This window comes from Desmodus rotundus, chromosome 9, assembly GCF_022682495.2.
Source record: "Desmodus rotundus isolate HL8 chromosome 9, HLdesRot8A.1, whole genome shotgun sequence".
NCBI classification, from domain to species: Eukaryota; Metazoa; Chordata; class Mammalia; order Chiroptera; family Phyllostomidae; genus Desmodus; species Desmodus rotundus.
Genome location: NC_071395.1, coordinates 38042947 through 38150149, shown reverse-complemented (window position 1 = coordinate 38150149; position 107203 = coordinate 38042947). Strand labels below are relative to the sequence as shown.

The 107203-nt window shown below is 54.2% G+C and overlaps 5 protein-coding genes across 8 annotated transcripts in view; 2 read left to right on the top strand and 3 right to left on the bottom strand.

The window, feature by feature from the left end:
* Positions 1 to 10730: 10730 nt before the first annotated feature.
* Positions 10731 to 12938, bottom strand: GADD45B (growth arrest and DNA damage inducible beta). The gene is made up of 4 exons (XM_024568873.4): positions 12702 to 12938; positions 12513 to 12614; positions 11716 to 11938; positions 10731 to 11455 (listed from the first exon to the last, which is right to left on the bottom strand). The coding sequence occupies exons 1-4, from the start codon at positions 12743 to 12745 to the stop codon at positions 11342 to 11344; spliced, it is 483 nt and encodes a 160-aa protein (XP_024424641.1). The 5' UTR covers positions 12746 to 12938; the 3' UTR covers positions 10731 to 11341.
* Positions 12939 to 26224: 13286 nt separating this feature from the next.
* Positions 26225 to 49082, top strand: LMNB2 (lamin B2). The gene is made up of 12 exons (XM_024568854.4): positions 26225 to 26566; positions 33183 to 33319; positions 36936 to 37092; positions 37281 to 37406; positions 42877 to 43047; positions 43184 to 43309; positions 43578 to 43798; positions 44022 to 44313; positions 44393 to 44500; positions 45080 to 45199; positions 45463 to 45576; positions 46397 to 49082. The coding sequence occupies exons 1-12, from the start codon at positions 26363 to 26365 to the stop codon at positions 46436 to 46438; spliced, it is 1818 nt and encodes a 605-aa protein (XP_024424622.2). The 5' UTR covers positions 26225 to 26362; the 3' UTR covers positions 46439 to 49082.
* A 6542-nt stretch (positions 49083 to 55624) lies between these two features.
* Positions 55625 to 56643, top strand: TIMM13 (translocase of inner mitochondrial membrane 13). Its single transcript, XM_024569028.4, has 3 exons — positions 55625 to 55802; positions 55886 to 55954; positions 56177 to 56643. The coding sequence occupies exons 1-3, from the start codon at positions 55683 to 55685 to the stop codon at positions 56273 to 56275; spliced, it is 288 nt and encodes a 95-aa protein (XP_024424796.1). The 5' UTR covers positions 55625 to 55682; the 3' UTR covers positions 56276 to 56643.
* Positions 56644 to 57092: 449 nt separating this feature from the next.
* Positions 57093 to 84739, bottom strand: TMPRSS9 (transmembrane serine protease 9). 2 transcript variants are annotated; one of them, XM_045202551.2, is made up of 18 exons: positions 84598 to 84739; positions 81593 to 81720; positions 73429 to 73496; positions 73141 to 73320; positions 72387 to 72424; positions 70791 to 70904; positions 70397 to 70568; positions 69318 to 69592; positions 66510 to 66646; positions 65416 to 65734; positions 64623 to 64794; positions 63752 to 64023; positions 63049 to 63185; positions 62097 to 62496; positions 59040 to 59211; positions 58102 to 58367; positions 57850 to 57986; positions 57093 to 57302 (listed from the first exon to the last, which is right to left on the bottom strand). In XM_045202551.2, exons 1-18 carry the CDS (start codon positions 84737 to 84739, stop codon positions 57141 to 57143), a joined length of 3291 nt encoding a protein of 1096 aa, XP_045058486.2. In that variant the 3' UTR covers positions 57093 to 57140. The 2 variants fall into 2 exon arrangements, with proteins under 2 accessions (XP_045058486.2, XP_024424976.2); XM_024569208.3 differs by lacking the exon at positions 73429 to 73496 and having other exon boundaries at positions 73141 to 73287; positions 81594 to 81720.
* A 17270-nt stretch (positions 84740 to 102009) lies between these two features.
* The window catches only part of SPPL2B (signal peptide peptidase like 2B), a 17128-nt gene continuing 11934 nt past the window's right edge, over positions 102010 to 107203 (bottom strand). For 2 of the 3 annotated variants that reach the window (XM_053911282.1, XM_053911283.1), the window contains exons 13-15: positions 106893 to 106970; positions 105109 to 105269; positions 102010 to 103919 (exon numbers count right to left, since the gene is read on the bottom strand). In XM_053911282.1, coding sequence (XP_053767257.1) covers positions 103677 to 103919; positions 105109 to 105269; positions 106893 to 106970 — 482 coding nt within the window. In that variant the 3' untranslated portion in view covers positions 102010 to 103676. Of the gene's footprint in view, positions 103920 to 105042; positions 105270 to 106892; positions 106971 to 107203 lie in introns of all 3 variants that reach the window. The other variant, XM_053911284.1, reaches the window with a different exon arrangement.

The following is a 107203-nucleotide window of genomic DNA, read 5'->3' as shown; positions in this document are numbered from 1 at the left end:
CACCAAACACACACAGCTCCCCCACCGCACCCCGGGCAGGGCAAGGGCCATCTGGAGGCTGGGGGAGGAGCATCTGCCACAGGAAGAGGCCATGAGTGTCTACATGTCCCAGATTAGGTCTCTGTCTGCTGTGTGTGTCTGTCTGCAAGGTGAGCCTGCCTCTGTGTCTGTCTCCAGAACCCAGACAGGCTCCTCCCCCCTCCACAGGCCGACCCAGCTTCCTGTCCTTACCCTAGGTCTTTAGCCCAGGCCTGGGAACCTACTGTTTACGACTACAAGAGGATGAGAAGGAAGAGAGGCCTCAGCAGGGTGTTTGCTTCTCAGTGTCCTGGGCCTCAGTTTCCCAGGCTGTAAAACAGAAGAATGTTCTGGGGGGTATCTAGGAGCCACTCCTCTGAGCCAGTGCCCTGCCCAGCTCTGATCCCACCAACCTTCTGTGGAAACAGCCTAAGTCTTAGAAGGAGCGCAAATGGTAGAAATTCCAGGGAGGATTTGGGGAGAGGTGCACCCGGCGACATAACCACTGCAAACCCAGGCTTGGACTCTCAAGGCAAGGCCTGGAGGGGTGGCTAACTGGAGCACACTGGCAGCTGGCAGGGAGAAAATCGTTTTGAAAAACTGTGGGCACAAAAATGTGTGCGTGTCCAGTGTCCACAAGGGCTGAGTGTGCACAGCTGGCTCTGGTTTCTGCAGGTGAATGAATTAAAGTGCATTTACATGTTTCCTGATCAACGTGTGCGTGTACTCACAGGTGTGTGCAGCTGTGAGCTTATCCTTAGCCCTGTGTGCACATCTAGGATGTCATTCCCAGATCTCCAAGTGCCCAGCACGTGTAAACACTCAGTACATAGTTGTAAAATGAGGTGTCCCTTTATTCACTGGTTCACTCCACAAATATTTATGGAGCGCCAATCGTCAGGTGCTAGAGACACACAATGAGCAATGCAGACAAAATTCTCTGTCCTGCGAGGCCTCAGGGTAACTATGAACCACTGGGGCCATTGCCTGTGTCATGTGGTTCACGTGCAACACACAAGAACAAGCCTGTGTGTTTGCACAAGTACACATGGTGGCCTGTGGGGAGCAGAGTTCACACATGCATGCACACAGGTGTGTGTGCACAGGTCCACCGTGGCTTCTGTGCGGGCATGTGCAGGCTGGGGCCTGGTTCATCCTTGGCATTGTCTGCTTGCCTTACCCATCTGCCGAGAGTGCCCGGGGCCAGGTGGGGCCGGGTGGCGCAGAAACCTCTCCCAGCTGCTGTGCCCAGTTTCAGGGAAGCCACCCGCTGGCGTCCTGCCCACAGAGCCTGCCTGCCCTTGCACCAGGAAGGCCCCAGGAGGCCCAGCCCCCAGCTGTTGCATGCCTGAGTCCACCGCCCAGACCCACACAATGCAGGGGATGTGCAACCCACTTCCTCCCCACCTTCAGAGCCCCTCACAGTCAGAACCAGAGGAGAACCCAGCAGAGCGGACTCTGCAGGTGCAGTCAAGGCATATGCACGTGACCCTTGGAGAGGGTCGGGTGCTCATGTGGGTCTCTGCACACAGTGGGGGTTTGCAGGCACAGGGGCTCTGCACAGCGAACATTTGAGCTTGGGAAATGTTTGCACTATCCCGATGACCACCCGCGTGCACTAGGGTTTTTACCTGCGTGTGGGTGTTTCCACAGACCAGGGCATTTCAGAGTATGGAATATCGCCATTAGTGGGTGTTTGACGGTGTCTGTGCCTGTGCTCAGTGGGCGTGTGCACACTCAGGTGCTATACACAGTGGGTGTTTGAATGTCAGTGTCTGCACACAGTGGCATTTGCACATGTGAGAGTGTCTACTCTCTGTAGGTGTTTGTAGGCAGGTGGGGCCCTACACACAGCCGGTCTTGCCTGCAGGCTGACGTCTACACATGGGTGTTTGTATGCAGTGGGGTGTGCACGAAGGCTTTGGATGCAGGCAGTGGTCTGCATGCAGTGGGAGTTTGCACCCTGCACAGGGGCTGCATACAGTAGGCACTGTACAAAGAGGAGACTGACACAGTGGGCGTTTCCATGTTGGCAGGGGTCTGCACACAGTATACCCTGCAGGCAGAGAAAGGATAGGGGCCTGACACAGTGGGTGTTTGCTCCCAGCAGAGCAGCTGCACACAGTAGGCTTTGCATGGGAGAGAGGGGCTGTACACAGTAGGTGCTGTTCACAGACACGGGCTGACACTGGGTGATTGTGTGTAGGTGGGGGTCTGCCCCTAGTAGGGGCTGCATACAGACAGGCCAGCACAGTGGGCGTTTGCACTCAGCAGAGGGGCTGCGCTCCCAGTAGGCCTTGCAGCTCGCAGGCGGGTGGTGGTGCAGCCCCGTGCCGCTGAGCACGCACCGGGTCCAGTGCCACGCGGCCCAGCCTCCTCACCCCTGCGCCCGGCCAGGCAGGTCAGGCGGCTCCAGCAGGGCGTGGGGCGGCCGGCAGGGCAGGGAGGCTATTCCGGGCGCTGGCGCGGTGCCCTGGCCCTGCGCGCCAGGCAGCCGGGGGAAGGCGCCGCGCACAAAAGGAGGGTGTGTTCAGACGCCCCGCCCTCGGCCCGGCCGCCCGCCGCCAGGGGCTAGGGGAGGGAGACGCCGCTGGGGCTGCCGCCGGCGCGCATCCCCTCCCCCGCCCCGGGCGGCCGTAGACACCGCGCCTGGCGGGCACCAGAGGGAGGTTGGCACCGCCGGGCTGGGAAAGGGGTCGGCGGCCGGCCCTGGGGGCTCGCGAACACACCGGTTGCGCTCTCGGGACGCACCCGGGGTGACGCTGGTGAGGGTCGGGGCCTCAAACGTGGAGAAACTAGGAGGACAGGCCCTTGCACTTCGCCCACTCGGGGATTTCTCTGTCTCCCGCATAGCCGCCTCTGTCTCCAATTATCCAATTTAGAGACCGAGGAAGTCGGGACTCCTGCCTGCTAGGGAGGGGTGTCTGGGGCCTGGGTCAGCGCCCCTCTCCACCCCCAGAGTGTCTGGCTAGAGGGTGGGGTGGAAGGAAGGCGTAATGAGGGTTCTCAAGGCCAGTTTTGTGCTAAGCGCTTCCGCGCATTATCTGGTTTCACGTCGCCACGTGGGAGGGCGATGAGACTTTCCCTTTTATGAATGGAGAAACTGAGTCACGCTTCCCAGCGCGACACTAGCTAGTAAGGCGCCAAGGCCAGATTCGAATCCGAAGCTCTGCGGCTGTGCCTCCTTGTGTGGCCTGCACTCTGCCCCTCACCCCTGCTGCTATCCCAAATGCATTTATGGCGCGCCTGAGGCAGACGCTGCGGCACAAACACCTCCCCACGCGAGCACGCATGTGGTCGCAGGCTCGTGCTTCAAAGCGTGTGTGCTCACGCAGGGGGTGGCGCACGAGACCCCGTATGCAAGAGGGCCTTCGGCTGCCCAGAGAAGCCCTTCACCCCACTCCACCCTGCCCCAGAGCCTGGGAACCTTTGGCGCCCAAGAGGAGGGGGTGGGGTGGGAACAAGGAGGAACGAACAATGGAGGGAAAGAACAGGGAGGGGCTGCCGAAGGAAACCCCCCTGCCCCTTCTCCAGATGGAGCTTCTGCCTGTGTCTGTAATGCGTCTGCCCTCTCCCTGGCCTGTCACCCTTGGGGGAGGGTGTCACAAGTGCCGTGTGTCACTCTGGGTCAGCTGGGTCTCTGGAGGTGATTGCTGCCCACCATGGGCCCCTAGACATCTGCAAGGCTGTTAGTCACTGGCATACACGTCCACGCGGGTGCCCACCTCACTGCACTGAGGACGCGGGGACCCCAGTGCAGGTCTCTGGGGCGCCATGCTTGCACAACTGCAGGGGACACCATTCCCAGACCTCGCAGTTCTGACACTCAAAGCTCGCCCCTTGATTGCTTCCCCACAAACCTGAGATCTGAGAACCACTTTTCGGAGATGCCCTGAGTCCCCTCAGCACCCCAGTGGCTCCTGTGGCAGTTCCCAACACCCCACAGTTTTCCTGCGGCCTCTCCCTATTCAGACACCCTCTGGGTAGGCAGGAAGGACCAGGAAGTTGATGCCTCAGCAGAGGGGCCAGATGAGAGCTGGTGCACCTGTGTGTCTGAGACTTGCGGCCCTGGGTGTGTGTTTTTACTCATCATTTACTGGACCGTTGCTGTGCACTAGGGCCTGTGCCGGTGTTGGGAGAATAAAATAAAGGGAGGTGCCTGCTGGCGTGTGCACCTGTGTTCTCCTGGTCTATCATTGTGAGCCCAGGTGCTCCAGCATCTCCACGGCTGTCTGGCAGTATACGTTTGGGTATTTGGGGGGGGAGGTGTTATAGGTTGAATTGTGTCCCCTCAAAAGATGACGAAGCCCTCCCTGACCGGTGTGGCTCAGTGGGTTCTGCAAACAGAAAGGCCACTGGTTTGATTCCTGGTCAGGGACCATGCCTGGTCCATGCCTAGTCCCTGGTATCTGCCAGGGTTGCAGGCCAGGTTCCTGACTGGAGGCGTGCGAGGGGTAACCAGTTGATATTTATCTCATACATCAAAGTTTCTCTCCTTCTCTCTAAAATAAATAAATAAAATATTTTTAAAAAATGAAAATCGGGGGCGGGGGGGGAAAAGGCAGAAAACTGTACTTGAACAACAATAAAAAATGTTTAAAAAAATAAACAGATTCTGTAATGGACAAAAAAGAATTTTAAATTGGCCCTGGCTGGTGTGGCTCAGTGGATTGAGCACCGGCCTATGGGCCAAAAGGTTGCTGGTTTGATTCCCAGTCAGGGCACATGCTTAGGTTGGAGGCCAGGTCCCCTGTAGAAGGTGTGCGAGAGACAACCACACATTGATGTTTCTCTCCCTCTCTTTCTCCCAACCCTCCCAAAAATAAACAAATAAAATATTTTTTAAAAATTAAAATCAATACAAGAAAAAATAATTTTTGACCATAATAAATTTTTTTTTAAAGATGATGAAGTCCCTGCCCTCTCTCACCTGTGAATGGGACCTTATTGGGAGGCGGTATCTTTGCAGATAATCAAGTTAAGAGGCGGTCATGAGGAAGGGCGGGCCAGGCCCCGATCCAGTACTACTGGTGTCCTGAGAAGAGGACCTTTGGACACAGAGACACACTGAGAGGGCAGAAGACACAGGAGAACAACAGCTACACACCAATGAGCATCAGAGGCCACCAGCAGCGCGAGCGGCCTGGAAATATCCTCCCTCAGGGTCTCAGAGGATACCAGCCCTGTCTACACCTTCATCTCGGATTCCTGGCCTCTACATCTGGGACCCCTCAGCCTATGGTTCTTTGCCGCAGCTGCCCCAGGAAACCCATTCCGTGGGTACTCGGGAGGGTGAGAACAGTAGTGTTGTGTGCGCGCGTCCATGCCTGTTCGCCACTCTGAGTACCTGCAAGCACCTGAGTCCCTGCGTGTGTACACGTGGCCTTCCCTCCATGCCCACTGCTTAGAATAAACAGTCCTCGGGCCACCAGACGACGCTGCTGCCTCCCTGAAGAGGTTAGGCCCTGGGGCCACTTCACTGGTCCAGGAGATGCTGAGCCTCCTGTAGAACCAGCATCTCTCAGTTGGGGTAAAGTGGGAGGGGTGGAGGTGGAGGGAGTCATGGGGCCCAGCTGGTCAGGAGTCCTGGGAGCTCAGGGTCATTCTGGGGACTCGAGGAATTCAAGCCCAGCCGCACGTGTGCTGCCATGAGCCCCCGCAGCGGCACAGATCTTCGCCCGAGAACCCTGGCTGCGAGGAGAGATTACAGACTCGTCCTACTCAGAAGCACACAGGTAGACAGGCAGACACTGAGTCCGGGTGGAAATTATCATAAACAGTCGAATACCAACTCACATAATAATAGCTACCACTCTGGAAGGCTCCCCACTGTTCTGAATGCCTGAAATATTTTCACTGCTTTAATGTTCACAGCAGCCCTGAGAAGTGGTCACTCCCACTAGTCTCCCCATTGGACAGGTAAGGACACTTGAGTCCAAACAGGTGGAGCAACTTGCCGAAGGGCACACGGCCGGCCTCCTCCACAGGGACAGGTTCTAGCTTCCCTGTGTTGGGTTGTGTCACTGTATCTGGCCAGGACCCAGCCCTTGGCAGGCCAGCGTGTGTCCTTTAGGGACAAAACAATCTGTCCTAGGGAAGGAGGTCACTGATGGGTCAATCTCTAGTTGTACATGACTCTGGTCTCGCGTTTGAGTCTTTACGCCACAGACATTTGTGTGACGCACCACCGAGGTCCCAGACCCTGAGCTCTGCCATGCAGGGCCAGGGATGAGAAGGACAGACCCTCTTTCAACCCTCTTGGAGTCTGCAGCCCAACACAGGACACAGACGAGAAGCCGGTGGTGGCTGGACAACTAGGTCATTACAAACAGGGGAAGCACCAGGGCAGAGCTGGAGACAGGCTCTAAGGGGCCTGCCCGGAGGTCTTCCCTGAGGAGGGGACAACTGATGAGACCAAAAGGAGAGTAGGATTTCGCCTGGGGAAAGGTGTGGGGGAGGGGAGGGTCCTAGGCAGAGGGGTCAGCATGTGCTCAGCCCAGAGGTCAGAGGGCCGGGATCGCAGGCAGTGTCTGGGAGCGGGGTGTGGGGGGTGCTTGCTGACTGGAAACCGTGCTCATGACTCAGAGCGCGTCCTGTGTATCCTGTGTACACAGGAGGGTGCTAACGCACACACACCGGGGACCGCAGACACAGGGCAGCAGTGCACGTCCAGGCCCTGGGACTGACACGTGTTACCCCCCGGGGCGAACCCTCAAACACTCTGTAAGTGAAGGAAGCCACAGAGCACGGGATTCCATTGATGAGAAAGGCCCAAAACAGGCCAGTCCACAAAGACGCGAAGTGGACTCGTGGTTGTTGAGGGCTGGGGGTGGAGGATGGGGAGTGGATTGCTCATGAGACTTCCTTTTGGGGTGATGGAATGTTCTGGAACTAGCTAGTGGTGATGATTACATAACTTTGTGTAGTACACTAAAAACCACTGAATTATCCTTTAAAGGGCTGAATTTTATGTACATGAACTACTTTATGGTATATATCTCCATTATACATGAGTATGAATAAAGTCCTAACTCTGAATATACAGGCCTTGGCTTTTGGCCCCTGACTCTGCCACCCTCCAGCTGTGTGACCCTGGGCAAGTGGCTGCACCTCTCTGAGCACTCGTGTTCCCTTTCTGTCAAACATAGGTACTAACTGTCTTGTAGGGTTGTGGCAAAGACAAAGAGATAGCAGAGTGGAAGGGCTGGCCCGGTGCCCCATCAGCGACTTTTTTATTGCCCCTCCCAACACTGCTGCCATCTCTCTGTCTCACTCCTGGCCCCTCACCAGAGCCTGGTCCCCAAGTCCAGGGATGTGTTATATGCTTCATGACACACTCACAAGGCCATCCTCCCTTTCCCCGGCAGGGAGGGTTCAAGGAAATAGCTAGAATCCTATAAACCCTTGACGCCTGGTTATTTACACACCAGTCACCATGTGTGTGATTCTGTGCTCACGTTTGTGTGCGTGTGCACACGCGGACACGTGCTCAGGAGAGGCGGCGTGTCTACAGAACAGACATGGAAGGGTGGTTCAGAGAAGCCAAGCGACTGGCCCTAGGAGATCGGGATGCGTGGTGCACCTGAGTGGGTGACTGTGCATGGCGTTTGGGAAGCTGTGCGCGTGACTCCAGGTGTGCGTACATCTGCACAGTGGGGTGTGTACCTGCACGAGAGCGCGTCTTGGGCTCACGAGTGTAGGTGTGGACAGAGGCAGCATGGGTACTCCAAGGTGAGTATGCACCCCAGCTGCCCCAGCTGGGGAAGTGTGTTTGCCTACCCTCTCCTCATGAAGTTGCAAAGCCCCCAGTGGTGGGAGCCCAGGGCAGTCACCTACAGCCAGGACTGAGCCCTGGTAACCCGTGGCAAGTTCTGTGAGGCCCAGCGTGAACTCTGGACTGGGGGTGGTATGCTCTGCTCACTCCTTCACCCTGGGTTTTCCTCAGGGGCTGACTAGCCAGCCATCCACAGTGGAAGACTCCTGGCCTCTACTCTGGGCCTCAGTCTCCTCTTCTGGAAAATGGGACAACAGCACTATCCTCATGGGGCTGCAGTCAAGGTTAAAGGTATTTGTAGCCAGGAAATAACTGCTGTTATTAACTCAGCAAAACACAGCATTTGAAGCTGATTTCTGGACATCCGGGTTCAGTCAGGAAACCTTAATACTGTAATTAATGACGGCAACAATGAGGCGGGCAACAGCAGCAGTAACAGTAATGGGAGAACCACTCAGGCTGCACGGCCCTCCGGGTGCGCGCTGACGCCTGCGCACAGAGTTCGGGGTCCGGGGAAGTCATGCCTCCCCCTGAGCCTTCACTGCTCCACCTGCAAACCAAATATCCAAAGTTTAAATAAGATGGGATGGGGGCAGGGCCAGCTGAGAGAGGCATTGGAGCCTGAGGCAAAAGGAAAAATCAGCAATGTTGATCTTATTTTGATTTATAATTTAGTTGATCATGGAGTTTTCTTCCTCTTTTTTGGGGGGGGGTGGGTACATTTGCGTTTAAAAGGAGCACTTAAAAGTATTCTTCATGCCCTGGCTGATGTGGCTCAGTGGATTGGGTTCTGGCCCTTGAACCAAAGGGTCACCAGTTCAATTCCCAGGTAGGGCATGTGCCTGGGTTGCTGGCCGGGTCCCTAGGTGGGGGTATGTGAGATGCAGCCACACATTGATGTTTCTCTCCCTCTCTTTATACAAAAAACAATAAAAATATTCTTTAGATTACTGACTGAATTTTTGGAGGCTGCTCTTCTAAATTTTGCACGACGGCCTTTCCCTGGTCTCCATTGGCCTGGCTCACAGGAGGGCTGTGAGAAGGGTAGAGGTGATTTGGACATGCAGGGACGTAATAGCGCTGATAATAGTAGTACTAGTAATAATGGTGAATCCTTTTTATATTTCCTACATAGGAGGTACTGATCTAAGGAATATATGTTTCATTGGACCTCAACAATCTATGAATAGGTAGCATTGTTGTCCCCATTTTGCAGAGGGGGAAACAGGCACAGAGAGGTTAGGCAACTGACCGTGGGTCACCCAGCTGGAGTCCCACCCATTTCCTATATCTTCTCCTTGGGGTCCAGAAGCCTGGGGTCTTGCCCCTACTGCACTGGGGGCCTAGGGATGAGAGGGTCAGAGGTCACTAGGCCCTTTTGGATGGCCAGGGTCACCATGGGGACAGAGCAGCCCAGGCCAGCCAATGGGTGGAACCAGTGGGGATGTGCCTCCCTGGGAAGAGCTGACCTGGCAGGGAGATCCTGAGTTCCAGGCCACAGCTGGGCTGAGCTTTGTCCCTGCTAGTACTACCCCCCAACTTCAGGGGGTTCCTCCACCTCTCCTCCCCACTCTCCCAGCTCCATCTCAGGGATCTCCCCCCATCTACCCTTCACACACCCTTTTCATCCTCTGAGGGCTGCAGTCTCCCCACTTCTCTCTCTGACCCCCTACGGGGATTTACTTCAGTCACCTCCCTTAACAGTCTGGGTCCCCCCCATCTTCCCCCAATAACCCTTGTGCTCCCCACTCCACCCCTGCAGGGCTTGGGTCCCTCCTCTTACAATCTTCTCTCCCGCACCCTCTACACAGGTGTTTCTCTGTTCCTCCACCCAGGTTCCCTATTCACGCAAGGTTTCCTCCCCACCTGTGCTTTCCCTTCCTCCCAGTCCTTGAAGGAATCCCGCCCCTACCCCTCTCTGGGACTTCCCCCTTTCTTTCTCTCCCTCCTCCCTCAAGGGGCTCCCCCAGCCCCATGACTCCTGGGGGTTGCCGGGGGTTTTCCTCACGCGCCCACGTGGGCTAGGTGGAAAGGTCTTGGCCTGCGGTTGGACACCCCCCCTCCTTCCCCTGCTGCCTGCCTCCACCGCCCCAGTTCTCAGGCCAGGCCGCATGGCATAGGGGAGGCGAGGTTGCTCAGGCGCTAGCCCACCCCTCCGACTGAGGCTGCTCCCCGCTCCCAGCCCAGGGCAGGGGGAGTCAGTACACGTAACTTAGGGAGAACAAAGAGGTGGCCGCCCCTACAGTTTCGGTTTAAAGGCAAAACACAGCAACGTGCCAAGCCCAGCTGGGCCAGGAGCAAAACTTCCTGCAGTATTTTTCTGCTTGTAGATTTTAGTTTGGGGTGAAAAAAGCTGTTTTGGGTGTTTTTTTGCTTTTAAATTTAGTGCAGTGAAGAGGCCCATCCTGGTAGGGAGAAGGCCCAGGTAGGCACACCCTGGGAGATCACCAGAAGTCTTCCTGCAAGGTCCAAGCCAGCCCAGAGGCATTTCTGAGGCAGCCTCACTGTGTGGTCGCAGGTTCCCCCCTGACCTCTCTGGACCTTGGGTTGTGGCGGTGCCAGGGCAGGCAGGGGCTCCAGCACCCATCCCCCCACCCCGTTTTGTCTGTGTGTGCCCAGAGCTTGGGGTTGGCTCCAGCACAGCCTGTAACAGCAGTGGCACGGCGGCCAGGTTTCGTAATAAACCGGTCTTTTAATTGCTACAGGGCAGGAGGAGGGAGAGAAAAAAAGGAGGCAAAGATTTGTTGGACTTGGGTGGCGCCGGCTGCAGAGAGAAGAGGCACTGTTTTTGCGAAGGAGCCTGGAGCTGCTAACAGGGACTTAAGTAACATTTCCTGGTGAGCCTGCAGGAGGGGTTGGGGGCAGGGCTGCTGCAGTGTGTTGGGTGGGGGAGTGGGTTCCTGGTCCCTCTCCAAGGCAGCACAAACACAAGAACCCAGAAGCTTTAGAAATTTATTACAAGGCCATCATCTAGAAGTAAAATAGATGTATGCATCTGTAAGCTTCCGGTCTCTCTCAGTGGTTCAAGTCACAGTGCAAGTAACAAAATAGATTGTCTATTTAGTTTGCAAACTGGGAGTTCATGGGTACAGAGCAACATCAGCCCCAGTTCCCAAGTTCCGAAGTTTAGTCCTGGCGAGGGTTGCAGACCCTCGTCAACCAAGGCCTGCTTGCAGATGTCAGCTCCAGCTTCAAGAAGGGTGGGGGATGCCATTGGTCTCACCCCACCCTGAAGTGTGGAGTCCAGGACCTTCCCCACTGCAGCTTCTGCTCTGTCACAAGGCCTGAGCTCCAGGGTCCCCTCTCCTGCTGGCCTGAGTTCCCCTCTCCTCCTCTCACGGCGGCCACCACTGGCGCTGTTCCAGGCTCACCGCCCAGGGGGTGGCCATGCACTCCCCTCTCCTTGTCTCCAGTCTCCAAGGATTCTGCCCCCGATGGTCTCATGGGTTAGTTTGTTTTGGGGGGTTGTTCTGGGGGGGAGGAGGTCAAATATTTATTTTGTTTTTTTGGCAGCAACTCCTCCGACAGGTTCTGATGCTGGGAGGGGTCTCAGCGCTCCTGGAGGGAAATGTAGGGGACCCACTGGTTGTTCCCCCGGCTCTCTTCACAGTAACTGGCTACCTCCACCAGGCTGTGGCTCTTCCAGGCATCTGTGTGAGGGTTCTGTGGGAGACGGAAAAGATGGGTTTCAGTGGGAGCTCCAGGAGTGTGCAGGGAGCCGGGCCTCCCTCTCCCAGGGCCCCTGTGGGGAAAACAGGCTGGCTCAAAATAGCTTGCCGGGTGACGAGGCCCGGACGGGGCTGTCCACGGGACATGCCTAGCGTAGCTGAGCAGTGAGCTGGTGCAAGACTGGCCAACTCAACTTTGTTGACAAACACAAGCCCAGGTGCGGGGGTGGGACAGACCCAGTGCGCCCAGCTCACCGTGACCAGGAGGCAGTGCAGGTCTCGGGCTTCAGTGGTGCCTTGGGTCTCGGCTGGCTCCCCCAGCAGCTGTGCCAGGCGTTGCATGCCAGACACTCGGACAATATTGATGTCGTTGTCACAGCAAAAGGACTGAATGAGCGTGAAGTGGATCTGCAGGGCAATATCATCCTCCTCTTCCTCGTCAATGGCCAACAGGCACAGGACCACACTGTCAGGGTCCCTGAGAGGGCCAGAAGAAGGGGACAGGTCAGCTTGGGGGCTGGGGCAAGGCCACAGTGCACAGGGGAGTTTGCAAAAACAAAAAGGAAGCGCAGGTGTGCAGGGACAGCTGTGTGCATGCTGCTGGAAGGGTAGGAGGAAGACAAACAGTTCAAAGCAGTGGGGAAGGGAAGGTAGGAACATAATGGGGTTGCCTGCAAATCATGCAGCCTCAGGATACTGCAGCCCCCTGCCCACCCCCCCCAAACAAAGCAAAGGGGTTCAAGCCCTGGCTGGGTAACCCAGTTGGGTAGTTCAGTTGGTTACAGTGTCATCCCCAAGGTTTCGTTTGGATCTCCGGCCAGGACACATACAAGAAGCAACCAACGAATGCATAAGTGAAACAACAAACCGACATTCCCCCTCCCTTTCTCTCTCTCTAAAAATCAACTTAAAAAAAAAAAAGCCAGAGTGGTTTTCCAGTGAGGACACTTGGGGAAGCCCCAGCCCCGTGCAAGAGACGGGTGCAGCAGAGAGCGTGCAGAGCGGAGGGGGGTCCCCACCCCCGCCCAGCCGGGGGTTGGGGTCTGACTCACACATTCATCAGCTTGGCCGACTCGTACACCCCCACGGTGAGGCGGTCCTGGCGCTGCGCAGCCACTAGCAGCTCCTCCACCGCGGCGCTCACCGTCTGCATCCTGGGGTAGGGGAGAGGGGGGTGAGTTCCCGGCCGGTCACCAGACCCTCGGGTCCCTGCCTGGCCCGGCCAACATCAGTCTACTTACTTCTGTGCTGCGTTGTCGCACGCCACCAGCTCTTCCAGAGTCATGTTGCAGTTATAATCCACAGTGAAAAGCAGCCCACGACAGTCCCAAGGGAGAAAATGCAAAATCCGAAGCCGGAGAGCCCAAAACGTTGCTACGGAACCCGAGCGCTCGGAAGGCAGCGAAATCCTCCTGAAAGTCGGGAAAACCGGCAAAGTCCACAGCAGGAATAATCCAGGAGATCTGAACGCCGCCGCCGCCAGCGGCGCCTTTTAGAGACCTGAGCAAACAGGGGCGTAGCCTCAACTGCCACACGCCCCGCCCATTGGCTAACGACAAAGGCGATTGGTTTGAGGCGGGGAAGGGGAGGGGGTGCAGCTCCCGAACGACCCACGTGGGGGCAAGTGCTAGGAGGAGGGCGCGGGGGAGCGTGAGTGCCAAGAAAAGAAAAAAAAGCAGAAGTTTTTTTCTCCTGATTTCCCGGCAGCCGCGCCGCGTTTCGGGGCGCGCGCGGGATTTCCAGCGCGCGAGGCGGCCCGGACTTTCGAGGGGGGCCTGGAATCCCCTCCCAGTCCCCCGGAGAGTCCCCGGCCTGCGCCTTTCCCAGGTTGTGCTAGGGGCTTGTAAGGGGAGAGGGTTCTGCTTGCAGGCTGATCCCTCCCGGGTGATGGTGGTGGGTTTCCCGAGGCTTCGGGACCCTTAGGCGATGAGTGCCGTAAATTCTCTGGGCCTTTGTGTCCCTACCTGTCTAATGGGCAAAAAATGCCAGCCTCCTTGGGTTGGAGGGAGAGTTAAAAAAAAAAGTGCACAATAAGCACTTAATTAACTGTGGTGGTCGCGGGAGGCAGCCTCAAGGTCCCCAACTGGGGGCTGTGAAGATCCGCCTGTTTCCCCACCTGTCCTACGAGAACGCACACCGGCCTCATTCGGTTGCAGGAAGCATTACATAAAATAAGGGGTACACAATAAGCACTGCATAAATGTCACTTGGTGGTCGCGGAAGGCCGCCTCGAGGTCCCCAGAAGCAGAAGCTGCAAAGTCTTAGGCGTCCTAGTAACGAGTCATGGCGCCTCCTCCCCATTCGCGGAGATTTTCAGGGTGGGGCATGCGTCTGAGGCTCGGGCTCAGTGCACGGTACGCCCCCTGTCGGCATCTCGCGTTCCATCATTTGACAGCACCTGGACACCTGGCCTGGGGAGAAATCAAGGTCGCAGAGAAAGCTTGGAGAAAATAGTTCTTGCTTGCGCAGCAAGCTGTCACCTAGGGTCCCCTTATAATGATGGCCGCCACTTTTATTTCCTCCGTCCGGGGTGGGCGCTGATTTGTATTGAGTATGTAGTGTACCAAGCTCCCTGTATCATGGTTCATGTAATCTTCAAGGACCCAGGAAGCCGGGGTCACACTTTATCTGCACGATGCAAAAGGGGAAACTGAGCCTTGGTGAGGCTGCCACTCCCTCAAGCCTCCGTGTACTTGTTCTTGGAGCCACACGTGTGCACCAGGAATCGGCGCACGCAGGGACTGCAGCCAGTCTCACAGTCTCCCCGGGAAGGCAGTTCACGAGCCAGGCGGGCAGGCTCGCGGGGGACTGTCTCCCACGGACGACCGGGGGCTACCGGGTGACTCACAGCTGTGTCCCCTCGCCGCCAGCCTGGGGTCTGGCCTCGGCCCCAAGTCTCGGTTCCCAATACTCCCCGGCTCGAAATTCGGCTGACGCATCGCACCGCCTCCTTGCCGCCCACCTGAGACTCAAAAGGTCTCCGGCGCTAAGAGGCGTGGCGGCGCCACCTGATGGCCGATCTGGGTCTCTGCGCCCACAGCGACGAACAGAAAGATCGCCTGGTGCGGCTGCGGGGGTGAGGAGGGCTGGGACTTCGATGACAGTGCAATACTTTACATACACAATATTTGACATATACAACATTCATTTAATAATATATTAATGCAATATTTTTTTCAATTTATTGATTTGAGAGAGAGATAAACATATCTTTGTTCCACTTATTTATATATTCATTGGTTGTTTCTTGTACCTGCTCTGATTAGGGATCGAACCTGAAACCTTGGCCCTTGACATCTGGGAAGGTCACTCTAACCAACTGAGCTAGCCAGTCAGAGCCTAATGCAATATATTTTTTTAAAAATAAATACTTATACCCCGAAAAACCACCCATGATGAACAAAATATCAAGACTTTAAACTGTAGACAGGACTTAAGGGAAGGCCAGAGAGGTGAGCTGTGCAGGTGCAGGGTCAGATCATGTTGATTTACAATTTTGATTTTTTAAATTTATCATGGATTATTTTTTGCATCGATTCCGATTTATTTTTAACTATTGCATGAAAATACCTGGATGACTGAGTTTTTTGGTGTCACCTTACATTTTGCTTGTGAGCCTACAACCTCACTCAATTCCCCCTAGGCCCAGCCCTAAGGATGCCCCTGTCTGCCCCAAGGACAGGTGACCCACAAGCCCCCCACTGGAGAATGTGTGAGGCAGGGACTTGCCCAGACACAAGAATGAGCATATCCACTCCCACCTTGAACATGAGAATCCATAAGGGTAATTACTCTTTTTATTAATGTTGCATTGCATTGAATATATTAATAAGAACAAACATTTATTGAGTGCTTACTACTTGGTAAACATTTTGTAAGCAGTTTCTACGTCAATGCCCACGGTAGCACTGGTGTGATCCTTCCAGGTTTGCCAAGGAAGGAACAGAGACTGGGGAAGACAGTGTTATTGGTTCAAGGCGCAGAACTGGAGTTCCCTAAGGATATTCCCAGATACTGTAGGTATTCCCACGAGGGAGGATGTTAGGATGGAATGTTTGGAGTCTAGAGGAAGAGGTCTGGGGAGGGATGTGGGTCAGGGAGGTCAGACTGGGGTGAGACAAAGCAAAGTGAGCCCTGAAGGACAAGTATTTGTTTTCCTGGTGGAGGGCACAGCCCAGACAAAGGCTTGGCCTCTGGGGAAAGACTGTTATGGCTGATACAAAGGAAGAACCTGGACACATTCCGTGAGGCCCTGCTGTGCCATCCTTAGCTAAGGAGAGCAAATTTTAGGCGCAAAATGTAAGGGGCCCCAAACAAACTCAGTATTAAGATAAATAACTTTTATTCTCACTTTGTAAAAGTAAGGTTGAATTCACATACCATAGAATTCACCCCTTTAGAGTGTCCAGTTTGGCATGTAGTCACAAGTTTATACAACTGTCACCACTAGTCCAGGATGAGATCATATTTTCTATGTGATGGTTTAAATGAAAATGAATGTTGCAACATCCACAATGAAAGGAATATTCAAATTCCCCACCGAAACGGATCAGTAACAGCGCCACGCCAGGCCATATTGGAGCCCAGGCCAAAAGGAAAAATACGTATGATCGATGCTGTCTCAATTTTTCTTATTTAATTTTGAAAATGTCTCGAGCATGAAAATGTTCTTGTGCACGTGTTTTTTTTAATTGCACTAAAATAGGATTTTTTTTTATTGTGACCGAGTTCTTGCCTCACACTAGTACAGGAGTCCTGCTTCTTGGGACACCCTGTTTTTAAACCCCAGTCCCCTATAAGCAAACTTGGGGGTGTTCTCAGTGGACAGAGGACAAACCAAGTTTCTGGGAAGTTGGGGAGTTTGTCTGCCCAGGAGGGGTAGATCCTGGGTTCCCCCCCAGAGTGGTAGCTGGAATATGGATTGTGGGTCAGGACCTGGGAGGGACATTTGAGAGAGGTAAGTGCAGAGCTCAGGCCCCTTTCATTGTAGGAGGTGTCATGGACCTAATGTTCATATACTGAAGTCCTGAGCCCCAGTGGGTTGATTTTAGGAGGTGGGGCTTTGGGGAGGTGACTGGGGTTAGATGAGGTCATGAGGGTGGGTACCTGGGATGGCATTGGTGGCCTTATAAGGAGAGGAAGAGAGATCAGCCTCTCTCCACCATGTAAGGATACAGCGAGAAAGCGCCCTGTCTGCAAATCAGGAAGCAACCCTCACCAGGAACTGACTCTTGATTGTGGACTTCCAGCATCCAGAACTGGGAGAAATAAACGTCTATTGTTTTTAAAAATATTTTATTTATTTATTTTTAGAGAGAAGGGAAGGGAGGGAGAAAGAGGAGAGAAACATCAATGTGTGGTTACCTCTCGCATGCCCCCAACTGGGAACCTGGCCCACTACCCAGGCATGTGTCGTGACGGGGAATCGAACCAGCGACCATTTAGTCCAGTACTCAGTCCATTGAGCCCCCCCCCAGCCAGGATACAAATGTCTATTGTTTAAGCTGCCCAATCTATGCCATTTAGATATGGCAGCCTGAGCAGTCCAAGATAGGAGGAATAAAAGGGGCTGAGGGAAGGAGAATAGGGGGGCGGAAGAGCCCCCCGAAACAGCACATGGGAGGGGGTAGGGGTGACCAAGGAACCATCTGACTGCCTGGGTTTGCATTCCAGCTTCCCTCCTGACCAGCAGTATGAGCCTGGGCATGTCAGTCTCCCCACCTCACCCTCATGCCTCAGTTTCCCCCTCTGCAAAATGAAATCATAACATCATCCAGGCTGTTCTGAGCATGCAATGAGTTCATTCTGGCCCATACTTAGAAGACACTGGCCCAAGCACAGGAACCGTCCAATACATGGGCTGTTATCTAGCTTGTAGACAATTACTGGAAGGGCTCCTGGCTGGTGATCCACAGCTACTTTGGGTGCAGTGGTTGGGTGGGTTTCTCTAAGGAGGTGACCTTTGAGCTGAGGCCCAAGTGACATGAAAAAGGCTTGGGAAGCTGTGAAGAGCAATGCTCCAGGCACCACACCTGCATGGGCTCTGAGGTGTGACTGTACCTGGCGCATCTGGGGAGCCCCCAGGAGGCCCAGGTGGCTGGAGCAGGGTGAATGAAGAGAGAGCGGGAACATGGGGTCAGGAAGGCAGACCTGGGCAGCTGTGGGGAGGGGTCTGGAAGGCATTGGCACGTGTGAAACAGGGGCAAGATTGGCCGCTGACATCATGGTTTTTGTTTTGTTTTGTTTTGCTTGCAGAGATGAACAAGAGTGATTCCTGTCCCCAGGGAGAGGCTTCCTGCAGGAGCTGAGTCATTGTCTGAACTTTGAGATGCTGGTAATACAGGGTGGGCTGGCAGGAGGTAGAGATGACACACCAGGTGCAGGGGGTGGCAGGAGAAAAGAAAGGTGAGAAGGCTGGAAGGCTAGGCATGGGGTTGCGCCGGCTCCACTATGATGTCCGGCTCGCCTGGTTCAGATCCCACCTCCACCATTCGCAAACTGTGTGTCCTTGAATTGGTGACTGAACCTCTCTGAAACTCCTTTTCATGGGAAAATCAGGTTGTCAAAAGGATAACCAAAACAAACAAACAAACAAACAACCCACACACACAAAAAAATGTGACCTGGGCTGGGCTTAGCACAGAAGTGCTCCAGACACCTTCCCTATTGTAGTTGCCTTAAAAGCCACTTGAAGCCACGCCCCTCTCTCCCTGGACAGCCACGCCCCCTCTGCTGGCTCTCCCCGCAGCGCCTAGAGCACCCCTTCCAGAATCTGTCTCACGACGTCCTTCTTCTGCTCACCCGCCAGATACAAACACCACTGGCAACCTTTTCCTGTTGCTTTTCAAATGTGCCAGGCCTTTCCTTTGCTGGTTCCCCTCTCTGGTCCCAGTCCCAAGTCATTTTGCCTCTGCTCTGTCCCCCTCTCGGTGGGGGGACACCTGCCATATATTTCATGTACCCCACCCACATATTTTATACCCCCCTTTGCCTTCTTAGCACTGATCACCATTAACATACTAAACATACTATATATTTTACTTGTTCATCATAATTATTATCTTCCCCTCACTGAAATGTCAGTTCCACCAGGCCAAGAGTTCTGGTCTGTTTTGCTCAGCTTGGTTTTACTGGAATATAGTAGTTGCTCAATAAATATGCTGGTTGAATGAGTCAGTGTGTCCCAACATCACTCTGAGGGGCTCCACATTATGTTAAAAGGATGTAGTCCAAAAAAAAGAAAAGAAAAACAAGGAAGAATCATGATTTAATGTACATATGCCAAAGGTTATATTTAACTAATGAGGGAACCAGAAAGATGTCACCATCAGTTTGAAGAATTCAAAGAACCACCTATTTCTAGGCAATCAGGATACAGAAATGAATTTGCTTAGTAGGTGCACATTTTTATAGAACAATCCATAGTTTTTTGTCAGATAATTTCTCTCTCCAGATGCATGGGACTTAGCCACCAGCATGTTTTGAGTGCTGTTGATTCAGACAACAGCTTCGGGGTCCCCCAGGACCACCCTCCCTTAACAACAGCTGGCTGAAAATTTGGGGACTCCCCACAACCGTCCCCAGACTTGATGATTCACTAGAACGACTGAAAACTCAGAAAAATGCTTGCTTTATGATTGTAGTGTATGAGTCTCGGAAGTGGGGGGCGGCGCACAACAAAATCCCACCCGCTGCAGGGAAGTGCTTAAAACAACAGGAATTTATTCTTTCCTGCTTCTGGAGGGCGGTTTGAGATCATGGTGTTGGCAGAGCTGGTTCCCTTAGGGGCTGAGGGAGAATCTGTTCCAGGCTCCTCCGGTGGCGGCCGTCTGTCCTCGGTGCCCTTGGCTTGTAGACGCGTGGCTCCAGTCTCTGCCTCTGTCCCCAGGAGCCATCTCTCCTCAGTATCCAGATCCCCTCTTCCTATGAGGACAGCAGTCCTGGGCCCACCTTAATCCCCATCTCAACCAGTTACATCTGCAAAGACCCTGTTTCCAAATAAGGTTCCATTCACAGGTTTCCAGCTGGGTGTCGGTTTCAGGGGGACACCATTCACTTCATCACAGGCAGTAAAAATCGGGGGCTTTGAGGAGGAGGGAGGCCAGATATGCAGAGGGGTCAGCCAGCAAGAGTGGAGGGGTCTGGGGTGCAGGAGGGGTCGAGTGGGTCAGGCCCTCACACCTACCTCCCCTCCAACATCAAATCCATCAGCTTTGACCCCAAAACTGATCTCAAATCGACCCCTCCGTCCATCCTTGGCCAACCACAAGCAAGCCCGCCTGCCCCTGATGTTTGTGAGACCCAGAGCAAGACTTCAAGAGGGCCACAAACCCATGGCTAAGTATTCAAAAATCATCCACCAAATAACAAACTGCTGAAGACAACACGTTTCACAAATGCTCCAATGGATTATCAGTGGCTGCATCTGGGCCACGATGAGGTACCACGTCACCCCCACTGGGACGGCTACACGGAGAGACGGGTAATGGGGAGAGCTGGGAGGATGGGGAGACACCCCTGCTGGCGGGAATGCAGAGCGGTGTAGCCACGGTGGAGAAGCGCAACAGATCCTCCAGGGGTGCACATGGAATTACCCTCTGACCCGGCAACTCCTCTCCTATCCACCCGAGAGAACTGAAAACCTACGCCCACACAAAATCGTATTTGTGAATGTTAACAGCAGCAATATTTATAATTTCCAAAAAGTGGACACAACTCAAATGTCCATCAACTGAAGCTCGGTGACAGAAGCCAGACACAGAAGACCGCACAGTGTGTGATTCCACGTATGCAAAACGCCCAGAAGAGGCACATCCACAGGGATAGGAAGTGGCTTCGGGTTGCCAGGGACTGGGGTGGGGGGGAGTGGCTGCAGATGAGAACAGGGTCTCCTTTAACTGTGAGGAAAATGCCCCAAAATTTGTTGTGGTGATGGTCGCGCAACTTCAGAATATGCTAAAACCACTGAATTGTACATTTTAAAGGGAGAATTGTGTGGTTTGTGAATTGTATCTCAGTAAAATTGTTAGAAAAAAACATGGCTGCGATTCATGGACATCCCTCCCACTGGCAGATCCAATTTCCCCTCCTCTCCATCTGGGCTGGGTCTGTGACAGCTTTGACCAACGGGGCACGAGGCAAGGGACACCCTGTTGGCTTTGGACTTAAACTTCAAGGGGACGGACGGCTTCCGTCTGGCTCTCAGTGAGTGCTGAGACACATTAAGGAGTTCAACTGTGCTGCAGGAGTGGGCACGGGAGGGGCCCTAGGGTCACACAGAAAGGGAGGGGCCCGCTGAGACAGCAGGCTGACCACAGAAGCAGCTGGAAGACCCCAGGCCAGCCACAAGCAGGACAGTACCCAGCAACTCCTGTCAACCTAAAATAAGACATGAGAACCGTCCTGCTGAACCCTGCCTGCATTCCTGACCCACAAAATCATGAGACGTAATAAAATTTGGGGGTAGTGTGTTACACAGCAATAGGCTGAATTCAAGCCCTTCTGGCAAGTCCGAGTCACCTTTGCAACTGTCAGTTCTGCCCTGAGTGTGTGGCCTGCTGTCTCTGTGTACTCTCTCCCCAGGCTGTGTCCTTTACCCTGAGGATCCTCACCTGCACACAGATGGCAGCTTGCATCTCAGAAATCCTGAGTCTCACAAAACAGCTGCCGCCTCCAGGGCCTGGGGCATGCACACGCGGGCAAAGCCTGCCTTAGGGACGAGGCACCAGGGGGTCAGATCTGCCCAGATGCTAGAAACAGGGGAGTCCTCAGTGCTGCGTGAATGAGTTCTGGAAAAGGCAGATGTAGACCCAGGTCCAGAAGGGGGAGCAGCCCAGGTCGAAGCGCAGCACTGACGCCAGCCCGGGCCACTGTGGCCCCTCATGTGGGTGACTTTCCCAGCACCCTCTTCGCCTAGCCGCCTTATGCTACTGAGCCCTTGAAATGTGGCCCGTGACACTGAGGGTCTGAATTTTAATAGGAATTTAATTTTAATGAATTAAAATCTACAAACAAAAGCAGTGTAAAGTATCTTTCCTTTAAACACAGCTTTGTTGTTTTGTTACACTTGGAAATTTAGCATCCGAGTTGCAATAAGTGTAAAACACACCAGATTTCAAAGACTTCGTAGGAAAAACAAAAAGAACGTAAACTATCTCATCAATAAATTTTCTATGTTGATTACAATATTAGTTAGACTATTTTGGGTATATTGGGTTAAGTAAAACAGTAAAAATCAATCTCTCCTGTTTCTTTGTACTCGTTTTAAAGTAGCCACCAGAAAATTTAAAGTAACATATTTTGGTCACATTTTTTCTTTTTAAGATATTCTTTTTTTAAAAAAAATTGAGACTTGGCTGGTGTGGCTCAGTGAATTGAGTCCCAGCCTGCAAACCAAAAGGTCGCTGGTTCAATTCCTGGTCATGTCACATGCCTGGGTTGTAGGCCAGGTTCCCAGATGGGGACGTGCAAGAGGCAACCAATGGGTATTTCTCTTGTACATCAATGTTTCCATCTCTCTCTTTCTCCCTCCCTTCCCCTCTCTCTAAAAATAAATAAAATCTTTAAAAAAATTGAGATATACAAGTATCTCAACATATAACATTGTGTAAATTGAAGGTATGTTGATTTGATACATTTATATATTGCAACATGATTACCACCATAGCCCTAGCTAACATCTCTATGCAGTCACCTAACTGATTTCATTTTGTGAGGGGATATTCTTTTTCTATTGGGACCACGTTGTTCTCCACAGAGGTCTGAGGGAGGTCGTTTTTCCTTTCTTTCACTTTTTAAACAAAAACTGTGTCCAACACACAGAGAGCATCTATGACTTATATGTGCAGTTTCTGGAGATATTCACAACCCCTGGGCTTACAAAACAGAACACGGCCACCACGTCAAAGCCCCACCGTGCGTGTGCCCATTGCCACGTGCCACCTGCTCTCCTCCCCCCAACCCTGGGTGGAACCACCATGCTGACTTCTGGGTTAGCTATGCCTCCACTTTTCTTTCAATGATCACATTTGGGGAACCCCTCATTAACATAGCTAGTTTGGCCGGGTTTTGAATTTTATAAAAAATGACAGGGTCCTGTAGGTATTTTTCTGCACTTTGCCTTTTCTATTTCTTTTTAAATAATCTTTTTTAGATTTTATTTATTTTTTAGAGACAGGGGAAGGAAGGGAGAAAGAGAGGAGAGAAATATTGATATGCAAGAGATACATTGATTGGTTGCCTCTTGCATCCCCCACCTGGGGACCTGACCTACAACCCAGGCATGGGCCCTGACCTGGAATCGAACCAGGGACCTTTTTGTTCACAGGCTGGGACTCAGTCCACTGAGCCACACCAGCCAGGGTGCCTTTTTTGCACAATCTTATGGCGTGGGAGGTTATCCTGTGGGTAGGTGTTGCTGGGTTGCATTCATTTTCAGTGCTGTATAATATTCCACTCTGTAAATCTACACAAAGGTATTGGTCTGTATCAACTGATGGACATTTGGGTTGTTTTCAGTTTTTTCCCCGTATTACAACAAACAGTGAGGGTTTCAAAAACCAACTCAGATCCTCTTATGTGATGAGGAACTGAGGCAGCCCCTGGAAAGCAGCAGGGACCTGAGGCTCTTTCCCCAACAGCCTGCAAGGACCTGAACCCTTCTGATACCCTCCCCTAGATGCTGCCTTGATTGTTGCCTTGTGAAGCCTTGAGCCAGATGACTTAGCTAAGTGGCGGCCAGATTCCTGACCCATGGAAACTGAGAAAAGTTGCTTTAAGCCATTATGTTTCGGAGCTATTTGTTACAGAGCAATAGGTAACACTAATGTTATATTACATATATTATGTATTTTTTCTTCTTTAATATCTGCGTAATATCATGGGAAGTCCTCCTTCATTGCCAGGTCCACCACGCCAAGAACCTGACTTTGCACTGGATGGTCCCTTCCTCTCTGGAAGGCTTTCTCCCCACATATTCATCTGGTTCATCTCTGCCTTCTCTCCAAGTCCTTGCTCAAATATCCCCTTCTCCAAGAGGCCCCCCTGTTTAAAAATGCAGTGCCTACCCCATATATCCCAGGCCCTGTTAACCTGCTTTCTTTCTCCACCCTTACTACTTTCCAACATACTGTATAATTTACTTATTTGCTATGTGTACTTCTTTCCTGTGTTCCTACTCTGCCCAGGTCAGCGCCCCAAAAGCAGGGTCTTTATTTTGGGCTCTGATGTAGCCCCAGGGCTAGGACACAGGAGATGGTCAGTCAATAAATATTTACTGACCATCCACTTAACATCGATTGATCCACTTCACAAAAAGCTGTCCAACACAGGTAGGGCTGGAACTACCTGCCTTGAAAATTTATTTCACTTGGGATTACAGCCTTCCAGCCCCAGGTTCCCGAATCCTGGTGCTAGATTCCACGTGTAGCTTCCTGGCTCAGGAATCTGTGTTCCAGAATCCGCCCACTTCAGGCTCTGGAGTGAGAGGGGGCCCAGATCCAGACTCACCCCAGGCCCAGGCCCCGGGACTCGGGGTCCGCAGGCTCAGGTTTCCCAATCAGTCCCCTCCCCGTCCCCGCCAACCCAGGCTCGGGAGTCCGAGACCCAGATCCAGGGTCCTGAACCCAGGATCCAGGCTCGCCGCTCGGGCCGGGCGCCAGCGCCAGCCGTTGCTTTGAGATTTTGAAAAATCTGGCGCCGGACTCCAGTCCGTGGCGGGGTGGAGCGTCGGACGGGGCGCAGGGTGTGGGCCGGGGAGGCGGCGAAGGCTGCGGACCGGGCTGGCCGGGCTGGGCCGGCCTGCGCTCGCGGGCTGCTCGCCCACCGCCCGAACACACTGCCCCCAGAGCAGACGGCAGTCGGTCGTTGACTCTCCAGCTCCTTGGGGTCCGCGGGTCCCAGATTCTAACACCGACCGCGCCGCGCGCCAGCGTGGATCCCGGGACAGGTTCCCTAAAAAGAGAAAAACGACAACTCCGTGTGCCTCAGTTTCCCGTCCTGGAGACGGCCCCGAAGGCCTTTCCGCGGGGCGGGCGGCCCAGCTGCGCCGGGGCCCCAGACCTCGGGAGCCCGGGGAAGGGGAGGGGGCGGGGCCCGGCTGCAGCTGTCGCCGCCCCGCGCGCTCAGCGCCAAAATTTGAAAATCGCCGACGCCTCCCGCACCGCGCTCGGGGAGGGCAGCCCGGGCCCCACCCACGGGAGCGCGAGGCTTTCTGGGACTTGAAGTCCAGCCCCGGGGGGCTAGCGGGGGGCGGGGGGCTGCGGCCCGGAGCCGGACTCCATTTAGCAGCGGGGAAAACGGGCCCAGGCCTGCCCGCGCAGCCGGGATGGGACCGGCCAGTGCCGAGAGGGGCCGGCGTGGCGGGCGGCAGGTGGGACCTGCAGAGCCGCGCACGGCAGGCGAGTCGCACAGCGGCCCGGGGGCGGTGGTCGGGGGGGGGAGTTGCAGCTAAATCTGGGAAGTGGAGGCTGAGAAGGTGGAGCCCATGCCACCCCCAAACCTCAATCGTTCTCCCCTCTAGCTCTGCCTCCTACAGTATCGCTTATTTATATTCTTATTTAAACACCAACAGTCTTAAATATTTTGTATTTCTACCTACGGGACAGAAAAACAGTGGGTCCACAGACACGAAGTAATTTTCCAGAAGACAGCATAGTCTCAGTCTGGCCAGAGACTCACCCGTGCCCGACCCTCTGCTGCGGGGGCTCAGGACAGGTGAGCGCCCTCCCCTGGCGGACTGGCCGTGGTCCCCGGCGGGGGCGGCGCCGGGAGCCCCGGTGCGCTGCGTGGGGACGGGGGGAGGGGGGTTCCGGCAGAAGGAACGCCTGGCAAGTTCCAGGACAGCAGAAACGGAGTGGTTCTCGACTGGTGGTGATTTGCCCCCCAGGTGACAGGGGGCTGTGTCTGGGGACATTTTTGGTTGTCCCAGCTGGAGGCGGGGATGCTGCCCCACATCCCACAAGGAACGGGACGGCCTCCACCACGCCGAGGGGGGATCCAAATGTCCGCGTGCCGGACCCTACTTTACCAGTTTGCCTCTCTTTTGGACATTTTATGTAACTGGAATCACACAGTATGTGGCCTTTGTGTCTGGTTTCTTTCACTGAGCATATTTTTTCTGGATTGACTGTAACGGCATATCATTAGTTGCAGGTGTACAACTAATGACTCGATACTTGTATATTGGGAAATGATCACCACCTTAAGTCTAGTTAACATCCATACATAGTTGCAATTTTTTTTCTTGTGAGAACTTTAAAAATCTACTTTCTTAGCAACTTTCAAATACAAGGTATTGTTAATTATAGCCCCATGCTGTACATCACGTCTCCATGACTTAGTTATCTTATAACTGGAAGTTTGTGCCCTCTTCATCCATTTTGTAACCGCCCCCATCTGTTTTCTGTATCTATGAGCTTGGTTTTCAATTTTTAAATTTTTTTTAGATTCCAGGTATAAGTGAGATCACTGAGCGCGTTTTTAAGTGTTCTTCACCACAATAAAAATAGGTAGGTGATACGAGTGGGGAAACTGAGACGCTGTAAAGAAACCCAGTGTCACGCCGTGACGGAGCTGGGATTTTGGAGCCCAGAGGTTTGGCTCTGGACTTAACGCCTCCCGCTAGCTGTTTAATGAATAGCTAGTAACATCCAGGGAAATGGAGCTGGAGTTTCCCCTCTGCCAACTCCGCCAGAACTACAGCTCCCGGCATCCCCCGCGAGGCGCTCCGCTGGACTACAGATCCCAGTCCGCTTTGAGTCGGCGGCAGCGGGCGGCGGGCGCCATCTTTGTCGGCGGCGCGGATTGAATGAGCCCGCCGAGCCGCGGCTGCCCTCCGGAGTCGCCCGGGCCCTGAACCGCCGCCGCTGCCGCCACCACCGCCACCACCGCCACCACCATCACCATGGCCACGCCGCTGGCCGGCCGTGTGGGCGGATCCGCCACGCCACTGTCGCCCACACGCCTGTCGAGGTTGCAGGAGAAAGAGGAGCTGCGCGAGCTCAATGACCGCCTGGCGCACTACATCGACCGAGTCCGAGCGCTGGAGCTGGAGAACGACCGGCTCCTGCTCAAGATCTCCGAGCGGGAGGAGGTGACCACGCGCGAGGTAGGTACGGCCCCGGCCTCTGGGAGTCGTCCACCGACGGGTCCCCAAGGGACTTGGGGGTTTCTGAGCTAGGTGTGCATGCCGGGACGGGCCCCGCCCATCGGGGGGCTTTTGGGTATCCCCTAGGGGTGCAGGTTTGGGCAGAACCGTTTTCTGAGGGCTCCCCCCGGGATCTGGGGGCCCCACGGTGCGACAGGTGAGATGGGGCAGGCCCCGTCCACCCAAGGATTCGAGGAAATCTGGGATCCCTTGAGTGGAGTGGGTGTGAGCCAGGCGAGACTCCGCCCCTAAAGGGGTTGTGGGGAGTTCCTCCGGTTGTGTTTGGGTTTTCGGGCGTCCTGGGAGAAAATTTGAGGGCGGTTTTTTGGTATCCGAGAAGATGGGGAAACTCAGGCTCACTTGAGGGGCCCTGAGAAGGGGCGGGAGGGTCTCACGGAAGGTCCCTAGGCGACTCACGTGGTCACATCTCCGTGGAATTTTGCAAGGGTCCTGTGATGAGTCCTGGGGAATTCGGGGGCTGGGTGGGGGTTGGGCAGTAGGCGCCATCTCCTACCCAGGCCTGGGGTGGGGTCCGAGGGGAGGGGTCTGATGTCTGGGGAGGGGGGTGTCAGGCGGGAAATTTAAGAGGTCTTCAGTTGGCCCTGCACCCTGATGACTCTTGGGCGCGAGCCAGGTCGGCCCAGACCGCCCCACCCCCCCCCCCCACCTCGCCAACGGGAATGTGAGGGGAGGAGGAGTCCTGAGGTCTTGGAGAACCATTGGGCTTCACTGCAGACTGAGGGCGAAGGGGCGGGTTAAACCTCCTCGGCCTAAGAGGATGTAGGGGTCTGTTGGCGGGGCGGGGTTCTTCAGTGGGGTCTGTCCCAGGCTGGGGACTGTGGCTGCCTACCCAAACCCGCTCCTCCTTTTCTCCCTCCCGCTGGTCCTGCCCAACTCAAGGGTGGTTCCCCGAGTAATAGGGGAGTGCCTCTTGCTTCCCTCGTGGGCATGGTGGGAAAGCCAGATCCTCTGAGCCTCACCTTCCCCATCCGGAGCGTGGGCCAAATAACAGACTTAAGTGAAGAGAGGAGCTGGAGGGTTATTTCTGGGAGTTGCTTGTCCTCTGTGTGACCTTGGGTCCCACTGCCTCTTATGTAAAGTGGAAATAATACCGTTTGGGCTTGTTTGTAGAGCCAAGATGAGTTATTGTTTGTTTTGTAAAAGAAGGAGAATAGAATACAGGACAGGGTCTCAGTGGAAGCACTCCGGGTTCTGGGTTCTGTTGTCCCTGTTTAATAGTTGTGGGGACAGGGACTCTCTCAGAAAGCGGAGCTTGGGTGTTGGGAGGGGAAGACCATCTGGTGGTTGGTGATGGTGTTCTAAGTTGCTTGGGATTGAATTCAAACTCAGGCTCCAAACTCTGCTTTTAGTCTGTGTGACCTTGGGCAGGTCACTCAGCCGGTTGGAGCCTCAGTTTTGTTATCTGTTCAGTGGAACTAGAATTGTCCCACCCAGATACTGGCCACCTGCCTTAGCAGGGTGAGGGGCCTCAGGTTGCCAGCCCAGTTTCTCCCTGCAGGGCTGGTCAGCGCCTCATACATGAACTGGTTTCTTGTCTTATCCCTCACCCCTAAGTTGTCCCACCTGCAAATGGGGTGAGACGCCACACTGACTTTTGGGGGCTCTGAACCTAGTGGGCTCTGTGGAGGGCATAGTCCCGACCTCTGTCTGTCTGGGTGTGGCTTATTTCTCAGCTGCTGAGGCTTGCTGGAATGCAAGCTAACATAACACCTAGAGCAAGGGCTACCTGTGGGGGGTAAGCCTGCCCCACAAAGGGGGTGGCACTCTAGGTTATGACAGATGTGTTCACAGCTGGAGCCAGGGAGTTCCATCCAGCTTGTTCTCTGCTGCTTAGGGGGTGAGGTGATAAACGCTGGTCAGTGGAGAGAGCTGATTGGTCACCTACGGGGACCTGGAGCAGCGGGTGTGGGGTGGTCAGTGGGGTGTAAGGAGGCAGTGACCTGCAAATGGCCTTGGGCTACAGTGGGGCCCAGGCTTCAGGCTGTGAGGGGCCAGGCTGAGGCATTAGGTGGGGAGCAGCCTCGGCTCAGGCTGGTGGGAAGTGGGTGATGAGTGGGGCCTGGGAAGGTGGCTGTGCGTGTGTCATGCTGAGGAATGTGCCCGTTACCTGTATGGTGTCATCTCACTGGGGTGATCCTGTCTAACAGGAACACTGGGCAATGTCTGTTATGACTGGGAGTGCTCCTGGCCTCGAGTGGATGGGGCCGGGATGCTACTCAGCCCCTCCGCGCCAGGGTGGCCCCAAGTGCCTGTAGTGTCAAGGCTGAGAATCCACTTAAGGAACCCTTTGAGGATGCCATTTAAAATGTTAGAAGCGTACCCAAGCAATTCAGGTGCCCGAGGAAAAACTGAAGCTCCCCCATCCGCCTCGGCGGGTGCCCAGCGGGGCTGTTTGGCCCACAGGCACTCTCCTTCACTCTCGCTGATACGCAGACCCGGCCATGTGTGTGTTCCGGGCCTTTCCCATTGGACTTCAGTTTGATACCCCTTGGCCGAGTGGGTGTTACTGGGTGAACAGCCACTGCAGGTGTCACTGGAGGGGTTCTGGAAGGTGGGGGGCTGGGGCTGCCGCATTTCTGTTTGAGGAGGATTGTGGGCCAGGGAGGGGTGGTTCTTCAGGGAGCCTCCCCAGCCTGGTATTAAGTTCCTGTCAGCTTCGGTTTCTTTTCTCTTGCCTGCCCAGGTGTCCTGTTGCTGCCGGGAGGCGGGTGTGGTGCTCCCCAAATGGACCCAGGGGTTAGGGGCTGGCTCCTGGAGCTTGGAAGGGGTAGCTACCACTTGGTTTGATGGGACTTGTGCCCATGCTCAAGAGCCCGTGTTTGGGTTTTACCTGCAGAGCCGTGATTGTGTCCCCGCAGGGACACAGGCAACGGGAAAAGGCCACCTCAGGTTATCCGTCCGTACACACACGCGCACCCCACCCTGGCCAACACGTGCTCACACAGTTGTCAGGATTTCTCATGTTTGGCACGTGTGCGAGCCATGAGAACAGGCCCACATTATCTCTCTCCCGCCGTGGTGCCCGGGCTTCCGCATGTGGCCGCAGCGCCGGTCACAGGTGCAGGAAGGTGGGGGCCTGCCAGGACAGCACCTGTTAGTGGTCTGAGAGAGTCTTCGGGATTGTTTGTCTTTCTCTAGACAAGAATTCCCTAAACTGTCCCCGTGCCGTAGCCCAGGGTCAGCAGGTGTTTTCTGAAGGGGCCACTCGCAGCCATGACCACCGAACTGGGCCTTCCTAGTGGGAAGGCTGCCAGGACCACTCGGAGGAATGGGCCTGGCTGCGCGCCAGTAAAGCTCTATACAGCCTGAAAGGGGGATTCATGTAATTGCCTGTGTCACAAAGTAGCTTTCTTTTTTTTCCCTTCAGCCATTGAAAAATGTGAAAACCATCCTGGACCTGTAGGCTAGACAGAGAGAGAGGCAGTGGGCTGGAGTTTCAGCCCGCAGGTCCGAGTTTGCAGACCTGCCAGGGATCCCCGCATTCAGAATTCCGCGAGCAGGACCAAGGACTGTAAACAAGACGCCCAGGCGAGCCAGGACCTTGGAGCGGGGCCTGCGAGTGGGGCACTCGTTTTGGGCATGGAATTTAATGGGGGTGCCAAAGTCTCGGCCATGGAGGTGGATGATACGTACTTTTGACTACTCAACCTTAGTTTTAGGCCAGTTTTAGATTTATAGAAAAATAGCCAGCGTAGAACAGAGTTCCTGTGTGCCCCAACCCCGTTTTCGCTGTTAACTTCTTACATTAGTGTTTCTCAGACCCACCTTAACAATACCAACGCATCATCTTTAACTCACACCCACACTCTGTTTAGGGTTCTGTGCTTCCTCCCTGAGGCCCCAGGGCTCCATCCAGGACCCTCCTCCTCAGGTGTCACATTTCCGTGGACCCCTTCAGCTGACAAGCCTGACACGCTCTTCAATTTTCACACCCTGGGCTGCTGTGAGGAGGGTGGGTCAGGAATTGTTAGATGCCCCCCTATCGGGGTCTTCTGGTCCTCTTCGCATGGTCTGTCTGGGAATGGGATGAGTAATATTTTAAGGAAGTATTTTTTAAAATTGGAATTAATGCAAAAAGTCCATGGTGAACAAAATATCAAAAACTTAAAGTCAAGAGTGCTGTCCCGTAACCAAAAGGTTGAGGGTTCTATTCCCGGTCTAGGCACATGCCTGGGTTGTGGGTTCGGTCCCTGTCCGGGTGCGTACAATCCCCAGTCCAGGTGCGTACAGAAGGCGATTGATTGATGCTTCTTTCTCATGTCAATGTTTCTTTCTTTCTCTCTCTCTAAAAAGCAGTGAAAAAAATGTCTTCAGATGAGGATCAAAACAAAACAAAATGGAAAAAAACCCATTTACAGCCAGCTTTTCCCTTTTGCCAGAGCTCTAACCTGTTTTCCTGTTGTGTTGCTGCAGCCAGAGACCCTCTTGTTGGGGAGGCGAGGGTGCGAGAGAAAGGGCCCCAGCAGGCCTGCAGTGGGGGGAGGGGCCGTGTCTGTAGCCGCTCCCTCAGGGCAGTGGAAGTAGAGAGTCCTGCAGTTGAGATGGCAGGAGACAGGGAGAGGACAGGCGGAGAACGCAGGGGCCCAGCCATCTTTGAATGGTGGGGCTGGTGGTTTTTTGTGAATTCATGGTTTATTCCGGAAGGTAGTTCTTAGAAGGCGGAATCCGAAGGGGTGGCCCAAAGTGAGCACCTTTGTGGGAGAGAGGGCCGTTGCTGTGTGTGGGGAGCAGGGCAGGGGAGTGGCCAGTGTGCGGAGGGAGCCCTCCTTGTCTCTGCTCCCTTCACCGCATACCGCGTCCTGCTCTGGGAGCTACCCCAGCCCACCTGCTCTGTTCCATACTCTCACCGGTCAGGACAGGGCAGTTGATTGTTCCGTGCCTCGGATTCCCCATCTGTGACATGGGGCCAGGAGTCCCTGCCCTGCCCTGTGGGTTGACAGGTCTGGGAGGTACTGGAGTGAGGTGGGACATCCAGGCCTGGGAAGGTGGGACTTAGGAGTCTCAGACTGGCCTTTAAGTCCCGCCTTGTCCGGATTTTCCCAGGACTTTCTGGTTTTCACCCTGGAAAACTCCACATCCAGGAAGCCCCGCTGTCCCATGCAAACCAAGACCATTGGTCACCCTTCCAAGTGACAAGTCCTTGGCAGCTCCCCTAAACTCCTGATCGGGGGCCTTTCCTGTGAAGGGAGGGGAGTGGGCCTCTCGGGATCTAGGCCAATCCTTCACCACAGCACAGATGCTCACTGGTGTCCTGTGTGGTGTCCTTTGTGGCACGAGGGGCAGCTGGCCCCGAGTGGGTCTGCTTGTCCTGTCTGCGTTCTCTGTAAGCACCACGTGGAGTCTTACCAGCTTTATTGAGATGTAACTCCCATCTGATACAGTTCAGCTAATTAAACTCTGCAGTTCAGTGGTTTTTGTATATATAGAGTGTGCAGTCATCACCACTATCTAAGTCCAGAACATTCTTTTTTTTTTAAACATTTTATTTATTTCTTTTTAGAGAGGGGAAGGGAGAGAGAAAGAAAAGGAAAGAAACATCAATGTGTGGTTGCCTCTCAAGTGCCCCCTGCTGGGGACCTGGCCCGCAACCCAGGCATGTGCCCTGACTGGGAATCAAACCAGTGACCCTTTGCTTTGCAGTCTGATACTCATCCCACTGAGCCACGCCAACCAGGGCTAAGTCCAGAACATTCTGTCATCCCAGTAGAAACCCTATTCCCATTGGCAGTCACTTCCCAGCCCGTCCCTAGCCCCTGACAACCATAACTCACTTCCCATCTCTGTGGAGTTGCCTGTTCTGGATGTGTCACATAAGTGGAATCACACACTCCGTGGCCTTTTGTGTCTGGCGTCTCTCACTGAGCTTCGGGTGTTCAAGGCCCACCCACGCTGTGGTGAGTGTCAGTGCTTGGCTCCTCTTCCCGGCCGAGCGATGTTCCAGCGTGTGGAGGGACCACACTGTGTATCCATCATCTGTCAAAGGACGTAACTTTTGTTGTTTGCCCTTTTGGTGGGAATCATGCTGCTGTGAACACGCGTGTGCAGGTTTTTTGTGTATGTCATTTCTCCGGGGTTGATACCTAGCAGTGGCATTGCCGGTTCTGTCTTTCCTCTCAGTTTAACCATCTCAGCAAGCGCCAGACCGCCTTCCTCAGTGGCTTCATCATTGTCCGTGCCCACCACCCAGGAATGGGGGCTCCTAGCACTTGTTACCATCTGTCTTCTTGTCTTTCTAGCTGTCCCACTGGGGGTGAGGTAGTGTCTCCCTGTCCTGGGTTGTTTCCAGGTATTTGTAAACACATGTGCACCTCCACGTGGGGAGGGTGGGACAAGGAGACTGATGGGAAATATGAGTTGTGTGCCCAATTGCTGGGTGTCACCTGGCAGGGAGCAAGTGACAGAGGCAGGTCAGGCAGCCTGGGGTCGCTCAGGGTTGGTGGGACTGAGCTGGTCAGGAGGCTTGCGGGGTTAGTAGGAGCTGTGTGTCATGGCGCACCAGCGTGGGACACCTGCTCTTGCAGGGGGTTTCCTCACCTGGCCCTTGCTGTCTCCCCAGGTAAGTGGCATCAAGATGCTGTATGAGTCGGAGCTGGCCGACGCCCGCAGAGTGCTAGATGAGACGGCCCGAGAACGCGCCCAGCTGCAGATCGAAATAGGGAAACTGAAGTCCGAGGTGGAAGAGGCCAACAAAAGGTAGGGGGTGCAGCTGGTGTGACGTCACCCTGATTCCAGGGCTGTGGTGTATATAGGGTGAGACGGGGCTTGTCAACCCCTTGTGTGGCGGGGTCATTCTGAGAAACACCCAGAGACCCTTGGGAGCTGTGTCCAGGCTGGAGGCCCCCACTTGGGCAGACCTGGGAGCTGGCCCTGTGGGTTCTGGGAGGCCGGTGGTTGGAGTGCCCTGGCTGCTGGGTGGGTGGGGCGGCCTCTGTGGCCTGGCCTGCTAGCTGTCCCCTGACCACCTTTATTCGCACCCCACTCAACATAATTTGGCCCAAGGAGGATTTTGAAGCCAAGCAGCTTTCCTGGGACTGAATCTAGGAGTTGGTAGTGCCAGGACCACCTCCTCCTTCAGGCCACAGAGCCCAGCCTGCCCAAGGACCCACTGGTGTGCCGAACCCCCTGTCCCAGGGGTTTCCCGAGGCCCCAGCCTGCTGCCTCAAGTTGGGTGAGGCGGCGTTCATCCCTGGCACCTCCTCTCAGGGCCCCTACCCTGGGAAACTTTGGGGCCAGATTTCCCAACCCCACTCTCGCCCCTGCTGGACCCATTGCAGCCAGGTGACCTTCAGGCTGAGTCTGTTCCCTTATTTGCAGAGAGGGGCCTTTTGCCTGCCTGTGGCTAAAAGGCTCTGAGAATTTGGAGAACAAAGTGGTAGTGGTGACGATAGTAGCAGAAATAATAGAGTAATTTTCAATAAGTAGTAAAGTGAAAAGGGGGTACTGTGAGAAAGACCAAGTCCAGATGTGACACCCTTTCATCCTCGCAGTGGCCCTAGCAGGGCCGACTGCCACCGTCTCCGTTTACAGAGGGGGAAACTGAGGCACTGGGTCGGGGACTTGTCCCAGGTCCCTTAGCTTGACAGTGACCAGGACCGAGGCCTAGACCCTGGTTCCTGAGTCCCTTTTGTAGTTCCAACAGCCACCTTCATACTTACAGCATTTTCTTTTTTTGATTAATAAACTTTTTTTTAAATAATAGAGGGATTTTTTGTTTGGTTTATTATTATTATTTTTTTTAGTAGTTTTAGGTTTACAGGAAAGTGGGTGGAAGGCTCATTTTGAAAATCCCCTCTTGGGTTTCCCCATTGTCAACATCTGGTATTAATGAATGAGGGTGTTGTTACAACTGATGAGTTACTGTCTATACATTGTTACTGACTGGAGGTCAGGGTTGACATTCGGGCTGCTGTTCCTGGTCTGGGCTGCGAAGTCCTGTTGTTTCTGTTTATCAGAGTCATAGATGCTCACTGTTGAGAAAGTGGAAGTGCAAAAGAGCGTAAAGAGAAAAATAAAAGTATCCGTGAGCCTCCACTCAGATGCAGTCGCTGTGGCCAGTCTGGCACACATCTTTTCCACCATTTTTTTTTTTTTAAGATTTTACTTATTTATCTTTAGAGAGAGGGAGGGGAAGGAGAAAGAGAGGGACAGATACATCAATGTGTGGTTGTTTCTCATGTGCCCCCTACTGGGCACCTGGCCCACAGCCCAGGCATGTGCCCTGACTGGGAATTGAACCAGCAACCCTTTGGTTCACAGGCCAGCGCTCAGTCCACCGAGCCACCCCAGCCGTGGCGCACCTTTTTGATTTAAACTAAAGGTGGACACAGTTAGACAGCGATGCGGTTCTTTCAGTGTAGGGAGCCTCTTCATCTCCTGAGTTACTGATGTTCTCTGTGATGCAGTGTCCCAGTGACTGCAGTGGCATGGTTAGGCTGGCCCCACTACTGTGTGACAGCTTCTTTGGGTGACAGCTCTGCCCGTTGTCAAGACAGTCATTTCCCTTAGCTTGTAAGCAGGACTCACCTGGTTCTGGGCTTGGTGCGTGACTTGTTTAAGGCCCCCCCTCTGGAAAGACAGCTTCCTGGACGCTGCGGGCCTGGGGCCTTTTACTTGTCCGGTCTTTGGCCTTTGGCATTTACAGGTCTGCAGGCGCTTCTCTCAGTTGCCTGACTTCCTGTTCCTTGTCTTCAAGTGCTTCCAGGGCAGGGCAGTGGGTAGGCTATAACCCCAAAGGAGGTGAACTTCCCAGTATGTCACATGTAGTGCTTTTCTTTTCCTGACAAACTTGTCACCACATCCCCATGATGGTGGAATAGTGGGTAGCTACATGGAGGACCCAACGAATACGCCAGATTCCCCCACGTGATCCTTCAGGAATTAGTTATGCAGGTGAGGAATCTACTTTAACAGCTTGCAGGTTTAAGACAGCCAAACAAGCTAGCGATAGCCGCCGCTACCCTTGCTTTCTAGACCGTTCTGTGTAGTTCTGTAGAACCCTAAAATTGGATAAAGTTGTTTAGAAATTTTCCATATCTCCGGATTTCTCGCTCTTGTCACGCTGGCCTTGTTGCTAATCTCGAACTTGCTGGGCATAGCTCACCGCAGGACCTTTGCACTTCCATTTCCTGGCCCCGAACCCTCTTCTGGAAATACTGGACTTGGTGCATTCCCAGGGTTCCCTCCTGCAGGGGGCCTGCACCACTGAAAGGTGCAGCTCCCACCTGGCACATGCTCAGTCCCCATCTCTCTGTCCTGCTTCACCCAGGCAGGGCTGTTCTCAGGTGTATCTCTGATGTGAGGACGGCGTTCTCCAGGCTGAAGTCACTGGTCTTGATGCGACCGCAGTTCACATGGGCTTAGTTAAGCAGTGTCCCCTGTGGTTCTGCCCCCAGGGAACACTGGGTGGTGTCTGGAGACATTTGTGCTCATCTCTGCTGGGGTGTTGCTTAACTTCCCACAGTGCACAGGACGGCCCCACAGAATGACCCAGCCCCAGTGTCCCCTGTGCTGAGGGGGGAGACCCTGGGTGTGGCCACAGTTGCTGGAGATGGCCCAGTCGGTTCCTTGGGGGAAAAGTGGGTAGGCTTTCAACCCTAAGAAGATGTCGAATTGCATTCAGAAATGTGTAAGAGCCTAAAGTTCATGCTGTTTAAAGAGCTGTGTGTTAAAGAATCCACTTGGCGTCGTAAATATTTGATATTGGAGATAATTATCTGTTAGAATACCAGGTCATCCTGTGTGAAGTAGCTAAAGTTTACATAGGAGATCCACTTTTCAAAGACCAGAATTTGTAACTTTAATAAACTATACATTAATTTTTTAGACTTTTATTTATTTTTAGAGAGGGGGGAAGGGAGAGAGAAAGGGAGAGAAACATCAGTGTGTAGTTGTCTATCGTGTGCCCCCTACTAGGGACCTGGCTTCCAGCCCAGGCATGTGCCTTGACTGGGAATCGAACCAGCGACCCTTTGGTTTGCAGGCCAGCACTCAATCCACTGAGCCACACCAGCCAGGGCTAAGTGATCCTTTTTGTGATCAAAAACCTCAGAAAAGGACATGGAACCAATGCCTTGAGGGTTTCCTGACCACTTGTATTTGCAGGTCGACAGAGTCCTGATAGTGCAGGGCAGGTTTGAGGACGAGTCTCTTTATGTGCTGACAGGCCAGGCTCCCTTTCCAGAGAGTAGAGGAGCAGTCAAGCCCTGAGAGTTAAAAGGGCCTGCTCAGAGGTAGAAGTGGACTATCCTTGGACCTCCCTGGGCTCCAGCTGCATAGCTGCTCCCAGCTAACCTCTGCTCTTGACTTTCAGCTACAAGAAGAGGGATGGTGAGCTCACAGTGGCCCAAGGCCGTGTGAAGGACCTGGAGTCCCTGTTCCACCGGAGTGAGGCGGAGCTGGCTGCTGCGCTCAGTGACAAGCGAAGCCTCGAAAGTGATGTGACCGATCTTCGGGCCCAGCTGGCCAAGGTAAGCCCTGGGAAGGCCCCAGTCTGGAGACAGGAGGCCTTGAGCTGATGCATATGTGTGGGTCCAGGGTGGCCAAGGGATGTGCCGTGGCCATGAGTGTGTGTATTTAGGGAGGTCCCTGGGCATGAGCAGCCAGACAGATGAGTGCAGCAGACAGTTACCTCAGCTTGTTGTCCTGCATGTCCCAGGCTGAGGATGGTCATGCAGTGGCCAAGAAGCAGCTGGAGAAGGAGACACTGATGCGCGTGGACCTGGAGAACCGCTGTCAGAGCCTGCAGGAGGAGCTGGACTTCCGCAAGAACGTCTTTGAGGAGGTGAGCCTTGTGTGTGGTGTCAGAATGTGGCCCACCTTCATTTTTAAAAATGCATCTTTCTAGTTTTCCCAACACCAGTGATTGAAGAGCCAGCCTGTACCCCAGTGTATACTCTTGCCTCCTTTGTCATAGATTAATTGATATATTAGTGAGGATTTATTTCCAGACTTTCTATTCAGTTTCTATGATCTGTGTGTCCGTTTTAATGCCCATGCCATGCTGTTTTGATTATTGTCGCTTTATAGCATGGTTTGATATCAGGGCACGTGATACTTCCTACTTTGTGTCTTCTCAAAAGTCCTTTAGCTATTTGGTGTCTATTGTGGTTCCATATAAAGTTTGGGATTAGTTGTTCTAATTCTGTGTGTGTGTGCAAGTGTGCTGCACACCAAGGTGATTCTTATAAAAGTCTAGGAAACCAAGCCCTTCGCAGTAGCCCTCTCTCTGGCCAGTCTTAGGAAGTAACAAGCCTCACTGGCGGCCTGCAGGTGCCCCGCCCACTCCCTGCGTGGTTGAGCCGGTTGTGTGTGCAGGAAGTGTTTGTTAACAGACTTCAGTGTTCACACCAACCAGAGAATGAGTAGTTGTATTTTTTGCTTTTTGCTTTTCTTTATCCAGGTGATAAAGCCAGATGGACAGACTAAAAGCAAGTCTGCTGAAATATGACAACATTATGACCAGTTTATGAATAATATTTTGAGCAGTGATTAATCACTTACCTCTTTTATATTAACCCCTTATCACACAGGTGGCAAACAAAAGGCCCGAGGGCTGAATCCCGCCCTCCACCTTGTTTCTCCCAGGCGGCAGCGCCGAGCTCCTTGCCCCTTGTTAAGGAGTAGTTACACTTATACAATCCTAACATTGCATTCGGCCCTTTGAAGGCAACCGTGAGGCTGATGTGGCCCCTGGTGAAAATGAGTTTGACGCCCCTGCCTTATCAGATGTGTGATTTGCAATTTATTTTTCAATTCCCATAACCCCCTGTCTTTTAGTGGCCATCAGCCTGTTCTTTGCATTTATGGGTCTCCATTTTATTTTTTTAGTTTTGTTCTTTAGATTCCACATATCAGTGAAATCACATGGTGCTTGTCTTCCTCTGTCTTATTTCACTCAGCATGATACCCCGTAGCTCCATCCATGTTGTCGCAAATGGCAAGATTTCACTCCTTTTTACGGCTGAGTAGCAGCACGTATGAGCTGTGTGTGAGCCATGCATGTATGAGCCGTGCCTGTGCACCCGTCTATCAGTGGGCGCTCAGGTCGCTTCCACGTCTTGACTATTGTAGATAACACAGCAGTGAACATACGGGTGCACATGTGCTTTGAAACTAATGTTTTGGGGTTCTTCAGAGTGGGATTGCTGGGTCATAAGGTATGTCTCTGTAATCGTTGAGGACCCTCCTACTGGTTTCCGTAGCAGCCGCACCAGTTTGCAATCCCACCGACAGAGCAGCAGAGCAAAGGGCTCCCTTTTGTCTGTGACCTCGTCGGTGCTCGTCATTCTGACGGGCAGGGGGGCGAGACCTCATTGTGCTCGTGGTCTCAGTTTGCATCTCTCCGTGTCCGTTGGCCGTCTGCGCTTTCCGGGGAAATGTGTTTATTTGGGCCCTCTGCTTTTCCACTGTCGAACGGTGTAAGTTCCTTATGTATTTTGGATATTAGGCCCTTAACAGTGGTATTTTTTGCAAACGTCCTCTCCCATCCTGTTGGTCACTTTTTTGTTTTGTCGGTTTCTTTTGCTGTGTAGAAGTTTTTTAGTTTGATGTAGTTCCATTTATTTATTTTTTTCTTTTATTTCTCTTGCTTTTGGGGTCAAGATCACAAGCACCGGTGTGACACCAAGGTCCATAAGCTCACTGCGTTTTCTTCTGTGTATTTTGCTGTTCCGGGTCCCGCAGTTAATGTCTGTGCGTGGGCTCAGCAGCCTAGCGTCACTCCTGCATGTAGCTGTCCAGTTTTCCCAGCACCATCATTGAAGAAACGTTCCTTCCTTGGAGAGCTTTGTATGGTTTTGGCTTCGTCGTCGAAAATTAGTTGCCCACGTGAATGAATTTATTTCTGGGTTCTCAACTCTGTCCCATCGTTCTGTTTGTCTTTCTGCCAATACTGTACTGTTTTGACTATTGTGGCTTTTTAACACAGTCTGAAGCCAGGCACTGTGATACACTTGATTATTCGTGGTACCTGATAGATTGTTTCTCTGCCTGTGCATTCCAGGCCGTGAACTCTTACTAGATACTGCTCTGCTGTGGGCGGTTCGGCAGGTTCATAAACAGAGGCGTCTTTCCCTGTAGGAGGTGCGATAGTGCGAGTTCGTCTTCCTCTCACCCGCACGAAGTCTCCTCTGGGGTCCGAGTGGGGAGGCATCTTTGGGTCGTTGGAAATGTCCCCTATACCCCGAGATGGTGGACATCCTCTCTGTCCAGGCCAGCTGGGGGTCCGGGCCTGCAGCTTTCTGGCGCTGCCTTTTGTAACCAGAGTCTGCTGGAGCGTGCTGTCCTAGGTCTCTGCTGCCTCTACTGGGTCCTTCCTTTACCAGGATTGGCTGTGATGGGTGGGCAAGGGGTGGGTGAAGGGAGCGGTTTTGTGAGTCTGCGGCTCTGCCTCCTTTGCATGTAACTGCAGTTGCCCCATCCACGGCCACTACACCGCAGGGCCGCGTCTCTGTCCTTGTCACTGGGTTTAGCTGAAACAGGTGGCAGCCACTCAGGTGAGAATCTGGCTTATGTGGCATCTGTGCCCCCTGCCCATCCCGCTCCTGTGCGGGCTCCACTGCCACCGCATCTGTGGTTCCTTCGGTCTTTTCCCGTTCCTCCTTCCCTGCTTGGTCCGCTTTAGTCATCTTTAGATGTCCCCATGCATGAATCGCCCAGACATGCTTTGTAGACCAAGCCAAGGGTCCTTTGTCGAGTTACAGTTGTCCGTCTTGCTGTAACTTTAAGGGGAAAGATGAAAGGGTCTTCTCACTGCACTCTCATGCTGATGTTCCTGTTCTGTCTCTTTAAGACGGACACTTGGCATTGGGTTTAGGGCCCACCTGGATAATCCAGGGTGATCTTACCTTGGGGCCCATAACTTAATTATATCTACAAAGACCCTTTTTTTCAAATAAGGTCACACTCAGGTTCTGGGGATTAGAACACAGGGGCACACCTTTGTGGGGCAGCCATTTGGTCCACTCTAGTCCTTCCCTCTCAAAGGACAAGGTGGAGGTCGTATGCTCCCCTCTGCTCCTGGGTCTGGTCTCCTCTCCCCCCAACCTCCTCCTAATGCTGGGCCACAGTTCCCTGGCATGGCCAGGCCTGGCCGCAAGGGACTGAGGTTCCCATAGGTAGAGCTGGGGTTCTGTACCCTTTGGGAGGGGATCAGGGTGGGGCCCTCCCACCTCATCATCACCAGGCCCATTTTGCTGTCATGGCTCAGAATGGAACCCTGTGGCCAGGCCATTCATGGGTCACTGCCCAGAAGAGCTGCTGGCAGGACAGTGTACACGCAGCTGAGGAATGGTCTGCAGCTCCAGCCAGGTCCTGTGACAGCCAGGGCCACCAGGGATCTGGGGAACAGGCCAGGAGGGGAGCTGAGGGGGGGCCAGGGAAGAGGCCCGCGTGGGGCCACAGGAGAGTACTGTGGGGGGGGGTCCCCGAGGTGGTCTGTGACCAGCGTCTGGAGGGGCATTATGAAGAGCGCCGTGAAGAGGTCCCATAGCGGTGTGGTTGGGGTTGCGTGCAGGGTGCTGCGAGAGGGGCCTGGTGAGCCGCTGTGGGCTGCGTGGTGAAGGTGGGTGTGCTGTTGTGGGCTTCACAAGGGCTACCGTTTCTCCGTGAGCACGACTGGCTTCCTGGGACAACACTCATGTTGTGCTTACAAACCAGTGACATGATAGTGACTGATTTCTGAGGTGGCAAGAGTGGGAGAGGATGCTCCTCTCCTGGAACCCCCAGCCGGCCCTGCACCTGCACTTGACCCCACATGAGCCTGGGGCAGCCTGGCTGGTGCAGGCGTGGTTTGGATTTCTGCTGACTGGTCTATTGAGCTGCCACTCTCATGTCCCACAACTGTCCTGATGGCCAGATGTCTCAGGCCTTGGGCACCTGGGATGCACTTGGTCAGGAATACATTTTTTAATAACAGTTAAAATATTCTTATATCATAAAGCTTTCAAAGTGTATAATTTACGTGAGGGAACCTCAAAAAACCAGAATTATCTTCTGGAGATTGGGCCTCTGGTAGTACAATCTTCACCCCCAAGTGAGTATCCTAGGAACCCATCTGTATCAGTGTGCCAGCTGGCATTGTGGTGAGAGGCATTGTTTGGCTTCAGTGGATTTTTTAGGACTCAACGCATTTGCCCATTTCATGGTGGGTGATTTACAAGCGCACCTGCCCACACCGCACTGAGTGTCCAGCAGTTTTTGACCAAAAGAGCAAGACCGCCATGCCCCACCCTCCCTATTCACTTGATCTCTCCCTGGGTGACTTTTTTTGTTTGTTTCCCCAATGAAAAAAGTCCCCCAAGGGAAACATTTTGCTGATGTGGAAGACGTGAGACAAAAAACGACAGCAGCTCTAAAAGGCATCAAAATCGACAGGTTCAAAAACCGTTTTGAGCAGCAGAAAAATGTCTTAATAGGTGTATTGCATCAAATGGAGAGTACTTTGAAGGTGACAAGTTCAAACGTGTGAGAATAGATTGTATTTTTTTAAAGACTTAATTTATTTTAAAGAGATGGAGCGAAACACTGATTGGTTGCCTCTTGCATACCCCAAACTGGGGACCTGGCCTCCAAACCAGGCACGTGCCCTGACTGGGAATCGAACTAGCAACTCTTTGGTTCTTAGGCCAGTGTTCAATCCACTGAACCACACCAGCCAGGGCATAAATATACAATTTTTAATAAGTAAATTGTTTTTTTTCAGGGGGGGTCCCCACTCTTAAGAGTGGTTTTTAGTACATTGACAAGGTTGAGCAACCATCACCTCTAATTCTAGGACATTCCATCACCCCCAAAAAGCTCTGCACCCATCAGCAGTCACCCCCATCCCCTACTTCCTGTCTGTGGATGTGCAGCTCTGGACGTGTCACGTCAATGAGTCACACACTGTGGTGGTTGTGTCTGGCCCCTCTCACCGAGCTTCGTGTGTCCCAGGCCATCTGTGCTCGTGAGTCAGTGCTTCGCCCCCCTTCATGGCTTCTGTGTGTGGGCACCTGTCCACTCATCACCTGAGGGACACCTGGGCCGTGTCCCCTCTGGTGATTGTGAAGTGTGTATCCATTGATGACTTGTGGATGAGTAACCAGGGCGACTCCCCAGAGGTTCCCCGTTTGCAGTTTTGAGCCCTCACTGGCACCTGGCACTCGGGGTGAGCACACCGCTGAGCCGGACGGATCGGCAGTGGGCTGGGGCGGTCATCCCCAGCCTGCCAGCCCTGCCGCCTGCCTCAGCAGCTCGGCGTGCCCTTTCCCTAGGAGGTGCGGGAGACACGCCGGCGGCACGAGCGGCGCCTGGTGGAGGTGGACAGCAGCCGGCAGCAGGAGTACGACTTCAAGATGGCGCAGGCACTTGAGGAGCTGCGCAGCCAGCACGACGAGCAAGTGCGTCTCTACAAGCTGGAGCTGGAGCAAGCCTACCAGGCCAAGGTGCGCTGGGAGCAGGTGGGGGGATGGGGCGGGTTGGGTGGCAGAGAATGGGGGAGGGACAGAAGAGGTGGGAAAGTACAGGTGGCTCCTCTTGCTCCATGTCTGGTGCCTCATCTGCCCACTCCTGTCCCCTCAGCTGGAGAGTGCCAAGCTGAGCTCAGACCAGAATGACAAGGCTGCCAGTGCTGCCCGTGAGGAGCTGAAGGAAGCACGCATGCGGGTCGAGTCCCTTAGCTACCAGCTGTCCAGCCTCCAGAAGCAGGTAGCTTGGGAGTCCATGCCTGCCCCGGTCCCACAACCCCAGCAGGGTCCTTCCTCCTGCCTCTGGGCAGTAGTTGCAATCTCGAAGGTCAGGCACCCGCCCATCCCTGTCCCATCCCTCTCGTGCCTGAGTAAGGCTGCCCAGCTGCTGGCTCCCTGGCCCCCCAAACCCCCACAGGCCTGGTCTCTGTCCCTGGTCCAGAGCTGGGTGGGCTTCTCCTCACAACCCACACGGGCTACCCTGACTTGGCCCTTGGACCCCTCCCCAGGCTAGTGCAGCTGAGGACCGGATCCGAGAGCTAGAGGAGGCCATGGCCGGGGAGCGTGACAGGTTCCGGAAGATGCTGGATGCGAAGGAGCTGGAGATGACAGAAATGCGGGATGTGATGCAGCAGCAGTTGGCTGAGTACCAGGAGCTGCTGGACATCAAGCTGGCCCTCGACATGGAGATCAGTGCCTACCGCAAGCTGCTGGAGGGCGAGGAGGAGAGGTAGGGGCGGGGGGCAAGAGGTAGTAGGGTGAGGAGGATGTGCTGGGCCAGGAGGGGAGGTCAGGTGGCATGAGGGATGGGTCCAGGAGGGGAGAGGGACAGGATATAGTGGGGAGGGGTAAGGAGAGGTCAGGCAGGGCTGGTGAGTGAATCTGCCCTCCTTGCACTGGTCCAACCTTGGGCCAACAGGCTCCAGTCACTCTGCTTCCCCTCCAAACCCCAGGCTGAAGCTGTCCCCCAGCCCGTCTTCACGGGTTACCATCTCACGGGCCACCTCGAGCGGCAGCAGCAGTGTATCCATGGCAGGGCGCTCCAGCCGCAGCAAACGGAGGCGGCTGGAGGTGGAGGAGCCGCTGGGCACAGGCTCCAGTGGCATCAGCTCGGGCGGCGGTGGCAGCGGCAGCAGCAGCCGCAGCGTCCAGGTGGCCCATCAGACCTCAGCCTCGGGCGGCGTCAGCATCGAGGAGATCGACCTGGAGGGCAAGTTTGTGCAGCTGAAGAACAGCTCGGATAAGGTAAGGGGCTTTGACCCTGGGATAGGGGCTCCCCAGTTGGGTCTTCCGTAGCTGTGTGTCAGGCATTGTCCCTTTGCAGGACCAATCTCTGGGGAACTGGAGGATCAAGAAGCAGGTCCTAGAAGGGGAGGAGATTGCCTACAAGTTCACACCCAAATACGTGCTGCGGGCTGGCCAGACCGTCACGGTAGGTGGGCTTGGGGGCGGTGGTAGGGAGAGTGGCCACTGGTGGGAGAGAGGTGGCAACAGCAACTACGTAGGTAATAGAATGTGAGATAGGGGCTGGAGAAGCAGGACCTGGCTGGTGGGGTGGGGCAGTGGCTGAGGGCCTGGTTCTGAGAGTAGCTGCCTGCTGTCACAGATCACCTATGTGCCGGCATTGGTCCAGTGGGCCTTCTCTGAAGCCCTTCAGAGTGGCAGAGTAACACGTCAGGATACCATGGTGGAGGTGGGTCTGAGTCCAGGCTTTCCAGGCCAGCCAGTGTTGGCAAGAGATGTAACTTTCTTGGGCATGGGCCCTGGATATGACGAGCTTCAGATCCAGCTTGGCCTGCTTGCCAATGTAAGTGTCCTTGGCCACTGTGAACTTGAGTCTCTCCTTCTATACCCTGGCGATCGTCATTCCTGGTAGGACCCTGTAAGACTGGAAGGAACAAATGCCTGGCGCATCAAACGGGGGCTCTGATAAGGATCCATCTGGTAGCACATGCACATGCATCAGGACCAGAGCCAGCACTGACAGGGAGGCCCTCCTGTGTGTCCCCAGGTGTGGGCAGCTGGTGCGGGGGTGGCCCACAGCCCCCCATCGACACTTGTGTGGAAGAGTCAGAACAGCTGGGGCACAGGCGAGAACTTCCGGACCGTCCTGGTCAATGCTGATGGAGAGGTGCGTGCCTGGGTTTAGGGTGTGGGGGTGCCTCTGCCTCGTCCTGGGATCTCCCTTGTCCACCCCACCAGGCAGTGCAGGAGCCATGGGGCGGAGCCTAGGTCAGCAGAGCCAGTGAAGGCAGCCTGGGGCCTGGTCCCCAGGTGGCACTCTGCAGCGTGGTGACACCCTCTCCAAGCATGCTGATTGCCACTCGCATGTGGGCTGGGCCCGCACACATCACACACATGAGGGGCTGAGACCATGGCTCTTGTCTGACACAGGAAGTGGCCATCAGAATCGCCAAACAGTGTTTGGCAGTTCGGGAGACTCAGAATGGGGAGGAGGGCGAAGAGGAGGGAGCTGAGTTTGGCGAGGAGGATCTTTTCCATCAGCAGGTAAGGGCCCCTGGGAACACACTTGGGCATGTGCACATGCACACGTACACAACCCATGGCCCTTGGCACCGCCCAGGCCCTGCACGGCCCTGCACGGCCCCGCAGTCTAGCTGGAGATGGCCATGGAGGCAGCATTCCTCACCACTGGGTCTTGCCTGTTGTGTGGACCTTGGGTACTAGTTCCGGCACCCCTGGGGGTGGGGCGTTGAAAGCCGAGTACCTCTCTAAGTGGCACTGGTATTGCGCTGGTGGTCCGAGAAAACACTCAGGTACCCTGATCTCTCGTCTGAGAACGGTGACTTGAATAAGGGCTTTGCCCTGGCCAGGGAGCTCGGTGGGTCAGAATGTCATCGTCCCGCCACGCCAAGGCTGTGGGTTCGATTCCCTGGTCAGGGCATGTACAAGAAGCAACCAGTGGATGCATAAGTGGGTGGAATAGCGAATCAATGTTTCTGTCTGTCTGTTCTCTCCCCCTTCCTCTAAACAAATCAATAATTTTTTAAAAGAATGGTTTTTGGGGAGAAGATGGAGAGCTTAGGACCACACTGTATTAGGTATAAGTTGTGAAATTCTGGTATCTGGAACATAAGATTGTGATGTGTTGTATAGCATAAAAGAGGTAAGGGAGAAACATGGAAGCTTCTGGAACAGAGACAGTTGAAGCCGACACTGCTGGCCATGTTACTTTGTCAGGGGCTGGTGTTCCTGAGGTGGCTCAGGCCCCCAGCTCAGTCCAGCCCCTCCCTGGCAGGGGTGGGGGCCACCAGCTACCTTCCTAGGCTTCCAGCCCCACCTCACTGCTGTCCTTCCTTCCTCCCAGGGGGACCCCAGGACCACCTCCAGAGGCTGCCGTGTTATGTAAACAGAGCACATCTTTACTTACCCAGAGCCACTTGAAACTATTTTTATATCATTGGCTTTCTTTAGTCCTTGATACATTTCTAGAGAATTTTTAAGCAAACTGCCAGAAAGTGGGGTGGGTCTCTGTTCTGTTGGTGGGTTTCTGTGGACCCTCCACCACTGTCCACACTTCTTTCAGTGCCCATTTCCCCTGTGCCCATTTCCCCTGTGGGTTGAATTCCGGACCCAGGAACCTAATGGCCAATGGGTTCGGACTTGGAGGCCGGAGGGGCCATGCATTTCCCCTTGCCTCCGTCACAGACAGGCTGGGACAGGAGAGCTGCCCCTTGTGCCTGGAGGTAGACAGAGAAACTGCAGGAGTTCAGTAGTTGTCATTTGTGTTATTAAGCTTTTAAAAACCAAATTCAGAATCCAGGTTCCCACCTGGTGGGGGGCAGGGGCATGCCCTGTGGAGCCGGGTGGCGCAGCCCACGGGAATGCAGTGTGGGAGCGCTTGGGAGTCTCAGGTTTTACTGGCCGCTGGGCCTTCAAGGTTGTCGCAGCCCCTCTCTGAGGGCTTTGGGTGGCAGGCGGGTTAGTCTCCACCTGCATGAATTAGGGTGCTGTGGCCGTGGCGGGGGAGCCCCTCATTCCCATCCTGGCTGCCTGACCCTTGTGCGTCTGGAGCGAGACCAGTAGGACAGGAGACAAGGAAACCTGAGGACAGGGACACTTCTGATCAAAGGCGAGTAACCAGGTAAACCGTGGGGACAAGTGTGACAACCTTGGCAGCAAACGCCTTGGGTTTCAGTACCGTGTCTACACGTAACAACCACTTCCTGCCCCTCACACACACCACCTGCCCGGGGCCGAGTGCCAGCCTCCTGCCATCTCATACAGTTCTGCATATATATCGCTCTTCTCGCTTCTATATATACCTTGCTGAAATGACGTTGCTCAGGCCACTGCCAACTGACCCCTTTTAGGGTGGTTCCATGTCACGAGCCAGCTTCTGGCCGCCCAGCGACTCTCTGCATTAGCCTACTGTTTACAGCCCCCCACCTAGATACACAGAAATTATTTTTTTAATGAATATTTATTTTTTTACATTGGTCAGTACTCAGATTGCCGATCCTGCTTCAGTGACTCAGGCCAGGGTCCGGGGGACTGTCCCTAAGGGGGCTGTCTCTGTGAGCTCTGAGCCCCTGGGTGGCAAACTCCTTCAGAAAGGCAGCTCAGATATGGGGCTAGGGCGGCATGCTGCCTGGGCGGGCAGCCTCAGCCATCCAATGGCTGGCCCCGCGTCTCCCAGCCGGGAGATGCCACCTGCCCATTTGCCCTGTGCACACCCCCAGGCCTAGATTTCCTAGGAAACTGGTTATGGCGAGGTGGGGTGGAGGCCAGAGCCCCTGGGGCTTACAATCTAAAGGTGCTCTTACGTCTGGAGTCCATCCGCAACCCTTGCTTCGCCTCCAGTTCTTCCCAGGCCATGGAGGGACATATGTCACCAGAACACCTCATGGGAAGGTTCTGGTGGGTCCTGGAGCACTGGCCTGCCCTGGGGGTGCAGCGTGCCGTACCCCACCCGAACCTCTCCTGGGAGTGTTTGCAAGGGCCCCTGAGGCCGAGGGTTGTCACTACCACCCCACCCTGGCCCCCACACCACTCACCTAGAAGCAAGAACTGCACGGACAGTGAGGGTCTGGGGAGTCCACAGTGAGGCACTGGGACGGTGGGGCGTGGCAGCCCCCAGATAGAAGGGGCACTGACATCCAGTGATGTGTTCTGGGAATCTGAGGGATCAGAACTGTCCTGGAGTTTGGGCCTGTGATTTGCTAATAGTCTCGCCTAACCCTAAGTCACTGACAGGAAGAGAGAGGGCCCCCTAGTGCCTGGCAGCGGCTTTAGTGAGGAGCTAGGGAGTGGCCCAGGCTCCACCCAAGGTGAGCCTTCACCCAAGGGTCATCCAGGCAGGGTGGTGATGCTGGCGGGTAATCAAGTATTTGAAACAGAAATCAATGTGAAATCGATTGCTATGGCCTGGGAAACAGTGCACATGTTCTTAAATAAGCTTAGCTTTAGGCCACTTAGAATGGTGCAGAAATGACGCCTCAGTCTGAGCCCATCATGTGACAGCCCAGCACCCCTCCCAGAGAAGCAGCAGTGGTGACTGCAGGGACACCGAGTCCGGAGCCCGGGCCTGGGCACCACCCCGTATATGACACTTGGCCAGTTTGCCAGCCGAGGCTCTGACGTGGAGGCCCTGCTGTTCACATGCGCACACCTAAGCGGGACTCACTCCTCCAGGCTGGCAGAGCCACTCGAGGGGGCCGCGTCCGCCCTGCAGCACACCAGCACAAGGTGGAGTTGGCTTCCAGAACTGTGGCGGGTCTTTCATTTCAGACAGGTCTTGGTTTTTGAGGTGCATGCCAAATGTGTGGGTTTTTCCCCCCCCCTCCAATGCTTTGTAATATACATTTTCTGACTGGAACTTTTTGTACAACACTCCAATAAACATTTTGCTTTTAAGTTGTGCCTCTGAGTCTACTTTGAGGCTGGGCTGCTGGAGCCCGACTGTCGAAAAGCCAGTGGCCTTCTTCCTAGAACAGGGTGCCACAGGGGCCTGCTGACCTTGCCCTTCCCCGAACAAACACCCCCCCCCCACACACACACACACGTTCTTTCTGTGAGACCACTGAGGGCTGAGGGAGCTGCTTCTGACTATAAGGCAGAAGGAAACAGAAGGCTGGGAGCCCCTGGCCCCCAAGTGCCATTGCTCATGTCCCCTCCACCTCCATAAGGCCATAGGAGTCCCCACAGTGGCTCCCAGCTACACTGCCCAGAGCCTTCTGCCTCTGAGCAAGTGGAGAGCAGGGCCCCAGCCTGCACACCCAGGACCGATGATGCTTAGGCGCCTCTACCGACCTGCTGTGACCACCTGCGACCACCTGGCACATAGCCTGCACAGAGGCCACGTTCTGTGCAAAGGAAGGACCTTGTAGAGAAGGCCAGAAAGCTGTGGGGTGCTGGCCTACCCGCAGGGTACACTGTGTTCCCAGCCATGTTTTTTCTGAGCCTGTTTCAGCCCAAACAAAGGGAGCAAGCAGGGCCACGGCAAGACTGCAGCTCCCTGCCGCAGGGCACGTCCTCAGGCACCAGCTCAACCCCTGCTGATAGACTAGAGGAACCAACCCCCAGCCCTGCATGAGTGCATGCTGCGCACACACAAAACTAGCGTAACTGGCCCTGGACGGGCAGCTGGGTTGGTTGGAGCATCGTCTCTATGCTAAGGTTGCGGGTTCAGTCTCCGCTCAGGGCGCTTGTAAGAAGCAACCAATGAATGCATAAACAAGTGGAACCACAAACCGATGTTTCTCTCTCCCTCAAGTCAATTTAAGAAACTGGCAAATGATCAGAATAGCCATTTCTCTGAAGAGCACATGCCAACAGACATGAAAAGATGCTCACCATCACTAATCAGGGAAATGCAAATTAAAACCATAAGATACCACCTCACACCTATCAATAAATCAACAGATAACAAGTGCTGGCGAGGATGTGGAGAAAAGGGCACCCTCACACAGTTTGAAATTTGTGTAGACACTGTGTTAAACAGTATGGAGGTTCCTCAAAAGATTAAAAATAGAGCAGCTTATGATCAAGACCGCAGGACGGGTCAACTCTGCTGGCCCCCACCCACCACAACAAGATTACAAACCGCCCTGGAGAGCCATCTGAAGGTTAGCTGACGGGAGCTCCTGTATCTAGGGTGTGAAGAAGCCACGCAGAGACTGCTAGGAGGGTGGAGAGGGGAAACAGGCTGGTCCCATGCCCACGGGTGGCAAGTGTAAAATCAGGAGGGATGGCTCAGCTGCAGAGCCCCACCTTGATGAGTGAGGGGCCCAGTGCTGGGAAGAGGACTTCCCACAACACCTGACTGTGAAAATCAGTGGGGATTCCATCTGTCCCTGTAAGCTTCCGGAAACCCAGGCAGCCTCTTAGAGGGCCCACATACAGACTCACTTGCTTCCAGGCACTCACCCTGGGCTCTGGAAAAGGGACAGCAACTTGGGGGAGTGGCAGATACATACAGGGAGAAACTTGAGTTGTATGGCTTCAGGACCAGCCCCGGAATGGCAGCCACCATTTTAGTGTTGAGTGCCCCCCCCCACCCAGTCTGCAGGCACAGGAGGGCACCAAATCCCAGAGTCCGCCCCCCCACACACACACACACAACTGGAGCACCGCTCAAGCCTCTTTCAGTGGCAGTGACCCGTAGGCAGCCAGCTCCGGTGTGCTCTGCAGACTTCCCTAAAACCTCTCATAGGCCTGCAGGTGCCAGGCGGCTGGCCTTGGTGTGACCTGGGCCTCCTGCTGAACAGTGCCAGACCTGCCATTTGTGGCAGGCCTCACCCATGCACCTCCAGGCTCAGCTCAGACAACTACCAAATGCAGGTGGCCAGGCACTGGCAGGGGCTGCCCTTAGCCTGCACCAGAGCCCCTCTCCAGGCCCTAGAACCCACACACAGTGGCCAGCTTCGGAACAATTAGCTCCACAAACAAAGTATCCAGAGTGGTGTCAGCAGGCCCCAGAGCCCGACTCCGGCAAATCCCGCTCCCTGGGGTCAGCCCCTGCAACAGCAGCTCACTCACTGTGGTCTTGGCCAGTTCTGGAGGCCAGTCCACCTGAGAGCCCCACCCACTTACATGCCAACAGCAATTAAAGCTCAGCTTCGACAGTGCACTTTACCCACACAAGGGGCACTCCTGGAGCACCCAACACAGGTGACCAGGGAGACTGAACCATTGTGCCCCACAGGACACCCACTACAACGTAAGGCCACCCTGCCAAGACTGAGAGACTGCGGATCTACCTAATACACACAAACGCAGAAATGTGAGGGGAACTAAAAACACCCTGGGATAATCTTCTGGAGGAAGGGCCTCTTGTAGTACAGGCTTCCCGGCTAGGTGCATGTGCTAGGAACCCACCTGTATCAGTGCACCACCTGGCAGTGTTGTGAGAGGCTGCGTTTGGTTTCCGTGAAGCTTTTTTGAAGACACTTTCACCTTGTTGGCCCATTTCACGGTGGGTGACTTACAAGCGCACCTGCCCACACCACGCTTAGTATTCAGCAGTTTTTGACCGAAAATGGTGTGACCCCTGTGCCCCACCCTCCCTATTCACCTGATCTCAGTCCAAGCAACTCTTTTTTGTTTCCCCAGATGAAAAAAGTCCTCAAAGGGAAACATTTTGCCGACATGGAAGAGGTGGGGGCGGAGGGGAAGCCAGAAGCACTAAAAGGCATCAAAATCAAGAGTTCAAAAACTGTTTTGAGCAGTGGAAAAACATCTCAGTAAGTGTATTGCCTGAAATGGAGAGTGCTTTGAAGGTGACTGAAGTCTAAACATGTAATAATAAATACACAATTTTTTAATAAATAAATTCCATTTTGGGGGGGGTCCCTTCTCATAGAGCAAAATGAAGAGACCAAGAAACATGTCCCAAAAGGAAGAACAGGAGAAAACTCCAGAAAAAGACCTAAACAAAATGGACAGGAGCAATCTACCAGATACAGAGTTCAAGACACTGGTTATAGGACATTCAACGAACTTAGGGGAAGGGTAGATGGATTCAGCGAGAACTTCAACGAAGAGATAGTGAACATAACTAAGGACACAGAAACCATAAAAAAAATCCCACTCAGAAGTAAAAAATACAATAACTGAAATGAAGACTACACTAGAAGGAATCAACAGTAGATTAGATGAAGCAGAAACCAAATCAGCAATTTGGAAGACAAGGTTTCAGAAAACACCCAACTGGAATAGCCAAAAAAGAAAAAAGAATATTAAAAAAATGAGGATAGTTTAAGGGACCTCTGGGAACATCAAAGGTACCAACATTCAAATCATTGGGGTACCAGAGGAAGAGAGAGAGCAAAGGAATGGAAACCTCTTTGAAGAAATAATGAAGGAAAACTTCCTTAATCTGGCAAAGGAAACAGACATACGAGTCCAGGAAACGCAGAGTCACAAGCAAGAAAAACTCAGGCCCACAGCAAGACACATCATAACTGAAATGCTAAAGCTTAAAGAGAGAGAATCTTAAAAGCAGCAAGAGAAAAGCAGTTTTACCTACAAAAAAGCTCCCATAGGACTATCAGCTGACTTCTCAATAGAAACTTTGCAGCACTAAATATTCAAAGTGATGAAAAGTAAGGACCTACAATCAGTGTTACCCTACCTAGCATGGCGATCATTTAGAATCAAAGGAGAGGTAAAGAGCTTCCCAAACAAGAAAAAGCTAAAGGGTTTTTATAACTATGTATGGGGTCACATGGTACTAGACTTATCGGGGTGGTCACTCCATACATTATATAAATCTAACCGCTATGCTGTACGCCTGAAACTAACATAATACTTTACGTCAACTATAATTACAAAATAAAAAATTATTACAAAAGAAAAATCTGAAAGAGTGCATCAGTATTATAAGAAATGTTGGAAGGACTTCTTAAAGAAGGAAAAAATGATTATAAATCTAAATAGTAAAATGGCAATAACTACATACCTATCGATAATCACTTTAAGCGTAATTTTGTTTTTAGTCCTCACCTGGAGGTCCATTGTCTTTTTTAGAGGAAGATGAAGAGAGGAAGGGGGAGAGAGAAGCTTGACCGGCTGCCCCCCAGAATGCCCCGCCAGGGGTCGTAGGCACCTTCACCAGGGGACTGAACCTGCAGCCTAGGTGTGTGCCCTGATCAGGAATCGAACCCGCAATCCTTCGGTGATGGGACGACGCTCCAACCAACTGAGCTACCCCAGCCAGGCTTGATGTAAATGTCTTAAATGACCCAATCGGAAGACAGGGTGGGCCTGACTGATGTGGCTCAGTTGGTTGGTCATTGTCCCACAAAGCGAAGGGTCGCCGATTTGGTTCCTGGTCAGGGCACAGGCCTGGGTTGAGGGTTTGGCCCTGGTTTTGGCACAGGTGGGGGCGAAGCCCATCCATGTTTTCCTCTCCCTAAAAATAAATAAAATCTAAAAAAACCCAAAGGACACAGCACAGCTGAATGGGTAAGAAACCAAGACCACACACACGCCGCCTACAGGAGACCCGCCTCAGATCAAAAGACACACCCAGCCTCGAAGGAAAGGGGTGGCAAGGGGTACTTTATGCAAATGGAAATTTTAAAAGCTGTGGTAACAACATTTGTATCAGACAAAATAGACTTTACAACAGGTTTTAACAAGAAACAAAGGACATCCCATAATGATAAAGTGATCAATCCAACAAGAGGCTGTAACCCTGGTAGACGTTGGTGCACCCAACGTAGGAGCAACTAAGTGTATAAAGCAAGTGCTGCCGGTCACGGAGGGAGTGATCAACAGTGATGAAGCGACTGTAGGGGACGGTAACACCCTGCTGTCATCAATGGGTAGGTCACCCAGACAGACAATCAACAAGGAAACAGTGGCCTTAAAGGACACACTAGACCAAATGGAGCATTTTATGCCAAAGCAGCAGAATATACATTCTTTTTTTATTACTGATTTTTAGGAAGTGAGAGAGGGAGAGAGAGAGAGATCACTGTGTTGTGCCACCTACTGATGTGTTCATTGGCTGCGTCTCGTATGTGCCCTGACCAGGATCAAACCCTCAACCCGGCACACTGGGATAATGCTCCAACCGATACAGCACGTGTTACCCATTTTGTACTGCTCCTTATGAAAACACCTTTACAAGTCCTGTAATGTGAGCTCAGCTATGGACCAGCTCAGGTGTGAAACAGCTTAACTGAAGCAGGGGCTCCAAAGGGGAGCAGGTGTTGCACCTCAGTTTGCAAACTGAAGAAACACAGCCAGTGTTCAGGCAGTGAGCGCTGAGGCCGGCTTCAGCCTCAGTGAGCTCTGAGGTACAGAGAAGAGCGCCTACTTCTGATCCCCAGCTGGCCCACTCACATGCAAATGAGGACTCCAAATTCGCACAGTTTGATTGATTGTCCCATGTACCAAGGTTGGCTCCATGCGTTCTGATAGGTTAGTAAAGACGCAAATGAGGCTCAAAGTCACTAATCAGGGAGATGCAAAGTAAAACCTCCATGAGGCAGCAGCTCATAGCTGCCAGAATGGCATCATTAACAGATCAACAAAAAAGTGCTGGTGAGGAGGTGGAGAAAAGGACACCCGTGTACACTGTTGGTGGGGGTGCAGACTGGTGCAGCCACCATGGAAAACATGGCGTTTCCTCAAAAAATTAAAAACTGAACTGCTTTTTGACTCAGTGATCCCATTTCTGAGAATGTATCCTAAGAATCCCAAACACCAATTCAAAACAATGCATGCATTCCTATGTTCACAGCAGCCAAGGTCTGGAAGCAGCCCAAATGCCCATCAGTAAATGAGTAGATAAAAAAGCTGTGGTACATTTACACAATGGAATAATATGTGGCCATGAAAAAGAAGAAAATCTTACCTTTTGCAGCAGCATGGATGGACCTGGAGGTTATTACGCTAAATTAAATAAGCCAGCCAGAGAAAGACAAGTACCGTATGGTCTCACATGTGAAAATAAACTGATGAACAAAATAGAAATAGAGGCACAGATTCACAGAACAGACTGACAGCTGACAGAGGGAAGGGGAAGGATGGAGTGGATGAAAGTAGGTGAAGGGATCAGCCGAAGAACGTATATACATAACCCACATACTCGGACAACTGTGTGGTGATGGCCAGAGGGAAGGGTGGGGTGAGGCAGGGGCTGGTGGAGGAGGGCAAATGGGGGTGGGGGGGAGTGGGGACATCTGTAATAGTGTCAACAAGCCTGGGACCTCACTCCGCAGCTTTTCCCTAAAATGCAATGTGGGTGAGTGGCCTCTGTAAGCAATGGCTGCTAGACTGGTTATGAATTCCAAGCACAAGGAGTCCTTGCAGGTATATTCCTTCTGCAGGTTGAGAAGTGTTTAAGACCCACAAACACTTAAAAAAAAAAAAAAAAGACCCACTGGCAGGTGCAGAGAGGCTCGACTTCCTATCCTTGCCCTGCAGCAGGTAGAAGCCGACCGCTCCCTCCGCAGTCGAGGTCCTGGAGTCCGAACACCAGGTATCAGATCCCAAGGTAATGGCGGGCTTGTGGGTGGTGCGGCCAGTTGCCCCGCCTCCAGCACGCTTGGACTCCATTTCCCGTGGGGCCATGGGCGGCTGACTTCCGGCGCAGGTACGGGTCGGCGCACGCGGCCTCGGCTGGTTAACTTTGCGGAGCCATGGAGGGTGGCTTCGGCTCGGATTTCGGGGGCTCGGGCGGCGGCAAGCTGGACCCGGGGCTCATCATGGAGCAGGTGAAGGTGCAGATCGCTGTGGCCAACGCGCAGGAGCTGCTGCAGGTCCGGAGTCGGTCCGGGGTCCGAGGGCGGCGGGGTCCGCCAGGGGGCGGGCGTCGCGATTGAGGGTTCGCATGTCCCCACAGAGGATGACGGACAAGTGCTTCCGGAAGTGTATCGGGAAGCCGGGGGGCTCCCTGGACAATTCGGAGCAGGTGAGGCCTTCGGGGCTGGGGTGGGTCGCGGTGGGTCGCGGTGGGTCGCAGGCGGGCACCGGCGAGGGGTCTCTGCGCATGCACGGACTAACGGGGAGGTGCGGTGGGACTGCTGCGCGCGCGCAGTCCGCTGCCCGTGGTTGGGGGCGTTGTGTGTATCTGTGTGTCCGGTGTGTGGCTGTGTCGGCCCAGAGCTAAGCCGCGCGCCCTCCCCGCCTGCAGAAATGCATCGCCATGTGCATGGACCGCTACATGGATGCCTGGAACACCGTATCCCGCGCCTACAATTCGCGGCTGCAGCGAGAACGAGCCAACATGTGACCAGGATTTTCTGGGCCTGGCCAAGCCAGCGGGCCATCCCCACCCGTGTTCGATTTCCATAAATGTGCTTTGTGAGGTGGGGGCCGGCGTGTGCGTGCTGCCTGCCCCTGGTTTATGAGGATGAGACTGGTGCTGGGACACTGGGGACACTGCCAGCGAGTGTAGTTGGGGACTTGGGGGCTCCGGACCTTTCCAAAGTGCTGGCAGCCCAGTGGCATCTCCCCCGGTGTGCCCGGGTCATCCTCAAGCCCTGGCCATAGAATTCTCCTGTGGACCTGGGGGTGGGCTGGGTATTGTTAGATCCCATCTGAGCCGTGACCTTTTGGGGGCGGGCTGACAAATAAATTGATGAAGGAGGGATAGAGAAAGCCCTTTGTGTCTTCCCTGCAGGGGAGGCTTTTGGGGTACCTGAGTCCCCTGCCTAGACTGAGCCTCATCTCTGCCCTCACCCCCATTTTTCCCCTTGGTACTTGCTACTGGGTTCTCTGGATGAGGGGAATGTGTTCACACAAAAGGGAGCCTTGAGGATGAGGCTGAAATCCCAGCCCCAAGGGCCCCAGGGGGGCGGGGGGAGCTGCCCTCTACCTGGGAGGACTTGCTCCCCCCACATCCTTCATCCCATCTCTGGGCCCTGGATGATGGGCAGGCAGGTTGTTCTGCTGTAATGCGGAGGTGCTGAGCCAGTAGGCTAGGGACAAGGGGCTTTTTATTGGAACGAAATATACAGTGAAACTGTACTCTGCTACCCATAGCACCGCCCCCACCACCTGGACTGGACTCCCCTTCTTGGGCTGGTGGCTGCCTGTTGGCTGGTTGGTTCCTACTGCCTTCACAACTCCTTCCAGGCCTGGGCGGCCACGGGGTGTCACTCCTGGATGTTCTGTGTGATCCAGCCTCTCACGGCAGTCACCCGCGTATAGACACCTGGGAAGTGGGGCCGCCCACAGCCGTAGCCCCAGCTGGTGACCCCAGTTAGCACCCACCGGCCAGAGGGCTCCCTGCAGGCCAGGGGTCCCCCAGCATCACCCTGAGGGGAGGAGAGAGGAAAGGTGCTCAGAACAGGGCAGCGTCTCCCCAGCAGAAGCCCTGGGGACAAGGAAGGACTGACCTGATCTTCCCATGCTGTGACTGGCAACCACAGGAGTGTGGCCTGGGTTCCCTGTGTGACCCCAAGTGGATGACTACCCCTGCGAGCCTCCCTTTTTATCTCGGAAACAGGCTCAGTGCTAAGAGAAGCCACTCGTCTGGCTGGCAGGCATTTGTGGACACCTGCCGCAGTGGTTCCTTAGCAGAACGGGGCCTCACACTGCAGCCTGTTCCCATCCCTCCCCTGCAGGGCCGTGGTGAGGATGTGATGGGGTGGGGCGGGGGGTTGGCTGGTGATGGATGCCTGTTGCATGGTGGTCCATTGAAGCCTCTGAGGCGGAAAAGGTTCCCTGCTTGATTAGCTTAAATTTGCACCACAGAAGGGGCCCTGGTTGGGCTTTAGAGGGAAGAGAACCTTGATCTCCTCCCCAGATGGATGGGGCCTGGTCCCTGGCATAGCCTTCATTTCAATTTTAAACTGCGCTCACCGAACAGCTGTCCACGCCACCCTGCGGGAAGCCGGCACACAACATGCGGCTGCTGATCTGCACAGGGTAGTACCGGCGGCAGGCCTGCTCACTGAGGAGGCGCACTGCCGCCTTCTGCAGCTGCCGCGCCATGGAGCCTGCGGGAGAGGCGGACGGTGGGGCCATGCGGGACTGGGCTGAAGGCCTTCCTGATCCCCCTAGACCACTAACCCCAGAGTGCGGGGTCTGGCTTCACCTACAGAACTCGCCTACCTCCCTCGCGCACCGACCCCCAGCCGGTGATGACGCAGCGGGCCCCATCAGGAGGCCGGGGAGTTGGCTCAGGCAGGCAGATGGGCCGTACCAGGCGGCTGCGGTGCACGGGCCCCACCAACTCCAGCAGCGCCACGTCATAGTCGAGCGTGTAGAGGTTGTAGAAGGGGTGCTTGTAGATGCGAGCCACTCGCTCCAGCTGCCCATCGGTGCCACTCAGGAATGGTGTGCCCAGGAAGGCCACCCATTGCTTGGGGTCCCCATAGCTGCAGGGCGTGTGGGGACAGGCATTGGCCTGGTTTCCTGCGCTCTGTTCCCACCCCCTGGGGCTCCTCTGGACTCTGCCCCATGGAGCTGTGCCCCAGGGGGTCAGCCAGGGACCTTGGGCAGGGCATTCTTTCTCTCTGGGCCCCAGGTGGCTCATTTGGAAATGGGGTTGAGCCATTCTTTCCTCCTAGGACAGTGAGGAGGGGTGCCTATGCCTGTAGTGTGCCCGGGGCAATGAGGTGACACCACAAACTACTCCCATTTTTGCCCAGGATTAGGGCCCTGGTGCCCAGAGGGCCCCCTGCCCTGCCTGCCCATTCCCTCTGACCCCGCACACCTGAGAACTGGGAGTCTATGGATGGCAGGACCCCTGGCCTGGTCCCCCTACTGAGCAGCCTGCCACAAAGGGGGCTTTCCAGTGTGTAGCCTTTGGGGGATGGAGACCCCATGTCACCAGCAAGCCTGGCCCTGCGCTGGGAGAGGCTGTGGTTCCCAGGGATTAGGGAGGCTAGGAGGGGGTGGACTGGGCCCCCACAGCCCTGTGTGGTGTGTGGGTGCACAGAGTAGGGGTGCCATTACAGGCAAAGGCTCGGAAGCCTGATAGTAAGTTTTGGAGCCATGGGGTCCTGGTGCACCACCAAAGGGCAGGGGGCGGGGCGGGCTGGACTCACAGGTCGAAGCAGTGCGCAGCAGACAGCAGCCACCTCTCTGCCACCAGCACGGCCCCGCAGCGGTGCTCCCGGCGCCGCAGCCATAGGCTCACCTGCCAAGGCCACTCCCCAAGGCCCGCGGCGCTGCCACCCACGATCCTGGTCAACGTGGCCACTGGCGCCAGGCCGCAGCCTGTAGGGGAGTAGGCGCGGGTCATCAAGAGTATTAAAGGTGCCTCTTGTGCCGCCCCGTAAGTGGGGTGGGGGACCCACCTCGGAAAAACTCTGCACAAAGAAACGCTGGACTTGGTGCTTGATCCTACAAATGCGCCTCTTCTGGGCTTTTCCCAAATGCTTGAAATGCATTTAAATGTGTTTCCTGTAGGCATTGAGGCCATGCCTCCTCCTGGATGGGGGCCAGGGTAGTGCCCCTCGCACAACCACTCTTCCCAGGCATCTCTCAGCCCCCTGGGAGCCAGGCTGCCTGCTGGCCCAGGACCTTCATGCACCTGTGGCACTGCCCAGGAGACCCTGCCATGTCCCACTGGCACTTGTGCTAGCTTGTCTTCCCAGGCGCCTTTGAGCTGTGACGCTGCCCCCACTCCCCTCAGAACACAGGTGTAGAAAGCACGAGGGCAGTTTCAAGAGGGTGCTGCAGGGACCCATTATCACCCAACAGGGGTACCTCCCAGCCCCCTTACTCCCACAGGACACTTTCCACTCCGGAGTCAGCCCCCTTCCCCAGCCACTCTCCCACCACCCAGCTGCCTCTCCTGCCCTCCAGATTTAGGAAAGGCCCGCCTGCCTCCGCCTCGCTCAGCTGGAAGAAGATGGGGAGGCAAGAGGCCACCTGCCCCATCCCTGCTAGCCCCACTACCTCTAGCCTCCTGACACCATCGGGACCTTGCCCAGGGCCAGGAGGCCTGGGGAATCCAACAGAAGCTGCAGCCCCTTTCCTGGAGAACCTGCCCCCACAGCGAACAGTGCCTGCCATTTCAGGACCTTCTTCCACCTCTGGGTCCCCAAGTGAAGAATTCGCAGCCCATAGCTACTGGGAAAGTGAAAATCATCAGGCTAGAGGCCGGACCCAGATGAAGCTGGCTGGGGAGTTAACAAGACAGTGTTTCTCCCAAGAACTGCTACAGCTATGCAATTCAAACTCCCGTGTTCTGAGTGGCCCCCTAAACCCAGACTGACGACAGTGCTGTGAAGGAAAGGCCCTCCTGGGCCTGGAGGGCCTAAGTCACTGGAACTGCTTTGATTTCCAGTCAAGGTGCAGGGTTCAGATAAGGGGGTTCCAGCCTCAACGTGTCACCTCTATCTTAACTGTGATTCCTAAGGAGACAGAACCCAGATCTTCCTCACCCTCTATACCCACATCCAGGCCCTTGGCACATGCTCTGCTTTGGTCTGAGCCCATGAAAACTCTGCTTCATCTCAAGGTCACCTACACCCCATTCCACCCCCAGATCCTGACTTCCTGACAACCTGACTTGCTTTATTTGGCAAGCCACCCCTGGTTCCTCTGGTATGCGAGCTGTCTTGTTACAAAGAGCCCATAAACTTGGCTTTGTGGGTTTAGTTCTGCATCTGGATGACTCAGGCTGATGGATCCAGGACACTGGGTGAACATGTGCAGAGGGAAAAGGTAAGAACCCTCGTGACACAGCATGAGGGATATGATAGGGCAGTGGGATTATGGGTAGTTTTCCCCCAACATCTCTGTAATGGGGCTAAGTTACACACACATACCCCTGCCCGCCCCTGACCTAAAGGACAGTGTGGATCTAGGAGAGGCCCAGGGAGAGGGACTGGTAACAGAGGAAAGAGGAAGAGAAATCTCCCTGGATCAGTCTCTGTTAGGAGTCATCCTAAGAATGGCAGGGGCCTCGGGACAGTGGGGAGTTCTGGGAAAGTTTGCAGGAGGAAGGAAGGTGGGTACAGCCTGCACAGACCAGCAGCCTGTGTGCTGAGAATCTGCCCTTTGGGGGCCTCCCAGAAGCAGCTTGGTCCTTGCCTCCCCACCTGAATGAAAGCAGCCCAGACATGGTCTCCAGAACCTGGATATGAGAGTGTCAAGATCATGTCCGCCTGGGGAATGGGCGGGTTCACTAATACAGGGTCCACCTGGCACATCCCGTGTCATGTCTGGTCCCCCTGCTAACTAACTTAGTCTTAGCTTGAGCCACATGAAACTGCCCGTATTTGATGGGGCTTTATTTTTGACCTACAAAAACAGCAATTTCATGTAGTTCTGATTAATAGTTAATAAAAGTGAACTCAGCATTTTAGACACGAGTAGAAAAATCTCAGGGGTCCTTTGTCTCCCAGTGTCTCTACTGGCCAGTTAGACACCCCCTCAACCTACAACGGGAGCCTGGGAGGCCAGCCATCCCCGGGCCCCAGCTTCGTCCTCCTGCTCGTCTTCCTTTCATTCCGAACTATGCGCCATTCTATTACGAGTTCGTTTCTTGACCTTTAGGTTCCTTGCTGCACCTGAGCTTAGCACGGGGCCTAGCGCAGAAGAGGGCTTTGTGAGCACGAAATGAGTGTCTGGGGAACTCCCCTCATGGGGACCCCGTCCCCCCTACCCCCCATCTCCCCACGCAGCGCACCTTGGTGCCCCTGAAATTTCCTTTTTAAGATGGGAGCAGACAGGAGGTGCAGGTCAAGGCATTTGCCACTTGAGGGCGCAGGTCAGCCCAGTCAGCGCCCGCGCACTGCCAGGAGGACGGTGGGCCCGCGAAATTCACAGTTAATGCCCTGCTCTCCAGGCCGTCAGAATACGACTGCATTTGGAGATAGGGCCTTCAAAGGAATAATTATGGTAAAATGAGGTCATTGTGTGGTTCCTAATCCAACGTGACGGGGTCCTTCTACAGACACTCAGAGGGATGACCACGTGAGGACATGGGGAGAAGACAGGTGTCTCCAGGCCAAGGAGAGAGGTTTGGGACTGGGAGACAGTGCATGTCTGTAGCTTAAGCCCCTCAGCCTGTGGGACGTTGTGACAGCAGCCCTAACGGACTGATACGGAGTCCCTGCCACCTACATGTGTCACTTCATCCCTCCCAGTACCTGGCAGCTGGGAGTCCTTGGTGGTCCACGAGGCGTTTGGAAGTGGTGTCTGTCCCCTAGCGGTGGTGTTCATGGCAGTGGCAGTCCCGCTGGCAGGTGGGCCGGTTGCCCTACCAGTGGTCCAGAGGGTGGGTTTGCTGGCCGTGACCCCCAGGACCGTGAAGCCAGCCACTGTCCTGGGGACATGAATGGTGGTGGCAGGTGTCCTTGGGGTGGAGGGGGCAGGTGTGGGAAGGGGGTGGGAGGACATGATGTCCAGGATCCAGCCCTTCAGACTGGTGACCCGAGTGTACACGCCGGGTTTCTTGGCCTGAGCACAGCCGATGCCCCAGCTGACGATCCCTGCCAGATAAAACACTCCAGGAGTCTCCTCGCAGGCCAGGGGGCCCCCAGAGTCACCCTAAGAGAAGGAGACAGGGCTGGCTGTGACCGTCAGGCGCCACACTGCAGAGGACACTGCCAGGACCTCCCGAATTCCCACAGTGGGGGAGGCCCATCAGGGGGAGGATGTGGCATGGGGGCGTGGGCCCTGGGGGCAGGCGCAGCCCTGCCCACACACCCGTGGCCACCTCTCCAGGAGGGACCCCTGCTGGACGTTGTGGTCAGATGTGTACTGATCTGATTAGCTTTTTTCCAGTTACTATACATCGTATATCTTTTTAAATATGTGTATATATAAAATATGATTTTAAATATGTGTATAGAGATATATTTAAGTATGTATACATTTTGTATATATCTACCACCTACTTTCAAACTGCTACCTCATCTTCTGCTTGTGCATACTATAATTTCTCTAAATTACACATTTAGAGACACTTAGCTCATCTCCTGATTTTCCCTGCACTGAAAACCCTTCTCCCTCTACCCGAGAGTCTGTGCAAGTAGCACTGCCAGGTGGAGTGGTGTGGCCGCTTCGATTGAACCCGCCCAGTCCCCCTTGGAGTGCTACCTGGCAGGAGTCCACCTTGCCCTCCAGGAAGCCGGCACACAGCATCCTGTCTGTGAGCGAGAAGTTGTAGAGGGCGCTACATGCCTTCTGGTCGATGATGCCCACAGACGCTCTCTGTAGAGTATCTGGCTTCGTTGCTGCCAGGAAAACAAGACCCCCCGCCAATGACACAGAGTGATCACCATTCAATGTCTGGTTTAGCTCTAAAGGTACACCCCATGCTGCAGATGAAGAAACTGAGGCTCACAGTGCTGCAGGGAAACTGAGTCACATAGCACAAAGGAGGTGGAACCCAGAATCCCAACTCAAAGCTCTAGGATCTTGCCACTGTCCCCCAATGCATTCCCGAACACCCTGGGTGACCTGCAGGGAGACCATCCGAGTGTCCGAAGGAAGCGTTAACTCTTGGGAACTCTAAAGGGTATAGCACAAGGGTCTGAAACTTTTTCTGGGAAGGGCCAAAGAGTAACTATTTTCAGTTTACAGGTCAGTCTCCGTCGGGACTACTCAGCCCTGCTTCGGTAGCAGGAAAGCCTCCACGGGCCATCTGTAAACTAATGGGCATGGCTGTGTACCATTAAAACTTCATTTATCAAAAGCTGCCTGCCACATTGGGCCCGCGGCTGGAGTCTGCCACCCCTGAAGGAGTGCAGAGGCCAGCGGGCTGCAGGCGGTGGGAGCAGAGAAGCTGCCAGGGACTCACCATTTCCCTCCTGCGTGTTACCCCATCCGGAGATCATGCACTTCCGGCCCACAGGGAACTTCTGGATGGCCAGGGGCAGGCAGACGGGCTGGACGTACTTGTTGAAGACCAGGGGCCAGGACAGCTCCAGGAGGGCCACGTCGAAGTCCAGGATGCTGGGGTTGTACTGGGGGTGCAGCACTGTCCTCTTGAGCCCCACCTTCACCGGGCTCCCGCCGATGCCCGTGAGAGACACAGTGCCCAGGTGGGCCTGCACCAGCTCCACCTTCGTGCTGCCGACAAGGGGCCGCTCAGACACCTGGGCCCCCAGGAAGCCCAGCAGAGCTGCAGGGCCCAGATTCTGGGAAGGGGCACCAGAAGGGGGGAGGGGGCCTCATGGCTGCTCCCACAGAGCAGTCCCAGGCTGGGGGACTGGGGGCAATGCCAGGAGCCCCTTGAGGCCTCATTTCCTCGTCTGTAACAAGAGGCAGCTGGCCTAGCAGCAAGAGAGGCCACTGCAGCTTTATCAAAGGTCGAGGCCACCCGGCTGTGCAGCAAAGGGGCGGGAGGCTCCCCATTAGCCCCTGTTCCCCAAAGACCAGCTTGACAGGTTATCCTTCCAGAAGCTGCAGCCCAGGCTCCCCCAGGGCCCCCACCTCTCTGTGCTCCCCCCTCTTATTTGCAGTCAGACACCCAGACACTGGGATAGTGATTCCAGGGTGGGGTGGGGTTTGGGGGGCTGCCTCTGCTGTGGCCACCCCAGTGCACAGATGACCACAGTTTGGTCACGACTGGTTTCTGAACGCACAAGGATTTGATGGGGCTGGGGGGAGGGGAACCCAGTGACGACGGGGGGCGCTGAGCAGTCCTCCTGGGCTGAGGCTGGTCTTACTGGTTGAAGCAGTGGGCCGCCGACAGCAGCCAGCGGTCCCCCACCACGGTTGCTCCGCAGAAGTGCCTGGAACCCTCCTTCAGGCTGACCTGCCAGGGCACCTCTCCAGCGGTGGCTCCAAACCCGCCCACGATCCGGGTGGGCTTCTCCATTGCTGGCCTGGCCCCGCACTCTGTGAGGGGGCAAAGAAGGGAGTCCGGGAACCTTGGCTCTCAGGTACCTGGGCCCACAGGGACCATGGGACATCAGGCACAACCTCCTGGTTCTGGCTGGGCTGGGGCAAATCGTTCCCATTACACAAATGGAGAAACTGAGGCTTACCAGTAGGACACTCTACCTAGCGTCCTAAGGTCTCACAGCATGTGTGCAGCACAGCTGGGGAGATGGGTCACTGAGAGGGTCAAAGTGCAGAGAGCCCCGGCCCCATCGGCCTAAGTCCCGCCAGACACAGACCCGAAGCCCCCAAGGTCAGGTTTCAGGGGCTTGCTGTAAGCAGGGAGCCAGCACACTAGAACCGTGGCATGGGGGGCTCTCCAAACAAAGGGAGGGTCTGGTTATTACAGGATGTTGGGATGGGGCGGGGGTGTAGGGACGTTATGTGAAGCAGAGTTCTGATGGGCTCAGAGCGCTGCAGGTTTGTGGGACAGTGAAGGAGGACCTGGGCTGTGACTGGACCCGCGTCCTTGGAAACCACACAGTGAAGGCGTGCAGAATGTGCCTCCGGAAGCCGACACCAATTGCTCTGACCTTGCGGGGGGCAGACACCTAGTTCGCCTGTGTCCCCAGGAAATACCTTGTGGCTTAGAGGCGGTCACTGCATCAAGAGACGCAGAGCTGGGGGTCACGGTGGGCTTGGTGGGGGTGTTGACCATCCAGCTCTTGGAGCTGGTGGGCCAGGAGGTGCTGGGGGTGGCGCGGGCAGGGGCCACCGTGGGAACCAGAGGCTTGCTTGCCATAGCAATCGCCTCCAGGATCCAGTCTCGAAGTCTGGTCACACGGGCATAGACCCCTGGACGCCGGGCTTCCGCACAGCCGATGCCCCAGCTCACGATGCCGGCCAGGAAGAACCTGCCAGAGGGCTCCTCGCAGACCAGGGGGCCTCCGGAGTCACCCTAGGAGACAAAGGCCACCCTCAGGGGGTGTCAGGGCTCCTACTTCCGCCCAGCCAAGTCCCAGAGCTGCAGGGTCAGAGAATGCTCTGGGGGCGGGGGCGTGCATCTACACATGGAGAAAATGTGGGCCGATAAGTCACATCTCAGAACCTCAGTTTCCTCTTTTGTAAAAATAAAACAGCACAGTTGGACTATGGGACATTTAAGATCTTTTCCGGTTCCAGCACGAGCGGTTAAAAACTGAACCCCAATCAGCACCAACCCGTCCCCTCCTAATCCCACTACATCTTCGATAGTGTCACCCCTTGCTTAGGGCGACAGTGTGGCTGCGCTGCCGGAGCCTCCAGACAGCTCGCAGGCTGCCGTGGCATTCTCCTGAAACGCCCGATGTGCCCTGGCTTTGCCGCCTTTGATTCCTTGCCCTCTCCTCCCACCCCGCCCACCTGGAGCCTGAGGTTCCCAAACACAAGTGAGCGCTCTCTTCGTATTTCCCAGCCCTCCGGGTTCCAGCGCTGACCACTTGCAGCCTGAGCGCTTGCAGCAGGCTCTCCCCACCTGCCAGGCTTTAGAAATGAGCGCAAAAATAGAAGCTACAAAGGAGGAAATCCAGAGCTGTGCTAGAAAGCAAGCAGGGGACATCCTGGTGGGGGACCAGAAACAGTAAGGACTCCCCCTTCTCGGAAGGGGAACCCTGGGGCAGAAACCTGGGGGCCTTTCCCAGCCGGCCTCCATGGGCAGGGTGTTGTCTGAGGCCTGCGTGGGCACCAGGGCTCACCTGGCAAGAATCCACCTTGCCATCCAGGTAGCCGGCACACACCATCCGGTCCGTGAGTGAGTTGCCGTACAGGCTGGCACACAGGGCCTGGTCCAGCAGCTCCACAGTAGCTTTCTGCAGCATCTCCGGCTTGATCACTGCCCAGAATGGGAGAGGCAAGTGGGGTGAGCATTCCAGGCCCCCTGGCAGTCACCCTGAGCCGGAATGCTAAAGAACATGGCTTCTCTGTGCCTCAGTTTCCCCAGCTGCAAGCAGTGATGCTGTAGCACCAGCCTCAGAAACTAGCAAAGAGTAAACACTCTACAAATGCCTGTTAATAACACTCTCCACCCAGATAGCTAAGAGGTATCAGGTGGACAGCCCAAGACTGGGCTCCACGTCTCCCCTCCCCTTACCTGCTCTGCTGTTACTCTGGGCCTGCCCTGCTGGGATCTCTTCTTAACCTGGCAGCCAGGGCCATTTTGGGTAAACATTAAATCAGATTATACCCTTTTTTCCCTAAAACCCTCCAGGCAGTGGCAGTGTTTTGCTGGCTCAGCCTAAATGCCCAACACTGGACCACCTACCCCAGGGCCTTTGCACATCCTGTTCCAGCTGCCTAGCATGATTGTTCCCCCTGGAATCTGCTTGCCTTCCTTCTTCACCTCCATTCTTAAAGAGGCCTCTCCAGACCTCCCTATTTAAAAGTGCAGCTCCCCTCCCATCCCCGTCCCGGTTGTTTTCCCCATTGCATTCATTACCACCTATCACTTATCTATTTAGTATTTATTGCCCCTAGAATTGCTGTGTCCAGTCCAGTAGCCAGTGACCACATATGGCTACTTAAATGCATTCAAATGAAATAAAACGTGAAACTCAGTTTCTCAGTTGCACTGGCCGTGCTTCATGGGCTGGCAGCTCCCACAGTGGATGGCCCAGACTTAGAGCGCCCTGAGGAGAGTTCTGCTGGACGTGCCGGTCTGGACTGTGGGCTCCAAGTGGGCAGGGGTTTCTTGGTTTTGCTCCCTGCCCGGGCCCTGGGACAGTGTGGTTGGTGAGCTGGAGGGGCCCAGACGCTTATTGACAGAATTTAGTCATCAACTACGTGCTCTCCCGCAGCGGTTCCTGTGGCAAAGGTCTTCCCTTATCACAGAAATCCTAGTCTTCCAGGAGAAGATTAGATTTCCTTTTTTCTCAGGCAGGCCCAAACCTAGGAAAACTCCAGAACACAGGCCCATGGGCCCTGCCAGGGAGGTCAGACCCTGAACTCGGGAAGCCCTAGGGCTCCCTGCACGAGGTCCCCCGCCCAGGCTCTGGAGGCGGCGGCAGGCACTGTCTCCCTGCTGAGCTGGTCTGAGGCTAGTGGCTACCATATCGGACGCTGTAGCTCCAGAATGTTCTGGGCCAGCGCTGTCCCAGAGAACTCTGTTCCTAAGAACTCTGGCACTTGCTCCTGTGCCCTGACTCTGCCTGTCTGGGTTTGCCTCACCCCCAGCCAGGTCTTAGCTGAGGGGCCCCTTCTTGGACCCTTTCCCAAAGCTGTCCCTCCCTCCCCCATTCATCCCCTTGCAGCACCCTGTTGGAGTCCTCCCCAGCACCCGTCACCGCCCAGTCGCAGCTGGTTCTCATGGTCGGGCAGTTTGTGTGAGCACTGGATGGGCCAGCACGGAACTGCGTTCCTGGGGAGACGCAGCGGGAGGTCCCCTGAGACTGTCACGATGTCTTCATCCAGCAATCGAAACGTAACCTTGCGTTACGTGTGCTTTTGTTTAAAGACACTCCATTTAATATACACTTGTCCAAAAAAATGGAGCCGCTTTAAACCAGAGTTGGAGCTGCCATCCCAGAGGAACTGCCTTGCCCATCTCATACCTCAGACCCTGGAGTGTGAACACAGGGCGAGGTGGCCACCTGAACCGTCCTCGGCCCCCTAACCTCTACTGTGACTTAGGGCGGGAGTAGCAAGCTGCAGCCCTCAGGCCAGGCACGGCCCACGGCTTTGTTTTTAGTTTATTTATTTTTAATTGAATTTCCATTGCTTGTTTTTATAAATAAAGTTTTATTAGTACATTTAAAAAAACAGGGCAAAATAACCTTAGGACTGGGCCTAGGGCAACCTTGTACCCCAAAGAAACTGTTTGCAAAGATAACGAGAAAGCAGCTATTATGAGTACAGGACTGATTAGCTACTAGACTGATTATTATAAACATTCTTTAGAATCAGCATCACTACGTCATGTTATCTGCACTGGCAGCAATGCCTCCCTTCTACGGGTGTAATCGGAAGTAATCGTTCTCCTTCCCTTTCTCGTACGTGTGCACTGCCCGGGTCTCCCACTGAGAACACTGTCGATTCGTTACACTGAACCCAAGGCCAGCACTGCTGTGACTCACGCCTGAATGGAGCTTGTCCCCCGAGTGTTTCCTACCTGAGGCCCACACCAGCCTTCCTGCCCTCTGCAACAACAGGCGGCGCTGAGGCTCTGTGCTAGGGACAGCAAAATCAGCCACAAAAAGCACAAAAATGCAAAAAAAAAAAAAACACCTGAAAAACCAAAAAACCTGGCAGTACATATACCATGTAAAGGACCCCAATTTACAGTCTGAGCTGATGTAAACAGCTCTTCCCTGCATCACCTTGTCCCACTTTAAACGAGAAGATTCTTGTCCTCAACTCAAATTTCTCACCATGCTGTGCCTATCCGCAAGTGAGCACAAAGTTCCCATTTGTATCCGTTGGGATTCCAAATGAATGTCAGCAAGTGGGCGACTAAGGAGGACTGTGTGGCTAACTTCCCTCCTGGTGGCCCGGCGGGGAGGGATGCTTACGGAAGTCCTCCTTGAGGTAGCCCCAGCCCGAGATTAGACACTTCTTCCTGGGTGGGAAGACGTGCGTGGCAGCCGGCAGGCACACGGGCTGGACGTGCCTGCTGAAGGGCAGAGGGCTGCCCAGCTGGAGCACCGCCACGTCGAAGTCAGCCGTGTCAGGGTTGTAGGAAGGGTGCGTGAGGATTTGGGCCACGCGGGCCCGCACCGTGCTGGCCTCCGAGCCGCTGAGCTGCGTGGTGCCTGCGTGGGCCACCCACTCGCTGGGGTGTTGCAACCTGCGGGGCAAACAAATGGCAGCTCAGAGGCCCCCGTGGATAGGGCTGCGGAGGGCGATCAGCAGAGTGAGGCCATCTCAGGGGGCAAGTGTTAAGGGGTACCCCAAATTCAGTCATCAAGACTGGTATTTTCAAGCAACATTGTCAGAAATCATAATGAATGAAAAAACACATCCCTAGTGTGGGAAGTAACAACATTTCAAACCAAGACAGGATATAACAAGGCTGGTTAGGGTGAGAAATAATAAGGGGCCCAAAATAGGATGCGTGTATACGCGCAGGGGAACGTTCCTTGGCCTTGAAAAGGAAGGGCGTTCTGATACCTTCTGCAACCTGGAGGACATTACGCTCAGTGAGAGAAGCCAGACACAGGACAAACACTGTGACTCCACTCACAGGAGGCCCCTGGAGGAGTCAGATCCACAGAGCCAGGAAGTGGTTGGTGGAGCCAGGGGCTGGGGGCAGGGAAAGGGGACTAGTGTTTAATGGGGACAGAGTTTCAGTTTTGAAAGATGAGGAAGTTCTGGAGAGGGACAGTGGGGATGGCGGCAGGACAGCGTGAATGTGCTGAATGCCACCTAATTGGAATGGTTAAAGTGGTAAATGCATGTGATGTATATTTTACCACAATTTAAAAATAACTTTTAAAAAAGAATGCATTCAGATTCAACCGAAAAAGAGAAAGAAAGGAAAAACAAGTTCCAAGGGGCTCTCAGGGCGCCCAGGAGAGGTGGCGACTCCAGGGTGGAGGGAAGGTGGGGTACAGGGATGGGGTGGGTCCGAGCCTCCGGGGCGTGGGCTCACTCGTTGAAGCAGTGGGCAGCGGACACCAGCCACCGGGCCCCTATGACGGCCGCCCCACAGAAGTGCTCGTTGTTTTCTCGGAGGCTGACTTGCCAAGGGAACTCCCCAGGGGATGCTTCCACGCCGCCCACAATCCTGCCAGCTGTCCTCCAGCCCGGCTGCAAACCACAGTCTGCAAGACAGATCACCAACCAGGACCCCCAAGGAGGCAGGGCACTGGCCATGCTCCTGGTACGTCCACCTCTGAGTGTCTCCTCCCCACGGCTCCCACGTTTAGCGACACACTCGGGGCCCCACACTTGGCTGTGCTGTGCGGAGTGGGCCAGAGAGCACCGCCAGCGGCTGGCCCAGAGGAGGGGGCGCGGCCCGAGACCAGGCCGGATGGGCGACTGACCACAGTGGGCCTCGTCGGAGCCGTCGGGGCAGTCCGCTGTGTCGTCGCACTCCGGGTTCACTTTGGTGACACACTGGCTGTTGTCACAGGAGAAGGCGCTCCCTGGACAGTGGCCTGAGGGCAGAGAAGAGCCGAGGTCCTGACCTCACTCCACCTTCCCTGCGGCAGCGAGAGTCCACCTTCCGCTCAGAACCTCCATCTCCCACACCATCTCTTGTCTACTTGCTCATCTCTGAGTGTAATTCCACACTGCTAGGTTTTACTTTGCATCTTCTTTTTAAAGATTTTATATATTTATATTTAGAGACAGGGGAAGGGAGGGAGAAAGAGGGAAAAACATGGATGGGTTGCCTCTCGCACACCCTCTACCAGGGACCTGGCCCCAACCAGGCATGTGCCCCGATGGGGAATCCAACCAGTGATCTTTCAGTTCACAGGCTGGCACTCAATCCACTGAGCCACAGCAGCCAGGGCACTAGGCCCCGTGTTTTAAAAAAGGAAGGAAGAGCCCTGGCCAAGGAGCTCGGTTGGTGAGAGCACCGTCCTGCTACGCCAAGGTCGCGGGTCTGGCCTCGGGTCAGGGCACAGACGAGAAGCAACCAGGGAATGTGTCATAAGTGGAACAACAACTCAGTGCGCGCTCTCTCTCAAATCAATAAATAAAATTTAAAAAGTAAAAAAGTAAGAAATAGGTAACATTAAAATTTTTTAATTGTGGTTGAATATACAACATAAAATTTGCCGTTTTAACCATGCTAAGTGTATAGTTCACACCGGGGCTGGGTCACCCTCTGTGGGGCCGTCCTGGGTCCTGTCAGGGGTCCACTGGCATCCCTGGCACCCCCCACTCAATGCCAGGAGCACCCCGAGTTGTGACAACTACAGACGTCTCCAGCCATCACCCAGTGACCCCTGGAGGCAGCGTCACCCCTAGCGAAGGACCACGGACGTGAAGCTAAAGAGATGTACCTGTCTGTGTGCCTTGAGTTGTCTGGAAAGACAGTCACTATAACAGTAAAGCGATGAGGTTCCGGGTGGCATTTATTTTTTTCTCCAAACTGTTTGTTTTTTTCTTTTAACAGCTTCCTACCACTTTTCAATAAATCAATCAATCAATAAATAAATAACCCAGTAATGTTTTCTTTTAATCATGCTTGGCCACATATAATTCAAAGTGCTTCATCTGTATTTAAAATGTTTTAAATTTCCTTTTCAATTACCGTTGACATACGATGTTCTATTAGCTTCAGCTGTGCAGCATAGTGAGTGGCCATTTAGACATCTGACAGTGATTCCCCAGTAAGTCCAGTGCCTACCTGACACCACGCGTAGTTACCACAATGTTACTATGACCCCCGTGTTGTACTTTACATCCCCATGACTATTTTTATAACGAAGTGCTTCATCTGTAAGCGCGGTGTGCACACGGCTGCGAAGCTGCCCCCCAGAGGAGGCTGGCGCACAGAACTCATGTTCACCGAGCTCAGGCCTTTCCTCTGTGCACTTGACCCAAGTCTTAGGAGCCCTCTCGCGGCGACCACAATCAGAGGAAACCCGGCAGAGGGCAAGGAGCTCATCCAAGGGAGAAAAACATACCTGATTTCAAGTCTCTTTCTGACAGTGGCCCCTTCTGGCTTCCTGCAGCGAAATGGAGAAGAGATATAAGCTTCTGCAGTGAGCAGTGACATTCTTTGAAAGCTAAGCAGAGAGTGGGACTGTCCACTGTGGCAGGAAAGTCTAACTTAAGTCAATGAAGATGAAAACAAATGGAAGTCTCACTGGCCACATGACCGTGTCCACTAGCCAGGCGCCAGTGGCTACCACAGCAGAGCGCGTGGCCACGAAACATTCCCGCCACCACGGAACATTCTATTAGACAGTGTTAACATCAAGGCCCTGGTGTGTCTGGGTGGGTGGGGAGGGGACAATAAATGTCCTGTAGGGCAAGGGCAAGGTGATCAATCTTTATTCTGACAATAGTCTGAAGTATCCTCAGATTTTAGAACTCAGCGTAGATTTATCTTATTTCTATACCAGGGATCAACAAACTGCAGCCATGAGCCAAATTCGGCCCACCGCTTGTGTTTGTAAATAAAGTTTTATCGATACACAGCTATGTCCATTTGTTTAGACATTGTCTTAGGCTGCTTTTGTGCTACAATCGCAGAGTCGAATGGCCTCAACAGAAGCACAGTGGGCTACGAAGACGAACATGGTTACACTCTGACCGTGTACAGGTTGCGGACACCTGGTCTGTACCATTGAGGGTGGAGCAGCGTGAATCGTGGGAGGGGCGATTATTCAAAACCTCAAGTTTAAAGCTCCTCTCCTGCAGGTCTCCACTGCTTACTTGCCTATGAGCTCGGCAGACACGATGGTGCCGTGGGCGGCCAGGGGGATGCCATGGCCCTGCAGCCTCGCTCGGAGTCCCTGCTGCAAGAGCTCCTGCTCCAGGCGCAGGTCCAGCGACCGCAGGGCTAGTAGCAGAAAGTGCAGCCGGAAATGCACGAGGATGCTGGAGTTCCCGTCCCTGCAGGGAGGACAGAGGCCCATGGAAGGAGGGCCCCTCTCCCTGGACCCCTCCAGCGTCTCGGGTGTCCACCAAGTCTCCTTTCGCCCCAGGGAGGCCCCGACTCACCTGTAACCTAGCACCGTGCAGCCCGTGCAGCTGGCCTCCAACTCTGTCTTCCTAAAGCTGCTCACAAACTGCAACGGGAACAACAGCGGCCCAGCTGAGACCACAGCCCAGGCACCCGTCCCCGAGGTGGCCTGTCCTGTGTGGGAGAGCTGGAGGAGGGGGACGGAAAAGCACCTCCCCTTAGACCCAATGCACGCAGTGACTTCACAGAGCCCAGCAGTGGCAGGGAAGGATATTCCGAATTTATTCATGTGAGAATATTGCTCCACTGCCAGGTGGGTAAAATCGGGCCCATCCACACAGTGGAACATCACTCGGCCATGAAAAGGAGTGGGGCACCGACACTCGCCACAACCTGGATGGTCCTTGAACACGTGATGCTCAGTGAGAGACGCCAGACACAGAAGGTGTGTGATTCCATTTGTATGAAATGTCCAGAACAGGCACAGCCACAGAAAGTGGGCTGGTGGTTGCCAGGGGCTGGACGCGGAGTGGAGAATGGGGAGTGACTGCTGACGGGTGTTCGGCAGGACAGACAGCAGACCAAGGCAGAGAGGGGAGGGAGACGGGCCTCACTCACTAACTCAGCAGTCCTGAGCCCGGTCAGATAAGACTGCCAGCTGTTCCGAGCATCATGAGATAAACTATAATATCGCGAGAAGAGGGGAGCCCTCGAAATTATGTATCATTTCCACTCTGGGAAAGGAAGCCTTTGAAGCTGTATAGCAACCCCAAGGTCTGGAGAGGGAAGGAGGAGGGGAACCTAGAAGCTGGCTACGAGCATAAAACCGCTAAAATCCCAGGAGTCGGGGCGGTCAGGCTATCTGGGTGCCCACTCGCAGCTTCGTGCTCCAGTGCGTTTCATAAATAAACGCGCTCTCTCATTTCCACTGTACGCGCTGTCTCTCGCCTGAAATCATCTCTTGAGAGCAAGACAAGAACCAAGGACGGGGATCCCCCTAACTTGGGTCTCCACGGCAACAATGGGGGTGGCGTATTTTGGTGTGATGGACTCACCAGTTCATGTCCTCATTGCCTGCATCTATGCCTGTGCAATCCCATAGAACATTCCACAAATCTCCAGAATGTTCTACCTCTGCCCTGCCCAGTACGGCAGCCGCCACCCACCCATGGCTACCGAGCATTTGAAACGTGGTTGGTGCCACTGAGGAACTAATTTTTACATCTTAGTTAATTTTAATTCATGCTAACATTTTAAAACAGATTTAAATTTAACATTTTAATTTACTGAGCATCGTGTGTTCAAGGTCCACCCACACTGCAGCAAGAGTCAGCACTCACTCCTTTCCGTGGCTGAATGTTCCCGCGTGTGCAGGTTTCTGCATGGACGTGGGTCTCCACTGCTCTTGGGTGGGTACTGAGGAGCAGACCTGCTGGGTCATAGGGTGACTCCATATTTAACTTTCTGATTAAGAGCTGGCCTTCCACAGTGGCGGCCCCGTTCCACGTCCCCACCGGCCGTGTACGAGGGTTCTCATTTCTCTGTTGGAAGACACTGCACAAGCCCTGCAGGAGTCAGCTCCCACCGCACACCACCCTGCCCTGCATTCTCCAGTGCACCAGCCTGGCCACCCCGGCCTTGTCCCATTGCTCCAGGTGTCCCATGTTGAGAGCTAGGAAAAAGGGCTAGACAATTATAAGCATTGCTAAACAGAAAACCTTGAAGGTCACTAGAATGGATAAGGAAGAGAGACAAGTCGTCATCCGAAATAAGCTTATCAACAGGAGACAGACAGATAGTTCCTCCTGAACCCAGAGCAAAACTCCTCCAGAGCTCAGAGCTATGCAGAGATAACAGCAACACCTGCTTTTGTAACTTGCTTGCTTGCTTCTCACTGTATAAAAGAGCTAGCCTGTGAGCGTTTGGCGCGGCTCTCATAGGAGAGTTCGCCCCTGCGCAGGTAAAAACTTTGTTTGGCCAATAAACCATCTATAAATCTCTTAAGAGTCTGAGTCCGTCAGTTCCTGGAACGAGAGATCTCGCTCTCGCATATAACATTTGGAGGCCCCAGCGGGATCCTCCATCTGGGAACTGAAAGGGAGACTGGGTAAGCGACAACGAGGATCCTCATTCTGAGTTTTAGAGGTCTAGACCGGTTTGGATTTGGGCCGGGAGATGGTCCGTCCGGTATAACACCTGGCCAGGGGGTCTGGGCCCTGAGGTGGTAGGTGGGACGCCACTGGAATTCCACCCAGGGGGCTCCCAAGGAGGGGACGCCCTCGGGAGTCTGTAACGAGGGGACGCCCTCGGGAGGGGGAGCTTGGCTCCCCGGGGAGGGGGAGCTCGGCTCCCCGCGACAAGGGTTTTTTGTCGCATCTGGTAACAGTTTCATTTTGCGCGCCGTCGCATCTGGAACTAGTTTCGTTTTGCGCTGCGCTGCGCTGCGATGTGTGAGTGTGACAACCGCGGTATGTCTAAATAGGAGTGTGAACATTATGTTTGATTGTGTGAGGACAGAGTGTGTGGCTCCACGGGCAACAGCCTACGGAGCGTGCGTGGGTCCCAACCTGCGGTTCCTTAGTCTGTCATATGGCATAACGGCTGGGAGTTTAACCCGGACTCTACGCGGGCAGCCTTAGCTAAGACAGACCTAAGTCCTCGCGAGAGGAGAGGCCAGGCGGACGAAGTGCAAGTAAATTGTCATTTCTGTTTGTTTTGTTTTGTGTTTGTCTCAGTTATGTGAAACTAAGCCTTATGAAAATGGGCCAGCGGGAGTCCACCCCAAACTCCCTGCTTGATTGCATCTTGAATAACTTTTCTGATTTCCAGCGCCATGCACGCGGCTACGGGAGCATGCAGCTCTATCCGGAGTTCCTGCAGACTCTTTGCCAGCTAGAGTGGCCGACTTTTGGTGTCGGATGGCCTGCAGAGGGGACTTTTGACCTCCCGGTATTGTTTGCAGTTCGGGCCACAGTTTATAGAGCCCCACACCCCGATCAGATAGTTTACATCGATGTGTGGGTAGACATAGCCCCAGACAAGCCAGGCTATATTCAGAAATGTCTAAGAAGGAGTGCCTCCCGTGGAAGAACAGTTCTGTTAGCCGTGGGAAGAGGAAACAAAAGAAATTCCCGGAGCCCTCCTCGCCGAGAGGGTGGGGGGTGCCTAAACTCTACCCCCCCCCACTACCAGGACCTGGGGAGGACATGTTAGACTCCTAGAATGCGCTCCCTCCCTACCCTAGGAGGGAAGTGCCGCATTCTACCCAGCCGGAGGAGGGGGGGACACTCTCGAGCCCTCCTCACACCCGAGGGGGAACTAGATAAGGGGAGGAGGCTCCAGTATCCCCAGCACCTCCGGCACTTCTGCCACTCTGTGAGGCACCGCCCGGACCGGGTACCCCTGCCGGAGCAACCCCTCGGGTGATATATCTTCCTTTCTCCACTAGTGATCTATATAATTGGAAACATCAGAACCCCCCCCCCGCCCCCCGTTTTCTGAGAAACCTCAGGGTTTAATCTCCCTCCTGGAGACCATTTTTAGAATGCACCAGCCCACTTGGGATGATTGCCAGCAGATCTTACAGACCCTCTTTACCTCAGAGGAGAGGGATAGAATACTCTCAGGGGCCGCCAAGGCAGTTATAGGGGAAGAGGGAGAGACTGCGGTGGGAAGGAGGGAGGTGGAGGATATCCTGCCCAGTCAGCCCCCTGACTGAGACCCTAACACGAGCGGGGGAAGGGACGCGCTCCTTCAGTGTCGCAGGGCTCTGTTGAGGGGATTAAAGGCAGCCGCTAGGAAGCCCACCAATTTTAGGAAGATTAGTGAAGTGATCCAGGGGAGGGAGGAATCTCCCGCTGCTTTCCTGGAAAGGTTGCTAGAGGCAGGTGTAGGAGTTCTTGGGAGCAGTAGGATATTGCCACCTCTGGATTCTAGGGTTTGCAGAATTGGCTAAGCCTCTCCATGAACTTACGAGGGGAAAAGAGGGAAATATAACTTGAACTGAAAAAGAGAACCGAGCCTTTGAGGCGCTTAAGGCAGCTTTGGTATCTGCACCTGCATTGGCTTTGCCAAATTTAGGAAAGCTGTTCCAGCTGTTCATGGCAGAAAACGGAGGCATTGCAAAGGGAGTGCTGAGCCAGGCTTTAGGACCCTGGGGAAGGCCTGTAGCCTATTTGTCCAAGAGATTGGACCCAGTAGCCTCAGGGTGGCCAGGCTGCTTATGAGCTCTAGTTGCCACAGCCATGCTAGTGAAGGAGGCCAGCAAGCTCACCCTTGGACAGAATTTGCAGATAATTGGGGAGCATCATATAGAGAGAATTCTGAAATCCCCTCCTGATCGCTGGTTGTCTAATGCACGGCTAACTCAGTACCAGGTGCAGTTGCTGAATCCCCCAGCAGTCCAGTTCCTGAGAAGCGCAGCCCTGAGTCCAGCCACCCTGCTGCCAGCCCCTGATCCAACCATCATGCATAGCTGCCATGAAATATTAGAGCGGGTCACAGGCGTGTGCCCAGACTTGCGGGATGAGGCATACGAAAAACCAGAGCTCATTCTGTTCTCGGATAGCAGTAGTTTCCCAGGGAAGGGCAGCTGTACGCGGGGGCTGCGGTAACCACAGAAACTGAAGTCATTTGGCAGCAAGCCCTGCCAAAAGGAACTTCAGCCCAGAGGGCGGAGTTGATAGGGCGTTTGCAAGGTCTAATCTTCAGAAAGCTGCAGAATGTCCCTGCATATCTAGGGACTTTGAGTAGAAGATGCCTGTACTGGTAGGGACTTTTAGCTACCACGGATTGAGTTTAACCACTGAGTTTAAGTACAGTCCTTCCCAGGGTGGGAAAGGAGCAGGGATTAAAGGTAAACTGTAGTTAAATCTAGATAGGCAAAAATATGTAGAAAGGTTGTGAAAGTTTTAAACCTGGAGGAAAGGAAACCTCAACTACTTGTTTTCTGGTTTTATAGGAATGTAGTTTCATTTTGCTTCCGTTTCTGATCAGAAACCCCCTGTATCTGAAGACCTAGTTAGGGTCACCTGAAGACCTAGCGAAGGTCGCCTGTAACCGGTTAAAGAGAATGCCTTTGCCACTCGGGACCCAGGAAGGGTCATTTAGGCCTGATGTGTGTTTCAGCCTGAGGCAAAGGAGCATGTCTCTGCCAAGAGACCGGACCTGAATGGCATGTCTCTGCGGAGGCCCCAGTAGACGCACTGGTGCAAGAGGATGCCTCTACCTGTGTACTGTTCTTATAGAACTCTGTCTGTGTTTTAGATTTTGTTCTGTATCTTCTCTGAAAAGAAAATTAAGGATTCCAGGGATAGTAAAACTTCACACTCTGTAGGAAACTGAACAAGGGAAAGTGCAAGATATATAAATGAAGAAGGTGTATGAAAGGATATCAGAAGGGAAAGGATTTTCCTTTGCACTTGGTATTTTTCTCCCTATCTGATCCCTCCAGAATTTGGCATTCTGAAGGAGTGAGTAATGACATAAGGTTTCTCTGCATAAATCCATTAAGACCAGTCATTAATAGTGGTTTGTTAACCGATACTTTGACTGGAATGTCACGCCTGAAGGAGGCATGTCTGGGTTCTGGTTGTCACCAGGAAGCCCTGAGGAACTGGGATTGACTTGCGAAGCTAGCAAAAGCCCACGAGAAGAAGCCTGGTACCTTGGTTAATTGTGCGGTTCATGGCAGTCTTTCCAGGGAAGGAACGAAGGTTGCTTTCCTGAAAGATAGCTAAAAGGAACCTGTAGGCACAACGGAAGCCTCAAGGATTTAAGTAAAACGACTGGTACAGGCGAAGCCAGGTGGCAGATGTGTGGCTCTGCTTCTGTGCCCTGAGGGGCAGACTAAAGTCAGTCTAAAGGTTCCCTGAGTGAGTTCCAGCGGAGAGAACTTAAAGATCATAGGCAATCCAGGCTGCTCTTGGTATGTTTATGCAAACAAACAGGCAGAATTAAAAGTTAGACTCAAAGTAGTCTCTTTAATAATGATGAGGGTGATCTTAGGGAGAGAAATCATGGTCTAAGGAAAATCACAATGCTCAGTATTAGATATTAGAATCATGCAGCTAACTGTCTTAAAAGTCTGTTTTCATTTGAAAGTTAAAACTGGGTTTGTAATATCATCAAAGATGTTCAATTTATAGGCACGAAGGACCTGTCAAATTGCCATTGTTAGATGTCATTGCAGCAAGGGCCTTGCAACTGAATGTCTTCCCAAAAGACAGTCTCACCAGCATAGAGACTGGCTTAGGAGTAGTTGTGTAAATTAACCTGTGTGTTCCTCCTTCTGTTTTCATTGGGCGTAGGACTATGGCCTTATTACCTGAGCAATTGGTTGCAGTATAGGCCTCACTTAAAGAGCCCACCTTCATCATTTCCCCCTAAGACTCAACTAGTTTAGTTAAACTAGGTAGTTTAGTTAGTGAAGGGTTCGGGCGGTCTGTAGGCTTCACTTCAGAGTTTATCTTCCCTTTTCTGTCCTAATAGCCAAAACAGAAAGGGCCCAGAGATCTGAAAGGAGGGAAATCCTGATATATTCCCCTCAGCCCGAGCGAAGTGTAGTGAGCCACAGGGTTTTAGATAGGTGTAGCATGTCTCATACACCTTCCTCCAGATGAGCCATTCTTTACCTAGGTGCCTGCCTTTGTTATTCAGTAATTATGATTTAATTGTGCCTTCCAAATCTCTTGCCAAATCTGTCACCTCCAGAATATGACGAGGATGCCAACTGTCCAGTAATGCCAGCCTTTGGACACCGAGCCTGCAACTTCGCAGTGACAGCCAACTGACTTGGATTCTGTAAGGTCCTTCCCCTTACAGGAAAGGACTCCCTCCATGCTGCACCCCCTTTCAGGGCACCCCGACCCAAGGTTAGGTAGGACAACGTCCATGTCCAGCCGGAAGCAGTTACAAGAAGATGAGACCTTCGTCCATTGTCCTTTATATAATTATAAAGGGGTGATATATCTGAAAGGAAGGATTGAAGCAGGGTGCAGCCAAGAGGAGGGCCCCAAGAAGGGATTTGTAATGGGATCCAGAACTCAAGGTGTACCATTGTTTGCCACCAATTTCTTATCCAGAGTTTTGTGTAACTGGGTACATAATTCCCCAAGTGTATCTATGCAGGAAACCCAGATTTTGTTCTCCCCTCCAGGACTAGGGAGAAGAGAGTTCCCCTTATACCCATAGTAGCCACTGTGAGGATCTTAGGGTCCACCGCACTGAGTGCTGCAGCCCTCATTCAGGGAGAGTTAGAGTTGAGACAGCTTTTGCAGATTTTCTCTAAGGACATATCTCTGCTGCGAGATCAAGTAGCTTATTTAGAAAGACAGGTAGATTCATTGGCAGAGGTAGCTCTCCAAAATCGGAGAGGATTAGATTTATTGTTCTTAAGGAGAAGAATTATGCGCAGCATTAGAAGAAACTTGTTGCTCTTATGCTAATCATTCAGGGATAATTAGAGATAGTATTAAGGTCTTAACCAAGAGACTGAAAGAACAGGAAAAGCTAGAAAAACCAACGTAGTACACAGGAATCTGTAAGATGTCCCCATAGCTGACTACCCTGATTTCCTCTATTAGTAGGCCTTTATTAATTATACTCCTGTTTAACTTGTAGCCCCATCGTCATTAGTATGATTCAAGGATTTGACTCATAAGTGCCGACAAGGAAATGGGGGAATGTTGAGAGCTAGGAAAAAGGGCTAGACAATTATAAGCATTGCTAAACAGAAAACCTTGAAGGTCACTAGAATGGATAAGGAAGAGAGACAAGTCGTCATCCGAAATAAGCTTATCAACAGGAGACAGACAGATAGTTCCTCCTGAACCCAGAGCAAAACTCCTCCAGAGCTCAGAGCTATGCAGAGATAACAGCAACACCTGCTTTTGTAACTTGCTTGCTTGCTTCTCACTGTATAAAAGAGCTAGCCTGTGAGCGTTTGGCGCGGCTCTCATAGGAGAGTTCGCCCCTGCGCAGGTAAAAACTTTGTTTGGCCAATAAACCATCTATAAATCTCTTAAGAGTCTGAGTCCGTCAGTTCCTGGAACGAGAGATCTCGCTCTCGCATATAACATCCCACCTCCCTACCCTGCACCTGCCTGGGCCTCCCCCTGCTCCGCTCGCTCAGCAGGAGAGCTCCTCTTGGTGGAAGCCCTGGCTCCCCCCTCCCTTGCCCCCTTGCTCTCGGGTGCCCCTCACCAGCATTTCCAGGGCGGGCGTCAGCATGCGGTAGTAGTCTGAGGCCCCCTGCTGCAGGCTGTGGGCGTACCGGACCCCTTGCAGCACGGCGGTGTGCTCCACGTCGACGCCCTGTGTAGAGAGGGAGGCTGCGGGCGAGACCAGGGCTCCGTGAGAGAGCCCAGTGCGGGGCTCAGCTAAGGAGCCTCACAGGCCCCCTGCCAACTAGGGGCCGGGTCACCTGACAAACAAGTGGGTGGGCTGACTCCCCAGGGGTTGCCCTGAATGATTAACTCTGCCTCCTTTTCAGCTCTCACGTATCACCCACCTGGAGGCCCCCAGGTCCAGCACAAAGCCCTGGAGGTCCCCAGGCTTTGCTTGAGGGTAGGACTAACTCCCAGTCATCCTTGCCTCACTGGTCATGCCCGGCCAGAGCCTGAAGCCAACTTCAGCCAAAATTGGCTGAAACAACCTCAGGATTCCTTCCCTCCACTTTGGAACGACAGTCCCACCTGCTCCCTGGGAAGGGGACACCAAACACTGCAAGGGCGTGACCATAGCCGTGGGTATCGGGAACCCCAGACCAGCGCCCCAGGACACCACCCTCTGAAAAAACCTGGGTCTCCAACTGTCAGAAACACTTTGTCACAAGTACACACTGGCAAGGAATGAGAGCTATAAAACTTTTACCCCTGGCTGGTGTGGCTCAGTGGATTGAGTGCTGGATTGAGAACCAAAAGGTCACTGGTTCGATTCTCAGTCAGGGCACATGCCTGGGCTGCAGGCCAGGTCCCCAGTAGGGGGCATGCAAGAGGCAACCACACATGGATGTTTCTTGCCCTCTCTCCCTTCCTTCCCCTCTGTCTAAAAATAAATAAATAAAGTCTTTTAAAAAATTTTAAATGAAGAATAGTAACCAAATAAACCATGAAAACACATGTTTCTAAGTGTTGAAAATATGTTGGAACTGTCAAAAGGACACCCATCGAAAAAATAGTCATAACTGCAAAAATTTTTTTAAATGACAGTAGCAGCCATATAAATCATGAAGGCCAGGTCCCAATCCTATTTACTCTGAATGAATATTCTTTTAGACAGATAGTTAGATATTTGTTCACTCAATAGATAAAATAAATATTCTAAACCAATTCTAAAAAGTTTGGCATTAGGTTTGTCTTCTCATTCAAGAAATTAAATTTTTTTTTTAAAAAAGAGCGCCCTGTTGTGCAGACAGAATTGCTTATGCTCTGTGTCCACCTGAGGCTTCCTGTTTCCGCTGCAAATAGTCACAAGCTGCCAGGAAGCTGGAGAATCGGCTGAGGTCCCAGCCCCTCCCCCTGCGCCCCCAAGGCTAACTAAGGGCCTGGGCCTGACATGGTGAGCTGTCTAAATGGGGGAAGAGGTACATTTTAATTTTTAACTTTAAAATGTCTTTTTAAACATTTTATTTATTTATTTTTAGAAAGAGGGGAAGGGAGGGAGAAAGAGAGGGAGAGAAACATCAGTGTGTGGTTGCCTCTCACCTGGCCCCCATTGGGGACCTGGCGCACAACCCAGGCATGTGCCCTGACTGGGAATTGAACCAGTGACCCTTTGGTTTGCAGCCGCGCTCAATCCACTGAGCTACACCAACCAGGGCTAAAATTTATTTTAATTATTTAAATTTCAAGCCTCCCTTGGTTTCAGGGGCCCTGCAGGGGATTGTGTTTATCTCTTGTTCACAAAACGTCTCTGTGCTTCGAGAATAAAGCTGTGAAGCCTTGCTCCCACCTCTCTCTGGTGCAAGGCCACCCCCGCACACAGGCACACTCACCCACACCTGCACAGACACACTCAGGCACGCAGACACACAAGTCCCATTTCCTGCACTTGATGCCAAGAGACAATAGGGGCAGAGGTGAGCTGGGCCTGGCTGCAAAATATTCCCGATGTTCCACAAATACATATTTTTTAAATTAGGGGGACCCAATAGGATTGCCCACTTACTACTTTGCTACATGAGATCTTTGAGCATTTCCCTGCAAACTACAATTTCTCATCATCTCATGAAAGCATGTGACTTTCACACTGTAAGAACCTTGTCATCTCAGAGGAGGCGGGTCCCACAGACTGGCGGCTGTGAGGGGAGGGGCAGGCAGGGACTGGCTGGCCGAAGGGGAAGGGGTTGGACAAGGACATATAGGCATGACCCATGGACATGGACAACGGTGAGGGGATTGGCTGTTGGAAGGGGGGCTGGGGTACAGGGGCAAAGGGGGGAAATTGGGACAACTTAATAGCATAAACAAGAAAAAAATTAAAAACAAGAAGCCATTCCAGAGCCACAGAACTTCCTGAGAAGACAGAATGTTCTAGATCTGCACTGTCCAATAGAGTGGCCATGAGCCACCCATGGAATGTGGCTGGTGGGGACTGAGGAATTTAATTTAAAGGTTATTTAACTTCAACGGCTTCAACTCTAAACAGCCACCAGGGCGCGGGGCTCCCCTCAGGGACAGCAGGAATGTAGGGCGGCACAACTGGAAGGGGCCTGTAGGTCACCCCACTGAAGCATACAAAGAACTGCCTTCGTTTATTTCGTAGCTGCAGGCCCGCACACCGATGGGGCGCCATGCCCTGGGTTTCACCTCAAGTTCCGTGAATGTCCGCTGGGAACAAATATGGAATGGGAGCCGCTGAGTGGCGGGAATACAGATGATTGTTCATTTTTAAATACTTCTCAAATTTCTCAAGATATTTAAAAAGTTCATTTCCCTGACCCTATTTGTCTTCATTTCACCCTGGCTGTGAGAACTTCCTTGGAGAACCCAGCTGTGGGAAACCAAAACACGCAGGTATCACCTTGCCCACCCGCATGCCCACCCACCCCACAGCGTGTGCCTGGGCACCTGGCCGGCTAGTCTTACACGTTTGTACACTCAGCCCTCCGACTCGGGGATCGTCACATGGATACCACTGAGCCGGGTGTGAGCATCGCTGTGCAAGTCGCCTGGTGCAGGGACCCGTGCGAGCCCTCAGCCACTTACCCACGAGGACAGCCAGGGCGAGGGTGATAATGCTGGTGGCCGCGGCTGCAGCGAGTGCCGCTCGGCAGCACACAGTATCCGTGGCAGGGACTTCTTTTGTTGCTCCAGGGACGAGCTGTAATTCACCAACGGCGGGCTCCATGGCGCCCAGACCCCCAGACGGCACCTGGATGCCAGCAAAAGAGAGGCAGGAAAATATCAGTGCTGGGGCGTGTCTCTTCCCCTGAGCGTCACATGCAGCCGAGACGACTGTCCCCAGTGCCCTCGGCACCCGCAGACTCTGCTCAAATTGGTCCTAAGGAGTGGATCCAACACACCAGCTGGGCAGTCTGTGCGGGCTCCCCCAGGTCAGTGGGGTCCATTGCTAGAAAGAATATGTGCGAGCTTCCCGGGGCTGCTGCAATATATACATTGCAACAAACCCAGAGGCAAAATGGAATGCAGATTTATTATCTTGCCCAGCCGGGGGTCAGAAGTCTCAAGATGGAGGGCTATGACCCTTCTGGGGGCTCCAGGGTCTCAGTTCCCAGAAAGCAGAGCTGACAGGTGGTGACAGGCTAAGCCTTGGCAGTTTTGCCTCTGGTACTTTTCGTGAAGAGCCAACACATTTTCGTTTTCACACAGGGCAGTGGGTTTCTGCCGCTTGCAGCTTGAAGAGCCCCAGGACAGAGCCTTGACCGTGCAACCCACCGGGCCCCACACTGGACCCTGCCAGGTTCCGAGACCTGAGCAGACCTTTACTCCAAACCCCCCACATCCTCGGCCCACACAGGAGCCTCTCTCTCTAGAGGGGCTGACTCATCCACACGCTTTCTCTGGAGGTGGCTCTCATTACCTCCCCTTCACCGTGCCTCCCAGGAAGCTGCCTGCATCACGTGGGTGGAGAAGATTCACCCCTGGACTCTGACACATTCTTTTCCCATCAGAAAACCACAGAGAAGAAAGCTGGGGTGAGAATCCCATCCTCTTTTCCCGGACAGGACTTCATGGAAATGCCACTGAACTGGGGGCCTCCCTGAAGGTCATGGAGCCACTCTGGAGGCCCCCAGGGTTGAATGGCAGGACTGGGTGTCAGATAAACTACAGGACACCCCATTAAACTTGAATTTCAGATAAGCAACACACACCTCTACAGCATCAGGATGCCCCTGGGGTGGCTGACTGTGTGTCCAGTTCGCTAGGCTGCGGTGCCCCGCTGTCTGGTCAAACATTATTCTAGATGTTGCCCTGATGGTAATTTTACAATGAGATTGACATTGAAAGTGGTAGATGTTGAGTGATGCAGAAGACCTTCTGTAATGTGGGTGGGCCACAGCTAATCAGTTGAAGGTCCCCTGAGGAGGAAGGAGCTTTGCCTGCAGACTCCCCTTGGACTCAGCTGCAACATAACTTTTCCCGGGTCTCCAGTCTGCCGGGCAGATTTCAGACTTGCCAGTCCCACCATCGTGGGAACCAGTTCCTTGAACTCTCTCTCTTTCTCCATCCTGTCAGAGCAATACAGCCCCTCGTAGATAGGTTAGTATAAGTACGTCTTGTGCCATATTTGGGACATACTTATGCTAGAGACAGTATTTGTTGTTTCTTTGAAATTCAAATTTACCTGAGTGTAAATGTGAGTATGTTTATGGTGAAGTCGGGAACCGCACCCTGGGGCCCAGCCAGAATGTTCTGTCCTACCACAGGAATGTGTCCCTGCTGGGAAAGGCCGCTCTGCACCTCATGGCCACCATCCGGAGCTGATGAGAAAGGGGAGGCGCGTGGGGGCGGTGGGACGCGGGGCTGGCGGGGAGCGAGGCTGCATAACACTCGCCCCTTTATTCTCACACTTGAGCTGAACTGCCTTCCGAGGAGCCAAGAATCGCTACGAATCGCTTGATGAAATGTTTCAGGGACAAAGACACCAGGATTCACTTCTGTGTTTAGGGCTGGAAAGTCCAATTTAATGTGTGAGCTCAGTGACGTGCCCCGCCCCCCCACGCACACACTAAGTTCATTCAGCCCCGGCCGCCCCTGCTACCGCCGCCCCGTGGGTTTTCTGAGGATTCCTGTGTTCTCTAAATCGTCTTGTCATCGTCGTCATTAGGGGCACAGAAGGGGCCCTACTGCTATTTAGCATCGAGTATAGAAGCGCCATTCATTCGGCTCTCCTTCCACCGATATTTCTGACCTGGTGGCCCTGTGCCGGGTACCCCACGCTGAAGGAGGCAGATGTCATTCTCTGAGCTCACAGAGCTGAAACCTTACTGGCAAAGATGTAAATAAATTAAAATCACAGCGACAATAAAGGCTTGACAAGAGAGATGCATCCACGGGCCGCTGAGCTCTGGTCTAGACAGGGGATCGGGGAGGCTTCCTGGGGGAGGAATGAGTTATGTGCATTCAGTGCCCAGGGGAAGGAACAGATGTTCATACGGCAGGAACAAAGCAGGTAAACAGGCCCCGTGGCAGGAGGGAGGGGGAAGGGCCCACGTAGAGAATGTGTCAGTCAGCTCTGGCTTTGTAACGAGTTGCCGTAGAGGTAGCAGCTGAAAGCAATGCAATGATTATATTGAGGTTCCCGTGGGTCAGGACCTTGGCATGTTGTAGCCAGGTCCCCTGCTCAGGGTCTCACGAGGCTGCAGTCAAGGTGTCACCTCAGCTGCATCCTTATTGGTGGCAAAATGTGTTTTCTTGCAGTTGTAGGACTAAGGTCCCCATTGTCTTCCCGGCTGTTGGCCAGGGGCTTTCAGGGCCGGGGCGCCTCCTGTTCACAGGCCCCCCTACAACATGACAGCGACTTCGTCGAGGCCACCAGGAGAAACCGACTTCAGTCAGCTGGGGTGGAGGCTTATAGAAAGTAAAGTAACCGTGGGAACTACACTCTGTCACCTTCCCCATCTAACGTGACCGAATCGAGAGAGGGACCACGGCATCATATGCAGTGTTTCTTCACACTCACGGGAAAGGGATCGTATCGGTCGTGTGCCCCAGTGGGCAGAAATCTTAGGCATTGCCTTAGAAATCTGCTTGCAATAGAAATTAGCATGGGGACTCTGACCTCTGACCTGTGGTCAGCCCTACACTCCTCACAAAAGAAAAAAGTTGAAAAGAGAGATTTCACACCCATTAGGATAGCTACTATCACAAAACAGACAATAACAAGCGTTGGCGGGACGTGGAGAAACCTAACTCTTGTGCGCTGTACGGGGATGAGAAATGGGCAGCTGACGGCAAAACATTTTGTTGCTTCCTCAGAAAATTAAACAGCGTCACCATGGGACTCAGCGTTCCACTTCTAGGTAGATACCCAAAGGAATCCAAAGCAGGGACTCAAGGACTTGCACATCTGTGTTCGCAGCAGCGTGAGTCACAACAGCCCAAAGGCGGAGGCAACCCAAGTGCCCATCGAGGAGTGAACAAACGCACACAGCGCGGTGCGTCCACACACTGGAATACTACTCGGCCACGAAAAGGAAGGGAGCTCTGACTCGCGTCACAGTGTGGGTGAGCCTTGAGGACATTACACTCAGTGAGGGAAGCCAGACACAGAAGGACAGACGCTGCGTGACTCCACTCACAGGAGGCCCCTGGAGGAGTCAGATCCACAGAGACAGGAAGTGGTTGGTGGGAGTCAGGGGCTGGGGGAGGGGGAGGGGGAGTTAAGGTTCATTGGGGGCAGAGTGTCAGTTTGGGAAGATGAGAAAGTTCTGGAGACGGATGATGGTGAGGGTCGTACGCAAAAATGTGGATGTGAGAAGTGCCACTGAGCCATACACTTAAAAATGGTTCAGATGGTGAATTGTATGTTATAAAAGATAAAAAGAAAGGAAAAAATTTGAGAGAGCAAAAGAGAGGAACTACCGGAAACCGGCATGTGAGAAGAGTGAGCTGGTGTGGGAGACGGTTCAAGTCTCAGGACCCCGGGGGGGCTCTGTCCGCACAGAAGCACCCAGAACGAGGGGAGCCGGCAGCAGGCGTCGGGAGCAAACAAGGAGAGCGGGAGAAGCTCACCGGGCCAGCTCTGCCGTCCCGGGCCTCTCCCGCGCTGGGGCGTCCATGCCCTGGCCCGACCCCGCCGTGGCCCTCCTCGAGGGGCAGAGAAACCTCATCTAGCGGTTGGCAGGCCTGGTGGAGAGCAGATAAGAATCAGGCTACAAAATCTGCCTTTGAACCGAGCAAGGCTCAGAAAAGCCAGTGACTGTTTGATCCAAAAATTCTGACAGCGTCTCTGGTGCTTCCACAGAAATGGTGTTTTCTGTGGGCACTGTGGCAGGCAGAATAACCCCCCCAAAGCCGTCCCCATCTGGTCCCAGAGACTTAGCAGGTGGGGTTAAGTCAAGGCCCCTGAGATGGGGATGACCCTGCATTCCCCGGGTGGCCCCCGTGTCCTCACAGGGTCCCCATAAGAGGGCGGTGGGAGGGTCAGAGTCAGAGCTGGAAGAGGCTGTGCTGTGGGCTATGAGGACGGAGGAAGGGCCACGAGCCAGGGAGGTGGCGCCTCTAGAAGCTGGAAACGGCTGGAAACGGTTTCCCCTGCAGCCTTGGGAACAACCGGCCCTGGGCTCAGCCCCGTGTGATCCACTTTCCCACAGCAGCCACAGGCACTACTGCAGGCTCCGTGGGCAGTGCCGTGCAGTGCCGACCTGGGAGAGGGGGTGGGGGCTGACCCGGGTGCTGGGCATCTCTGCAGGAAGGGCACCTTGGAAAGGGGGCCCGTCCCTCCCCCACTGTTCTCTGGGGCGTGTGTGGGAGGAATGCTGGTCATCAGAAGTGGAAGGCCCACATGGCAGCTTCAGCCTGACTAATCCATGACCCCCCGAGGCAGTTAACCTCTTCAGCCCTCGTTACCTCTGCTTGTTGATCAGGCTTGTCCCTTTAGTGCTAATTTTCCATGGCATATGGGTGACAGGGTCATATTTGTCTTCCCAGAATTCCTTTCTTTGGGAGTCATGGTACCCAGCCCATCTGGCCACCAGACCCGCTAACCACAGTATTTATCCCCTCCCTCCGCATCGGTCATTAGTCCCCCAGACCCAGGCCTCCCCATCACAGTACTCCTTCAGCTCACGGATGCCGCCTCCCCCATTGGCTGGTACTCTAGGCCAGAGTCTTCTGTCACTCTTCCTTCCTCCTTCCTCTCTTTGCCCATCACCTCCACACCTGGCCGGCCCGTCTACTTCCTTCGCCCGCTCAGCCCAGCTCTCGTGGCCTTCACCCCTCTCCTGGGCCAGCGGCTTTCTTGTGAACTCCAGGTTTGCACCTTTCTGTCCATTTTGTTCATACAACTAGAGATATCTCCTCACATCAGGGGTCTCATCTGGGGATGATTCTGCCCCTCGAGGACACTGGGCGGCATTTGGGTACATCTCTGGTTGTCACAACTGGGGGTGCCCCTGGCATCGAGTGGGTGGGGGTCAGAGGCACCGATCGGCAGTGCCCAGGGTGCCCCGAATGCCAGCTGTGCGCGGGCACGGAGGGAGGAACCTGATCTATATAAATGTGACTGTCTTGCCTCCCTTCTCCTCAGCAGCCCTTCGCCGCTTTCAGCACCCAGTTTACACTCTCGGCCGCAAACCCTCCCAGCCCACCACTCAGCGTCCCCCCATCCAGCCAGTCCTCGCGTATTCTGCTCCCGAAGAAATCCGGACACCTGCCGCAACACGGGCGGACCTGGAAGACATTGTGCTCGTGGACTAGGCATCGAACCGTAAGGTAACAGCCGTTTAACACCCAACTCGTCCCCAACACCCAGATTTCTGTACCGAAGTAAACTTCTGACCAAGACGTACAGTTCATTTAGGGCTTAAAAAAAAAGTCAGCCCAATAAATAAATGATTTGGTGTCGGGTAGATGAAAAACAAATGTGCCTGTTTAGATGTATCTGTTTCCTTTCACTCGGTTGGAATGGAGACGGCCTGTCTCGGACAAGTGGGTGTTTGGCTTAAGAGAGAGGCAAAAGGGTGGAAGGGTCTGGAAGATCCTTGACACCCCTAATCTCAGACTGCAGATCTCTCCCAGAATTTGCTTTATTTTATGTTTCGCAGAGATTGGGGGTGGGAGAGACGGGGATACAAAAGCTGAGTAGAAAGAGGGGAGATAGCCGATTACGAGCAATAAGAGAGAGCACAGGGGCGACCCTGGCTCGCGCGGCCACCCGGAGCCGAGAGAAAGCCCTCAACGGGATGAGGCGTAATTAATTTTTTGAAAGCCACATAGGAGGATAAGTTACCACCTGAGCTTGAGCGATACATGAGAACCCCTCAGACAAAGCTGAAGAATGAATGTGCAGTTGTAAAAGAAGAGGGACGCGTGGGTGAGGGACGCACTGTCCCCGGTTTCAGGAATGGTCCCAACAGTTTTGAGAAGGTCTGGCGCCAGATCTAAGATCTGAAGGTTCACCAAGATACCGGGAATCAAGATATAGAGCAGAACTAAATTGTGAATTATTAGCGCTGACGTGCCCAACTTGAGCCTGTGGTCCGACCAGCCTCCCGCTCAACGCATGCCACCGTCCTCTGTCCCAGGCGGGGGGCAGAAGGCCTGACTCTCACCCCAACTCAGCAGAGCTGGTGTGACACTGAGTGGGTAGCTCCCATTGGGGGTGACTGATCATCCTGGGCCACCTGGAACTGTTTCAGCTTGAACCTGGAAATCAGGACATCTGGCCACCCGCCTGCCCTTCTGTCTTCATCTGCCAGGAAAGGTCTGGAACGATCTGGGGGTTTTCTGAGGAGGTGCTAAGCAAGAGGACTTTGTGAACTAAGCCATACTTGTGGACGAGGCGGGAACAACGTCTGTTTGCAGCCTCCTGGCGGTGACATGGAGAGTCTCGTTTTAAGGCCAGCGTGTCCTTAAGGCCACTCTCACGCTTGCCAGCGCTTGTTTCCAAAAAGAGAGTGAACCTCAGGTGCAGAGCTTTCTGGGAGGAGACCCAGGCCAAGGCCAAGGCCAAGTGTGAGATGATCAAGGCACTGACTGGCCTCAGGGGGCAAAATCTCAGGGGCGCCAACAACCTCAGTCCATGAGATAAGTAACATTTTCATGCAACAATTTTAAAAAATCAAAATTAATGCCCCAAATCCATGACCCACCAAATAGCACATTTTACCTAACGATGGGACCCGACCTTGTACTTGCCCAACTCATCTCGTTCTCCTCCTGCTAATCCCAGCCACGTCCTGTCCCGTCTTCACTTACGATGTTGGTATTTTCCTTACCGGGGACTCCTCCGCACTCACTTGAAGTTCACAATGTTGCACTTTAACATTATTTCTCTGGGTCACTGAGTTTTCGGTGTCCCCTTAAACACTGTGCCCATGGTGAGGGCCCTGCTTGCCGAACCTGACCCTGGACTCTGGGGACAGCAGCCATTTAGAAGGCTGGTTTGCTCCCATTTATGTGAAAAATTGCATTCTCTTGTTTTCTACTTGTACATGTTAGGGACTGAGTTTCCTTAAATTACTTTTTAAGTTTAAAAAATAGGTCACTTCAAGAAGATTGAATAACTGTTTTTATGGACCATCTGCAGCTGCGCGCCGGCCTCCAGTCTGGGCTTTCATAGCATCCCTGACGGCTACGAACACCGGCCCAGACTCACCTTCTGAATTCCTGACTCAGGTCCCAACATACGGGAACATTCTCCTGGGTGACCTCAGATGACCCCTGTGACCCCTACTTCTTGGTGTTCACACCCCTGTGTAATCCTCTGCCCTTGAGTGTGATCAGGACCTGTGACTTGCTTCTAACCAGTAGACTGGGGCCAAGGTGATGGGACGTCAGTCATGATTATATGACATTACATAAGATGTTTTAGCAGACTGGAGCTGGCTTGATGGAGTAAGTGGCCGGGCCAGAGAACTTGGGGACAAGGAACTGCAGGTGGCCACCAGAGGACAGCCAGCCAGAGCCTGGCCCTTGATCCCCTGCCGACGACCTGAGTGAGTCTGGAGGTGCGCCCTGCCCCAGGCAGGCCTTCGTGTGAGAACACAGCCTGGCCAGCCCTGGCCACAGCCTCGGGAGACCCTGAGCAGAGGACTCAGCTAAGTCACGTCCACACTCCTGATCCACAGAACTGTGAGCTAATAAACAGGAACTGTTTCAAGCCACCATATTGGTGGTAGCTTGTCACCACACCCCAGTGACAAGCGCCTCAGATCTGACACACACCACACTGACAGCTCTTCTCACGCCCCCAAATACCTGTTCCTCCCACAGTTCCCCATCTCAGACAGAAGCGCTGTTTCTACAGACCCTCAGACCAAAAGGTCATCGGTGACACCTTTCCCAGAGCCCCCATCCAGTCTGCCTGACAATGCCATCAGCTTCACCTCCAAAACATACCTGGACTCGGGCCGCCCCCACCATGTCCACCCTGGGATGAGGGGAGCATCGCCTTGGCCATACGGAGGGCAGGCTGCTTCCACACTCGCCGCCTGAGATCTGAGTCAGGCCACGTCCCGCCTCTGCTTGAACCTCCCCGGGGCTCCCACTCTCCGGGGTCCCACCCGATCTTCGTCTCTCTCTTCAGCTCCTACTTCCTTCCTCCTTCGAGTCCAGCTACGGGAGCCTCAACGCCATTCCTCAAACACGCCCCGAGTGGCCAGGCTCAGGGCCTTTGCGTGTGCTGTGCCCTGGCACCTGATGTGCTTATCTCTCGCCTCTCGGTAGCCACCCCCACATCCCCCGCTTGGTTTGCTTTCTCTTGAATTTTGCAAGCTGTACTCATGGGAGTGGATGGCAGGGCGGTTTCTTCCAGGGTGCAGGGCCTGGGGTCCCCTAGAGTCCCTTTGGGAGAAGTGGCTGATCCTTTGAGCAGGGAGCCAGGGAGAAAGTTCTCTCCACTGTTTAGCTCAGTACTGACCGAGAGAGCGAGTCATCGCACCCTGCAGTCCGGCCTCGCAGCCCCAGCGTTACAGTGCGGTGACTGCAGCGGGCATGCTGTTCCTCAGGAGAACAAGGTGTGAGGGAGACGCACCGCACCAGACGTTGCTGTGCGTTATCTGTCCTTACCGCCTCCGCTGGGAGGCCGGCTGAACTCTGACGGAAAGGGAGCAGAGGCACGCAGGGGCTGGGCGGCTTGCCCAAGGTCACAGAATGTGGTGGTTTGAACGCATGTCCACAAATTCTTTGCCACCTTTTTGGCAGAGCCAGATTTGCCTCCCTTTAAGTGCCAGCTGGACTTGGTGACTCACTCCTAATGTTCCAGAAATGACAGGGTGTGACTTTTGAGACTACGTCATAAAAGACGCATGGCGTCCTCCTCACTGTCTCTGGGGTCACTCACTGGGGGACTCATCTGCCATGTCGTGAGGATGCTCAAGCAGCGTTACAAAGGGGCCACACATGGATGGAAGTGGGGACCACCAGCCAACAGCCAACAAGGGAGCATTCTTGAAGCTGCTCCTCAAACCCAGCTGAGCCTCCAGGTGAGGCCGCCCCAGCCGGCAGGCTGACCGAGGGACCCTCGGCCAGAACCGCCCAGATAATCTCTTCTGAATTCTTACCCACAGAAACAGGCACAATAAATGTTTGTTTTCAGTCTGCTAAATTTGGGGATAATTTGTTCCGCAGCAACCGTTAACTAATACATGGGACTCCAGAGCCCACGGCCCTTCTGTCTGGCTTTCTGTGCTCCCTCCCAGGAAGCACACGCCCTTCTCTCCTTATCCCCCTTCGCCCCCCAGCCTCCCGCTGGTCTGCTGGCCCTGAATCTTCTCTTTGCCTTTAATGGTTGAAACAGTGGCTCAGCTTCTCAAGGGGAAACAGAGCGCTTGGGTTCCCTTTCTCCCAAGCAGGGTCAGCTATCTACTTGAGCAAAAACGCTGACCCCTAACTTCCCCTCAGCTCTGCCCCTGGCCACATAGACTTCCCCCCAACTCACTCTCAGCTCTGTGACCACCTGGCCCGCCGGTCTGTGTGCCTTTTGTCTTTCTCCTAATCCCAGGTGATTTTGGAATTTCCCCTCCCATGTGTTCCCACTTTCGGTCCCCCTGCAGCTGAAGCCCGCTTGTGGGACAGGCATCACTTCTCGGCACCGCAGCCTCTCCCATTTCTGCCCAACCTCGGCCTCCAATTCGGGCCAAGCCAGGAAAACTTCCCCCACTTTGCCCCAACTTCACGCAATAAATCGCTCAGCAAGCCTAAAGGAAATTTAATCAGTTTGGTCTCTTTTGCTTCCCTTTTTGTCTGTGGACTTTTTGTTCGGTTTTCATGGGAAGAGCATTTGTGAGAAACTATTTGCAATGATGATATCTTGTGCCCTTGCAGCTTTATAATGTGTGCGGGGGAGGGGGTTGGAGATCCCGCGGCGGGGCATCCAGGGGAGACGCCGATACACACAGGTGATCCCCAGGAAAATGGATGAGGACCTGCAGGTTTGAAAAAGAAACTTCCAACCACTCAGGACTTCTGTAATTTAAAATGAATGCAGGTCCTGAATGCAATATGGGTCCCCGGCTTCGATCCCAGGCCAAAAAAAAAAGACATGAGTGGGAACACGGGAAAATAGAATAAAGTCTCAGAGGGTGCTGGCAATGTTAATTTTTTAGTCGTGATTATTGTGCTTTGGTTACATAAGATTTTAACACCAGGGGAAGCTGGGTGAAGGGTGGATGGGGACCGTCTCTGCCAATCTTTGTTACTGAAATATTCTGGGATCCTTTCCTTTATTTGACAGAGGTGAAGTGGGTAAAACAACAAAGCCTTATGCAGATACCAGCCTGAATAGGTTATCCTCTGAGCTAATTTTAGAGCCACACAGGTTCACGTAATTAGCTTGGAGCAGCCATTTCCCAGCGCCCGCCTGCGTGGGCGAGAGGCACTTACGGGAGAGCAGCCGCCCAGAGCACCACGTCCACACCCAGCGCCTGTGCAGCTCCCAGACCTCAGCCAGCTAAGCTAGCCCTCAGGGGGCCGGCTCACTATCCTCACTTTATAGACGACAAAACTGAGCCTTGGAGGGATTGTCTCCTCTCTGTCTTTGTCTCTCTTCCTACATATCTCTGTCAGTCTCTGTATCTACATGTCTGTCTCTCTCTGCTTCTCTGTCTTCTCCCTGCTTGTCTGTCTTTCTGTCTCTCTGTCTACCCCTTCCCCCCCACCCTTAACACACACACAGTTCCTAAAATTTCAGGAATTCCTTCCATTTGGCTGATGACTTCTCTATCATGAAATGAGTCTCTGCTACCCCAGGACCCCGCTATCCAGGTGAGGTCAGTGAGCCATAAAGACGGGACCAGAGAGCGGCATCCGTGTGGTTCTAACCACACACAGCCCCTCTCCTTGCCTGTCCCTCTCTCCTTCCTTTCGCAAAGGGAGAGAACAGCAGCCCAGGCCTCTGTACCCCCTGCTCCTGTTCCAGCCTCCTCTAGGAGCAACAGCACTCACCTGGCCGCAGGCGGGGGCCACCTGCCTCTACCGTGCACTCTGCAGTCCCCACCACCACAGCCCTGCCCCTGCCCCTGCTCCCTGCCCTCGAGGGACAGCTGCGCTAACAGGAGCAGAGCTTCCTGTAGTCAGAGCCCCAGCCTTCATAAAAGGCCGTCTGACATGCTTCTGTCTGCAGACTGCCCGCCACACGTTTTACGCCCTAACCCTTCAGAATTCTGTGAAGAAAGCCTTGAACGGCACACGGACACTCAGCCGGGATGAGGCCCAGAGCCAGGGCGGGCCGGGGCCACCTGCACCCGCACTGTGTGAGCGCACAGGCTTGTGTTTGCTGGGACCGGGGGCTGCCTGCTGCAACGTGGACTCAAGTTGTGTGGCTGTCACATCCGTGTGAGCAGCGGTGGCCCTTGTGCCACTTTCCAGACTAGGAAACCAGTGAGGGGAAGCCCACACACCACACGCAACCACAGACACAACCTCATGCGACCACACACTGCTGCAACAAAACCATACACAATAGCACACGGGGGTCACAAATGTAGTTATACAGACATACACACACACAACCACACACACACTCAATGACACCACCACACAATCACCACACAATTGTGCATGACCACACACACAATTACACCATCATATACAACCACACACATGCCACACAGTTGCACACACAATAAATGACACACGCATGCACACTCATACAATCTCACACTTATGGCCATACACACAATGACACAACCACACCCAGTCACACACAACAACAGACACAAACGTAATGATAACCACACACAGTCATGAGCGTGTGCACAGGCACACACGACCTCGCACACATACCACATCTGGCCGGGGCGGCAGGCAGGCGGGGTGGGCTCTGGGCCTGCAGGGTCACCCCCCACAGGCACAGACAGAGGTGCGTGGGAGCCATCGCCCCTTCCGGTCAGACACCGCATGCCACCTGTGCACCCCGGCTCACAGAGGTTCCCCTTCGCCATCCCAGTAAGAGGACACTAACAGGTCGGGGAGCCTGTGTGGATGTGAACACATGTTCCCCAAACCTCTGGGCACACCAAAGCCCGTGCCTTCCCATGTGGGGTCCCAGGAGCCTGGCTCTGTGCCCTGTAAGTTGGGTAAGGGGAGTGAGGACCTCAGCCATCCTCAGCCAAGTCTCAGGAAGTATGAACATTTCTAATCCGACCAGGGGAGCTCTGAGGACGTCACACAAACTGTGCTGAGAATGGTTTTCCTGCGACCCGTACCTAAAGCTGTGAGAGCCCCTTCCCCAGGCAAAGACAACCCCCCCACCCCCCGCCGCCTTTCAGGCCTATGACCACACCCTCCCCAACTGTTTCCCCCAAATCCTTGACATTTAGTCCCTCACCAGCAGCTAAGAGTCTGAGAGACAAAGGATGGGGGCGGGGGAGCCACTCTTTATCAGACACAGGGCAGTCTTTACCCATCTGTCCATCTGAGTCCCAGGCAGCCCCAACCCCTAGCCCCCCACCCCCAAAGTTCCAGGCTGAGGTACCACGCTTGGTTTTAGTCACATTAATTCACAGAAATGCCCCAAAACTGTCTTAGGGATGGGCAGCCCGTAGGAACCTCCTGCCCACAGTGTGCACGACACAAATGCACCGCGTCTACACGGGTTTTCACACTCAGACACCCCAGAGGCGAATACACAGCCCGTCTGTCCACACAGCCTGTCCACATGTCTACACAGCTGCGGTCTACAAAGCCGCGTCCACGCAGCGCGAGGCCCCGGAAAACTGAGGTGCAGGGAGGGGCTTCCCTGCTGGATAACAGGAGGGAGCGCCGCGCCCGGGACTCACCGCGCTGTGTCCGAGGCTGCACCGCGTCCTGAGCCCGCTGAGCAAACAGAGTCCTGGCCTTAGGGAGCCGGGCGGGGCTGAGGCTTCGCGCTGGGCCGAGGCAGCGCCTGCACTGGGGCGGCACCCGGGCTGGGGGCGGGACCTGTGCTGGGGGCCGCAAGGGCTGGGGAGGCACTTGGGCTGGGAGAAGGGGCTGGGCTGGGGGTCGGGACCTGGATTTAGGGCCTCACGGGCTGCGGGCGCCGTTTTCCTCCCTCTCTGGGGTCACAGGGTTGGGGCGCCTTCCCCGTCCCCCACTGGGGCATCACTCGCCCTCCACCTCCCCTTCAGCCACCTGTGCGCTCATTCCTCTGCGCATCAGAGCCCCGCCCTGCCAGGCTCAGCCCCACAGGTTGGGGGCTCAGAGAGGATGTTGGGTGCGCCGGCCCAGTGTGCCGGGTCAGGAGCGCTCCCCGCAAACCAGGCAGAGTCCCAGCAGTCGACCAGTTTTGAGAAAAAGGCTGACTTAGCAGAAGGAGGGGAGTGGGCATACTAGATGCCCGGGAACCACGGGGTTGGACGGTCCGCTCTGGACCCTCGGACTGCTGAGGATGGGGCTGGCCTCCAGTGGAGGGCAGGGCCTGGGCGTTGAGGAGGTGACCCAGGAAAGAAGGCAGAGGCGGGGTGCAGGGACCTGCGTGCGGAAGCAGAAGCTCAGGGCGCTTCGGGAAGGGAAGCCCTTTGTAAATAACTACAATACTTTTAAAAAGCCGAGTTTTGGCCCTGCCTGCTGCAGCTCGGCGGATTGATCTCGGGCTTCAGTTCCCAGTCCGGGCACAAGCCTGGATTGTGGGCCAGGTCCCCTTTGGGGGAGTCAGAGGGGCAACCAGTGGATGTATCGCTCACACATCAATATTTCTCTCTCTCTGTCCCTCCCCGTCTCTGTAACAGTAAATACATAAAATCTTTAAAAAAAGAAAAGAAAGAAAACCTGAAAAAAATAAAATAAAAACAAGCTTTTGATTTTTGAGCAGTTTTGGACTTACAGGAAGACAGCATAGAGTCTCCATGTACCCGGCACTCCACGTCCCCCATTCGTGACACCTCGCCTCAGTGGGGGACATGGTCACAGCTAACAAACCAACACTTCATTAGCTAACACATGCACCGTATTCAGATTCCTCAGTTTCCCCCATCTCTGCCCCAGGACCCCATGTGACAGGCGCCTCATCTCCTTGGGCCCCTCTAGGCTGTGACATTTTCTCAGACGGCCTTCTTTCTGTTGGCCCTGGGCAGCAGTGAGGAGGGGTCAGGAGTGTGGTAGACGTCCCTCTCTGCGGGTCCTCCAGGTGTGCTTTCCAGGGCCCAGCTGGGCCAATGGCCTGGTCTCTTTGGCACACCCACCGGGCAGGGCTCAGGGCAGCCCGGCACCCCTCCCGCTTCCATCTGAGGTTGCTTATCCTGGCTAGGAGGCCAGGGTGTCCTCATGTGGAACCACCATCTTGGCTCAGGACACTTCCAGGATATTTTTTGAAACAGCCATTTTGCCACCATCAGTTGCAACATTTCTGTGCCCTAAGTGGCAATTCAGTTTTGGGAAAGGCTGCAGGCCACAGGGGCCAAGCCTGGTGTGGAGGAGGAAGTGTCCCACGGAGTCCCTGCTGCCCGCAGCAGGGTCCCATTTATTGAGTGCGTGCAGGTTTTCTCTGGGGCTCCCCATAATCCTGCAGGTGTAGCTGTCACCCCTGCTGGCAGCAGAGGCAGCTGCAGCCCCAGGGGGCAGTGATGTGTCCAAAGTCACCCAGCTCCACACCTGGGTTCTTCCCACTGCTGCTTCCTTTTTTGAGCAAGGACGGCGAGGTGGGGAGGAGCCTGTGACCCCTGAGGGCTACTCTCCTCTCCTCCAGGGTAGCTGCTGGGCTCTTTCTGGAGCTCCAGCCCCCCCAACCATCTGGTGACATGTCAATGTGGCCTTCCCCATGTGGCTGGCGATCCCCGCCCCTCTTCAGCCAGTGTCCTTACCTCCATCCTTGAACTCTGGCACCAGCCGCACTCACTTTTCCCCTGCAGCCTAGAACCACCTCTCCTGGGTCCCTTGGGCTCAGCCAACAGTTACCTCCACCTGGCAGCATTTCCTGATACCTGCCCCCAAAGGTGGAGCTGCAGGCTTCTCCTGTGCTGACCCGCATCCCTCCCTTCCTCACCAGGCTGAGCCGCCTGGGCCAGACCAGGGTCTGAGAGTCACATGTTCAGTGCTGGGCCCCTGCAGGGGGCCTGGCACACAGCAGGTGCTGGATGAAGACTGGGTGAATGAATGAGTGAATGAATGAAGAGATGAATGACAAGTGTGTAAGCTCTGGCCTGCTTAGTAAAAGGAAATCACTGCCCTTACAGCATTATTCAAGACGCTCAGCTGTGCACCCCAATGGAGCAGAAGCAAAGCGTGGTCTTTCCAGAGCCAACATGCAGCTACTGCTTCTGCTGCGGAAAGTGTGGGGCTCTCCCTCACCGGGGCAGCTGCTGGGCTCTGCCACCCTCACAAAGGGGCACCCCACTGTCAGTCCTGTAGGATGGACAGACCACCAAGTCAATACAGCTACTCCGTGTGGCCCCAGGCACCTGGCCTCCGGGTCCTCCCCTGTGACAGGTGGTGGGTATGTCATCACCCCCGTTACAGGGGATTCAGAGACAGAGGGTGAACAACCTACCCGAGACCCACTGAGGCACTCCTTTTACAAAAGCTCAGTGGAGCCCTGAACAGCGTGGCTCAGTCAGTTGGGCATCATCCTGCAAAGCGAAAGGTCACGTTTGATTTCCAGTCAAGGGCACATGCCTGGGTTGTGGGCTTGGTCCCAGTTGGAGTGTGTGTGAGAGGTAACTGATAAATGTCTCTCTCTCATATCGATCGTTCTCTCCCTCTCTCCCTTCCTTCCCCTCTCTCCAAAAATAAATACATAACATCTTTTTTTTAAGGAAATAAATTGCTTTAAACAAAGAAAAGAATGCCCTGGCTGCTGTGGCGTAGTGGATTGAGTACCAGCCTACATACCAAAGGGTCACTGGTTCGATCCCCAGTCGGGGCACATGCCCAGGGTTGCGAGCAAGGTCCTCAGTAGGGGGCGCACAAGAGGCAACCATGCATTGAAGTTTCTCTCCCTCTTTCTCCCTCCCTTCCCCTCTCTAAAAATAAATAAATAAAATCTTAAAAACAAATAAACAAAAGAAAAGGCTTAGCTTACTGGAGATTATGAATAGTAAAAACTACAAATGACAGTGATTTTAAATATTCTAGAAATACCTTGCTGTGATTAAGCCGTCCCTCCCCAGCTGGTCTGCCCTAAACCTCACTGTTGGCTGCATCTTGTTTTCTGCTGGTCTCACAGGGGTTGGGGTCTTTTTGCCCAAGAAGAGGGGATGGTGACACTGGCACCTGGAAGAGTCCACATGTCTCTGCTCAAATCTTGGCTGGCCCGGTGAAGGCTGCTTAGCCTTGGAGATTCAGCTGCTGTGGATGCAAAGAAGGGGTTGGTGACAACGAACACCTGGCCCTGCACTTGGGCCAGCAGCCTTCGCCCCCCAGAGCCCACGTCTTTGTAGTCTGCGTTTCTGCCGGTGGTCCGCGCTCTGGTGAGTGCCAGCCAAATCTGGCCTGTCTGCACAGATGCATGCTAAGAAAGACCTTTATGCTCTTAAATAGTTGGAAAATATCAAAAAGGACATCTTGTGACCTGTGAAAACTACATGGAACTCACATTTCGGTGTCAACCAACAGTTTCAGCCAGTCACCCTACGTGCTCCATGCTGTCTGAGACACTTCTGGCCACAGCAGCAGACTTGCCTAGTTGTGACGGAGGCTGTGTGGCCTGAAAAGCCCCACTCACTCACCACGTGGCCTTTGTGGCAGGCCTATGGCCCCCACGACAGGTGATTCCCTTCCAGACCCCTGAGATAACCGTGGATGAGCTAACGGTATCCAAGGCACAGGAAACAGACTGAGTTACTTTGAAGGTCCCTGCGATCTGAAATGCCGTTCATGAGGGTACCACACCCACCATCAGCGGCACTGCAGCCCAAGCCCAGCTTCAGCCGCAGCCAGCACAAGCTGTGCATTTGCCAGAGACCACTGAGCAGGTGTCCCCGCAGGACAGCCCAACCCCACCAGCCCTGCCCTGCAGCTGCAGGTGGGCCAGGCTCCACCCCCTCACCTCAGAAAGGGCAAAGGTTGAGTCCTACATAACAAAAGCTGTTTAATTATAAGGTTTGAACAGAAGCAAGGCCAAAACTGCAAAGAAAATTGTAGGAACATTGCCTTCAAATTCTGTGACATTTATCTCATTTCTGGAAAAGATTCCCATCTTTTTCACCAATGTACAAAATGGCTTAGATTAAGGCGCAGGCTGAGGGGCAGACAGGGGCCACGTGGGTCCTTTGCCCAGGCTGCCCAGTGGCGACACGTAGGTCCCCGCCCCCACGTCCAGGAGCTCCTGTGGGGCCACAGGTCCAGCTGCTCTCCCTCCCAGGGGAAACATACGGAAACAAGTGGAAGACTTTTTTGTTTTTTTGGAATAAAATTTCTCCCTTGAGGAGTGTGGCTAACAAAGACGGTCTGTGAGTCTGTCTGGTGCTGGTATTTTCAGAGTGGATCACGGCTTGGCCCCAGGCCTACTGTCTACAAGAGACAGGAGTGAGGCCGCGTGGTTGGAGGGCCCTTGCCCTCACTCCAATGGAAACATCTTCTGAGCATGAGTCTGAAGGTGGTGTGTGCACAGGAAGGAGCAGGTCCCAGGGCCAGGCCTGCAGAGCTGAAGCCCACTGGCTTCAGAGTGGCGGCGACACATGCAGCACGGTGGTGGAGGGAGGGGGCCGGGCCACGGGGGTCGCTGGGCCAGCTGTTTCATGGCATCTGTTGCAAAGTTCAGAGGTAGAAAACAAAAATGCCAGTTCCAGAATATTCTCCCATGTTCCAGAAGCTCCTCGCAGTGTGCTCGCCTTGCCCACGTTGCAGCAGAGACTGACGAGTTGTGTGCGCTGGGAGGGTGTCAAGAACGTGCAGGTGCCCGTGATGTGGAAAGGGAAGCCCCCGTCCCTCTGTGCTGAGAGGCAGTGGAGCCGACACAAAGGGCAGAGCTGGTTATTGCGGGCTCCGGGGTGCCAGTCCTGTGGACCCCAGGGGCCCTGCCCCCAGGCCTGGCGCCCATCCTGCCTCCAGGAAGGGCAGTCCAAGAGAGGCAACACCACTGGAATTTCAGAAAGTCGTGGCTGTTTATTAAGACATGGAAGGGCTGGATGAAGCACAGGCTCCAGACACGACCCAGCCTGATGGAGGAACGAGGGTCAGGGCTCAGCCCGAGAGCCCCTGTGTATTTACCGCCAGCCACGCTGGCAGCTCTTAGCCCAGCTCCACCAACCCAGAGGTGGGTCCAGACCCCATGCCAGCCGGGCTGAGGGCCTGAGTCCACACCCCTGGGCCCGGGCTCTCAGCATTCGGACCAGCTGGGCCGCAGAAGAGCAGTGGCCTTTGGGCGGGCCTTTCCCCACTGAGCAGGGCAGGGCAGGGCGGGGCGGGGCATCTTCAGGGAAAGCAGCAGCATGGTGTGAGCACCAAGTGTGGCCTATCTGCAGCCTTCAGCAGGTGGAGGTGACACTTCCTGCCCTTTCTGAGGTTCCACCAAGAGACTCTGACTAGAAAGACTATGGGGCTGGGCTCATGGGACAGGGACCTTGGCGGTCCGAGGGGCGTGCGGCAGCCACGCGAGCTGGGAGCAGGGCCAGGGTCCAGGTGCGGCTGGGCTCGAAGAGGCAGAGGAAACGTGAGCATCGGCCAGACCAGAGCACCAAGTTGCGGGGCTGGCAGGTCCAGTCTTGGGGGAACAGCGAGGGGCTGAGGCTGCACTGGCCCCTCTAGGCTGAGGAGTCTGGCAGGCCTGTGGGCTCAAGGGTGCAGCTGGCAGGACTTGTGGGCTCCTGGGCAGATTCACCGGCCACGTTCTGGGGATCAGCCAGTTCTGGAGGCTGCTCGGCAGGCAGGGTGGGCTTGACCTGAGCTTCTCCAGGAGGCTGCTGGGAAAGCACGACTTCAGAGTCTTTCAGAGGCTGTGGGCCTTCAGCTGAGGCTGGCGCCCAAGGAGGCTGAGGTATATCCTTCTGCAAGAGGAGACAGGCCAGCGTAAGGGGTAGGTGAGGCCAGCAGAGCCATGGGGGACGGGAGGCAGAGGAAGCACTATCCCCAGGGGGTCAGGCTCAAGGACCAGAACAAGCAGGTCCAGTCCCACAGAGGAGCATGCAGTCCACAGGAAGGGGACCTCAGGCAGAAACCTGAGTCTGACATCCTTGGCTTGTTCCCCACTCCTGAACCTTTTAGAACCAGCCCACCAGCTCTGGGGCAAAGCCAGTGCCAGTTGGGACTGAGACTCTTTGAGGACGGATGGTGGGCACTAACCCAGGCGGCCTTCCCTGAGAGCCTGGGACAGGGCCTGGCTCTGCGTCGAATTAGACCTTGAGTCCTGCTCCTTTCTGGCATTTCTATCCCAGGGCAGATGGGAGGGGTGTTTTTAACTTCCACAAGAATCAGTAGCGTCACATTCACAGTATCACCAGCGTGTGTCATGGGCAGGGACGCCCCACTGCCACCCCTTCCTTTGGGTGGCATGCTGAGCCGAGGGTCTGCAGGCGAAGAAGGACTGAGTTGGCCCATAATCTCCCTGCGGTCACTCGTTCATGGCTGGTCCTGACAGAGGTGCCAGGTCCCCTGCAGGGCCCAGAGCCCGACTGTGATAGCTCCTGACCTCGCAGAGGGGCTCCAGTGCCGGCCCCAGCCTGGCACTGTGCTCTCAATGGGGAAAGCAGTCAGAAGCCTGTGCCCAGTCGAATGGGTGCTGCTGTGCTGTGGGACCAGCACCATCCTCTAGATGCACCTGGCACAACAGCCACACGCTGTCCCCTCCGCAAGGATGGCTCAGAGCCACGAGGGCAACCCGGACACACCACCAAATCAAAACCTTCCAGAAACAGACCTGGCTGGGTAGCTCAGTTGGTTAGAGCGTCGTCCCCATATGCCAAGGTTGTGGGTTCAACCCCTGGTCAGGGAACATACAAAAATCAACCAATGAATGCATAAATAAGTAGAACAAATCAGTCTCTCTCTCTCTCTCTCTCTAAAATCAATTGGTCAATCAATCAAAATGAAAAAAACTTCCAGAAATGGGGAGACACCAACCACGGGATGGGGCTACAGGGTTTAGTTGTAAAACTAGAGGCTTTACTCAACTTTAATTCTAGTTAGGGCTTATGGGTTATTATTTCTTGCAGACAGTCATAGCAAACTGGTATTCACCGCAAAGCCGCTGCCCGTCCAGAACATGCCCAGCTCCCTGCGCCACAGGGCCAGGGCCCCGCTGGTGATCAGCGTACAGGGCACCAGGTAGAGGAGGGCTGGCTGGCCACGCTGCATGAGGGCCAGGGCCATGAACGTCACCAGGAGGCCGATGCCATAGGCTGGAGGGACAGAGACGAGCAATGTGTTACCTGGGCCAGTAGTCCCCGGAGGCCTCCCCATCCCGACCTCCCGAAGGACTGCTGGGAGCCCGGGGGAAAGCCAACAGAAGCTGGGCACTTCCAGAAGTGAAAAAAACCTTCTGGCATCTTCCAGGACGTATGTCCCACCTGGTCCCAAGGGGAGAGGCAAGCTGTGAGTTTCAAAGAGAAGACAGGAGGAAGCGATGGTGCAGCTGAGAGGCTGGGGAGCAGATTGGAACCCCGGGGAGAGGAAGGGAACGGGAGAGCATGGGGCTTTCTGATTGGCAGCCGGCAACTGTGAGAAGGGTCTAGAACCACAGAAGCGGCTGGAGAAAGAGCTATAAATATACCCAAATATCTCATTTTTATAAACCTTTAGTTAGAAATATAATTTGGAATTACAATAATGTTCACATAGAATTAGGAAGTCAAATCTTTGATTACCTAATTGTGACCCTGGAAAAGGGTTCTGTGCACGTGAGACACTGGTAAAGCTCTAAGGGTGAAGGGGCGTTGTGTCTGCAATTTGCTCTCGCAGCTCAAAATAGAATGTGCATTGTCACATGTGTGAGTGTAAATATGTAATCACATGTACACGCACAGGCAAAGAGAGAGCACACAGTGAGGCAGCTGGGATGAAACACCAACCACGGGCAACGTGAGCCGCAGCCTGGAGTCTCTGGCACTAATCTCACCCCAGCCACCCCGCCACTCTTTCAAAGGGGAAGTTACAAAAAGGCAGCTTTTAACTGGAAGCTCCCTCCGAGGCCCAGAGCCCGTTCCCAGCATCCACCTGGGCTCTGTCCTGATCCTCACTCCACACTCCCAAGGGACAGCATCACTTAGGGAGGGTCCCTATGTAACAGCATCAATTGCCTGGGTGCTAACAGAGGCAGAGACGGAAGGATATGGGTGTTCAGCCGCTCCGTAAGATCTAATGAGTTCCAATAACGGGAACTACGGGAACCTTCGGACACATCGCCATTTAGACATGGAGCCTCCGCAGCTGTGTCTCCACAGGACAGTTCTGAGGACTGTTCATTTGGAGGGAGGGTTCAGACACACTGCGCCAGCAACCGCAGGCACTGGGTGGCAGGACTGAACTGTAGTGACCTCCAAATGCACCCGGTGGCCTGTGCCCTCCTGGTCACATCCTGGTCAGGGTCAGGCTGCTGGGCCTACACAAGACGCCCACCCACGAGGGTCAGGGGTCAGGGGGTCTGTCCCCCCAGCCGGACTCCCCTGAGGAAGTGGGTGGGTGTGTACAAGAGCCTGTGAGTGATGTGCTTCTCTTCCTTGACAGCTGATGGGGTGGGGACAGTCAAACTGGTTTGGAACTTTATAAAGGCAATGGGCCCAACGCCAAATGAGAAAATGTCACCTTTGTGTCATTGGCTTTGGTAACAAAAGAAATCACTGGAAGAAAAAGAAAAAGACAAAAAGGAGACAAAGAAAAACAACTACCCCGATCACAGAGAGTGAGGAAGAGGACAGAGCAGAGGCCATGCACTGCCCCCTTCCCACCAGCTCTGCGAACCACCGCCGGGAGCAGCGGGGAACGGGGACCACGGCCACCCAGCCCTGCCTGAGTGTGGAGCTTACCGATGGTGCAGGCCACGAAGTAGACCCTGGACGACTGCACCTGGACGTCAAACCTGTGGCAGTATGCCACGAGCAGCCCTGGTTGGGGAAGAGAACACGGGCCAGGGACCGAGCCAGACCCCAGATAAGGGCCAGGCAACCCCATAGGAAGGGGCTGGGCGTTGTGTGAAGTCTAACAGCTACTGCTGCCCGTTCCTAGGCGACCACACTGCCAGCTCAGGGCAGAGCTGTAACCTGGCACATGGGCCAGCGAGTACCCGACAGCACATCCTGCCTGGGTGCACCCTGCCCTGCACAGCCAGCCCCGGGCA

What these genes read in the sequence shown, in the direction of transcription:
- TMPRSS9 (XM_045202551.2), bottom strand. Translation starts at nt 84,739, where the DNA reads ATGGAGCCCGCCGTTGGTGAATTACAGCTCGTCCCTGGAGCAACAAAA. An exon ending in TGCACGGTGCTAGGTTACAG is followed by an intron (nt 73,321 to 73,428) that starts GTGAGTCGGGGC and finishes TCCTCCCTGCAG; the next exon opens with GGACGGGAACTCCAGCATCC. An exon ending in AGAAAGAGACTTGAAATCAG is followed by an intron (nt 70,905 to 72,386) that starts GTATGTTTTTCT and finishes CTCTGCCCTCAG; the next exon opens with GCCACTGTCCAGGGAGCGCC.
- LMNB2 (XM_024568854.4), top strand. Translation starts at nt 26,363, where the DNA reads ATGGCCACGCCGCTGGCCGGCCGTGTGGGCGGATCCGCCACGCCACTG. An exon ending in GTGGAAGAGGCCAACAAAAG is followed by an intron (nt 33,320 to 36,935) that starts GTAGGGGGTGCA and finishes CTTGACTTTCAG; the next exon opens with CTACAAGAAGAGGGATGGTG. An exon ending in TTCGGGCCCAGCTGGCCAAG is followed by an intron (nt 37,093 to 37,280) that starts GTAAGCCCTGGG and finishes TGCATGTCCCAG; the next exon opens with GCTGAGGATGGTCATGCAGT.
- GADD45B (XM_024568873.4), bottom strand. Translation starts at nt 12,745, where the DNA reads ATGACTCTGGAAGAGCTGGTGGCGTGCGACAACGCAGCACAGAA. An exon ending in TGCGACAACGCAGCACAGAA is followed by an intron (nt 12,615 to 12,701) that starts GTAAGTAGACTG and finishes CCCCTACCCCAG; the next exon opens with GATGCAGACGGTGAGCGCCG. An exon ending in TCGGCCAAGCTGATGAATGT is followed by an intron (nt 11,939 to 12,512) that starts GTGAGTCAGACC and finishes TGGCCCTCTCAG; the next exon opens with GGACCCTGACAGTGTGGTCC.
- TIMM13 (XM_024569028.4), top strand. Translation starts at nt 55,683, where the DNA reads ATGGAGGGTGGCTTCGGCTCGGATTTCGGGGGCTCGGGCGGCGGCAAG. An exon ending in ACGCGCAGGAGCTGCTGCAG is followed by an intron (nt 55,803 to 55,885) that starts GTCCGGAGTCGG and finishes ATGTCCCCACAG; the next exon opens with AGGATGACGGACAAGTGCTT. An exon ending in CCCTGGACAATTCGGAGCAG is followed by an intron (nt 55,955 to 56,176) that starts GTGAGGCCTTCG and finishes CCCCGCCTGCAG; the next exon opens with AAATGCATCGCCATGTGCAT.